This window comes from Podarcis vaucheri (assembly GCF_965113315.1).
Source record: "Podarcis vaucheri genome assembly, chromosome: 2".
NCBI lineage: Eukaryota > Metazoa > Chordata > Lepidosauria > Squamata > Lacertidae > Podarcis > Podarcis vaucheri.
The window spans coordinates 63,793,716-63,937,894 of NC_138760.1; the positions used below are offsets into that span (position 1 = coordinate 63,793,716).

The window sequence follows — 144,179 nt, forward strand, 5'->3', positions numbered from 1 at the left end:
GAGAGAGGGTGAATGAAAGAGAGGGGGGAAATAAGAATCCCTCACTGAAGCCTTTACTGGTTTATTTCCCCCTATGCTTTGGCTACGAAGATAAAGTAGAAAATTGCCTAATTGAAAAATATTGCACATGAAAATACAGAAGTCAGCAAACATTAGAGATTGTTTGTATTATAAAGATTTTAAGGGTGCTTTTTTAATGAGTCTCATGAAAATAAAAAGAATGTCAATATCTATCTTCATTCTCTTCGCGAGGAATGTGCTGTAGCTTGCAATGTGTGCCTCTTAAGTAAATGTTAGTCAAAAATATCTCTGAGATGATTAAGACCAGTGACGTTTGAAGTGGTTTATTTTGGAAAACCAAATGTTACACTGTTTGAAAACAGGTTGTTCCTATGTGACAGAAACGATAGGAAGACTTTGGTTTGTTAAAAATAAAAGAAAAAATAGATCCCCCCCAAATCCAACACAACAGGAGTTTCGCCCAGTTTTCGCCCTTTTATGAAACTGCCACTTAAAAATTAACAGGCTGAGGCACACTACATTTTCTGTCTACCACTTGCATATGTCCACCACCCATTGACTCCCTTAGGTCCTCCCCCATTGCTCTGACACAGACAAGCCCACCCTATGCACCCATTTGTAGGCTGCCCTTCGTACAGCTCCTTCGAGACATCAGTAGTGAGAATGGACTTAAGCTACAGCCCCAGCCCCCTCAGCAGCCCGATCTAAACCTTCTTTGAGTGCCTTACCCTGACTGGAATAAATTGGGAGAATGCCTCTTGTGTGGAGAGATGCATGTAGGTGAGTGTGTAGACCAGGCACCCCCAAACTCGGCCCTCCAGATGTTTTGGGACTACAACTCCCATCATCCCTAGCTAGCAGGACCAGCGGTCAGGGATGGTGGGAATTGTAGTCCCAAACATCTGGAGGGCTGGAGTTTGCCTATGCCTGGTGTAGACATATATGGTGGCTCCTTATGGCTGGAATGTAGCCTATTGTATAATAAGAGTCGCATCCCTTGCTCCATCCACAAGGTAGGTTAGCCATGAGCAAATGCAGCCCTTGAGCTGAAAAATATTCCACATATCTATATATCTATATCTATCTGTCTGTCTATCTATCTATCTATCTATCTATCATCTATCTATCTATCTATCTATCATCTATCTATCTATCTATCTATCTATCTATCTATCTATCTATCATCTACCATCTACCATCTACCATCTATCTATCTATCATCTATCTATCATCTATCTATCTATCTATCTATCTATCTATCTATCTATCATCTATCTATCATCTATCTATCTATCATCTATCATCTTCTGTATTTTTCCATGTATAAGACTAGGGTTTTTTTTACCAAAACATTAGGTTTAAAATTGGGGCTCGTCTTATATACGGGCAGTGCTGAGGAGTGTTTTATTAATTTGGAGTCCCCCAAAATAGGGGGTGTCTTATACATGGGGATGTCTTATACACGAAAAAATACGGTATATATCTCCTTAGCTAATGTATAAGGCATAAATTGAGCTTACGGAATAGAAATTAAAGCATCCAAGAAGCTTATGTCAGTGGACTTTAGTTGAGCATGATCACATTCAAGTGCTTGTCATATTGAAGCATACTTATTTTAAATTGCAGTTACCATAGTTACCTTTTAATTCTGGTCCATATGTTTCTTGAGGGGGGGACCCCCTTTTTCTTAATGGAAATTGACAGTCATGAATACAGATGCCATTTGTAAGTCTAAAAAAAGTAAATCCTCCTCTCTTCTATTCTTCTCTAAATGTCATCAGATGTGCAGTTAATTCCTTTGAAGTCTTATTTCCTGTAGTCCACTTGCCAAACAGAAGAAGTGAGCTACAAGAAAATAGTCTTCTCTCTCCCACTTTCTCTCTCTCTCTCTAAATATTTTTGAATTCAGTGTTTGGAAAAATGCCATTTTCTTTTACATCCTGTCGTCCTTCCTTGAATGCAACATACCTGTAGTGGACACCTGTGTAAATATTTATAAATATTTTTCCTTTTGGAGACTGCTTGCAAAGCTATGAAATCCGATAGCTGTGATTTCTATGGAAGCAAGTCCTGATACAGTTCTGCTGAGCAGCAAAGCACAATTGATTTTAAGAGGCCAGAGTTGGATTTTGTGGTTAGTACAATAGAGACAACTTTCAAATATATTGTTGGCATTATGGGAAGCTTCTTCTCCTTCCTCTTCTTCACTCTCCAGTAGATTAAGCAACTGCTGGGTTCTAAGTGAAACCTTGCCCTTAACCAACCAGAAAATAAAATCAGGTCTACCTTCCACCATAAGATAGTAGGACTGGTCATTCTGTTTTGCTAAAGGTGTCAAGTTAGGTTGAAGTGGGCTGCTATTTCTTAACTCTGGAGCCTTGTGATCTACTTTATGGTGGCCTTGTGGGTTTCCTGTCCCCATCAGATGACTCTCCTTCTGAGGAAGATTTGGCTGAAGATGAGCAAGCACCCCCAGAAACACAGGAGCAGTCCAGAACAACAGCTGAGGAGGACCTGGGACCTTCAGTGGAGACTGGCAGGGATCTCTCCCTGCAAAAGGGGGGCTTGACCTCTGAAGCAAGACAGAACAACCCCCAATCCCCTGTGAACCACAGTGCCCCAAGAGGCAGGTTGAGACCCTTACAGTCAGGAGGAGAATCCCAAGGGTCATCTAGTCCAATCCCCTGCAATGCAGGAATCTTGATTAGATTATACCCGACAGGTGGCTATCAAACCCCTGCTTAAAAACCTTCAAGAGAGGAGAGTCCATCACCTCTCGTCGGAGGAATTCCTCAGGGGTGAAGTGCTACTCAGTAGGACCTTTCTAGCTGCACTCTGCAGAAAACATTGATTTTAGCATATTTGTTAGCCCAGGTAAACAAGAAGAAGAAGAAGAAGAAGAAGAGTTTGGATTTGATATCCCGCCTTTCACTCCCCTTCAGGAGTCTCAAAGCGGCTAACATTCTCCTTTCCCTTCCTCCCCCACAACAAACACTCTGTGGGGTGAGTGGGGCTGAGAGACTTCAAAGAAGTGTGACTGGCCCAAGGTCACCCAGCAGCTGCATGTGGAGGAGCGGAGACGCGAACCCGGTTCCCCAGATTACGAGACTACCACTCTTAACCACTACACCACACTGAGGGATGAATGTTAATCTGATTTACTGATTTGTTGGTGTAATATTGCTGTAAGTAACGTCTTTTATTGATGATTTTATTATGATCACTTGGCTGTTGTTTTTTAATCCTTGGGGGTATAGAAATATTTGTAAATAAATAAATAAATATCACTCATCCAATCTTCGCTTATTTAACTTATATGCAGAATTCATCATGCGAAAGGCTGGGTTGAATGAATCCCAAGCCGGAATTAAGATTGCCGGAAGAAATATCAACAACCTCAGATATGCAGATGACACAACCTTGATGGCAGAAAGTGAGGAGGAATTATAGAACCTTTTAACGAGGGTGAAAGAGGAGAGCGCAAAATATGGTCTGAAGCTCAACATCAAAAAAACGAAGATCATGGCCACTGGGCCCATCACCTCCTGGCAAATAGAAGGAGAAGAAATGGAGGCAGTGAGAGATTTTACTTTCTTGGGCTCCATGATCACTGCAGATGGTGACAGCAGTCATGAAATTAAAAGACGCCTGCTCCTTGGGAGAAAGGCGATGGCAAACCTAGACAGCATCTTAAAAAGCAGAGACATCACCTTGCCAACAAAGCTCCATATACTTAAAGCCATGGTTTTCCCAGTAGTGATGTATGGAAGTGAGAGCTGGACCATAAAGAAGACTGATCCCCGAAGAATTGATGCTTTTGAATTATGGTGCTGGAGGAGACTCTTGAGAGTCCCATGGACTGCAAGAAGATCAAACACATCCATTCTTAAGGAAATTAGCCCTGAGTGCTCACTGGAAGGACAGATCGTGAAGCTGAGGCTCCAATACTTTGGCCACCTCATGAGAAGAGAAGACTCCCTGGAAAAGACCCTGATGTTGGGAAAGATGGAGGGCACAAGGAGAAGGGGATGACAGAGGACGAGATGGTTGGACAGTGTTCTCGAAGCTACAAACATGAGTCTGACCAAACTGTGGGAGACAGTGGAAGACAGAAGTGCCTGGCGTGCTCTGGTCAATGGGGTCACGAAGAATTGGACACGACTAAACGACTAAACAACAACAACAATCTACGCTGGTTGACATTTAATTTCTGGGCTCAATTTAAAGTGCTGGTGGTTACCTTTAGAGCTTTAATCAGTTTTGGGTCAAGTTATTTTGACAACTGCTTTCAGACAGGGCTGTTCTAGTGGCTACCCCATAGGCAGGGACATATAGCTCCCATTCAGTTGTTTTTTAAACATCCCTTGAAGGCTTTTCTGCTTGAAGTCACTTTTAACTAATATCCTAGTGTTCTGTATTCAAAGTGCTGCTATTTTAATCTCTCTTTTTTCCAACTGCTTAAATCTAATATATGTAATATTTTATACCATTTGTGTTCTTTTAAGTGCTGCTGGGGTAACATTTTTTGATGTTTTAGGACTGGATCCAACATTTCAGAAGCAGAAGTCTGCCTGGGCAGTGGGTCTTTCACTTTCTCCCAAGCCCTCCCAGCTTTGTCCCCATAAACCTTTCCATATTATCAATGGAACCTGCTAAACATTGTGGGTTGTGTCATCCAGAGCCACAGTGAAACTGACCACACCTGGGCAGAGATCTTGCATGATACTGAATTCAGCCCTTTCCATTTTACTCCAGGTAGTACTTCATAGGTTATGATTATGTTCATGACAAATTTTGTGATGTGAGCCACCTTGGGGTGGGGCTTGCTTTTGAAAAGTGGCATACAAACTCAGAAATAAATGAATGGATAAATTAAATAGAATTAAATAAATAAGAAATACATGCTGTATCTTTTCAGAGTTGTCTGAAGAATTGCAGTGCTCTCTACTTCTGGGAACATTTTCTTGTTTATAATTCAGCATAAGTTGTTGTTTTTTAATTCCATCTTTCAATTATATTCCCCAGGCAGTTTAAAGAAAGAATAACATTTCACAAGCATCAAGTTTCACACAATTTGAAAGTCTGTGAAATATTTACAACCAGACAAGAATAGGTGTTTTCCAAGCCTAAATCCTGCAAACAGTTTATAAATCTCTTTCAATTTTGCATGTCATTTTCAGAAGGTAATATGTTTTTACACAGTTACTTTTTTTTCTTTTTATCCCCTCTTCCCCTATCTCCAGCTATGTGAAGTCAGAAATATATACATGATAAGACTTGAGGATTGACACTCCTTGACAGCTCACATATTCCCCTCCTGTCATTGTGATTCTATTTTCTAAGACTGCTAAGCCTCCTGAAAATGATTACCTTCCACTAGATTTTCTTCCATTGGGTTTGATGCAACATGTAATTCTGTAACAGGTAGAAATAAAACAGGATCTCAAGGTTGGCAACACAAGAAGATATATGATGTGGAAGACACCCTGCTAGCATCTTCTTATCTGCCTCTCTTTCACTCCATCCTTCTGCCTCTAATTACAATGAAAGGAATACTGGCCATAGAAAGTTCAGACTCAATGGCTGGATATAATGATGAAATCAGGAGGCAAAAGTCTCATATACATTTTTAAGCTGAGAACTGCAGAGAAGTGTGAAATCTGATAGATAATTATGCTTCAACCCAAGTATTAATCTGGGAGATATGAATTGGATCAGTTCACTTTAAAACGTGAACCAAATAAAATTCTCTTTCATGCGTAAGTATTACCATTTTTAAAATGCCTCTCTTCTCAAAACCACAAATCAGTCAAATGAGCAAGTCAGCTACTCAAAGCTCTTGGCTTTGGCCTTGTTTATGTATTCAAGAGGTGAAATGAACATGTTATATTAAATCTGAAGGATATATCATATAAACGGCTTGTTGCAATGCCTTTTAAGTTAAATAAGAAAGCTGTGAGGTGCCGTTCAGTTTTACTCCCCAGTGACAGAAGTTCCTAGCCACTCTTGTAAAGCAAAGGGTCAAGTGATGGCGGCAGCCCTAGCATGACATCTCCTTAGCCTGGACTCAGAGTTGTTGTGGACATTACACAGAAGGCGGTGGTTCAATTCAATTAAATTCATATCTCGCTTCCCACTTCCAGAAGGAGTTCCAAAGTGGTACTAGATATAATATACCAGAAAAATATATTAAAATGACGTGAATACTGCCTGCAATGACCTCTCCTTTCCCATCCCCAGCTTTCCCTGGTGTGTTCCAATTCTGGCTACACCCCTCGTCGGGGTTCTCTCCCTGCTCCCTGCCACTTCATGACATCAGTTTAGTTTTAGTTTTTTGCATTTCTCCCCAGCACCACCAGCACCAAAAAGGGTGTGTGTGTGTGTGTGTGTGTGTGTGTGCGAGAGAGAGAGAGAGAGAGAGAGAGAGAGAGAGAGAGAGAGAGAAGGTTGGAGACTGTTGCAGCAAATCGCCACTCTTCAGCTTCTCCTGTTCTTCATTATGTTTTCCTTTTAAAATAAACCAAGCAGAACTCTGGGGGAAAGGATGGAAAATACAGACTTCAGGCTGATTATATTGGGGTTGTGCTGTCCTCTCTGCTTGGACTCCCAAGGGCACTCACTGATAAGGAGAAGGGCAGAAGTCATGGTGTCAGTACCTTGGAGAGCTCACTGTGACCATTGTTCAATAGGAGCCTCTCAGTGGGAGCTGTTGCCTCAACAGCATGCCAAACCTTCTGAAGGCTGGCTGGCCTGAACCTCCTATTAGCACCACTCCCTGCCACCACCTGCTTCCCAGTTCTCTCTCTCTAAAAAGTTCTGTAACCTCTGGCTTCTACACCATTGAGCTGATGAGGTATGAACTGGAGGGGTGTGTATGGTATAGTGTTTAAGAGCGGTAGATTCGTAATCTGGTGAATCATAGATTCACAGAATCGTAGAGTTGGAATAGACCACAAGGGCCATCGAGTCCAACCCCCTGCCAAGCAGGAAACACCCTCAGAGCACTCCTGACATATGGTTGTCAAGTCTCTGCTTAAAGACCTCCAAAGAAGGAGACTCCACCACACTCCTTGGCAGCAAATTCCACTGTCGAACAGCTCTTACTGTCAGGAAGTTCTTCCTAATGTTTAGGTGGAATCTTCTTTCTTGTAGTTTGGATCCATTGCTCCGTGTCCACTTCTCTGGAACAGCAGAAAACAACCTTTCTCCCTCCTCTATATGACATCCTTTTATATATTTGAACATGGCTATCATATCACCCCTTAACCTCCTCTTCTCCAGGCTAAACATGCCCAGCTCCCTTAGCCATTCCTCATAAGGCATCGTTTCCAGGCCTTTGACCATTTTGGTTGCCCTCCTCTGGACACGTTCCAGTTTGTCAGTGTCCTTCTTGAACTGTGGTGCCCAGAACTGGACACAGTACTCCAGGTGAGGTCTGACCAGAGCAGAATACAGTGGCACTATTACTTCTCTTGATCTAGATGCTATACTCCTATTGATGCAGCCCAGAATTGCATTGGCTTTTTTAGCTGCTGCGTCACACTGTTGACTCATGTCAAGTTTGTGGTCAACCAAGACTCCTAGATCCTTTTCACATGTACTGCTCTCAAGCCAGGTGTCCCCCATCTTGTATTTGTGCCTCTCATTTTTTTTGCCCAAGTGCAATACTTTACATTTCTCCCTGTTAAAGTTTATCTTGTTTGTTTTGGCCCAGTTCTCTAATCTGTCAAGGTCATTTTGAAGTGTGATCCTGTCCTCTGGGGTGTTAGCCACCCCTCCCAGTTTGGTGTCATCTGCAAATTTGATCAGGATGCCCTTGAGTCCATCATCCAAGTCGTTGATAAAGATGTTGAATAAGACCGGGCCCAAGACAGAACCCTGTGGCACCCCACTAGTCACTCTTCTCCAGGATGAAGAGGAACCATTGATGAGCACCCTTTGGGTTCGGTCAGTCAGCCAGTTACAAATCCACTGAGTGGTAACATAGTCAAGACTGCATTTTACCAGCTTCTTTACAAGAATATCATGGGGCACCTTGTCCAATGCCTTGCTGAAATCAAGGTAGGCTACATCCACTGTGTTCCCTTCATCTACCAGGCTTGTAATTCTGTCAAAAAACGAGATCAGGTTAGTCTGACATGACTTATTTTTCAGAAATCCATGCTGACTATTGGTGATCACAGCATTCCTTTCTAGGTGCTCACAGATTGTTTGCTTAATGATCTGCTCCAGAATCTTCCCTGGTATTGATGTCAGACTGACTGGGCGATAATTATTTGGGTCCTCTCTTTTCCCCTTTTTGAAAATAGGGACAGCATTTGCCCTCCTCCAGTCTGCCGGGACTTCGCCTGTTCTCCAGGAATTCTCAAAGATGACTGCCAGTGGTTCTGAGATCACATCTGCCAGTTCTTTTAATACTCTTGGATGCAGTTCATCTGGCCCTGGAGACTTGAATACATCTAAACTAGCCAAGTATTCTTGTACTATCTCCTTAGTTATTCTGGGCTGTGTTTCCTCTGCTGAATCATTTGCTCCAAATTCTTCAGGTCGGGCATTGTTTTCTTAATCAGAGAAGACTGAGGCAAAGAAAGCATTGAGGAGTTCAGCCCTTTCTGTGTCCCCTGTTTGCATTTCACCATCTTCTCCTCTGAGTGACCCCACTGTTTCTTTGTTCTTCCTTTTGCTACAGACATACCCATAAAAGCCTTTTTTTGTTGCTTTTAACCTCTCTAGCAAGCCTGAGTTCATTCTGTGCTTTAGCTTTTCTGACTTTGTGTCTACATGTGCTGGCCAGAGGGAGCGAAGAGAGCAAACAGAGACAGTGCTTTGCCTTGTTCTTGGAGCCCAATCTTCACCATTACATCTATTAGAACAGGAGTGGTAAACTAGTTTCAGCCAGCCACAGTCTGGATTGTTATATCCCCTAACCCATGCCAGCCAAGTGTGGCAGGGTGTGGGGTTGTCCCACCTGTCAATCATTTGATGTCATAGTGATGTCTTGCGAACCATATTCACCCCCACGTGGTTTGAAACCATGCACCCCAACATGGTACTTGCAAGGGCAAGTAGGTCTGTCTTGGCCAAAATGGCCTCACAGGTCAAATGGGGGAGACTGGGAGGCCATGGGCTGCTCTGGTTCCTCACCTCTGATTTAGAAGGGGAAATCAAGTGAAAGGATGTGGTGGCTTTTTCTTCCATGACCAACCTTTGGTGTTGCACTGAAAGCAAGCTACATTGACTTTCTCTCCTGCCTTTTCTTTATGCTCTTCTACCAGCTGGTGGAAGGGGATGCAGGTGGCGCTGTGGGTTAAACCACAGAGCCTAGGACTTGCCGATCAGAAGGTCGGCAGTTTGAATCCCGTTGCTCTGTCCCTGCTCCTGCCCACCTAGCAGTTCAAAAGCACATCAAAGTGCAAGTAGATAAATAGGTACTGCTCCGGCGGGAAGGTAAACGGTGTTTCCGTATGCTGCTCTGGTTTGTCTGAAGCGGCTTAGTCATGCTGGCCACATGCCCCAGAAGCTATACGCCGGCTCCCTCGGCCAATAAAGCGAGATGAGCGCTGCAGCCCCAGAGTCGGTCACGACTGGACCTAATGGTCAGGGGTCCCTTTACCTTTACCTTTACCAGTTGGTGGAAACCACAGAAGGAGAGAGTGCTCTTATGCTGGGGTTCTGCTTGAGGTTTTCCCACAGTGAGAACAGAATACTGGACTGGATGGGCCATTGGCCTGATCCAGCAGGCCTTTCTTATATTCTTAAGTTGTCTTGTTAGCATACCCTCACCCTCCCTCTTCTCCTTCTCCTCCTGGATGGGGTAGAACTGCAAGGCAGAGGTACTTCCGGGAGGTTCAGGAGACTTGCTAGATGGCAGGCAAGGGAAGAAAGGAGTGGCTGCTCTTAACTGGTTGTCTCTCCAAACCAGCAACACATGACAATCAGCTGATTCTCTTTTAAACTAAAGTGGCAGTGTTAAGCACACCATTTTAAAACACATGCTTCACGAAACATGCATTTTTGCCCTAAGCTGTTCCAATTAAAACTTAATGCAGTTCCATAGTTACTTCCAGATTTCTTGAAGTATGCTAAATGAATGCAAGACAGAATTGTGGCCAGTTTTTAAAATAACTTTGCAAACCCCATCATACAACAAAGACTCCCTCATTGCACTCACATGCTATACCTTCTTATTTCATATTAGGTTCTTCCGAGCATGTCACAGGCATTCAAACGCTAGAGGCTCATTTCAAATCTCTTTACTTTGTAGCCTGCTACTGAAGAGATTCATAACAACCAGGGTCACATTCCCAGAGTGCTTAGTAAAGTATTCACTGTTATGTTTTGCTTGTTTGGTTACATGTAGTGGAAGTTTTTTGAGAATGAATGCTCTGCTCTTAAAACAAATGTACTGGAATGTAGCAAATGTATGTTCAAAGAAACCACCACCACAACACAGTTAAAGGCATGTCTGTTTGACACATTATTATTTTGTGGCAACAACCTTGTGTGTCTTAGCTCTCATTATGGAAATTCCACACATATCCATAAAAACATGCTTGCAAGAAAAAAACTGAAATGGATGCAAACCACCCCAAAAGCCTATAATAGGTTTAGCATTCCATTCTTTGTCCTAATGCTGTTGTATTTAAATCAATATATCCATTGATAAAGACCAGACTCTAGTAGTGAAAACATTTCTGGAATTCACTGTAGCATGAAACACCACAGCAGCACTTGTAAGCAACTTTTCAAAAGAGAATCCATCTAATGTTTAGAACTTAGAAGATTAATGAAATGCTTATGATGACCAGTGTTAACTTTGCCATAACAATTCACACAAAGTTCAACTGTTGAATGATTTGTGTTTAAGCATGCCTGAAATATATAATAGTATCTATGACTATCTTGATTTATAGATTGAAGGAGGGGTTGTCCAAAACACACACATACACATCACTGTTAGACTTTGGAATTTGATTTACTGGGTCAGTCTGCAGTTCTCCATAAAAAGCCAGCTGGGTTGTCCAGAAGTCTTTGTCACTGGCTGGTGTCAGTAGGGTGGGGTTGTTTGCATGGTATTCTTGATTCTCAACATTGTGTACAAAGACCTATCACCATTCATCTTGTATAGTTCATTGAATGACTGATTACTTCTTGGATTAACTCACCCCTCCCAAGTAATAGTGAGAACCAGGTGTAAACTGAAGAAAGGTTTCTGCACTCTCTTGAAATATTTCAAGTAGTTAGTACTGTACCTTAAGTCCCTGTAACAAAAAATATACGCCTTGTACAAGACACCTGAATTGTAGCCTGTATGTGATGTTCCCACTTATATGAAAGAGTTGAAGTTCTAAAATCTAATTGCCTAATGATGAGCTGGGACTATATGGCTTTCATAACAGGGACACTGAAATTTTCTGTATATGCATAGGCTACTAGTAGCAGCATATACAGAATATATACAATACTGAGGCTTGCATGTCAAGTATACCTATTTTACTAGCATCACTTTGCATGAAAACCAGTGTGTGGATTGCACAGAGAACCTAGTTTCTTGAGCTTCTGTCAGTGTGTGTAAGATGTGATGGTGGCGAAACCATGATCTCAACACTGCTTTGATGTGCTAAAGGCGCCATCTTCATTACTTCCTGCCAGAAGTCATGAAATATTACTGGTGCTAATATTTTTTAATGGAAGCTCAGTGTTTCATTACTTAAATTCATTGCACTGTCTGCTTTTCATTTCTGCCAGGGGAGCTTTGAAAGATTCTAATGGTTTTGCATTGTCTTTCACCAATTCATTATAAATGTGTTTGCAAGGGAGAATGGAATCATTACTCATTAGAGAATTATTTAACAGTAGTGTTAAGACCAAAGAGTCTCTTATTGTCCCATAGGGCTCTTCCAGCATTCTTTTGGATGACCCATGCCTCACCTCTTTCCCACAAATACTCACCTGAAGGCTAATATATCTCTGCATCCTCTTTCTCAAGATTGATGCTTCCTGAAATCAGCAGGTCTTCACAAGTATCATCTGAACCCAATTAGCCCATCTGAACCCAATTAGCCAATGCAATAAATGGACATGCTGTAATTTCTATCGGTTGTGAATAAACTGGTCCAAGGCCATTTGATCCTCAAATGAAGTCTTTCACCCACTCTCCTAATATGCCAACCCAGGATCACCCAATAAAGCAGAATCGTGTGAGATTCAAGAGAGTCCAACAGGAAACATTTCTTCATCCAGAGCACTGTTCAGCTACAAAATCCACTACCATAATATGCAGTGATGGTCACCAATTTGGAAGGCTTTAAAAGAGGATTAGACAAATGCATGGAGTTTAAAGCTATCAATGGCTACTAGGCTATGGTGGCTATGTACTACTTCCAGTGTTGGAGTCAGTATTGCTCTGAATATTAGCTGCTGAGATTCACAATTTAGGACAGTGCTGCTACATTCAGGTCTGGCTTATTGCAGATATTAATATTGCACAGTTCAAAGTGACTGGGTGCATTAAAAACTGACTATGTTTGAAATGAAGCATTGTCTAGATCCATTAGATGGTTCAAAACTTTACTGGAAGAACTTTCTTCATAACATAGCAAAATGATACATCCAAACAGTTCCATGAGACATTTAAGAGTCCAAGGCATAGGCTCAGCACTTTACAAAAAATTAAATACTCCTAACATGCCTATAAGCAGAGGTCTTGCTCCCTTTGCAGCCTCCATTTACCCAGAGCTGTTTTCCTGGAGAGCTTCGTTTATAGCCTCACTCTCACAGAGTCTGAGAACAAAAAGACTCCAGCCCTTCCAAGATGGCAAATTTTGCAATTCAATACCTCTCATGTGATCTAAGGCTAAACCATCACATCTTAGCTAGCAGAAAACAACAATAGTTAATTATAATTATCAACCGAGTTAGAGTTCAGAGTCCTATTCTTGGCTTCAGTATAGCTCTGTAGAAAATCCCCATGTTAAATCTTTCATTGATACACATAGCCATTCCCATTTCAATGTGAATTAAACCAATTATACTTAACACGGCTTGCAGGCTTCCCTTGGGCATTTGGTTAGCCACTAGGAGAATAAGTTGCTGGATGAGATGGGCGTTTGACTCAACCTGAATGGGCTATTCTTGTGTTCTTAAATTTATGTATTTCTCATCTCTGTTCATTTAAATACACTCATTTAATATGATTGTGTTGGTTTTTCTGCAGATATTACAAACATATTAATTCTCTTACTATTTCTCACATTGTTTATGGTAAAACTATAACAGTCTTTCTGCTTCTTATTTGGTATTTTCCACTTTCCATTTCAACCTTATTACTCATCGGCTTTCCAGCGGTTTCTCTCTTTTCACTTTCACTTTAAACTACTTGCACTTACCGTACTTTAAAAGGTCACCATGATCTTGCTTCTCCAGATCTAACGAATATCATAATTTCTACCCATAGGGTAGAAGCGCAGGTGGGGAGCATTGTTGTGGATAACAAGCTGTGGCTTGTGTTAGTCCATCACTACTGATCTTGAAGTCCTTGAAGACTTGCATGAATTATTACACACAATGCTTGCGCTGTCTTGCTCCAGAAACATCCTGGATGTTGCTCTGCTTCTCTGGCATTAACCATAACAATTTGAATTTCAGTTGTTTCTAGTACCTATGCCATATTTTATTGTTTTGTTTTCTTTATTGCATTTATATCCCACTTCTTCTCAAAGGAGCTCAAGATGGTGTGCTCCACATTTAGTCCCCACAACATCTCTGTGAGGTAGGTTAGCCTGAGAAGCAGTGTTTGGTCCAAGGTCAGCTTCGTGGCTGACTGGGCATTTGAACTCTGGTCTCCCGGATTCTAGTCCAATACTCAACCACTACACCACACTGGCTTTCATATATAACATGCCTCAGCATTCACCTCTATCATGAAAACACACACTTAATGAATGGGGTTTGCGTGGACAGGCAGAGTCCCCAGATCCTATACGGTCCCCCCGTCATGTGGAATAACGACTCAAGACAACGTGCTATGGGATTAAATTGGCCACAACTTTATTAAATTTCAAATGTGGGTAGACCTTGGCTCAGGCACTGGGCGTTCTCCCTCCCCGGTCCCCAGCTGGGGACCTAGGGAGCATCAGGGTTATCCAGTGTGTGTGGGGGGGGATGGGCCGGCTCTGGAGAACATATGTTCAAGCAGAGATGGCCGCCCCCGTAACGCCACCACTGCAGGAGAGAGCAATGACGACCTTTCGGTGTATGGCCAAAGCCTCCCTTCAGAAAACCCCTTTAACGGGGAACCCTGGTATCGCCGCCGCAAAAGGGAGATGGACAAAAGGATTCCGACCAAGGCCTGATACTGCCAAAGTTGTGACGTTTTGCTACGGGAAAGGCGAAACCTGCCAATGCAGGGAAATTCCTTTCCGGCCCTTTAACAGCGACCTTAACGTAGCAGCGCCCGCATACCTGTGAAGAAAAGTTAACCTGCAAAACCTGTGAAGAAAAGTTAACCTGCAAAATAAGACATTAACTGAGGGTGGGTAGGGTGGGAGAAGCTCTGAAGCCAAGTGAGGATTCCTAGGTATGATCCTCCCTCTATTGTGTGGGCAGGTAATCCCTCCCCTACCTGGCCTGGTCTCCTTGGCAATGCTTCCCCCAGGTGGGATTGGACAACTGACTGAGGTAGGCGGAGACCTCCAGGTATCCCACCTGAGGGAAGGCAAAGCCAAGCCTATGCTGTTGGGGCCGCTCCAGATCCAGGGGCTGCACGCGTCCACGCAAAGGGCGCCCCCGTTTTAAGCGGGGAGCGGTCATTACTGATTCATAGAAACTGCGATGTAAATTGCCCCTTGTCCTACTGAAATTGATATGTGTGTGCAAATGTGTAGTAAAGGATAATATTAGTCATTTTATCTGGCCTGTTCCACACACACACAAAATGTTTCCATTACAGTGCCTATTTTAGGGGGGAACAAGTGTACCTTGCAGAAGACACAAGAACAAATACTTCCCTCATTTCTCTGTGTTGAGAGGAGCCTGACGTCTGGATTCCCTGTAGAAGAAAATTAATGATCTCCTTTCAAAGAAAGATTCGTACAAGAACCAATAAAATAAAACAGATGTTATGACTTGACCTGGGTTGTGTGTATCAGATACAAACCTACATCCATATTTTAAAATCAGATGATAATAATAGAAGCCTTTGTTTTAAAGAAGGGGTCTAAACCAGAGGCGCTGTCACAGCTGGTCAGTGGGAGAGATTACACCCATTATTCTGTCCTGAAAAAGAACAGAATTAATGGTAACCATGTTTTAAAGGGAACAAGAGGGCACTTGAAATATTTCAGTAGGTTCTCCGTTCTTCCATGACAGATTTTTTCCCTTCCTGCCAAGTATGCATTTTTATAAATAACTGATGATTTGCTTGTTTTAATTATAAAAGGATGAATGCCCCCCTCCATGCTTTTTATCAATTTGTAGTTTAAAGATCTAAATAAGGGATTGTGAATCTGTGTCCCTTCAGCTGTTGTTCAGATACAACTCCTGTCCTCCCTAACCATTGGTCATAATGGCTTGATTTCTAACAGAAACCAAGCAGTTGTTTCCTTGCGCAGAAATAATCTGTTTTCATCCAGGGTTTGATCTTCAGTAGTTTGTTCAGTACCTGGTAATTCTCTTTGAAGTTCCTCATATACTTTTTGTACATTTAAAGAGGGCTGTGTTGTTTTAGCCCAAACTAACACCCTGTTCTGTTCAAGAAGGAGTTGGAATTATTTAGCCAGCTGTGAACACAGATGGAATAGCTTGGAATGTATTTCCAAACAAAAATCTGGAAGTTATACTAAGAAAAATAACAAAAACCTAAGATTGTGTATTGACCAGGCAAATATTAAAGTATTAATGTGTTTTTGCAATGGACTGATGCACATGAAAACTTTTCCAAAAAAGGAAGTGAGCCTTCCAGTAACACATGGAACCTAAACATGTGAAGGGATCCACCATACGTTTCTTTTGTCTTGCCTACAAATGTTATGCAATGCCTCGCCCCATCTTACCCCAAAGCACCCGGTATGCTAAGTTCTGAGTAACCCACAATCTCAATGGATAAGGCCGCTTTTGGTGGACCAGTAAACTGAATGGACTGAACATAAAGAAGTAATAATAGTCAAGTGGTTGAAAATGTGCTTGTATTTATATTTACAGGTGCATGAAAGATCCCAGATCATCATCACAAGAACCTTGTAAGGTAGAAAAGGCAGGGAGATAAGTGACTTACTGAAGGCAATCTAAAAAGCTTCATATTTCACTAAAAATTGCACCCAGTCCATCTGAGTCCATCTTAATTATTTATATACTGGCAACACTAGGTAAACTTCTCCGCCGCACACCAAACAGGTCCCCAGTTCAGTTTCAATTTTTAAAAGGCTGGGACTTGTGTGCGATCCAGTAGGGGTAACTTGCTGCAATAGCCCAAATTGCTGAAGATGGATGTTTTCTCTGTCCAACCAATTCAGGCATAGTATGGCATAGATACTGAACCACTGCACTTGCACAATAAATGAGAGGTTGCGTATCGGTAGTTTAGCAAACACCCAGCATTATCGGTCTCACATCATGCCACTATATTGTATCTTTGTACCTTACTTATTTTGAAATATACACCAGAACAAGAGATTTCAAAGTACCAGTATAATAATGTTTCGTGAAGAAATACAACAAGGATAGGGTCCAAAAGAAGATGAACAATGTATATATCTAAATCTTAGCGGCACTTTTCCTATTATCAAGGAAAATGGCATGGTCAGACAAGATGTGAGGAAAGGAAAATGGGGAATCTTCTGATCTTCATCTCAATCTCCATGCAGCTGGTCTTGTTGGAAGCCTCTTGGAACCTTACTTATGACCTCACCAAAGGAGAGAACAAACTGCCGTCTTGATGTCATGACTGAATCCTTCTACTATTCATAGGTCTGTGGTTTGACAGAAGGTAAGCTATGAAAAGGGGAAAGCTGAATATATCTATGAGTCCCTTGAAAATCTCTCACACACTCCTCTTACGCCCACACCCACACTTCATTGGCATATGTTTGAGATACAAAATTAGGAATAGTCTAAAGAAAGAAAAAGGAAGCAATATAACCAGAATTTCCTGAGTTCAGAAAAAGTCTTTATCCTCTCCATCCTCCAATGATTTTGGCTTATTTTGAGATGTGTGGGCTTTTGCTCTGTGAAGTCTTTATGGGATGCCCTGGAAGTTGCCTTCAAAGAAACATTTCTTGGAGAACAGTCTTTGGCTTGAAAGAGAAGAACCCACTTGGGAGTTGGTGTGGATGAAAAATCTTCAAACACTAGTAGATCAAAGATAGACCTTACAAAAATGTGACTTTCTGTTCGAGCGTTGGTGTATTTCAGTTACTGTTACATCTGGAAAGGAATCGCATCCAGTGTAGCTGCTAGGAATTGTTAGAAAAGGAAGAGAAGACAATGGAGGTGCTTTTAACACTCTCATGCATAAATGCAAGCAGTGTGGTCTTTTGTTTGTATCCTTCAAGAACACATGCCAAAGGTCGCAGGTTCAATCCACAGCATCTCAAAGCAGAGCTGGGAAATAAACTTGCTGGAAACCCAGAGGAGAAGCTGCTAATCTAGGCATAGGCAAACTCCGACCCTCCAGATGTTTGGGACTACAATTCCCATCATCCCTGACCACTGGTCCTGTTAGCTAGGGATGATGGGAATTGTAGTTCCAAAACATCTGGAGGGCCGGAATATGCCTATGCCTGCGCTAATCAGTGCAGGTAATCCTGAGCTAGATCAATTATCTGACTTGGTATAAGGCAGCTTCCTATATTCCATATCATACAGCCTCACACAGACACAACCAAGAAACAATTCAAACAAAGCACATTTAAGCATCATTGACTTCAGTGAGACCATTGAGCACATGCTTAAATCTCTACCATTCAAATCAATGGGAGTGGGGGGGGGTTTGTAAAAAAAATTAATTGACTGTAACATACTCAGTAGTGAGCTGCAGGGGGTGGTGCTCTCCTGACCTCCTGTCGCCTGTGTTGCTACTGCTCACTGGGAGGGCAGGAGCAGGACAGTGTGGTGGAAATGTCTACCACTGCTGATCATACCTACACTGCCAGGGCCGGTTCACTCAAGAGGCAAGGTGAGGCAACTATCTCAGGTAGCAGGAGCCACAGGGGAGGCAGATGTAGATCTTTATTCTCCCCTTCTTCCTGATGTAGATATTCACCTATTCTTCCCCAGTAAGGAGGGAGGCATCTTCTGTGGTCTGCCTCAGGTGCCAAAATGTCTTGGGCTGGCCCTGCCTACTGCATACACATTTATGTGCTTCCTCTCGGCTTTAGGATATGTACACCCAGCAGTTCCAGAATATGGTAGTGTAACATATGAACCCTTCTGAATCAGACCCATGGCCCAGCATCTGGTTCTCACACTGGCCAACCAGATGTCTGCGAGAGGACCGCAACAAAGACACAGTTGCACTGTCCCCATGCAATGGGCTTTCAGAGGCATGCAGTCAGTGGTGGAGCTTCATGCTCTGACACCGGGAGGCGGAGAGCAGGTGGGGGCGGGACTGGCACGTGTCCTGGGGGTGTGGCAGGGGCGGGAGGGCAGCCGCGATGGCACCGCACCGGGAGCGTGCTGCCAGGAGCGGTGCGCTCCCCCCGCACTCCTCTTCCTCCGCCAGTGCATGCAGTGGAAGTAGAAGAGCCACTGATCTCTGCATCCTCCTGTTTGCTTAACTGAGCAGACATAGGAAAGGCTGTGAAGAGCTATGCATGGGCCTTCTATTCCCTATAATGACATAACGTGGCATCTATATTTATTCATTATATTTTTACCCCACTGAAGCACAGTAACACAAACATCCTGTCTCTTCCCACTCTGTGGGGTCAAAACACATACCATCATGTGACAGACAAAAATCCCATGACTGCAATCATGGGGCAGGAATTCTAACATCTTCCTCCCATAGGAACCCACCCAGAGTGGCATACACATAGAATCAGAATTGTAGAGTTGGAAGGGGCCCAAAGGACCACCTAGCCCAGCAATCCAGTTTAAACATTTGAAACAGCTGTACAAAAATACTATCAGGATAGCAGTATAAGTATACAGAACAGCAGGAGGGAAATAACAGTCCCAGTCCCCTTTCCCCAAAGGCCTGTATGCACAAACAAGTGCATTTTAAACTTGTTTGAGAGAATGATGCCAAATGGGACCATATTATGCAAAGAGTGGGTGGAAGACGGAATGTGTTACATCCTGTTGGGACGGAGCTGAGTCATGTGTGCATCTCCCAGAGTAAGAAAAGGGAAGAGCAGCAACAACAAAAATGGGAACGTGGAATGAATTCAATGTTTACAAAGGTTACCAAACCAAGGCTTCTGTTTTACACACTAACTTGGCTGAAGGGTGGTGGGTCTGATCAAGACAAATGAGAAAACAGTGTCAGCTCTGGGGAAATTAAAGGAGTGAAATGTTTTTATCTTTTTATACAGCATAAGAACGATGACAAATCAGCTAAACAGGCAGCTAGATTAATATAAATAGGAGAAACTTTTTTAAATATTGCAGAGAGCTTAGTTGTAAGTCTTTGTGAGAAGGTTCAGTGAAGCCCCATAATGTTATGGGGTTCAGAATACAGACATATCCATTATTTGCCATTAGATGGGTTGAAGGTACAAAACAAAAAGAGCTGCTTGAGTTGGTGAGCTCAGGGTTCCAGTTGAATAGGGATTTGGCCATGATTCTGACTGGTTGCATTTGGACCTATGACTCAGGGCACTTCCAGATGACCTTTTTATGGAGTTTTCGCCCTCTTATGCCTGCACAAAGTTTGCAGGAAGTTGTACAATGTTGACTGTTATTGATAATTTATTCTGATTTGTTTTCCAAGAGGTTACACAATGTTGTACCAAGTTATTGATATCCCACACTTTTGGAAAGTCGCTTTGAGCTGCCTATGGAAAGAAAAAGCAATGGATGCATTTAGTAAATAATCATAAAAATAGTCATCCCTGATTTTCTAGTTGTGCTGGTAAGGGCAGCATCACAAAATCCTCAGAAAAGCACCAGGGACTAAAACCCTTTTCTGCATTGCTTATGAGCAAAGGTGTATTGAAACCCTCCTGGAATCCCCTTAGGGCTGCAACACTGCTATTATTGCAAACCAGATGACCTAGAAGGTCCTTGTCATGCCAAACTGTCCTTCAGTCTTTCCTTTTGTGAGTCAAGGACCCGCCACCTGCTTACTGATAAATAGAACACAAGGATACAAGTATTTTGGGTTAATAGGCTAAAGAAGGCCACAGCTTTATTGGTTACAGCATTTGAGTGGTATTGGCTTAGGCATTGGATCAAACAATCTATACATGACTCTACCCCGCTCAGTGGGGAGTCATTTGAGGGTTAACAACCAGTGGGAGGAGCTTGTTGATGCAGCTACAACTGGAAGCTTCCCCTGATGTCACTGCGGGTCGTGCCATGGCCCTAGCCACCAGCAGAGCATTGGGCAGGATCCACGACTGCCAGATCCCTTTAATGGAATACCCAACGAGGGGAGGGGTAGGTGATGGCTACAACCTGCCTTCTGACATACCACACATATTCCAATGCCTAACCGCCAATACTTGAAAAGTTGTGACGATTTGCTATCAGGTAGGCAAAAACCAAGAGGCTGGTACCAATTTGCCAAATGGATAAAATCCCTACCAGGCCCCTTGGGCAACCAAGGCAACCAACCAAAGTCCATAGCAAGGTCAAAAGCATAGATGTGACCTAAAGGGAGGGAGGGCGGGTGATCCGTCAAATTCAGGAAGTGGAATGAAGGGCATGGCGCTGCCTCAGCCGCTTAAACACAGCTAAGCCCCGCCCCCAAGCCAGCCCTATTGGCTGGCTGAAGGACGCGGTGCGGCAGCCGGAATAACTGATGCAGGGGGGCCGAATATGCCCCCCTGCCAACGCTGGAACCGGCTCCTGCTCAAAACTCCTTCCCTCTGGTAGAAGAAGAGGCTTTGTCCTGCCAACCTCTTACCCATTGCATGGATATGCAGTTAGCTAGTTTCATAGTAAAAGTGTCTCAGTGGGGGTAGCCTGACTGTGATTTTATGGGTATTAGCACCTGGTTTTGGTGACTAAATTCATGGAGCACACACGTGATGACCTTTTTGTTTATTTCCACCTTAAAGCTACACACGATGAAGGAGGAGGACAGCTCAGAGGCTAAAGTAACCCAGGATGAAAGGAATTATAAGCCGAAAGCACGCTGCCGATTCATGAGGAAACAGAAAAATGGAATTTCACCCTGGAAGAACACTGGGAAGTTAAAGAAAAGGTTGCAGTCAAAGGAGGTATGGCCTCCTCTAACTCTGTGAAAGAAGTGCAAGCACCCTCCAGGACCTAGCCCTTCAATGTCAGGGAGCCGACAAGGAGAGCAGGTCATTCACAGATGAGAGAAAAAGAGTGAAATATTTGGCTATCTTACAATTAGTTTCTTTATGAAGGAAAGCAGAACAAAGAACACACAGAGACTTCTAAAGGTTGCTCCTGTCTTAGTGACACTGTTGTCCAGACTGGCTTGTGGCTCCCCCTTCACTTCCTAGGCCTCTATGTCAGGCCCCTCCCTCTGTCTCTACAGCAACCTCCAAGGGACCCTCTCTGTGCCTGCTCAGCAGCATGCAAAAGATGCCTCGCTGGGATTTTTAAGGCAGGTTTCTTGCCCAGCCCTACCTAGAGATGCCAGAAATTGAACCTGGGACCTTTAGCATGCAAAGGAGATGCTCTGCACTGAGTGATAGCCCTCTCCCTATCTCACAATGTTCAGAGATGTAATACTGGTTTCGCCACAGGGCGAACTGCAGCAGAGTGGAAACAGTGTTGCATGAGACGGTTACAGGGAGGAATGGAAAACAATGCATTCTTACATCTCTGCTTACAAGTGGTGTGTGTGCAGAATCAATCATTGTTATTAGATAATAGATCATCGATGTCTGAAATTATGATTGCGGACCTTTCAGTACATTAACCTTTGCCATTTTCTTTCTAGAAAAGCCAAGAAAGTTTGAAAGAAACAAAGGAAAAAGCACCAACTCTCTCCTGTCAAGAAACCTCCAAGTCAGCTGAGAATAGTGCGGAGGATTTCAATACCGAGTGGACCATTTTTAACGATTTGTTCTTCTCAAGTGATGTGGCGCCCAGTAATGAGTTCATACCTTATTACAGGACATACTCAAACCTTGTGGAAATCCCTCTGCAGGTAAATATAGAACTGAGCCATGAGAACGCAGAAGGAGAAGAAGTTCAAAGCGATGGCTGTGTCTTTAATCCTAAGTATGAAGATGAGCCTCTAAAGGACGTGAGTCTCACCACAGGATATTTTCCATATTATAGAACATATGAGGAATACTTTGGCAGCTCTGATCTTCCCGGTGAAATACACAGTAGAGCAGGGAGCGAAGGGAGTGTGGCAAACAATGCAGAGGAAATCAAGAGTGAAATTAGCTGTGAAACTGAGGAAGTATCTGAAGGTCCTGTAAGTACAAGAAAGGCCAAATCTTACGTTGAACCCAATATCATACAATAATTCCCTTTATATCTTACTTTTAAAAGACACCTGAAGGCAGCCCTGTTTAGGGAAGTTTTTAATGTTTAAGGCTGTACTGTGTTTTTCATATTCGATTGGGTGCCACCCAGAGTGGCTGGGGAAACCCAGCCAGATGGGCAGGGTATAAATGATAAATTATTATTATTATTATTATTATTATTATTATTATTATTATTATTAGGTGCTTTATGGATGACAGAACATCATTTCTGTCGCTGCTCTCCTATGAGATTTAGGGCCTAACTAAACGTTACATATAATTATGTGTATTAAAACACCTGTAGTCTTTTTTAAAAAGAGAAAAGCCAGTATGAAGGTTAGCAATTTAGAGGTGTGAGGTTGTCTAACCACTCCCTGGGAACGCTATACTCTTATCTGTTTATTATTTTGGAACAATTATTGCTTCTTTTGTCAAATTCGTTATTTGTTACAATATTTTCATGCCCATTAGGGATACATAAATAATAATGACAAAGAGGTTCCAACACTCACACTTCACAGATCTGAGGCCCATAGATTTCTGAAAGAGCATCCCAAAGTAGTCCACAGTTATTAGGGACTGGTCCTTAGTTCACATAATCCATGAATTTTGACCACCACCCCTTTATGTTTTCAGGATATTCAGGAAAACTGTGAAACATCAGAGGATACCAGCCAATGTTCTGAGAGTCTTCAGTTCACTGAAAACCAAGTATTAACTGACTCCATTGTTGAGTCCTGCGATTCTGACCTCTCTCTCTTCGATGAAATTTTAAACCTGAGGCAATCACCTTCTGACAGCGGTTACTTTCCATATTATAGAACGTATGGGAAATTGCTTCTCGGACCAGAAACCTCAAGTAATGTGCTCTGTAGCAGCAGAGATGCACTGGAAATGTTTGGTATGGAAAGTGAAGGAACTTTACCAGAAACTCGGGACAATGACAATGGCTGTTCAGTGTGCTGACTGAACTGGGATTGAAATCACAGGCATGGTTTTAAGGACTCTTACCATTGCACGGCCTAGTAATAATTTATATTGAAACATTTTAATAAGAAACTGTTATTCATATTAAGTTGAGCCATTGAAAAAATGGGAGAAATGTTCAACTAGCTTTTGCTTGAACTTGGAGAAATTGACCATCTCTGGCAGAAGATAAAGGAGATGAAAAAGTTATCATTTTTTTAAAAAAAAAACTGCCAACCCTATAGATGATCAATCAGACTCTCAAATTGTTGAAGAAAAGAAGAATTTTGTCATGATCAAGGTAAGTTCCCAAAATAAGCCCCCTCATACCACTGTTTAAAATAAGACGTTGATATGTGGTTTGAGATTTAGCTTCTCTCTCTACCACAAAAACTCATGCTGAGAAAATCTGAGAAGAGAAGTCTTTCTGCAACCAAATAGTTCAGCTGCAAAAAGTGTAGAATTTGCATATTGAGGCATGGAGGACAATATACTGCAGATGAAAAACTAGTGTACTTAATCTAATGAGCAATCATCTCTGGTTGCTGCCACTGACAATGCCCTCTACAAGCACTCCTGTTACAAAAGGAAGACAGGGACAACCTGATCAATTCTCCATCCTGGCCAACAGCATAACAAAGATTCAGTATGTAACAGAGGTGTTGTAATTGCCCACTAAACAGCAACTTTCAGTCTGTAGGAATGAAAGATGCATTATTCATTGCCATCTTTACCAGCTGATTCTTTGTCAGAGTTTAGAGAAATGCGGGAGAAGAAAGGAGAGGCATGGAGCCTTTGAAGAGGATGTAGAAGTCTTCAAATTACTAGTATGACTGCTGATAAGACATCTTCCAAGCAATACTATTTTTCTCCGTGATAAAAAACAACAAAAAATAGTTCCTGTATTTTGTTATGTTTGATATGAGCTATGGATAGGGAGGGACTATTTTGTATAAAAACTTAATAAATACAACTATTTATTAATGTGCCATGTTTTAAAATGTGTGTTCTTCGAGACTGTTCATGAGTAACTCAATATGTACGAGCAACCACATATAATTGGACAAATGTTTCCCCCAAGAAGCCCAGAGCAGCTTAAAAATGGCCTCGGACAGACTTCCACGCAAACACGGTACAGGATCAGACCTGTTTAAAACTGCATCATGTGCTATAAGCAATTCCTTAGGCATAAGCAATAAGCCCAACTGCTTTTAGGAATGCCAAAAAAATCCTGTGGTAACTAGAGCTGCAGACAAAATTGGGAAAGTATAATGGAATCTGTTTTGATTTTGCCACTCAGTCACTTTCAAATACCTTGCTCCAGTGCTTTTTCTTTGGGGGGGGGGACACAGAGGTATGCATACCCCTTTGTGAATCTAAGTTGTAAATCTAAGTTTGGCCTCGTTGAGGGACAATATTTCAATATGAGTAGGAAAATGAGAGTACCCCTAAATATATTTTTTTAGAAAAAAAGCACTGCCTTGCTCTAAGATTCTCAGTAGTCCCACTGTGGCCCTAATCTTGTCAACACTCTAGCTCCTAAATTTTCTGTTAGAGGGAGTGATGCTGAAGAGTTGTAAAAAAAAAAAACACCATAAAAGATTATCATGAAGCTTAATTTTTGCATTTCTAAACATTCAGAGGATCAAATAAAGCCCTCATTTCTAGCTACGGGATATATCTAAAATTAGCTCCTCTATACTGGCTTTTCTGTATGATTTATATGAACAATGAATCTAAGAAATCAAGGATTTTGGAGATAAGTGCATTATAGGCTTTCTGGATTATGAAAGTAAATCTGAAGCAAAATCATTAAGCACTTCACTTCACATTATCATATGGAAAGTTATTTTTTAAATATTTCCCCCATGGAACCATGCAATGGCAGAATAGAGATCATTAACAAGAAGGCTAACTGCAGTTTCCTTGCGTAAAGAACACTCACTAAACAAATTTTCATTTGTGTTGTTCTATGTAAGAGAGTTAACAGAGCACAGGATGAATTTCTCAAAACTTTCTCCATATGTCAGCATTGAATTAGAAAAGGGCACGATATAGCCTTCACCAAGGAAAACGCCTCATTTGGGAATGACAAATATGTCAGTAAAGTCTTGGCAGACTGGAGCTTGTTTACTTTTATCTTTCTACTTGAAAAATCCATAATTATTGCTCTGAGACCTCAATATTTCAATATTATTAGTGGTTCTTTCAAGTTTCCAAAACAATCCACAATTACTTAGAAACACACCATGTAGTTTCCATTGATCTCATATAATCCTTTAATCTCATGAATCCACAAAGTTAATTTTTAAAAACAAGCCTCAACAAAATGCTTTCTTTTAATAATGAAATGGGCTATATTGGTGGATCTTCAGGGACTTCTCACAAGAGACTGGATGGGCCTCCATTTTGAATCAAAATGAAAAAGTACCCATCATCATCACCACCACCTTTTGTTTCCCTGTTAGGAGTTTGACTTCCACCAAAAGTATTTAGCTAGAGGGGTTTTGTTTGCTTTGTTTTGTGGCCCAGTCACTATCTCTGACCTCAAAGAGTTTTCAGAGAATACCTTGAATCCCTTAGGCAAAGTGGGAGGGAAATCAAAATAAATAAACCATTCTTCCCTGTTTCTATATCTGAAAATAAATGCAGGGAATGTGGCTGAATCTAAATTGCCACTGCTACATACCCAGTGTTTATTTAAATGGTTTTGACATTGTCCAGGTATTATTACCCTCAAGACTCATCTCAAGCTCTCTGTTATAACATGATGGAGTGCTTCTAATCTCATACATGCCTTGTAGCCCACCAATAACCATATATTTGTCATGTATACTATCTGGGAGCAGCATCTCTGCAAGGTTTCAAGCAGGGGATTTGCCCTGTCCAGAGTTGCCAGGTAGAAATGGGCAGATCTGTCAGTTTTGGATTTGCTCAGTTGCTCATTTTCACAATAAGTTTCTACTTTTTTAAAAAAAAAAAAAGTCCTCGTGCAGATTCCTCAGCATTGGAGTGCTAATTTCTCCTGATATGCAGATATGTATGCAGTTTTGCCTAATAGGATTCATTTTTTGTACTTTATTTTCACAAATATATACACTTACCTGACTGGAATGTTACTTGACTGGAAAACTGTGTAGCAAAATTCAGAAAAGTATAAATTTCAAGGAATGGCTGGGTTTCAGTTCATATGTTTCAGAAAGTGTGGATTAGGTAGGTTCATTTTTAAAAGCAAACTGAATTGAATTTCTCACCTGTTCCTACAAGCCAAAGATTGGATACTGGACCTTTTGCTTATCTTGGTCCAGAATAGTCTTGGCTATCCCCTGTCATGCAAATCAGGTTCCATTGGAAACCTCATGTGCCCTCTGGGACTTGAAATCCCTCTCAGTGTATAGAGGTCTCTGTTGGACAATGGCCAGACTGCCCTGTTTTACTCTGCTTTAAACCCAACTTTAATCCTGCACTGGAGGAATATAATTTCTGTCCCTGTCTTCCAGGAGCAGCTGGTAGGAGCAGCTCCCCATGCCTCACTCCTTCCCTCTCTCTCAGTAAGTGCAACCAACCTTCTTTGTTGTTGTTGTTCTCTCTATCATCATTATCATCACCATTACAACAAAACCCAAATTTCCGCTCTTTCTGGAAGACGTGAGGTCAAATTACATCAGTTCTTATATTCGTTAGGTCATCACATTCCAGTTATGTGGCAGTTTCCATTACCACATGCAGTCATGGCAACGGAAATATTTTGTAACATGGAGGAGATCCCATGTGCTCCTCTTTTGCACTGTGCATAATATAAGTGTGTCAATGCACCCAAAATGTGTCTCTGTTTCGTTCCCTTTGATATTTTTAGTTTAGTAGTTAATTTTTACCTCAGCTGTAATCGCCAGGTCCTCCACATGTGCTGATGTGACTCCTACTCTGTGGAGAAGCTGGAAGATGAACTGAGCCCTACCCAGGTCACCTCACTGGCTGCCACTGATGTCTTCTTGGTTGCAAGCATAGTCAGCCACAATACAGAGGTGTCAGCTTAAAACTCAAGTGGCATGATGCATCACAACTTCCAACAGCTGCCCCAAAAGAATATTTTTCTTTCTCCTCTTATTTGGCCAATGTATTGCCACCAGGAAACAACAGAGCATGTCAACCGCAGTGGAATCGTGCTCCTCATGACTGATGAATAAAAAGTTAACGCAGGGTCAACCCACCCATGAGGCAAAGCGAGGCAGTCACCTCAAGTGGCTGAAGCCCAAAAAGTGGCGCCCCCGTGGAGAAACAGCAGTGGAACTGGTTTCTGAAGAGATCTCACCAAGATCTCATGAGATCTCACACAGCACATGAGATCTCACAATATTTCAGCAAGCTGGCACCACTGCTGGCACTTTGTGGCCGTCACTGGGGCAGCATCTTCCCATTTTGCCTCACACAGTGAAACAGGATGTGCCATCCCTGAGTTAATGGCAAGATTCTTGCTGATACAAGCAGTTTTTGAATCCATACTCCATAAGGGCATCTTTAATGAAATAACCAGTTGTGCTCTGGGAAGCGTTGGTGCCCGTGTCCACTGCCCCAGTGAGGTTTTCTCAAACCCCAGAGTTTTGAAAATGAAAGTGCAAAGCAAGCTGCAGAAAACTACATAAAGAGCTAACAGGGTCTGTTTTAAGGCTGTTTAACGGACTAAATGGTTACACTGAAACACAGCGCCTGTACATCTAAGCTCTTGCCTCTCCCCATGAATCTGACTTAATAACTTAGCTTTGAACTCTGGTTAGAAACTAAGCTTTGGAACGTCACACATATCACAGAGCTGCAGAACTTGGCATTCAACAAAAGAGGCTTATAGAGTTTCCCCCTTTCTGGTTCATATAAAAATGGAAAGGGTTTTTTTTTATTATGAAGCTGCCTTGCTTCCATTCAGAGATTCCCTTGTTATTCGGATGGTTTTAAGAGCAGCACCTTGACCTGGGATTGCTTTGTCCATTCAGCACTAAATGAGCTACATCCAATGCATTTCTGCACTATTTTCACTAACAGCATGTTGAAAGCTCCTTTGAATTTTGCACAGATCTGAATGCTCTGCAAAATGTCAATTTGGAACTAGGTTTGCATTTTAGATCCTGATTCACATGATTTGTTTGGTTCCTCCAAAGGGAACACTGTGACAGTTGTTGTGGTTCAATTTCAGGCATGCACTTTTTATGGTTGAACCATTCCACAAACACTTTTGTCTAGGAACTCTGGCTTGATTGCCAATAATTCCAAAAAATAGATAAAACAGTAATCTCTCACACACATCTCTCACACGTGTGTGTGTGTGTGTGTGTGTCAGAGAGAGAGATCTTTTAAGTTATTGGATAGAGTAATTCAAACTCTAGGAAGCCAGTATAATTTATGCCAGACTAAAGCAAACCAGCGAAATTTACCCCTATTCCAAACTCAGTTCAGCATCAGGCCAACCCAAACCTGGCAGAGGGAAAATAAGCCTTTAAAATCGGGGTATACTTGTACCACCCTTTTTGTCGGCATATCTTTTGCTGAGTTAGTCACATGACCAAGCTGAATGGAGTTTCAAATTGGGTACCGGTAAGTCTCCCCCTGGGATGCGGGTGGTGCTGTGGGTTAGACCACAGAGCCTAGGACTTGCTGATCAGAATGTCGGCGGTTCAAATCCCCACGATGGGGTGAGCTCCCGTTGCTCGGTCCCTGCTCCTGCCAACCTAGCAGTTCGAAAGCATGTCAAAGTGCAAGTAGATAAATAGGTACCGCTCCAGCGGGAAGGTAAACAGCGTTTCCGTGCGCTGCTCTGGTTCGCCAGAAGCGGCTTACTCATGCTGGCCACATGACCCGGAAGCTGTACGCCGGCTCCCTCGGCCAATAAAGCGATATGAGCACCACAACCCCAGAGTTGTTCACGACTGGTCCTAATGGTCAGGGGTCCCTTTACCTTTAAGTCTCCCCCTGTCCACTGCAATTAATGAATTTAAGTAAGTCATGCTCATTAATTTGAATGGGTCTACTCCAAGCCGTGCTAACCCTGGATACAACCCCATATGTGACAGGTATGCAGCAGGCCATTTGGACTGAATCAGCTTCTCCCACATCTCTCTCTGCTTTTATGACAAGTTTGGCAAGATACGAGATCTTCGCCCTTATTCTTTTTCACTTTTGCTCCGCTTACTGCTTCAAAGGGAAAGCAAGTGGCTTGCCGAAAGTCACCTAGTGACTTTATAATAAAAGAGAGGTTTGAACAAAGGACTTCCTAATTCACAGCTCACAGTGAGTCAGAGTTGAAAAACCAGGAGAATATAAAAATACAGGATGACTGGAATGAATCTCCCTCCATAAATATAGCAGTCTCTAAAGGCATTGCCGAGACCTCTGATTAACAGCTCCCGGAATTCCCTCACCACCTGGAATCCTTTGACTTGCACCAGATCTGCAGATGATGAAAATTGCAGTCAGAGTCAAAAGAGGGGTAGCTTCTGCATCATGTTCTCCTCTTGATCATATTGGTTCAAAATCCTTTTATATATTCTGCCTTTAAAGCTCAGTCCAAATAAAAGAGTTGCCCTAAATTTGGAGTTTTGTGCTTTTTAAAATACTTTTTAAAAAAGATAATTGTAAGTGGACACTTGCTGGGCAACTAGGAGTAGAAACATCTGGGAGACGTAGAGCTAATTCTTATCCTATGCAGTATTTATGGTGCCTGGTCATATAACATTATTATCTCAGGTTTAAAAGGAGAAGAATAGAAGCACACAAAATGAGTCAGCCCAGCCAGCTATGATCCTTATCCCTCCTGTACCATTCTGTACACAATAATATGATTCCCATAAGCTCTCTTTTCTCCACATCTATGGTGCCACATACAATACAAGCTGTTCCCAATGATGTGAAGATGTCCTGATAACTAGTGGGCCTCCTGCTTTCCAGGTTTGCAACACAAATAGTATTTATCCTCAAGCTTGTATGCCAGAGAGAGTGTGGGCTGCAGGATAACTGCACGTAATTGTGGGCAGGAAAAGGGCCTCACATTATCGGGAATTTTGGAAGATATTGTGTTGTGTCTGGCAGAGCAGCAGCATCCCCAGCTGAGGGGAGAAAAGTCCTCAGCAGAAGCTGACAGAGATCTTTCTCTCTCTCTCTCTCTCTCTCTCTCTCTCTCTCTCTCTCTCTCTCTCTCACACACACACACACACACACACACACACGGAAAGGAAAGCTAATGCTGAAGATTTTTGTGAAGAGGAGATGGCTTTAAAAACAAACACATGAGACCCTTTAGGCGGTATCTCATTTGCCTAATACCAACTTGGCCTAACTTATCACACGCATGATCATCCGTCTTCACCAAAGAAACACTTGTTTTAATGAGCGGTGCTGTCAATACTGCATTGCTGCGAAGGACCTTAGCTCTCACTGCAACTGAGAGAAATGTTCCCCTAGGTACGTACTGTGAGAGCAACTATAAACAGCCTTTTCTGTGTTTGATTAACCACAGTTAAACATTTTGTCCGAACCCTAAACTATGGTTAATTTGAACTATGGTTTCTTGAAACAAGCCAGCTTCATAAACTATGGTTTAAAGTTGGCTTCTTTCAAAGAAACCATAGTTAAGATTAGCCACAGTTCAGATGACACAACAAACTGTGGTTATTCAAAAACAGATGCAAACGATTTCAGATGCCTCCACATGGCACTGCCAGAGGAGGATGTGGGCAGGCAGTGTGGCCTGAGGCTCACCAAATCTCATTTCTATCATGTTAAATCATAGCTTATTGTGACATATGAATATAGCCTTAATTAATCATTTGTCTCTTCTTCAAATGGCTCTGAGTATTATTTGTTTTTAACAGTAATAAGCATGAGGTATAGTATCCAAGCTTTTATTATTATGTGTTAAGGGTTTACTTAATTGTGTATTACATAGATGCTTCCTTTTCATCCCAGAGCTCAGCTAACAAAGAAAAATAGGAATTTTTAAAGTGATTTACCTCCTGCTTATTTGAGGCAGATATTCAATAGCATTGGATGGGATTACACTGTAACTTAGTCCTTGGAGGACAATATTTTCTTACTCTTTTTTATTTTTAGACCAGTCCTAGTTCTGCTTCCCTGGGAGTAAGCCTCATTGAACTCAATGGACTTAGTTTGGAGTAGACATGTATAAGATGACACTGTTGGTTGTGGGGTTGTGTGACAGTGTCTGGTTCCAAATGAGCCTCGCTAGCATCTAATGGTTTATGATGAGAGATGATTAATGGTCCTTATTCTTTCTTCCCCGTTTTCCTTTCATAAATATTTATATCTGGCAGATGTATCCCCATCGGACTGCTTCAACTATTAGGTCTTAGTCATCAACGCACAGCTGAAATATTACGCAGCAACCTGGAGGATGCTTTTCAAAAGCACCACATGTTATGTGCAATTGAATCTTTACATCATTTTTATGACACTGTTAGACAAAAATGTTTCGTTCACATACAATGAACAATGAAATAAAAATATATAAAGAGTGAGAACTAAAAAATTGACATTAAATGCTTAAATAAGCTATTTAGAGCTGGTTACATCACCACACACAGTCAAAGCCACAGAATATAATTTAAAGAACCTTTAAAGATGACAGCTTTTCTACTTATGGAAATATCGCTCCAATTTGTTTGGGGGGGGGGGTGTGAGAAGCTTGCATTAAGAGAAGCTTAGCTGCTCTTTTGCATCATCTGCTTAAGATGTGGAGATCTCCTGTTAACTGAGTTAATGCCTGTTCATAGGTAATTTATATGACTGTCTCATAAATTAATCAGAAATTAATTTGAAAAAACATATGGTGCTTTGAAAAGCGTGATCCTCCAGACAATATGACAAATAGTTTCTGTCTTGTTTCTTATTGGCAGAATTTATTTCTACTCAAACCTCTGAGACCAAGTCATTTGATGATGGGAATAAATTTTCTATGCCATTGTGTCAAGATGTGTCAAGCCATGGAATGTGAAGGGTGAAAAACACCTCTCCCCCCTCCCCCGTAGTTGCAACATAATCCTATCCATGTTTACTAAGAAGTAAACCTCACTGAGTTTGTGGCCACTAATTTCCAGGGTAGTGGGATAGAACTGCAGTCCTGACTGGCATCCATCTATCTCAGGAAACAATGATGAAGTCAACCTGTTGGAGAGTTACAGCGCCTGCTGTGGTGTAGAGACTGATACAGGAGAGACATGTTTTGTTGCATCTGGTTGTGCTGCTGCATATGCACCATGGCGTTTCTACTCTCTGCACTCCTCCCATAGAGCACGTCCATAGAGCACGTCCTTGGGGATGCGACCATCTTTTATTCTGTGGACATGACCAAGCCAGTGTAGACGTCACCGAGACAATAGTGTGAACATTCTGGATATGTGGACTTAGGACAGCACATCTTTGTTTGAGACTCTGTCCTGCCATGTAATGCCCAAAATCTTCCTGACGCAGCACATGTGGAAGGCCTTGAGGCGTCGCTCCTGATGGTTGTAAATTGCCCATGATGCACTGCTATATAAAGTAGCATGCTCAGCACGCAAGGCTGGTATACCTTCATCTTGGTATTGGACATTAGCATCACATTCTCCCATACGTTTTTGGAGAGGTGAGCCATTGCCGTAGCTGTCTTGCCAACACATTTGTCCAGCTCAGCGGAGAGATTACTGGTTATGGTGAAACCCAGGTAGACAAAATTGTCTACCACCACAAGTATGTGGTCACCAATGCTGATGTGTGGAGTGCTGGCGATGCCCTGACTTAGGATGCTGGTCTTTGTCAGGCTGGTGATAAAGCCAAACCCCCTGCTGGCTTGGGCAAAATGGCCAATGAGTCTCTGCAGAGCTTCGTTGGAGTGTGTGGTCAAGGCTGTGTCATCTACAGACAATATGTCTCAGATAAGGACCTGCCACACATGTTTCTTTGCACTGAGACATGTCAGGTTGAACAGACTCCCATCACTCCTTGAATGGATGTACACACCGTCAAGCTGAAGGCATATGAGAACAACCTATTTCTTTGTTAAACAGGGTAAGAAAAGGGGCAGCCAGTTTACTTTGTTAGCTGGACTTGCTCAAAAGGAGGCTTTGCAGTCTAATTCCTATGCTTTCAGTTGGCTGTCAAGAAGGGGATTTTAAAACTCTGCTTAACTCATACATGTGGATGCCTGGAGGCATAAAAGGGAATTAAGATATCCTCCCCTACCCATTAAAACCCATCCTATACAGCTGACCTAAATCTTGCTCTTTAAATTTCCACCCACTGGAGTCTGGTGAAGCTCAGCTATTGATTCATGTGCCCCTTAAAATAAAGAAAGGAAAAAACAAACAAACAGTGTCTCCAAATTTACTGTAACTGGCTGTAGCAGAATTTGAGGGAAGCTAGGCAGTAGTATATAAGTAAGGAACACATGGGGAAGAGCCCGACTCCATGAGTGCAAGGCGAGCTCCAGTTGTCAAAGCTCTGTTATGGGAGCGTAGAAATGGAATGAATAGAAATGAATCAATCCACATGGTGGTGGTTGCATATTCACATGTAGGAGCTCACTCTCTATGTCACTACAAAATTGTGTTGTTGTTTTTTTGTCATGGGGGAAGAACAGTTTTATTCTATTTGTTGTAATCAGAACTTGAATAGCACAGAAGTCCTCTTGAATCAGTTTGCTCCTGTCTTTGCTTTTTGTTTGTTATAATCAGCTGAAGAAAGCAGGTGAACAGGTGCTGGGGCTTGTTTGTTTGTTTATTTATTTATTTTAAAAAACGATCAAATTATAAGCACACACTGCTGCCTAAAGGATATCTGAGGAATGACTCAAAGCAAGGCAGGGGGAAGTACTGGTGCTCTGAATATATTGTATGATATTTGCAAATATACATCACCAATCTAAGCAAATAGCCTTGAATTTTAAAAGGTCCACCGGTGTGTTCAACTTATGTTTCAGTTACAATTTTTTTTAAAAAAACAACACCCCGAAACCCATCAAAACTTCGAGAAACAATGATTTTAGGCAATGCTTTGTCAACAATGCTGTGAAATACAGAAAATTAATATTTCCAGCATGATTCCCTGTGAGCTTGATCTGTAGCCTTTATTCTCTCAAGCCAGTCCTCCTAGTAACATGCTTGGGATTGGGCAGAATCCCACCCTGTTCAGCGTCACTGCACCAAACATGGAGGGCTTCTTATGAAGGATCAGTAGAGTGCAATGTGTCTCCAAACCACCTCAGGAGATGCTGGGGCATTCTCAATGAATTTGTCTAATCCCCTTTTTAAACCCTCTAACTTTATAGCCCTCACTGTGTCTTAAACGGCATCGTTTTAACCATGTAAAGAGGTACTTCCTCTTGTCTGTTCTGACTCTCTTGCCATTAAGCTTAATTGGCTGACTCCAGGTTCTAGTATTAAGAGAGGAGGAAAGAATTCTCCCTGTAGGCAGCTGATTGGCCACTGCCAGAACAGGATGCTATAATAACAGCAGCAGCAGCAGCAGCAGCAGCACCACCACCACCACCACCACCACCACCACCAACAACAGTAGTACCCCACCCATCTGACTTTTCTGTGATCTTTCAGGGCTATTTTTATATTCCTGTCCACTGTATAAAACTTTTATAAACTAAAAACCAGGGAACCAGGCAGAGGGCCTTCTCAGTAGTGGCACCCACCCTGTGGAACACCCTACCATCAGATGTCAAGGAAATAAGCAACTATCTGACTTTTAGAAGACATCTGAAGGCAGCCTTGTTTAGGGAAGTTTTTTTTTTAATGTTTTATGTTTTACTGTGTTTTTAATATTCTGTTGGGAGCCACCCAGAGTGGCTGGGGAAACCCAGCCAGATGGGCGGGGTATAAATATTTATTTATTCAGTCAGTCAGTCAGTCAGTCAGTCAGTCATTAGGTTATAAAACATCATAACCTTTCCTCACAGGAGCTGTGCCCTGTTTTCTATAGTTGCCCCTTTCCTTACTCCAAATCTGCATCATATCCATGAATCTTCAGTTTCCTATAAAATACCTGACATGCACAGATGTGGAGAGAGAGAAAAATATATGGCCACATGGACACCCTCTATGGGCAAGTGCCACATTTTTAATGGCAAAGCATGTGCTCCTAATATTCTGGGATCTGTAAATAGCTATTTCTGCAGATTCATAATCAATTATTTGTTTCTGATCCTTTGTATGTGTGATATGATCCACTTTGGTCTGCATTTGGTTGGTGCAATGGAAGGCTTGGAGCATGTGTGGGGTGCCTTCCGACCTCCACATGATGTTGAACTACAGTTCCCACCATCCCATGTCATTTGCCATGCTTGCTATGGCTCAGGGGATTTGTAGTTTACCTACTTCTGGAGGTCTGAAGGTTCCCCATTCCTGGCTTAGAGGATGCACCAGTCAGGAAACCTGACAAGTACTTTATTGTCGCTCTCAGTCAAGAGCAGAGCAAAACCAGAAAACTTCTGACACTACTCAGATACAACCAAGTCCAGTGCTACCTAGTGGCTAAATTATATACTGGTAATAGCACCATCCCTACAGAATTCCTGATTTCCAGAGTAAAATGGACTATAGTTAAAGTACTACTGCACTTTTATATACAGCTGACTCCTATCCTTGCTTTTCACTTAATTTGCAGTACATGCTCTCCAAATGCTTTGTATTTCAGCCTGCAATAATCCTCTGTGCGCATGTTGTGCCTTTCTGTGGAAAATTATCTTTCGTTTTTGAAAGATAGACACAGCATTTGCCAGAAATATTCTCTGTTAGAATTAAACAACAAAAAGTTATTAATGGGATAGATAGACTCCTGCCTTTATACCACAGCAGGCAAAGGAAATGTACTCTGTGTTACGGTAATACATAACATCCAATAATAAAAAATAGCAGGTGTTTATAGTTTATAATCAATATTATTTATACCCCGCCCATCTGGCTAGGTTTCCCCAGCCGCTCTGGGTGGCTTACAGCATATCTAAAAACATAAAACATCAAGTGTTAAAAAAATAACATTGAGGTAACATTGTTACTGTGGCAACAGGGAAGGTGTGTGATTATTTGTGGTAACAATATGTTTCCGTGGGTTTAGGTGGCACACATTTTATGATTATACAACTGTGGCTAAAGGGAAATTTTGGGAACAGCAGCTGAAATGAGAGGAACATATGAATAGAAACAGATTTGTAGCGAGACACTGAATTCTTTGCAGAACTGAACTTTTGGACTGTTGTGGAGTTGGTCTTTTGCAAGAAGATCTTTCCATTTCTCTTCCAGCTTTTTGTTAAGGATAGGTTAATTTGTGGAAGTAATAATGAGCAAATATCAGAAACCTCGTTAAAAAGTTGGCTACTCCCTTTGCCCCACCTATTAAAAAATAAACACTCCAGTACATCAAATCTCAGGTCCTAACACCCTTGCTCTGAATTCCAAATTGCAGCAAGTGAAAAGATGCGTGCTTGAGTTGCAAGATAAGAGGAGACACCACAGGAGGGAAGGTTTGTGCTTAGTGACAGAGCACCTCCTTTGCATGCACATGGCCCCGGGTCCAATCCTAGGTAGGGGTGGGGGAGACCCCACTCTGAAACCCTGGAGAGCCTCTGCCAGTCTGTGTAAACCAGGGGCAGTTACACTCAGACCTGTGGGGACAAATGCAGACTTCAGAACTTTCTATCTTGACTCAGGACTCTCCTGGGCCATGTTCCTGTCAGTTTTCATTTCTTACTACAGAAAGTATTGATCTGATGTGTAGAGAGCTTTCCTATTCTGATTAGTTCAGGAAGATTCTAGAAGGTTTATTTCTATGTGAGAGAAATGGAAAGAAGGTTTCTGATGTTTTGGTTATTTCTCTGGGAAGCTGTGTAAGGTAAAGGTAAAGGGACCCCTGACCATTAGGTCCAGTCGTGACTGACTCTGGGGTTGCGGCGCTCATCTCGCTTTATTGGCTGAGGGAGCCAGCGTACAGCATCTGGGTCATGTGGCCAGCATGACTAAGCTGCTTCTGGTGAACCAGAGCAGCGCACAGAAACGCCATTTACCTTCCCGCCAGAGCGGTACCTATTTATCTACTTGCACTTTGACGTGCTTTCAAACTGCTAGGTTGGCAGGAGCTGGGACCGAGCAACGGGAGCTCACCCCGTCATGGGGATTCGACCCGCCGGCCTTCTGATCAGCAAGTCCTAGGCTCAGTGGTTTAACCCACAGCACCACCCACATCCCTTACAGGAAGCTGTGTACAGCTGGTTTAAACCAGTTCTGTTATGTTTCTGTCAAGGTCATACTATAATAGCCAGGCCAGGAGGAGCCTGGCTCTCTCTCTCTTTCTCTCTTTCTGTCTCTTTGTTCTGATGTTCTGTTCTGTATGTTTATTATTAAGGTTTAAGTCTCATTATAAGTTCTTTTAAATATAGGTTTTGTTTTAAGTGCTGCAATTGGATTTTTTTATGGACTGTGCCAATCCTGATATATTGGGTTTGTGACCATTTATGCTCATTTGCCTTCAGTAGAAAGTAAAGATCTGCTGGATAAAGTAAAGGTAAAGGGACCCCTGACCATTAGGTCCAGTCGTGACCGACTCTGGGGTTGCGGTGCTCATCTCAGTTTATTGGCCGAGGGAGCCGACATCCAGCTTCTGGGTCATGCAGCCAGCATGACTAAGCTGCTTCTGGCAAACCAGAGCAGCGCACGGAGACACCGTTTACCTTCCCGTCAGAGAAGGTTTATCTGTTTATCTACCTGTGGTCTATTTTATTTTTTTTTGAAACTCTGCTACATGTTTAAGCTTTTTCCTCCTCCGGCGCTGGTGCGGCAGTTCCCTCCCCAGTCAGCATGGCTTAACAGTCCTGCTCCACACACCCCACCTGCCTGGACTATTTCCTTGAATTGTGATAGTGCCTCTAGCTTGGATGGATGGATGGATGGATGGATGGATGGATGGATGGAAGTGTATATAAAAAGGGGGAGTATTTTTTTTAAAAAAGTACTGGCCTTTGCATAACTGAAATGCAGCCTACTTCGCAAAAGTAAGAGTTGCATCCATTGCGCTGCCCTTTTTAAATCTCAACTGCTATTCCTCACTAGCAAATGGCTGCTCTTGATCCTGTTAATTCCCTCCCTGAATCTGTACAAATGTTTCTCCATACAGATGTGAACCATTCTCATAATCCTACACACAGCAATGGCCATTTGCTTTGAGGCTACACTCCAAAGCACACTTAGCTAGGAGCAAGTCCAAATTAACTTATTTTGGAGCAGGCATGTTTAGGAATTGAAAGCAGACAGTTTAAACAGTTTTAAAGATAATTTTGCTTGCATTTATCTGCCTTGGGGATCTTGTAACCTTCCCTTCATTCCTCAAATAAAGAGCAACAATGGTGGTGGTGGGGGGGGAGAAATGTAACTCTGTAAGAAACCAGGGAATTTGTAGGGCTGAAATGGACATTGGATATAGGGACAGAGTCACGTCTGAGACTAAATAGAAATCAGAGAATGTGTGTTTTCTTCTAAACAGAAATGGCCATTTTCCGTCTATTCTGGTATTTCCTTTCTTCCATAAAAATTCTCAGTGCTATTCAGGGCTTTTCATAAGTCTCTAGGAACTCTCCTTTTAAAAAACCGCCTTGTGATTTCACTGTAGCACTGTATTTGCCCCCATTATTGTTTGCCAATACGTCTGTGGGTAAACAGAAACATTTGCCTTCAAGACAAGCCAGCTTCTCCTTCCTAAACGATGACCTCAGGCTGCCATTGAGCCCCATGTTGGCACCAACACAATCCCATCCATGGAAAGCAAACAACGGAGTGAGAAAGGGGGAAGAACGCTTGGAGAGGCAAACATGGATGGAGCTATATTTAGCTTCGACAAATTCCCACAAACTTATACTTTTCCTGTATTAAATATTTTAACAACTTAAAAATTGGATTTGCTTTGGCATTTGAAAGCCCTTCTCCCCAAAGCTGTGCATATCAAGCTACTTAGCTAGCAAGTAAATATGTTAGTGAAAGTAACATGCAAATAGGCATTATATTATTATTATTATTATTATTATTATTATTATTATTATTATTATTTCAATTTGTTAGCTGCTTTATCTTGACCAGGGCAAACCAAAGAAACTTATAGACAGACAGACAGACAGACAGACAGACAGACAGACAGACAATGAACACCTCATAGATACATTAAAACCAAGAGGAAAGAGAAATACCGTATTTTTCGCCCCATAGGACGCACCGGCCCATAGGACGCACCAAGTTTTTTTTGGGGGGGGAAATAAAGGGGAAAAAATTATTTTCCCCCCCCGGCGCTTGTGGGGCCGGCAGCAGGGAGAAGCACTCTTCTCCCCACTGCCCGCCTTCAGATCAGGTCCGGGGACAGCGGGAAGACGCGCTGTGCCTCCCCGCTGTCCCCAGAGCTTGCGGGGCAGGCAGCAGGGAGAAGCGCTCTTCTCCCCGCCGCCCGCCTTCAGATCAGGTACGGGGACAGTGGGAAGATGCGCTGCACCTCCCCACTGTCCCCGGAGGTTGCGGGGCTGGCGGCGGGGTCTCCCCACCGTCAGCCTCCAAACCACTTCGGGAGACAGCGGGATGGCGGCGTTTCGCCTCCCTCTGTCCCCCGACCTTGTGGGGCTGGCGCTGGGGCTCTCCTGAAGCCTGGAGAGCGAGAGCGGTCGGTGCGTACCGACCCCTCTCGCTCTCCAGGCTTCAGCAAAAGCCTGCATTCGCCCCATAGGACGCACACACATTTCCCCTTCATTTTTGGAGGGGAAAAAGTGCGTCCTATAGGGCGAAAAATACGGTACAATAAAAACATCCCACCCACTTGTAAAAAGCCAAAGATAGCTAAAGGCCAAAGGCCTGGTTATAGAGGAAAGTTTTTGCCGGGCACTAAAGATATGTAATGATGGTGCCAGGCAGGCCACCCAGGAGAGAGCAGTCTATAAATAGGGAGTCACTGCAGGAAAGGCCCATTCCTATGTTGCTGCCCTCTGGCCCTTTTGTGGAGTGGGCAGACATAGAAGGGCCTCAGCTGATGAGTGCATGGTCTGGGTTGGTTCATATGGGCAGAAGTGGTCCTTGCGGTATTGCAGTCCTGAGCCGTTTATTGGGTAAAGGGGCTTGCGAAACAAAATGTGCACATTAGTCAAAGCTACATACAGAAATGTGGTTATCAGGAGAAATTCACACATGAATTTTCATGCGGATTAAAAATAAATAAATTGGAAAATTCTGTGGAAATGTGGAGAACTGGATTTAATATTGGAAAAATAAGAAATTGACAGCTTTGACTGTCCCTAGGCATGAGCATTTCATATCAACATCTTTACTGTCACCATGAGCTCTATGTAGGGATTATTTGTGTGCAAACAAAGCTCTGTTTGTAACTGTCCTTAGTCCTGCCTCAACAGCAAATAAGTGGTATAATACTTCCAGTTAGGCAGGAAGTGATTGGGATCCTTCTGGTTTGCTCCCAACAACAAACACCAATCTCCCGCATGAAAACTACATGATGTCAAAGAACCAGGCCGGCAACAACCTGAGGTAAGAGACAACCTGAGGTAAGAGATACCTGAGAGCGGGCGTACAGTGAACTCATGCCTGCAGCCAAAAACTAGCTGTTTTATTTCTACCCCTCTCAAGTTATCCTTCATGATGGATCCCAGGCTTAGAGGCTTTGGCTCAAGAAAGCTTACTTTTAGACACATCTGCAGAAGGAATTGCAGCAGACACAGGAGACAGCTCCACTTTGTATGTGCAAATTATGTTAGACTTAAATCTCTTGATCATACTGTAGCTCTGTGAAGTCTGTGCACAATAAACAAAAGCCTGCTTGACAGCTACACTTTTTTATGGAAAGAATTTGGGATTCAGAACAAAACACAACATCTCTGGGCATAAAAGCACAGAATTTTGCACCAAGTTTGGAATGGAGAGCTTCCTGTTGCTCCACTTCTGGCTATATTACAGTACTGTGTGCTCCAGTTCATCTTCAAGACTCGGCGATGAGGATATACTAATCCCGTATCTCTTTGGTAATCTCCAGGCTTCTTATTAGAAAGAAAAGATGACTTTGAGTTCCACTTGGGACAAAGGAATATTTTCCCTCTGTGTATGAAGTCAATATAAACAGAGAAGGGAACTCTGCCCAGAGGCTGGAACATGAAAGAAATCCAGGACTTTAACTGATGAATGTTATGAATATGGGAGTAGAATGTGTTGCAGCAAAGCAGGTGCAGAGACATGAATTATAACTGTGGATAAAGGACCTAAAGGCCTTGATGGCATCCAGGTGGCTTTCATTCCCCACCCAGAGTGTTTCATATCCTCAGCAGCCAATTGGATTGAGAGTTTAAAACATCTCCATTAGCTCAAGTTGTTGGCAATGCAAGTGAAGGCAGGAGAAGAGTGGAACTGGACAACTGGGGAGAGAGCCTGTCTGCCAAAAGTCCAAATATCCTGCACTAGTTCAAGCTCTCACGCTAGTCCAAACTCCTATATTAAGGCAAGTTCTTCAAGAGTCCATACCCAGCATGTATTAAAGTACTGAAGGCAAAAAAGAGGAGGGGTTGCAAACGAAGTGTTGTTATATCTTTCCTTTGCTTCAAGACATTTGAGCAAGTCAGTACCAGAGTAATAGCTAGGCTCTGGCATTAACTGACACGTTGATGAAAATATCTTCTGCTGAATATTCTCATGCGTCTCATTTGTCTTTTTAAGAAAATTTAGCACTTCAGGGCTGAGACAGATATGACAACAGAAGGAGATCTCTGATCTGATCTCCCTTTTTTAACTTTACAGCAACACAGGGCCCTCTGGGTTTGGCTGCAAAAGCAGAGCTGGTAAAGATGCTTAATTCTTTTATCGACACCAGTTTCCTGATTAAATTGGCCTCCTAATTAAATTGTCCTTCCTCACCTGCTGTTATTTCCACAGCAGGGGTGAAAGATGAAGATACAGTATTCTACCTGTATTCTACCCCCTGTGGAATTGTGTAGTTTGGGGAAAGTGGGGAGTCCACCCCACACCTGTCTTGTTTTGTTTCTTTACATAATTTCAGAGTGCCAGTCGCATATTTAATTCCTCATCGTGTCTTATTTACCAGCCCTCAGTTGTATTGGACAGACTTGGTGTTCACTAAATGGGATAATAGAGGCCCGGGGAAAATAAGCTCTTGCTGACAGCAGATGGCAGTGTGCTAACAGTTTTCCTTTCTTTGTTTCTTTTTAATTTCACCTGCTGCTTGAGTCAGAAGCAGTTTGTGACTTGTCGCTGATGGCCCCAAAGCAAAAGGCAAACGAATTCCTCGCAAGCCATGACTTGGAGCCTAACTACAATGACACTAAATGCATCACCACCAATAGCAGGGCAGGGGAGGGGTTTTCATGGATATCACAGCGGGGATTTGGAGATGTGAAATCACCCTTGCATCATAGTCTTGATAAAAAGTGGGTGTTCACTATTAAATAAACAAAAGCCACTGATGTGGATGGGCAGTGACCCATTTAATATCACATGTAGTTAGAGCTTTAGGTTTGTGGGGTCATCAGAGCCAGGATTTCTCCTTTTTTAGGTGAACTTTGAGCTAAGTTTACAGGCACATACAAACAGTTGCACATGTACCCCTTTCCTGGGAAAAGCAGTATTTCGAGGTGGAATGTGTGTGTTGTGATTATCTTATTAAACGAAGTACAGCGAAAGTGAATTAGTTTTGGGGAAAGTTGCAAAAATATGGCACATAGGTGTTTTGAAAGTTTTATCTAGGCAGCTTAAGGAACCTTAAAGTAATTTAACACATATTTTTGAGCAATGATGCGCAGTGATTTTGGTTTTCCTCGGTTTCTCATTTGTCCAATCTTATGCTCCGTTCTTTACATTAGCACATCAGTTTGCGAATTTTTTAACTCCTCATGCAAAATCAAAAGTATTTCAGTGCAAATTTCTCCTAATATAGTATTTGTATGCAATTTTACCCACTAGGCTCATTTTTACAAAGCATTTTTTTTTTTACTTTTCACAGATATATGCTTTTATAATATACCTTTTCTCCTAGTGTGTGACTTTTTGCACACATTTCCTGGCTGGAGACCTGCATTGCAATGTTTGGAGAAGCCTGAATTTCACAGGATGGCTGTCTTTCAGTTTGCACAATGTCTCAAAAAATGTGAAATAGTTAGGTTTGCCTTTAAATGAGAACTGAATTGAATTTCTCTTGCCTGTCTGCTCAGAACTAAGAGATGACAGAATTCAACCAGTCTTACCTTCCGGTATTTGTGATTGGCAATATGTCTAAAGAGCTGGAAAGGCGAGCCTTATTAGACTTGCTATGTCAATCATTCTTGAGACGGCTGAGAAGATATTAGAGAAGCTGTTAATCTGCTGATGTAATAAAGTAAGCCCACTGCAGAGTATTATGCCTTGGCACTTTTTCTCTCACAGACATTTCTGACAGGTCATCTTTCCTCTGAGCTGCTGTTGGACAGCAAAAACCAAACCCCCTCATTTAATTTTAGACCTGTACTATATTTCCAGTTACTGTTTTCTTTCACTGTATGTAATTCAACTTCATGTTGCAGAAGAGCTAAGAATAGTCACCAAATTCATTCTGGCATGACTTGAAGAGTGGGCACAACAGGAGTTTGGATTGGGTAAGAACTCAGACTGTCACAGTGGAAGTCTCTCAAACAGAAATTCAGAAGATTGGTTAACCAAAGTATGGGGTATAGTGAATATGATAAAAGTGACCAATCTGATAGGGCAAGAGGGGGAAGGCAGTTTTAGAATGCTTTGTAGAAGAATGAAGTATGTTCATAATACATCGGATGACTAAGGCACAATCAAATGCAACTCACACATATGGTGGTACCTCGGTTTAAGAACAGCCCTGTTTACGAATGATTCGGTTTATGAACTCCGCAAAACTGGAAGTTGTGTCCCGGTTTGCATACTTTACCTTGGTCTAAGAACAGAATCCAAATAGTGGATGGGCACCAGCGGCAGGAGGCCTCATTAGGGAAAGCGCACCTCAGTTTAAGAATGGTTTCAGTTTAAGAACGGACTTCTGGAATGGATTAAGTTCGTAAACCGAGGTACCACTGTACTTTGTTAGGTGTGATCTATGATTATTATCAAATGCACACTTATTCTTAGTCTATATGGCCATGTATATGACAGTATTAATGGAAAAGGTCATCTTTTTTCTTCATTTTTTAATTATCTTTTCTTCATCTTTTTGCACATACATTATATAAATATATCTTCCTTCACTGGTACTGTACTTATATACAATCATGATCATGATAATGACATTCAGAAGATGTCACACACTGGTCTCTCACACATTTTCCATAGTTGACTTTGTTTTAGCAACTTGTTCATGTCCAAACTGTATTGTTTTAGAAAATCTCAGTAGATCATTTGCTTTCATGATTGACTGGCCTGCTTCTTTACACCTCTAGGGGTTATTTCTCTAAAAGCTTAACTTAAATATGAAGGCACTTAAATGATAAGCGGTTGTTTTCTTAACAATAGTCACAGACGTGAGGAAATAAGAGTTCATTCTGGGTCTGCACAATTCACAGTTGGAAATCTTTTACCTTTAGGGTAAAAAGTAAAGAACTGAGGTCATCACATTATGAAATTACTTGATCTTAGTTAATGTGCCACTGGTTTTATCTGGTAATGTATAACTGTAGGTCAAGAGTAAAAATCCTGAGAGTTTGGTTACTACTGTGCTAGTGAATCCCAACCCTCATTCAAAGTATTAGCACTGGGCTCTGTGGATTCTGAGTAGCAAAATGTCATTTCCATCATGGAAATTTTCTTAAATGCCCAAGCCAGGGTAGGGGAAGGAGTGCTGAGTTTGGGAGTGGGAGGCTCAGATTCAAATGTATGCATAGCCATTATTGAACTGGGTACATAGACATTTTCTTACAAAGAGGGGCAAAGACCCCCACCCCCCACCCTGATGAATGTGCAGAATACAATATCCAATTTCTTTGGATTTGCTTTTCGGGACAAAACACATACACAGTGTATACAGTGAAGGAACAGCACAGTACACATAACTCTGTGTGTATGCTGGCTTAGCTGTTTTGCAACCTCTGTGATACATTGTCCACTCTGGACAGTTACTTTGTATTTCATAATTCTGAGATTAGGAAACCCGTTTTTCTAGTTCTTAGTAACCTGGCAGCAGGTGATGTTGCTTCTAAAATATGCCTCAGTTTAGCAATCTGTTTCCAAAGAATTCAACCCATTAATTTGCTTGTTGCTGGTCCAGTCTCTTTCTTTGCATGACATTTGCACCACTGTCCCAATAATGTGAAAAGCAAGCCTGCAGATCTAAGCAGTATGTGCATATAGTGAAATGTACACAGGAACAAATTCAGCAGTAACAAAAGCCCTATATGGAATAAACATGTGAGGGTGGGAAAATTGCATTGCACCTGCTGGTCCAACCACTGGCTTTCATATGTTCACTTGAACCTAAGAAAGGAGTCTACATGTGATTCGGGGATCACTGATGCAAACAAGGGTTGCAGGACATGTGTACTGACCCAAAGCACATACAAGATGAATGGGTGCAAGATCTGTCCAGGCATGTGGGCGAACAAACAGAGGACACAGCAAGTATGACAAGTCCATATCCCAAAGGGATTGCTATCTAAAACAGACAATATTAAATAATAATAACAATATATAGGAAATAAGAATATTAAATAATTAGCTGAGCACTCCTTCTAGAAATACGTAGGTTGTTTTGTTGCAGCAGAAGGAGAAAAGAGACAACATAAAGGTGAATTGATTATGGCACAAACTTCCACAACCAAGTATCTATTGGAAATACCTTCCTGTCCATCGTTACATTTTGCTGGAAAAACAATTAAGAGCATAAGTAGATTTCTGACTATCAACAACAATCCTCCTAGTGTTGATGGCTGGGGATGGGTGGGTATTAACAGAGGAGCAAGTATTCCCCATCCTAGCCTACTTGCCTCTTCACCAGCCTCTGCCAGTAGAGAAGAGCACTGCTGCTGGGGAGTAGGGGGCTCACTAAGCAAGCTTCACCTGCCAAGTGGGAATGTACCACTAGCAGCAACCCAGGGTGTTTCACGGCACTGGCAGCTTTGCATCTGCTGGATCCAAATCCTTGTAATCCCTCCACAGCCCTGATCCTCAGACTCCTCAGCTGGGCCAGCCTAGAGCTAGTGCAGCAAAAAATGTGGGGTGGGTGGGAAGTGTCCCCCACTCGCACTTTCTGCCTTGGCCAGCAGGAGTTGGCAGAGCTGCAGCTGAAGTGGTGGGTGCCAGACCCTCCCCAGGTCCCCACCAGGATTGCTTTATAGCTCAAAATGAAGCAGTAGCAACTCATCTGTGTTAAAGCTAATGCTATTTAGCCTAAATTCTCTTTTGGCTAAATTTTCCTTCCTATTCATCCAGAGAATTCATGATGATCTTCTTGAGTTCTTCTGTTTCCAGGAGGATATTTAAGTCAAAGATTGTCAAGATCTTTTAGAAGCAGGTGTGCTCTCATGTTTCTGTAACTGCTTAGTAATGTTCACCCTATGGATGAGGAGGTGAGATGACTTTCATTTCATCCCCGCAAATATCGCCGGCCACTTTGGGTTTCTTATACTCTGTCAGGTTATGTAACTCCAGCTATATGCCCACCAGTGCCGGATTTACGTATAAACTAAACAAGCTATAGCTTAGGGCCCCACTCTCTTGGGGAGGGGGGTTTAAAAGGGGGGAAAACCTGGATGTACATTTCCAAAATATAAGATTAAAAACAAATAAAATAAAACCTACATACAGCAACAGTGTTTTGTGTTGTGTAGGCTCCTATGATGTAAGTAATGGGCCCCGCAATTGTTATTTGCACATTTGTTATGTGCAAATGGCTTTAGATAACAGTTAGGTCCATAAATTACCATATAGCATATATTCAACAGAAAAAACAGTGATAATTTTTGTTGTTGACAATGGACAGCTGGACATATAAAGGGCCCCATTACCTTCAGTAGCTTAGGGCCTCATCAAGCCTAAATCTGGCCCTGATATCCACCCATACAATTGTACTTTTGGGTTGCAAACCAACACACACACACACACACACACAGAGAGAGAGAGAGAGAGAGAGAGAGAGAGAGAGAGAGAACTTCCCTTTTTCAAAAGCAAAAAACATATATGTGAACAAAGCAACTTAGTTATTTGCATTTAATTGGTAACATATCCAGACTGTTTCTGTAGCCTTTGACTCTTGTGGCACTGTCCCTTTAAACTGGGTGAGTGTGATGTCACTGTGGGCTTTGCAGGCACTTTGGGAGAGACACAGTGTGAGAGGTTAGAATCAGAGTTGTTTCAGTTCTGTGGCTGCTGAAAGTTGTCAAAGAAACAAACTGCTGCAGTCACTCTGGGACACTGTGGGATGTGGAAAAAAACAGGCTGAAGGAGGCAGATTCAGATTCTCTTCTGTTGCTTGCTTGGTGCTGAAAGGAGCTGAATGTGAACTGCAAACTGCCCAAGAATAAAACTGAACAGGACTGCTTTTTAAAAAATAATAATAATAATATTATGGGCAGCCTTCAGTTGGATGATTTTGTAGCTGGATGGGTAGGAGGTAAGTGACCCTTGTGGGGTGCTGTGAAAAAGGATCAGCAGAGGGGCACATATTTCGCTGAATACTAGTTAACTCTGAGCTTGGCTGATGGTACACATGGCATTCTGTGTAAGTGTTCCATGTATGTTAATATGTCCAATTTTGGAAGAAAAGTTCTGAATTAAGCAGTATTCCTTGTGCCTCCCGAAGTTTTATCTACTTGTTATGGATATAAAGACCTGTGCGTGTGTTTTTGTGTTTGTGTGTGTCAAAGGAAGCATACTCACACCCACAGGTAATGTATGGTTCAGATTTTTTTAAAAAGTATACTTCTGAGTGAAATACCATTATTAGCATATCCTGAGTCAATTAGCTATGAAGACAGAGCCCAATGTTTGGACAGCTGCGACATTATGTTGGCCAGTCAAAATGCACCATTCATCCACTCCCTTGCCCTTCATGAACTCCAGTTCTTTCTAGAAATCCTGATAAGAAAATATGGATAATTGCCAGCATTTCCAGTCCACTTTGCTGCCTGTTTTCTGTGCGTGGACAAAAAGGCTGATTGCCTCCCCTCACTCTTCTTGTTCAGTTGGAACCAGAGGTACTGTAAGGCCCTACAAAAAAGAGATCATTTCCTCAGATTTCCTCTTCCCATGTAGCTCCCTATTCTCCATCAAAATTGGCCATGGAGATGTGGGGGAAACATAAATACCAATGGGCTGGATTCATAGATCCAGCGGATTTCTGCTCGTTGAATGTTTCAGTTGATAGAAAGAGGGAAGCGAATTTCCCAAATTTATCTGCCAGCAGCCTTCTCCACAAAAACTGCATCAGAGGCTCGGAAGACTCCCTTCCCCCAAGAACACCATGTGAGGTAATGCGGGTAATTCGAACCCCCGACCTTCTGATCGGCGAGCCCAAGAGGCTCAGTGGTTTAGACCACAGCGCCACCCGCATCCCTATGGCATGAATTGGGGAAACTAAGTGAAAATCACCTTCCCCTCCTCTAACTGAGAGCTTCTGCTGGACTGAAGGCAGATCTGCAAAGGGATTGAGCCCTTCCAGGATGGAAGAACCCCTTTTGCAAATGGATGGGCTCTGCTGGCTTCACGCCAGTTGTTTTTCCGGATTCCTATTGGGAATCGAACGGCAGTGCCTGCCACAATGGGCTACTAACAGTCCATGAGTAAATCCACACATACACAAAGCATTCAAAAGTGGATCTTGTGGTGACATGTGCTGCACTGTACATTGATGGGTAAAATCTCTCATCAGCTCCCTTTTTGCTCAGAATTTACTAGCTCTTTGAGCAAGCATTTGGGAAAACCTCATCTGTTTTCTAAAAACGTGGACTACAGGAGCCACATGCACCCCAGGAGATCACCTTGTGGTTTACGATGGTGACATTTGCCATACATCCACGGCTACTGAGAGCTCAGATAGACAATTTGCCAGATTTTTTTAATTTTATTTTTTTGTAAAACTGTCCAAAGGAAACATTCCGGACAGGAAAAAAATACTTTCTGTGCTTTTCTCAATGGAGGAATAGTCGTGCAAAAAGTTGCTTCAATTTAATGAGCTCTTAATGCATTGCAGCCCTTGAGATGAAGCTGAAGAAAGGAACAGTCATAGCTCAGTGCTAGCAGAGCATCTGTTTTGCATGCAGAAGCTTCTAGGTTCAATCCCTGCCATCTCCAGTTTGGGCTGGGAATGTCCCCTGCCTGAGACCCTAGGGAGCTGCTGCCAGTAGACAACACTGAGCTAGACAAACCAGCAGCTTATGTTCTTAAGAGGAATCGGAAATACTGGTGTGTGTGTTTTAGTAGAAAGGTCATATTGGGTAGGATGGGCTTTTGTCCCTCCAGTAATGGACAGTTGATTCAGTGAAGGCTTATGTAAGCAGAACGAAGGGAGTAAAGCAATTTTTGCATATTCCCTCTTCTCCCTGCATTATCTTCCACCCACCCCTCCAAATCCGCCTGGTGGATTGGGGGACTCTTTGAACCATGTGAGAGGTGGCATTGGGGTGAAGAGGGGAGGGCAAATTGGGATCAATATTCCCCTCCTTGTTCCATTGACAGGAGCCTCTGATGGATTAAAGAGCCTCCCCGTAGCAAGCAGCATAATGAGATACGACTAATGTATTCCCGAGAAAGGGACATGGGTGGTTCTGTGGGTTAAACCACAGAGCCTAGGAATTGCCAATCAGAAGGTTGGCAGTTCGGATCCCCGTGACGGGGTGAGTTCCTGTTGCTCGGTCCCTGCTCCTGCCAACCTAGCAGTTCGAAAGCACGTCAAAGTGCAAGTAGATAAATAGGTACCGCTTCAGTGGAAAGGTAAACGGCTTTTCCATGCGCTGCTCTGGTTCGCCAGAAGTGGCTTAGTCATGCTGGCCACATGACCTAGAAGCTGTACGCCAGCTCCCTCGGTCAGTAAAGCGAGATGAGCACCGCAACCCCAGAGTCGGTCACGACTGGACCTAATGGTCAGGGGTCCCTTTAATGTATTTCTGAACCTTTGTTCTTGTGTTTACTGTATTTTCTAAGTTTGACACAAAGTAAGACCCTCCTGGAATGTATCAGGGATTTGTGGCTTTCTCCAGAAAGGAAATATGAAATGTCTGTGATAGCTTTGCAAAGTTTCATTGAGCCTGATCCTCCTTTGAGCCAAAAAGGGGGTTGGTCTGTCTTATCCCATGATTCTTTGTACTGTCTGAGGCAGAATATGCGCATATTTCCCCCCTGTGCAATGTGAGAGCTTCCTCTCTTCATCAGGCCCTCATATGTTCATTCGGAAGATCATTGAATCTTAGAATTGTCGAGCTGGAAGGGAGCCCAAGGGTCATATTGGTGGTGGATGATGAAAGGCTTCTGCTTCGCATATTACAATGAAACAGAGAACAGGAAGTGCGAGTGGCTTGTGCTTCCTTTGGCGCTCTCCACCAAGTCATAAGATTCTAAGTCACTGAAGAGATGAGTTATAGAGAAGAACAGGAGTACTGTACAGTCTTCCTTGTTTTCTTCTTTTGAGGAATTTCCCTACTCATTAGATTGGGTTGCCACATTCAGTGTTTGGCCCTCCTTCTCGGGCCTTGGAGACGGCCTTAGATCTCAGGTCCAACAGCTTTTCAATGGGCTTCCCCGCTCTCTCATACCCAATTCCAGGGCTTGTTCCTCATAATGATGTTAATGCTTGTGCTCTCTTGATATTGCCTGTTCGTGCCTTCCTGCATTTTAAGAGGTGCAAAGATGTATAGTACCGAATTGTAATCCTACCCCTTTCAGGAGAACCTGAGGTGACAGCCTCTTACTGTTATTTCCAGAGTAAGAGTTCAGGCATGCAGGTGTCCCAGGAAAATGTATGAGATCTCCTGAAGAGGCTGCAACAATGTCCTTTAGTTTACCAGAAGTGAGCATAGAAGGAGGTTGGGGTGGAAGATGGACTGGGGGTGTTCCTGGTAACCCTGTTGAGTTTCTTAAGCAGGAGAATCATGTGCACCATCTTGAGCTCCTTGGGAGAAAATGTGGTATATATAAATCATAGAATCATAGAATTGGAGAGTTGGTCATCTAGTCCATCCCCCTGCAATGCAGGAATCTCAGCTAAAGCATGTAAATACATACATACATACATACATACATACAGAAGTGGCAAATAGAAAAGCCAGCTATCCCAGGTCTCTTGTTTTGCTAATTAACTCTTATAAGAGAGACTGTTAGTTACTTTGCAAAATCCTTGGAGTAAGAGAAATAAGGCTATTTTTCTCATTGCTTCTTACCCTAAGATGCATAGCTTTTGTAACAGGTGTAAAATTCTTATATTTCACTTGATGAAAGAGTTAAGGAAGGGGGAAGTCTTCAAATTATAGCCTAATAGTGTGTGTGTGTGTGTGTGTGTGTGTGTGTGTGTGTGTGTGTACACACACAGTGGTACCTTGGGATGCGAACGGGATCCTTTCCAGAGCCCTATTCGCATCCTGAACAGAACGTAAGACGTGTCTGCTTCCGCGCATGCGTGTGACGTCATTTTGACTGTCTGTGCATGCACAAACGGTGAAACTCCGTTACTTCCGGGTCACCGTGGAGCGCAACCCGAAAATACTTATCCTGAAGCATATTTATCTGAAGGTATGACTGTGTGTATGTGTGTGTGTATAGTGCCATGCTCATGCAACATCCTCTTCTGTTTTTCAATGGGCAAATGTTCATTTGGCAAATAGCACAGCCTGCTGTCTTGCTATTACCTCCCAAGGGAGCACATTTCATGGCCACCAGCCTTTCCAGCTGATTCTGTCTGGTGGCAGTCCCAGACACTGTAGTGGTTGTTTATACTGTGAAGCTGTAAAATGACAAGGTAATTAACGGTAAGGAAAATGTAAATGACCTGTCACCTTTACAGTAGACGCAGGATCAGTTCTAGTGAAGATTTACTAGCGGCAAATGTTGTTTACTCACATTACTAAAAATAAACTCCAGTTGCACTGTGTGTACACATGATAAAGAGGGATGGTCTGCCTTGCATGCTATCTTTCTAGTAAAGGCACAACATGTTTACCATGCTAAAAAGATAACGTATTAGGAAGCTCTTAGGACCACTGAGTTGATTTTTTATTTTTAAATGACAAATGGGTTGGATCATGAAATTCTGTGAATGGAGTTCCACTCTTGCAATGCTCCCTCTTATAGATACAGGGAGAGGCAATTTCCATTGAATGGCACTACAGTATATATATTTATATCTCCACTCATTAGTGCATATTCACTGGGTACTTTATAAACACTTTCAGTCCCTGAAAATCTACTCTGGATAATTGGGGGATCCTTCATGGAAGGTGGTATAGAAGCTTGAAGCAGAAAGGTGGGAAATTTGGCTAAAAATTAAAATAAATCACCTCGATCAGTGAGAGTCTGTGTTGGATCAAAGGCTCTCCAAGAATGGAAGATCAATTCTGGATCCAAAATTCTCTCTTCTATTCCACCTACAATTTTACATTAATTTTTAAAAAGAAAAAGGGTGGAAGAAGATTGTTACTTCATGTACAGAACTACTCATGTTCTCAGACTTTGCTTAAACAATATAACAAGGAACAGTAACTGTTCAAATTTGGGCGAATGATAAAAGTATAGTTTTATAAGCAGGCGAGACTGATGGTCCAATGGTCAATAAGGTGATTTCTGCAAGTGATGTAAAGGGAAATGAGGGGCAGATAGCCTGGCCTGATCAGATCTAGTGATCTTATAATAGAATTCCAATAACTGATCTTATTAACACCTTGTGATGCAACCCAAGATCTCAGTGGTAGAGCATCTGTCCTGGACGCAGGAAACACCAGGTCCAATCCCTGGTGTCTCTATGTAGGGATGGAAAAGGCTTGTGCCTGACACCTTGGAATGCCATTGCCAGTCAGAATAGACAGTCTTGAGCTAGATGGGCCATGGGTTAGATTCATTATAAGGCAACTTCCCTATGTTTCTAATAGATAAACAGAACACAATTCTTGCATAGAGAGAGCAACTATTGATTAAGTTTGGAACCTAAGGCTTGTATCCCATGTAGTGCTAGGTAGCTGCAGGGCCGTAGGAAAGGGGGGGGGCCATCATGAAGAGGGGTGACAAATTATCAAGGAACAATTACTGCCCTACTAGGGCGGTTCATAAAAAAAAACACTTTTCTTTTTAAAATGCCTGCTCCAAAGGTCTTATCTCACTACACTAGGGATTATATAGCTACATATGAAATTTCATGCATATCAGTTAATATCTTGACCCTCCTCCACGAAATAGCTGTAAACTCAGCCTTTTTCCTATGTCATGAAGGCTGAAATTTCAACAAAGCACGTGCCTTTGCTAGACTCTTTTCGGGGCACCTGCTAAAAGCATTCTTCTTTAGGCAAGCATACCTAGATGCTTAGGAAGTTGAAGTAATTTTAATCTTAATATTTCAGCTTTTGTGTGTTTTAAAGTAGGATTGTTCATTTTTCTTGATATTATTGCTGTGGTGTTTTTTTGTTTTTTGTTTTGGTAAACCACTTTGCAGGTTTTTTACAATAATTTTTATTAAATAAATAAACACTAAATATAAATACAATAACACAAGCCAAAACACAATCCATCCTGTAGCTTTAAGTATCTGTCCATAGTTGCGTACTTGTTATCAGAGGCTCAGAATCCACATTCCTTTGTAAGAAAATATGAATAACGTAAAACCATTTTTGCAGGCAAAAAAACCCCAATCAATGTGGGGGGCATGACAAAAAAAATTTCCCACCAGGTACCACCTGACCTTCCTACACCTCTGGGTAGCTGTCATAGAATCATAGAATTGTAGAGTTGGAGTCATCCAGTCCAGCCCTCTGCATTGTCCCATTGGTGCAAGGATTTTCCCCCCTCTCTCTTCCCACACCTCCTGTGTATGCCCTGTGCCCTCCCCCAAAAATCTGTTCTGGAGCATTGGGGGGAAATCCCAGAACAGATTTAGGGGGCATATAGGGGGAGGAAAAAAGGGAAAGCACCATTGCGCAAGTGGAAATCCTTGTGCTGACAGGATGGTTATGCAGCGCTATATTGGATACAGGCCTAACAGTTTCGAAACATTGGCAATATTTAGATCCTTGGTGGAAAGCAAGCCAAAATGCCAAGGTGCTAATTGCTTGTCTTTTCATCTAACAGCTAAGCTGTAGCTGCCAGATATCTCAGCTTGAGAATAACAACCGCAAATACTGATGGGTTCAAACTTGTCCTATAGATTGGTTGTCAGTACATCATCTGTGACTTACCTGGCTAATGACCAAAGACAAGAATGTTCATTTCCTCATCTGTATACTTAAATAAGTTTTGTCATAGCACTCGCTCAGAAAAGTTAACAGTATATTTGACTCCACCTTGGTATGTGCTAAAAGAAACACACCTTTGGTGCAGGAAAGTATAGGTAGCTTTCTCTGACTGAAAGTAACTAGAAGGGAATCCCTGAAAAGAAAGAGACAAAGGGTGGAACTAAATTTTACTCAGAATACTGAAATTAATGGGCTAAATCTGTGATGTTCATTCATTTCAGTGGGTTTACTCTGAGTAAAACTTAGTTGAATACCACCCTAAAACAGGAAACGGTTTCCAGATGGTTTCCAATAATAGTTGCCAATAAAGCTGATCAAACTAATTGGTTTCAAATTGGTAGGCAAATTCCTGCCCCGTTTATTTACATTGGTTTACCAATTACATTGGTTTCAATGTTAACCGAACCAAATAGCATGGTAACAATTGGGATCCTCGTCAATATTGTACTTAAAAGCCTCCCTAGGAGCAAAATCCTCTCCTGGCACCTTACTTCACAGATGACGATGATGATGCATTAGATATTTTCCTGCTGAATGAGAAACAGGTGGGTAAGAGTTGAGAGTGTTAGCTCAGATTTGGCAGCCTCCTCCTCTTGCACAACTACTGTCTTATTGAAAAACTCTCAGAAATGCTCCCAAGTAAGTAAAAAACAAAAACAAAAAATCTACACAAAACTGTCATTTATTTTCTCCATGAGAGAAATCTGAAAACTTAATTTCTGTATGCATGTTATGCACGTCTTATCCATAGTATGTTTAATTATTTGTCTGTATTCTAAATGTCTCCTGGCAATTTTGAGTCATCTTGATCTCAAATCGGGTGAACAATCAATTGGATGTAAAAATCAATGTTAAGGGTAAAGTTTTCAACACATCCTGACTTGTGAAAGAAAGCTTCAGAGAATCTTTCCAAATACATTCTGTAGATCACTTTTAGCACAAGTTGTGGAGGGTTATGGGCTACATAATTCCTCATAGGGAAAGTACCGTCTGGATAGGTGAACTGAAAATAGACAATATTTAACTTCAGCTGATGGTCTGTAGTTATTTCATTCATGTATTTTTCATGGCATCCAAACGATTGCGCTCAGGAATATTTTTCTAGAAAAAGAGGTGCCAGAACTCACCATGAACCCCTCCCTCATTCTTCTGAGAGGTGCCAGAACTGAGTTCCTGTGAGTTCTCCCTGGAAAAAGAAGCCCTTATTATGTTCTGACACACAGGTTGGAAATTGCCAGCTCAGGATGCAACTCTAATCCTGGCAAGGCTTAACAGAGTGGTGGGGCCATTGCTGCATCCACAGCCCCACTGAGCATGGTGTCAAGGGTGAAGGGAAGGCTGATTGCTGCACCAGTCTGGAGATGACACAGGGAATGGACCCAGACTGGACCCTATGCTATCATGTGGCAGCAGTGGGGCTGGCCTGAGATCTATTCCAGAGCTTTGTGTTGCCTTCTGCCAATGGGGAACCCACCAGCAGCACTTTCACCCACCTGTTTGGTGGGCAGAAGGGTGGCTCTGTGCTAGAGATGGGGCATCACTCTGCAGACAGATGGTGGCAGAACTGGGCAGAGGAACCCTTTTATCCAGTCCACTTACACCCCAGCCTCGTCCAGAGAAAGTACGGATTTATACTGACAAGCAATTCCTCCGGGGTGCTTATGCAGCGACCATCTATGGTTCACATTGTTTTCTCAGCTTGCATAATTATGCTGGTGGGAGCTGACTAGGAATTTACAAAACAGAGAGGTTTGTCGTTTGTTCAGATGGCAGCCCCCCCCCCCGGCCATGCTTTGAGGTAAACAACAAGATACGTGTTTTTTTTTAATGACTTGTTTTTTATTCAGTTGTTTTATTTTAATCTCCAGGAGCTGCTGCTGTAATTGTGGGACATCCTCTGGACACAGTAAAGGTAAATAGTGTTGTGGTTGTTCTGAAATCAGTTTAGTATTAAAGGGAAGTCTTCTTTCTGCACATAACTGTTGGTCTCTTTCTGCACAAACTGCTCCATTTTGGGGAAGCCTTGCTCCTCTTTTCTCATGCTTTCTGAGAAGTTTTGCTTGTAGGCTTTTCCCTGCTTTTGCACACACTGTACGAACCTGCTCTTCATGCCTAGCTGACCACAACTACAGAACCTGATTGTTACATTGTTACATGCTATGATCAATCATTAGTAACAGACATTTTTTCATTCCTACATAGTATATCTTGGGTTACAGACGCTTCAGGTTACAGACTCCACTAACCTCGGGTTAAGAACTTTGCTTCAGGATGAGAACAGAAATTGTGCTCTAGCAGTGCGGCGGCAGTGGGAGGCCCCATTAGCTAAAGTGGTACCTCAGGTTAAGAACAGTTTCAGGTTAAGAATGGACCTCCAGAACAAATTAAGTTCTTAACCCGAGGTACCACTGTATACAAAACAGAAAGAGATCATGTTACAGATAACATGGGTACTCTTTGTAGTGAGATACGTAGTAAGAATCTTGCACACCGTTCAGAGATTGAGGTACTGTGCAACAGTGTGTGTGTGTGTGTGTGTGTGTGTGTGTGTGTGTAAAAGGACCCCTGGACGGTTAATTCCAGTCAAAGGCGACTATGGGGTGTGGTGTTCATCTTGCTTCAGGCTGAGAGAGCTGGCATTTGTCCACAGATGGCTTTCTGGGTCATGTGGAAAGCCTGGGGCAGCATTTCACAAATGCATGAAACACCCCCATAGTTGTGTTTAGGGTTGCCACCTTTTCACTGACCCTGCTCTTATGTCTTAACTTCAGAGAAGTCACAGAAATATCAGTGAAGTTTTCTCCACATTTTACCTGCTTATTTTTTTTCCCCTGCTGTTAATTCACAGAAGCAGGACTAATTTAAAAATGGCAAATCCTAGCTATAATTGGCAGGAAGTTTAGTATCATACAGTAAAGAAGTAAGTTGCTGGTGTCTGTATGCTTTATGCCGGGGGGGGGGGAGCCCATATGCCTTTTTTGTCCTGTTTCTGCAATGTTCAGTTCGATTTATTGTGTTTAGCGAGCAGTCACTATACACATAAAATTAGTAACAACAAGAATACTACTACTAATAGTGGTTTACATTTCTACTACCCGACCTCTACAGGATCAATCATTTCCCATTCCCCCTTTAAGTTTTGTTACACAAATCTGTAAAGTTCTAAAGGATAAATATATGTACCTCTCTACATCAGACAAAAAAAAAACAGATCTTTGCAAGAGATATCCTTCCCTTCTGCGATCTTAACAATGGGTGGATGCAATTATTTCTAAGGGCATAATAAAAAGGGCAAAAAGGGTTTCTGTAATGTGAGTCAGAGATGAAGGTCCATGTTATAGGAAACTGGTAGCTGCTCCATTTGGGAGATTCTTCTAGAGATGGCCTACATTTGTGTGTTTGTTTCCGTGGCTTGAAGATATCCAGTGCTTTTTTTTTCTTAAAAAATGTTTAGGGGTACTCTCATTTTGACTCAAGAAAATCACCATTTCATAGTTCAAATTGGGAAAAATAAATACAGTAAATGGACAAAAGTACAAAGATTCACAAAATGTTTAGGGGCATGTGTACTCCTGCGTCCCCCCCAGAAAAAAGCACTGAAGATATCTAAAGAGAAGCCACTGTGAGTGCAGAAACCACCACCAGAGTTCAGCTCCTGATTCAGCATGCCACTGTGAACATTCTACCATGGATTTGCCATGCTGCAACCCACGGAGCCCTTGAATGCACACGAATGGCGCTGTAGGTTGCAAAGAAGCCCTGATTGTCCATGTGAGACTCGGCCCTGAGACTGGGAGTCTGCTCCAACCTTGGTTTACAGCCTTGTCCATTTTACGATGCAGAAGATGCTGCCTGTTGTCAGGGCCAGGATATTGCAGGAGACTGTTCCAGCATGTAGCAAGTGCTGTCTTCCCATCAACAGGGTTGTGGCTGTGCATGCTTGGAGGGCTTGAAAGCGAGAGGCGTCAAAGTACAGTGCTTGGCTGAATGCTCTCCCCCCCTCCTTCCTGTTGTTGCTGTGCCAGAGCACTAATCACATTTGTGTGTTTACAATTTGTTGTGCCGTCCATGAAGCAAGCGTCGAAGGAATATGTGCCTTCCAGTTCTGGCAAATGGATTGTTTCATACTGTCGCTGCTGGTAGTGCGTGCCGCGAGCCGACAATAGGTCTTGTGGGAACATTTTTGCTACGTTTCCTACATTTGCTTCAGCACAGCCAAGAAACAAGCAACGCATCTTTCAAGGCTTAAAAGACAACTGTCAAGCTGGCACCTTCTTTGCCCTTGGATCTGGATGCAGCAGGGGAATAGCAACGAGGCAGCTTTGTTGCATTTCCAAATCAGTGGGGGGAAGGGAAAGGTCTTAAATGGTGAATGGAGAAGTGGAGTCATAGAGTAATTCAGTATTTACTGATGAGCATAGCAAAGGCGCATCCTGAAGAATAGGGGGGTGAGAATGGGGAGCCGTGAGGAATAGCTTGGTGCATTGAATGTGGATTATGTTCCAGTACATCAGGTCTCTTCAAATTAACAAGTAAGCCATGTAGGCCGTGCTCAGAGGGAGTACTTTGACAAAACTTTAAACCCCATGAGAGATCTGCCAGCCAGAGGGCTGATTTCAGTGAACAAGAAATTGATGTGATGGTCAGTGAATAAAAGGAATTTGGAAGGTAGCTTAAGGAAGCATGACCTGGATTTTAATGTAGCTAAACCAGATTGCTGTTATGGTTTGGGTCTGTGTATGGGTAAGTATGGGATTCAGCTTTCGCTTAAAGCCAGACAGAGACACTTAAGTGCAGTCCAGCACACTAGTTTTTGATGAGTCCTTGAGTAACAAATCTGTTAAATGATATAGTATAATTAACCAAGCAAATAATAAAATAAAGAAGTGAAAAAGTAAAAGATTGTGCTAAGTCCCACATGTGCTGTCTCCCTCCCTCCCTCTCTTTTACTTTCTGGTAAGGCAGTAGTTAGCCTGGTATTCTATAAAGAATTTAAATGCTATTTCCCATACTGATGAATCTGTATAAGGATCCTCCCAAATTTTTGTACTCTCTTTTGCCAAAAATAAATAGTTTTATCCTACAATGTAGCAGTATATAAATCTTTTATATTGTAAACTGTCCTGTGTTCCTCAGATGAAGGGCTCTATAGAAATAGTGGTGGTAGTAAATACGGTAATTCCTACATTCAAAATATGTTGACAATAGGGGCTTTAGATATCACATTGTGGTTAGAACTGCTTCTGGTAATGCATAGACGGGACAGAGAGCATGATTTGTTGCCCTGATTTTTCTTTGGAACAAAGCAAGAATTATAGTCAAATAAAAGTGGACATTGTTTGTAAAGCATGTGCTCTCGATTAATTGGAAACACATTTCTTTCTGTTTAATTTCATAATTGTGTTCTTCTGCAGACTCGCTTACAAGCTGGACAAGGCTATGGAAACACATTTAAATGTGTTCTCACTGTCTACAGGAATGAAGCTGTAAGTATATATTTTTTGTCAGAATACACCATGACAACTCTAGATTTGAAGAGGCCCTCAGCATAGCAGCCTCTGATCCTATCCTGCTAGTGTCTCCCCTACCCACCTGCTCACCGTGGCAGCCATAGCTGCTGGTGGGTGTTAGTGGCAAGCAGCAGTGTTGGTGATCAGAGTGCCAAAAAAGGGTGCCGAGCAGCGTTTGACCCAAGCAGGACATACCAGGTGCTGAAACTGTCCTTGGAATATACAACACTAAATGGATCAATGGTTTAATTTCATGTAAGGCAACTGGCTCATGATTCTGCTAACCAACATGGCCCATTCTGTGGTGACTTGAGACAGGGCCTTCTTGGTGGCAGCACCCAGATTGGACAGTTCCTTCCCTAAGAAAGTGTGATTGTCCCACACACTGTCAAGTTTGCAATATCAGGTAAAAAGATTTTTTGTTGGAGATATGCTTTTCATCCTGGGTCTTAACAGTGTTATAGCTCCACTGCTGCATACCCTCCAACATTTCTCCAATGAAAAGAGGGACGTCCCATTCCATAATGATAATTTTACTATTTATACCCCACACATCTTACTGGGTTGCCCCAGCCACTCTGAGCAGCTTCCAACATATACAAAAATGCAATAAAACATTAAACATTTTAAAAAGCTTCCCTGTACAGGATTGCCTTCCAACGGCTCAGGGGTCGGAGAACTCCAAACCCTCCAACATTTCTCCAACAAAAATAGAGATATCCTAACATACCCTCCAACACTTCTCCAATGAAAATAGGGACATCCTAAGGAAAAGTGGGACATTCCGGGATCAAATCAGAAACCAGGACAGCCTCTGTATATCAGGGATGTCCCTGGAAAATATGGACACTTGGAGGGTCTGCTGCTGTTTGATGTCATTATTTTAGTTGTGCTGTTCTTAAATGTATTAAGTTACCGTGTACAATTGCTGCACTTGTTCTTGTATTGCTCAGTATCAAGAGGAAGGAAGGTTGTTGTGGCTTTTTAAAAGTCCTCATTCTTGTCTTATCTGGGTAAAACGGTGATTTTAAAGCTTTCTGGAAGGGAACAATCATACACATTCTTATTCGCATCCAACTTTCTTTCATCTGCAGGTGGCTGGGTTCTTCAAGGGAATGTCTTTCCCACTAGTTAGCATTGCTATCTACAACTCAGTGGTATTCGGTGTATTTAGCAATACCCAAAGGCTCATTAGCCAACAGCGCTATGGGAATTCTCACCATCCTCCATCACTTGCGGACTTGGCTTTAGCAAGCATGGCAGCAGGGGCTGTTTCAGTTGGAATTGGTGGTCCAGTTGATCTGGTAAAGATAAGGCTGCAGATGCAGACACAAATATTTATTGCAGGTAAAAGAAAATCATTTTTTTATTTCTTTTTAATCTTCTGTGTTTGTTTCTAGTTTATGCTTTATCCCAACTTATAATGATATGTCAGTGGTGTTATAACTAGATATGACCAACATATATGGCTCAATCTTATATATAATATTTTTTTACTTTACCATGTGTTCTCTCATGTGTAGAATGAAGTATACCTAATACAACTCTTATTTATGGACCAAAAAAGTTTAAAATGCTTCTAATTGCAGATGGATAAATAGTTCGCCGCATGAAGGTGCAAAGATTCTTCAGAGTCCTGACCTCAAATTATGTGATGGAAATCATACAGTGGATAGAAGCGATATTGTGAGGCTCTGATATGAGTGGAGAATTTCTCTTGCTCTTTAATTTCCAAGCTTTGAGCTACAGAGAACTACACAAGCAAAAAACAGTATCTGCCACAGTATTGTTTTATTTATTAAAGCAGAAAACAAATAGAAAACAACAGGTTTTTTATAAGCTGTTAAGGCCAGAACATGAGTATGATAAAGAAAATCTGAATGTATTGTACAGCTCATTTTGAAAAGTGAGCTGTTGTTGAAATGAAAAGATTACCATCAAAGCTGCAGGCAATTTTCCTTCCTCCTTTTTTTGCCATTGCTGTCAGTTTTCTCCCAGTGTAATATTACAGAGGGATGTTCCCAAAACTACAGGCAAACCGCATCGCGTTAGTCACATGTTTAAATTAGTGTGATTAGCACTTAATCTGACCAGTTGTATTTTAGAGAGCAGTTTCAGGGGCAAAAGGCAGACCAGGAAAGGATAATTGGCAGCAAAAGTTGGAATAGAACCAGAATGGGAGCAGGTTCCAGATTAAGGTTCTGCAGTGCAGATACTTTTTATTCAAAACAAGAGCAGCTGGATCAAACACTTTTAAATATGAAAGTTGTTTGGACCTTAAATTGCAATCCCAAGCACCAGAGCCAGCACTGGGTTTGTAGGTAAGGTGCCCCCCACCTTCCCAGAACCACCTGGGAAGAATCATAGAGTTGGAAGTGACCCTGAGGATAATCTAGTCCAACCCCCAGCAATGTAGGAATGGCAGCTAAATAATCCATGACTTGTGGCCAGCCAACCTCTGCTTTAAAACTTCCATAGCAGCTTTTAGTCAGACAGAGATTGTCAAAACAAAAGAAGGAACATAAAGGAAACAGACATGGAAAGCGATGTTCTGAAGAATACTAGGTAACTTGATACTAAGCATGTTTTTCCTTGCTCCAGCAGCCAACCTAAACCTGAAGCACAGAGCGGCTGGCTTTTCAGTAGAGACTGCTTACAGAGGTCCAGTTCACTGTGTTGGCATGATCCTTCGGCAGGAGGGTTTAGGGGGATTGTACCGCGGTTCTTCTGCCATGATTCTGAGGGATATTCCAGGATATTGCTTATACTTCATCCCTTACACGTTACTTTGCGGATGGATCACTCCAGATGGATGCCTTTCTCCGAGTCCCTTTTCTGTGTGGATGGCCGGTGGCATTGCAGGTATGTCCATCTCTGTTCTCCTTCACCAGAAATGATGGTGTCTAGAGGCTTGATTAAATTTGAGCTCATTTATTCATTCCTAACATGCTTTTTTCTGTAGTGGTGGCAGTGTTAGCGGTAGCCCTAGAAGTGTTTTAAATTGAAGACATATTTCATTTATTTTTCACATAAGTTGCTCCTAGGATTGCCATCAGTATTTTGAAAAGCTTTAATGTGCTTATCTATTATACAAACATGCATACTGTGCAGGGAGAGGCCCAGAAAAATCTGTTATTACTGTACAATGCACTGGCCAGTTGCATAATTTAGCAGCTGTGTGCTGTGGCTGATGTTGCACAAGGCAATGAGGTGCCTGGCTGGCTGCCTCCTTCCACTTGGTGGCACATGCCTTTTGAGCAGTAGAGTCACAGTGGAACGGAAGAGAAAAGGTGACGAAAACAGGGCACACAGTCAGAAGAAGCTGACATCTGACTGACACCTTGAGTCCACCAGCCAAGCCAAGCTCATCTCCCCTTAAGAATGAGCTAGCTCAGTCTCACTCATCTGCTTGGTGCCTGCCTAAGTCCAATAATTTAGTTGGATTTCTATACTGCTTAATCAGCCACAGCTCAAAGTGGTTTACATGGTTACTTCGAAAACCTCCTTCTAACAACAAAGGGACACGGCAAAGGAATGGTCTCCACAATATACAAACTACTGCTCCAAAACCCCACAGACCCCCTTGATGTAATTAAAAAACAATGGGAGGACAACATAGACTATGAGATTAACCCCACCCAATGGACTAGAATGTGGTCTAAACCTCCCTTTAAATCCGTATCAGCGATAAGGAAAGGACTCACCCTGAAACTCACTTACAGATGGTACCTAACACCATGGAAACTGATGCTAATACGCCCAGGAACCTCACCAAAATGCTGGAGAGTGTGCACCTCCACAGGAACATACCGCCATATGTGGTGGAAATGTCCCAAAATCTGGACATCAATCATACAAGAAATATGTGAAATAACTAAGCAAGTATTAGAAGTCACCCCAGAACTGGCCCTACTAAACATCTTCCAAGATAATAATGCCCACTCACATCATAAAGAGCTCATAACCCACCTACTCTCAGCAGCCAGAAACATCATGGCCAGACACTGGAGAGACCTGTCAGGAGTAAACATGGACCATTGGTATCAAATAGTATGGGAAACAGCCTTATTAGAAAAGCTAACCAATACCCCGAAACTGACATGGGGACAAATAGAAGAAGACGCCTTCACCCCGGTTTGGTTCCCCTTTATCACATACACAGCCCAACAAGACAACAAGAAGAATCCCCTGACAGCATACAAATCAATCTGGCTAACCTGATTAAAAAATACATACTCACACCCCACTCACACACAAAAACAATTCTCACTACAGCCAACCAAAGACAACTACCCAAACCCTTAGCCACACCCAACCTCTCTCACCACCAAGGAAATACAACAAGTGGACAATAATAGAACCCATACAAGTAACGCTGACACAACCCCTCACACACGCTAAGTAGAATAATAGAAGCATAACCACTCACCACTCCCACTCCCCCACTTCCCCCTTAATTTTTTTCTTCTTTTTCTAATTGTTTAAACCAATTCATAAACCAAGAATTTATACATTGATCACCAATAATGAAACATATGTTTTAGATATTTTCCCACATTTATTGTGCTGTTTTTGTGATATACAAATGACATGAGGAAACTTGGTATGCTTATTTGTATATTATTATTCTTGTTTATAAAACCCAATAAAAAAAGTGGTTTACATGGAATACAGTGGTAGGAATTCAACATTTCGCTCTTCTCAACATTCTGCCAGTGCAAGCATTTCCGCTTGCCAGAAGGAACAATCCTTCTCTCCTCTCCACCATGAGAGATGGGGGGGGGGGTCTTCTGATCAGCCAGAGTGGTTTTGGGGGGAAGCTTGAGCTTTGAGGGAAAATCCCAGAACAGCAGAGAGCAAGGATTGTTCCATCTGGCAAGCTGGCATTGAATTCCTTCCTATGCATTTTTATGAGCATGGATCTTTCATTGTAAACCACCCTGGTAATTTCTGTAGAAGGATGGAGCATCATTTTACTTAGAAAATATAGTTTACTCCGCTGTTGGCTCTCTGTTACTGAAGAACAGAAGCCCAGCTGAAGTAAGAAAGCTAAGTGACAATTCCAGCACATTAGCACCATCTCACTTGAAGACAAAGTAGTTGCCAGTTAACAAGAAGAGGACCTCTAGAACAGGCATAGGCAAACTCCGGCCCTCCAGATGTATGAGACTACAATTCCCACCATCCCTGACCACTGGTCCTGTTAGCTAGGGATGATGGGAATTTTAGTCTCAAACATCTGGAGTTTTCCTATGTCTGCTCTAGTATTTCACAACACTGACACCATCTCAAGTCACTGTCCTGTAAAAACACATTTAGCCCAATGTGAAAAGCCCCAGATTTAACTACAGCAAGCAATCCATATTTATGAAACTGTAGTGCATTAACATTTCACAACAAATACTACATTCAAAACTCTGCAGTTCTTAAATGTCACCTCTTTTTAGTACTGAACAGAGAAACACTTAGGAGAACGGGGGCAGAATAAGTCATTGAATAAAATAGGTCAAAATCTACTTCCTGAAGTGTCTTACTTCCCTGCTGTAGCAAGAAACGTTGACAAGCTTGTCTGAAGCAGAAGAGGTAATTTTAAATGGCAAGCTAGGGCCACTTCAGAAGTGGATATATTTGTTATTAAGTAAAAGTACACCCATCTGCCATTCAACAAACAATGAGCATGTTGTATTTAGACAAGCAAGCCAAGTACCATTAGCTACCAATCTTAAGTTACATTTCATATTCTAGCATATTTTTTATAGCTTGACTCCTAAAGACAACTACCATTCTCTTCGCTGAAGGTGCTCAGAAGACCTTTTGTATTCATATATAATACTTTCCCCTTTTCTCATAGGAGCAATATCTTGGGGAACAGCCACTCCTATGGATGTTGTCAAGAGTCGCCTTCAAGCTGACGGGGTTTATTTGAACAAATACAGAGGAGTCATTGACTGTATCTCCCAAAGTTACCACAGTGAAGGTCTAAAAGTAAGCACTATCAAAATACTAAATATCAGGAAATAGGTTTTGGTAACAAGTTGCATGTGGGTCTATTGTCCCCATAGCAGCCCTTATTTACAACTTAACTAGTACAGTTATGCATAATGAAGAAATGGAATTCAAGTCCAAATGGCCTTGAATATCCATGATAACCATCTTCTGCCTCCAGTAAATGGGGCCTACCCATTTTTTTTATTTTCAGGGCCCACCTTATTTCTATGATTGTAAGCTGTTTTTAACATGGTGTTTTATTTGCTGTAACTCACTATAGGACCTTTGGGTGGGGGTCGGGGGGTAGGTAATTAATAATATTACTGGCCAAGCTGTGGTGGCAGACTGCACATTGCCCATTCCCATGGACCATAATTTTTACAGACATTATTTTGCCAAGTGAAAAATGTTGCCTCATGCCACTTGAAAATCATGCAAACTAAAGAATTACGGCTTGAATTTTTGCTCATTAACCATTGTTGATCATGGAGCTGTTTATAACTGATAAGAAACCACTAAACAAGGCTAGCTAGTTGTTCTGGTCAATATGAAAAAATTCCTTCCTGTAGCACCTTAAAGACCAACTAAGTTAGTTCTTGGTATAAGCTTTCGTGTGCATGCACACTTCTTCAGATACACTGCATGCACACGAAAGCTTATACCAAGAACTAACTTAGTTGGTCTTTAAGGTGCTACAGGAAGGAATTTTTTTATTTTGACTATGGCAGACCAACACGGCTACCCATCTGTAACTGGTCAATATGAATTATCCTCATTTTGTGATGAGGGAAGCAGGCACGTGGAATGTCAGTACCAATAAATCAGCACTTGCTTATAGATGATTAAATCCTGCTATCTCAGCACTTACCTCAATCATCATCATCCTGTTTATCTCAGCTTATCAGCCTTAGGATGCTGCCATGAATATTCCCACTGCCAATTTATATTGCCTGCAGCCACCCACAGCTGTATAAACAGATATCATCAGTGGGAAAAATATCACCCCAGACAACTCCTTGTTGTCTATATGGCATCCCAATTGTGGAAACTTCTCCTTCTGAAGTTTGCTAGTGCCTAATTTATTTATTTTCCAGTGCCAGGTGAAGACAGTTCCCTTTCCCCAGTCTTTCGGATAGGCCTTCTGAATATCTGAGATCCATATGACGGATGGGGGTGCTGATATGTTTTTAAATGTAATTTTCATATTGCGTTTTATACTGTTGTGACTTTCCCTGTGATCACTTATGATGAGGGGTGGAATATTGATTTGTTTAATTTATTAAATAATAATTTATTATTTATACCCCACCCATCCCCAGCCACCCTGGGCAGCTTCCAGCAAAATATTAAAATACAATAATTCATCAAATATTAAAAGCTTCCCTAAAGTAACCTGGACACAACACTGCTCACTGACCAGTCCTTGTATCCATTTCAAATATATATATATTTAAAAATCATCTTTTAAAAAATAAATCACTTGGGGGGGGGGGACAACCTTGTTCAAATTCCTTTTGGCTCTATGCCTAGAAACATAAAAGCACAAAAGAGAAAACCATCAGCGAGAAGGACAGACATGCGAGGAAATAGTCTCCTGAAATCCATTGTCATGGACTGGCTGGATGCAGAAGATTTGTGGAAGGCACCAGCCAGGAAACCCCCAACAGAACCACATGGGGAGGAAGGCTCAGAGACAGGGGATTGGTGGTGGAACAGCAATGAGTGGTCAGAGGAAGAAGGAGTAGTCTGGGGGGAGGAGGAGGTGTCAGCAACAGGAGAAGTGACAGGGTTTAGTGAGTAGGAAGAGTCTGAGATGGATTGCTGTTCAGACTCGGAGGCTGCAGAGGAGGGGGGGTCATTTACAGTGCTGGATTTACGTATAAGCTAAACAAGCTATAACTTAAAGCCCCACTCTTTTGGGGGCCCCAAAATTTCTTAAAGAAAAAGAAAACTGGATAAAAAACAAATAAAATAAAACCTACATACAGAAACAGTGTTTTCTGTTGTGTATATTAGGTCCATAAATTACCATATAGCATATATTCAACACAAAAAACAGTGACAATTTGTTGTTGACAAAGGACAGCTAGACATATAAAGGGCCCCATTACCTTCAGGAGCTTAGGGCCTCATCAAACCTAAATCCGGCCCTGGTCATTTATCAGTTATCACAATCCTTTTAGAACATGGAGAACATGGAGACTCTGGAGAAAACCAGAGTCTCCTGATGTCTAATTCCCATTTGTTAGGTCCTATCCCAATTCTGTTATGTCCAAAATACAAATTGATAAGCTCTTTTGATGTAAACTTTCCTTCTTTGTTCTGAACAGGTCTTTTTCAGGGGCCTTACAGTGAATGCTGTGCGAGGATTCCCAATGAGTGCTGCCATGTTTCTTGGATATGAACTTTCACTCAAAGCTCTAAGAGAACAAGCAGAAGCAAATCCTTGAATTCCAGGTCAGCTGCATGGCAGTGTTTCGAGATTTCATGCCTTTTCTGTCTATACAGCTAGGGAATTATTGCAACACCAAGGTAGACAGTGATGCTGCATATATTTATTTGAAGGCAATTTCCACTTAAACCAGTTAAAAATACCTTCACATAATTGTTAAAATCCATCACAGACTTGAATGCTCTCCAGCACATTAAAATCAATGTAAAACCAATTAAAGTTGTATTCCTGCATGGTCTGCCTTGAGAATGAGTCTCATTCAACTCATTGAAGTTTACTTCTAGGCATGTGTGCATAAGATTAGACTTTAAATGAACCAGATCGGCTAGGAATGGAGGAGAAATTCAGTTTAGCACTTATGTAAAGTCAAATCTACCAAATATGCACTTTTTGAAGCAATATATGAACCAAGACACACATTTGCAGTACTCTGAAATTTGTGATGCAGTTCTTCACCCAAACAATATTTACAGCAATACATATATTAGGGGAAAGTATGCATAACATGAAAATATTAGTGAAAATTACATCAAAAATGCATTACAGTAGGGGAAATTGCTTACAAAAAATGGTACATTGGTCAGAACTACATATAAAAATATTTTAATTCGGAGAAATTTGCATGAAAATTGACTTTTTGTGAGGATTTCTTTTTTTAAAATCTCAAATTGCTGGAAAATGTGGAGAATGTAATTTAAGATTTGAAAATGAGATATGGAGAGAACTAAAATTGACAGATCCTTCGACCCCTTAACCTTTGTGTCGGATTTTTGCCACTAAGTCCACCATTCCCTCATTTTCAGACAGAAGCACCATTCTTTATATAGCTAAAACTGCACTGTGCACACACAAGAGGGCAGTATCGGCTGGCATGAGAGAATCCCAATCTTTGCAGAAGTAAAAATAAATAAAAAATACTGTAGTGGAGGAAGCAAAACCCAAATAGCCATAGTGTCAGAACAGTGGTCTTACCTACCTATTGTCTACACTGACTGGTAGCACCTGTCCAGAGTTCCAGATGGGTCTCACCCAGCCTGACACAGCATAGTTCTGGTCATGGGAGTAGCTTACTCAGAACGGGCCCATCCAGTAGATCTGTTGCAAGAATATTGGCCATGTTTCTGGAAGTTGGTTTTGGCTGTTCCAAGAAACTAGTTTAAGCTTTATAAGCTCTTAAACATTCACAACCAGTTCAACCAGAGATGATGCAGGAATTCCAAAAATTGGTACAATGCCAATGTCCTCAAAATGTTGCTGTATGTAGGCAGCTTGTGGGATTGCTTTTCTGATGACTGTTTCTTTTGATCCTAAGGGAACTTCTGTACTTGACCATTGCTTTCACTTCCTGAACCAAATCAACTGCACGGCCTTGATCAGAAACTTGATTTTACCAACATGGAATATGAAGTGAAGAAATTTCATCCGAGAATGTTCTGTTCACGATGAGTGGTTTTTGATATGGTACATGGACTGAAGAGTTTCGAGGATGGATCAGCTGAATTCTCATTCAAATCCTCTCTCTTCTAAATGTTTTGTTCTAAAGACAAAAGCAATTTTAACATGCACATGGTTGTCTGGCAATGATAAAAAACATTTATTGGTGAAGTAAGAGTGCAACTTGTTCTGCTGGGAAACGACCACAGATGTCACTTTCTAGCACCATCAGTAAGTAGTTAATTGTGGTCCTTGAAGAATCAAAGAAAATATATTCCCGTGTACTCAAACTGTCTTCCTGTTTGTTGCCATGTGACTAGATACTTTATCCATTGTAAGACAAGAAAGAATGTAATAACCTCATGAAGAGTTTAAGCATTTATGTAGCAAATTTACACTTGTGATTCTTTTCCCCCATCCCAAATGTGATAAATGTGATAAAATTATTTGTACTGTCCCATGATGTTGCGCTCTCTGACATTTTATCTTATGGAGCATGGTTCATTGCACCAAATGAGAATCCAAATGTAAGATCAAGTAAATCAGGTGGAATCACTGTATATCTGCCATCCATTCGGCATTGCTGTAGGTATCTGAGTCCTAGTTGGCTCCTTTAGTAAATGGGTGGCAGAGGAGTAGTGCATGCAGAATAAGGCTAGGCTGCTGTTTTCAGAATTTCCCCTAGTTAGCCCTTCTTAGCCAAGTAAAAACCAGTTTCTCGATTAGCAGACCTCAGTCTCAGACATTATTTCTCAATTCAGGATATAAGAAATAAATGAATGCATCAGTTTAGTTGTGACAGGTATCTGATGAGAAAATATAGGAGAGGATAAAGGTTATGGGTGCATCTCAGAGACTAGAGAATTTGAACAAACAGGAAGGGATGGTAAAGGCACAGACGAAATAAAACTTGCATGATCCCTTTGCTTTACCAAAATAGCTAAGGAACACTGTAGACAAATCAGGCAACGTAGTGCTTTTCTTTAACAATTGGAATGTTATCTGCTGCTGCAACTAGACGACCAGGGAAAATACTTTGGATAAAATATCACTCTGAAATAAAAATTGCTTTACTATTAGCACTGCAACAACTCCACTGAACCCCAAATATACTGTAAATTGTGATCTTTGTTTACATAAGGGGAGTAACTCCCTGTTTATGTAGTTGGAAGCTTCAGCAGCCTTTGTTATGGTGGAACACACTATTCTCTTGGACCATTTATGTGTCAAGAATGGCAGTACAGTATCTCTGTTCTTTTTGCCCAGTAGGACCCAGAGGATGCTTATTGTGGATTATTAACACTGTCACCATGTAACTTAGTATGAACATACTGGTTAAGAACATCTAATCTGGGACTCGCATAACCTGATGGATCCTGTCTTCCTACATCATCCCATGCTACACTTGTGGTTGGGAAATCTAGCATGGATCTTTATGCTATCAGTGCACCAGATTAGGACAGTGATACCTATGAATAGGGCACCTACCACTGTTCCCCCTAGCCTATCCCATTGATCCACTTTCCTACTGAGGTGAGGAAAACTTTGCTTGACTGGTTTTGCCAAAGGAATAGTTTCTTTCTAATTTCAGTGAGCTCTTAAATTATATTTTAACAGACCTGGGGTGGTTAATTTTAGTGGGACACATTTCGTGTTTTATGTGAACTGCTTTGTACATTTAGGAACCAGACTTTAAAGTGTTTTAATTAAAAAGGAGTTGTATCCAATGTGAATGATACTAAGACTAGACCCTCTGAAATTAATGGGCAAGATAAACTTAGGTTCATTCATTTCAATGACTCAAGAGTATAATTTAGCTTGATACAACTCAAGGAATGAAGCCAAATGTTGGAAGGCTCAGGACATACAAAATTAACTACGCATTGTGTGAAGAAGTAGTTTAACTTATGGTATTTTTAATTTAAATTGAGATTAGACAAATTCATAATATCAATTGTTACTCAACATAATGGCTATTTTGAGTATAATATCAGAAGCAGCAATTCCCTGAATGCCAGATGCTGGGAAGCACACAACACATCATGCCCGTGGGCTTCCCATAAGCATCTGGTTGGACACTGTGAGAACAGGAAGCTGGATCAGTTGTGCCTTTGAGCTTATCCAGCTGGACTCTTCTTATATTCCTCTTCTGAATTTCTAGATGGCAAGTACTTAGAGTCAGTAGGGACAGGTCCATATCTCAGGAACCCAGGAAACTGCCTTACAGCGGCTCAGACCCATTCATCCACCTAGCTCAGTATTGTCTATGCTTGTTGGCAGCAGTTCTCAAGGGTTTCAGTTTTTCCTAGCCCTACCTGGTGATGCCAGATATTGAACATGGGACCATCTGCATGGGTTCCACCAATAAGCTGCAGCCCTCCCCTCTTCCATTTCATTTCCCCCTAAGCCCACTTTTAAACCACTCATCAGCATGTTAGATAAGATAAACAACCCTTGTGCATAGATGGCAAATAGGTTTCTGTAAATGTCTTTCTCCCACCCTGTCATGAGATTCCAGGTGAGCTGGGACCCTGCACATACAAGCATTGCAAGCCAGATTTCTTTTTATTGACTTCAAAATTATCCTAAAGTCTGATGTTCTCCAAGATGGGCCTGTCAATTTTTCAAAGAAAAAAGTGTAAACATTAATCCAAAACTGGAAGCAGTGTTGGTTCACTGAAGATGCAATCGTTAACTGTTCTTCTATAAGCTTACATATCAACTGATGGTCAGTGACAGTGTAAACTGAGTTTCAGAATACAACACTTCCAAAAGGGAAATCTTTAACTCTTCGTATGTTTATTTTTATCTGTCATTTGGAGAAGGAAGAAAATAGGAGAACAAATGACATTTGCAAGGAGTTACTGACCTTTCAATTTCTCCTGTAGCTTGTATATATGCACAGAAAGAATTCTTATTGCCTGGAACATGAAACATGGTATATCCTCAAGTTGTCCATTACAAATCAAGGATATCATGGCTGTTTTAGGAATGATGCATGATGGGAAGAGGGAGGTCATTTTCGTGATCAGTGGAAGTCAAATATCTGTCAGGTGCATTTATGCATACTTATGTGCCTGGGATATATCCCAAAATATGCCAGGGAACTAAAAGGTAAAGGTAAAGGGTCCCCTGACCATTAGGTCCAGTCGTGGCCGACTCTGGGGTTGTGTGCTCATCTTGCTTTATTGGCCGAGGGAGCCGGCGTACAGCTTCCGGGTCATGTGGCCAGCATGGCTAAGCCGCTTCTGGAGAACCAGAGCAGCGCACGGAAACGCTGTTTACCTTCCCACCAGAGCAGTACCTATTTATCTACTTGCACTTTGACGTGTTTTCAAACTGCTAGGTTGGCAGGAGCAGGGACTGAGCAACGGGAGCTCACCCTGTCGTGGGGATTTGAACCGCCAGCCTTCTGATCGGCAAGTCCTAGGCTCTGTGGTTTAACCCACAGCGCCACCCGCGTCCCATGCCAGGGAACTACTTTTTGTAATAACAAAAATGTAAAAAACAAGCAAAAAACCAGTACTATTGTGTTGCAACATTACAGGTTTTTACCATTTTGGAAATTAGCTTTTTCCCTTTGTGAATTCTTTTGCCTCTAGCTTAGCAGTTGGATTTTTGCTCCAACTTAAGCCATGCTGGACTTCCACGCATGGCATTCAAGCAAGGGCTGGATATTACTAATTTCCTTTAAGAAATCACTTGCAAAATTTGCAGAATTATGTTCTAGAGAACTTGGTTCAGATGGGTAGGTTTGTATCTAAGTTGTTGGAGCACAATTGGGTTGTCAGCTTTCCTTTGCTTAGGCCACAATGCAGACCTCCCGCCACTGCTGCATCTCCTGTGCTGTTGCACATGGCCAGGGCAGAAGGTGAGCATTAGTAAGATCGCTGAAGCAGCCTGAAGTTGATGCAGTGGCCAGGCCACCATGCAGCTACAATGTGACCACCTTGGGATCTAATGAGCTTGGCTGGCTCAACCTTTTCCCCTCCCTTCCTCATGAATGCCCCACTTCAGAGCCTTCCAAGGGCAGGCTGCAAACCAATAACACTCTCACCCCACCACACATTTAGTGATGCCCTCACTGATGGTGTGATGCTTGCAGCACTCTGTGAGTGGTGGGAGGCCAATATAGCTAGGAGAGCTGGCCAGAGGGACACCTCCGTCCAAACCCACACCCACCAAGTGCAAGGTGGGGGTTAGATTGCTCTGTTACTCAGAGTACTGTAGGCATTCGTGAAGATAGACCTACCCTATTTTTAAATTATTTCAAGTTGATTTTTACTGTGTTGAGTTCCTGAAGATAAGAATATAAGATATAGCCTCCTTATCCTCATGCATTTTGTGCTAGTCCTACTCAGAGTAGATCCATTGAAGTTGATAGATAAATTAACTTCTGTGTATTAATTTCAGTGGGTTTATTCTGAGTAGAATCTTGGAGCACAAGGCTTGCTGTCAGGAGAATTTCAGTACTTATATCAATATGTTGTTTTACAATTCTTACAGACAATTGCTAGTCACATCTACTAAGCCGAATTTGCTATTCATTTTTGTTTCAAATTGAGATTTCTACCACACCCTGCAAGAAAATTATCAGGGTTTGGTATGTATTGATCATTGTTATTGTCCTACAAATAAAGAAGTATGTTTTTGTTTTTACTGCTCCTGTGTTTCTCATGAATAAGGGTAATCCAGAATTGATTAATGGATGGCCTTCCATTTGGATTTATTCATAAAATAAAGAATGGTCTTATCTGCAGTGAGGTACCTTTAAACTTCTGTACACTAAACTGTAGACTTTGTTAGTTATATGCTGCCTGTTTTCAGTGTTTTGTTCTTTGAACTTCTAATATAGTTTCTTTAATTTGCTTTTTTATAATCAAATTGTGGCAACATTGTTTTTGCTCTTGCTGTTATTTGATCACAATCACATCTTTTGGGATAGATTTTTTTCTGCCTCTGGTTTTCTACCTGCTCCTTCATTTCCCTCCTCATTCTTCGGTAACTGTTCTTGGATAGATTCCGGTTTGAATTATAAAAAGAAAAAGTATTGGATCTAACAAACATTTCTTGCGACTATGTACTTACATTTCAGAGTAAAAGATAGATAGGTGCTTCCAAGGAGTAATGGCGGGGTGACAATCCTCCCCCTCCTAAAAACCTACAAAAAAATAGAAAGGAACTCATACCAACACCACCCATGGCCCATTTCACTTATTACATTTTCCCAATCTTTATTCACAGAGCTTGCAAGCGTGGCATGTACAAGTACAGTGAAAGGCATAATTCAAAGTGTTGCTTTAAAGCTTGGGAGTGCTGAAAATGCACCTTCTTATACACCAGGCATCCACAAACTCGGCCCTCCAGCTGTTTTGGGACTACAATTCCCATCATCCCTGACCACTGGTCCTGTTAGCTAGGGATGATGGGAGTTGTAGTCCCAAAACAGCTGGAGGGACGAGTTTGGGGGTGCCTGTTCTACACAAACCTACCCAGTTTTTAAGAGCTTCAGAAGCCGCCATGCTCAATCCCCTCTTCATGTGTTACATGCAGAAAGAGGAAAAGTGGCACGCAGTGATCCCCAAGGCCTGCCTTTGCTTTAGTTTGGCCATCTGAGTTGGGGAAGCTTAGGTGCTTTACCTTCTTCACATGGAGATTTTGACAGATTCTGGAGCCCTGGGAAATCAAGGCACTGGGATCCTGAGAAGCCTCTTGATCAACACAAAAAGGCATGTTTCATGGGGACAGGGCCAAAAGCTTGGCCATACAGCCTCTCCCTGCTCACTTTCTCTCTTTGTGAGTAAAACATGGAAAGGGTCTCTGAGGTGCATTTGAATGGGCACTCAAGATAATAAAATAAACAAGGAAAGGAAAGTAGAAGAGCAGCATTAACATTCACCATAAAATATAGCACAGGATATAAAAGTCATCCAATAAAACAATTCACCTTGCGTGATAGATTTAAGAATAGCAGTATGTCTATATCACGCCATCTTGGTAAGGGAAAATTTAAATCAAAATATATTTGGGAAGGAAAGACAACCTAGACTAACTTATTGGGAATATGTGGTTAATTTTATGAATCTTTTCTAATTCTCCCCTTAAAAGGATTTCTCAGAATCCATTCTTTATTTTTCCTTGTGTTAACTAAATATTTGTAGAGCACTTGTGAGTTTCATTTCTTTTATCTGGGCTTGATCCAGACATATCTTTCTGCAAAACGAAGCACTCCTTAAATTTGAAGAAGAGAGTCAGAGCATCATTATGACATCATATATTTATTAAAAAAAATAGTGAGAAAATCAAGGAAGGATTATTTATTTTTGATTGACTTCAAAGATGCATCTGATAATATGAAAACAAAAATAGCTAAAATCACCCTGCCTTCAAATTATTCAACAGAGACAGTTAAAATCAGTGGGTAAATTCTTGGAAGTTTAAATCACAAGGATTAACAAGTCAGAGGTTTCTTCTCTTCCCCTTAATCATTTAACGCACAATAGAAGCACTGACACAACAAATATCAGATAAGTTCACCATTTAAGGTATTCCAGTTAAGGGATGTAACTTTAAAATTAATAATAATAATAATAATAATAATAATAATAATAATAATAATAATAATTTATTATTTATACCCCACCCATCTGGCTGGGCTTCCCCAGCCACTCTCGGCAGCTTTCAACAAAATGTTAATATACAGTAATACATCAAACATTAAAAGCTTCCCTAAACAGGGAATTCAGATAATATTATACCAGTTTGAGTGACCCAACTACATTATTGGCTACTCCTGTTAAGATTATACTAGGCCCTGCTTGCGGATTTATGCATTTAAAAGGTACAAACAACACACTCACATCAACAGGAACTTCTTCAGGGATAAAGGCGGGTTCGTTGCTCCACCCCAGGAAATCTGCTCAGTCTTGTAGGCAAGAAGCAAGCATAGAAACAGGGAGACATGGACAGAAAGAGGGAGGTATTCTCCTTGCGACAACTCTATGGGTGTCAGACAGAGCTTTAAACAAGATAAATGCTATAAAGAGATAAAGTGAAGAAGGCAAAAGGAGCAGAGGGTGATGAATTTTGTCTTCAAGTTATTTTTCATTTGGCATGTGTCACAAGCCTAGCAACTTGACGGATTACGGATTTTCAAAATTTATAAAAATGCGACATGCGTAGAATGCCTTATCCATAGGCGAGAGAAGACAGGTTCTGCAACTTGCACAGCCCAGCAAATTCAGCCCAGCAAATTCAGGGTGGAAAGGTAAGTATCTTAGAAGCAAGACGAACCAATTGTTCTGCAATTAGATAGGCTCATTTTGAGCAACCTACTTCGTCACTTACTCAGGTACTGTGTATAGTGAGCACCTTGACAACTTATCATAGTGGTATATATCAAGTTTTGGGACCTAATATGTAATCCAAGTTCTTCAAGACAGCACTTGCAAGCTTCTGTGATATTAATTCAAGGTGCAGTTTTGCCAAGCAGAGTAAGAGAACAAGAGTTCTTCAGTTGTGATCATAAGAAAACTCCATGATGTTGTAGGACACAGTTTGGAATCAAGTGAAATGCTGTATCTTCAGAATGAGGCTGTATACATGCAACAGTTTTTCAATATTGGGTGGAAGTTTCAACTGGAAGAATCTACTAAGTATGGAAAATGCACCTACTTTCATCAAGATTATACACTGATGGCTTCCTATGGTGACATTATTCAATCATAATCAATTTTATCACCGTGTTAAAAGTTAAATAAAATTTTCCCTGTCTGAAGGAAAACCACAAACACAGATGACTCATTTCCAAATTTACTAGAACTAAAATGTACCGTTACCTTAGAAGAAGCTGAAATGGCTACTGAGTTTCGGTTCTGAGACGAGTCTTTCCCCCACTTCTTGTGAAAAACGGAATTTTGAAAAAATCTCAATTTAAAGGAGTCTGTCTAGCAACTTTGCTGGCATCAAACAGAATGAACTCCACAATGCTGTCTTATGTGGCTTTTTGTTGTTTGAACATAGTGAACCAGTGCAATGTCAATGAGTTCAGAAATAAAATAATTAGCCTTGTAAGTTTATACAGCTTAATATTATTTTTAGATTGCCATTATTTTCTATTTACAAAATGATCATAGTTATAATAAAATTGTTATAATATTGCCATTTCAGAATAACAGTAAAACCTGCCTGAACAGAGAATTTGTAAGTGTACAAGTCTTTTTTGCAAATATTATTTTTACAAATATTTGATCCATGCTGATCTTTAATGCTCATTTTTCTCCACCTTTTCAGGTAAACTTAAGTCTTCCTACTAAGTGGGTAAGAAAACAATTCAAACACTTAAATTACAAAAGCCTTGAAAGACTGAAGCCCTTGACTTATATGCATTGTTGTTCTTAACAATTTATTATCACCTGTTTAAAATTCTTGCAAGAATGAACAAGTTAATACCAATACTGTTATTAACATGTCTATTCGGAATTGTTATTAATTACTGTATTTTTTGCACCCTAACACTCACTTTTTTCCTCCTGAAAAGTAAGGGGAAATGTCTGTGCGTGTTATGGAGGGAATGCCTACAGGTGGCATGCCTATGGATTTTCCTCCTCTAAAAACTACATGCGTGTTATGGTCGGGTGCGTGTTATAGAGCGAAAAATACGGTAGCAGAAGATGAGAATGTTGTTCCCAGATTAGTTTAAAAGGTGTAAGAGCATTTTTAAAAATTATAATATGTGTAAGAGTGTCGTCGTCATCATCATCATCTTGAATAAACATAAAACTTAACTGGTTAGACCTGGATTTCATCTTCCACAAACAGAAATGCTTCTTCTGTTTCACACAATGCTTTTGATCTAGCAGAAGAATGCTGCTGATGGAGAGGGGTAGATGATAGCTGTCAATTTCCCCATTTCCCTTGCAGCCTCCAACAACACCTCCCACACTGCTCCAGAGATCCCACACTGCCGCTCTGAGGTTGTTTCCACTGGCGGAAGTGAACTCTAGATCCAATTTAATAAGACAGACTGCCCCCCAACAAATTATTTTATTTATTTATTTTTTAAATTTCTATACCGTCCTATACCTGGGCAGTTCACATAAATTTATTGATATACCACTATTCATTGAAAAAAATGAGAGTGGTTTACAACATAAAACCATACAATCAAAACCAGTAAACACCAATGAAAATTATCGGCAACTTAGATATGTCATACAGACTGCATGCACTTACTCTGCTTTCAACATATACTGTACATCTACAGTATATATTCGTGTTGATTTTTTTAATATATGAAAGTGGAAGCAGTGGATTCATTAGATTTCTTTTCCAGACAGCTGTTGCAAAAAAACAAACAAAAAAACCCATTATCTGGATCTGCTAACCAACTATATCAAAATCAACACCTTTCTTGAAATTGCAAGGATGAAATTTGCAAATGAAATTTGAACATGTTATAAATTTTGGGTTATGAAAAGATTAAGACAAAGGGGTCTTAAGAAGTGAAATGTGGCCCAATGGCTTTTGTTCATCGTTCCAGCATGAAAAGTGCATGGTTCTGAAATGTGAAATATGCATCAAAGTGAATAAACTAGAAACTGTGGCAGTTTTTAAGTTTCACAGAAATCAACAGTGCTGAATTCCTCTTATGAATAGTACTTAACAGTGCTTAATCTGGATGGATCATACTGTATCATTTTTGTAATATATATATATGTTTAAATATATCTAAAAAACTACAGGCAAAAATGCATAAAACATGAAACACAATTCCCTCTTGCTCCCTACAAATGAAGAAAAAAAATCTAATATTTACAAGAAAACTGTTGGATTTTGTCAACCTGTCATACATTTTAAAAAAATAATCTCTGAGTGACAAAGGACTAGACCATGTTTTTCAAATGGATTCTCAAAAATATATGTTATTTCTAAATTATTATTTTTTGGTTTGGCTAATTCAGATTCAAAATTATACAACTGTTTTTGGTTTTGGTAAAGAAGCTTTAAATGCTCTCTTGAAATCATTTTAAATACTGCATTAAACTGAAGACTTGTAGGTAAAATGACATAACTTAATTTCAAAATATTCACCAGAGCTAAGTTTTTTTAAAAATCAAACATACTAGGTTTGGATGTGAACCATTCCCCCTGCTATGCCTTGAGAACTGCATTCAACAGATGCACAATCTCATCCTATGCCAGTATTTAATTGGAAATAAGATCCATTGGGTTCAATGGGGTTTACTGCTAAGTAATTAGGCAGATGGTTTCAACCCTAGAGGCTAGGCTTTTAAAAACATGTTTATGGCAAGCAGATGGTCCACTCTGTTCTAAGACCATTTTCTCATGAAGGAACCATAGAGAGCTGTTTATTGGGCTGGAAATGTTATATGGGATAAGTGCATGAACGATCCAGTGTCTGCTGATCACCTACCTCCTTCTTGGAAACAGAAAGTGCTTCTCCGATGTTTATAAGACTGGCATAGCATAGCTTATTTTGGGAGTTTGTTGTCTGACTGAACAAATACATGGGAGCCCAATTTAAAGACATATAAGTTGGCATGAATAAAACTTGGCATTTCAGAATAAAACTTAGGTGGCCCCTAGGTGACCTATGCACTTTTACATTAAGTATATTGGACATCATATATATATATATATATATATATGCAGGTTTTGGTGTCTTCGGGTGTATTCCCGTGTAAGAGTTGGGGTGTCTGGGCGACGTTTCGACGAGGTCTCACTCGTCATCTTCAGGCTGGTGCTTTCGGCTTCTTGTTACTGGAACAGAGCAGGATCTTAGTGTTTGAGTTCCTATAAATACTGTTGAGGGGGTGTGGTGTATAGCCTCCAACGTTCTGGGCAGAGAGGAAGTTCCTAGATTAGTGTGCCTTTTCTTCTTTTGTTCCTTAATTACTTGAGGGATATCTTGAGTGATTTCATGAGTGATATTCTGAATACCACTTAGGTGGGTCATTAAGTGTGGATTAGTTGCTAAAGCTTTCGTGTCTTGACCTCTTGAGCTTGTGAAGAGTTTTTCGAAGATGGCTGTGCTGCATTTAGTTGTGCTCTGGCTTGGCTTCGTGTATAGGGGCGAGCTGTGGTTTTGTGCCCTGTGCCAGCCAGATCTGTGTAGGGATTGCAGGGGGGTGCAGCATCCGGAGGTGCCACTATAGTTTGGCTACTGGATGGAGTTTGTAATTTATCTGTGGAGAGGGTCTGGGTTTGGGTCTGGTGTGGTTGATTGGTGACGGCGTTCTGTGTGCCTCTGGTTCTGGTGTCGGTTTTTGTGGGGAGGGCTAATTTCCAGATGTCTGGCAGGCGGGACGTGTCGTCACGCTTGTTCATGTTGTGAGGGTGTTTCTCTATCTCGATGGCTTCCATGATTATTCTCTTGTGGTGATGTTCCATGTTAAAGAGCAATTTGGAATCTGCAAAATTAATTTCGTGTCCTGTTTCTTTCATGTGTTGGAAAAGAGAGGAAGTTTTTTCTTCTTTTTTGACGGCATTCTTGTGTTCTGCGATACGTGCATTTATTCGTCTGTTTGTTTGTCCAATGTACGTGGCTGGGCAGACTTTGCAGGGTATTTCATAGACCCCTTGGTTTTCCAACTGGATTTTGTCTTTGGGGTTTCTGAGGATATTGGCTATTTTTTGGTTGGTGCAGAAGGCTGTTTTGATATTGTGTTTATGGAGGATTTTGCTAATTTTATCTGTAGTGCCCTTGATATAAGGAAGGAGGGCCATGCCATTGTTTTCTTCTGTGTCTTGGTTTTTGGGGGGTGTTTCTTTTTGGATTAGCTTGGTAACCCTGTTTTGCTGGTATCCATTGGCGATTAACACATTAGAGAGATTCTGTAACTCAGTTGTCAAGTGGTCTTTGTCAGCCAGGCGTTTGGTTCTGGAGATGAGAGTCTTGGCTACGGAGTTTATTTGTGCAGGGTGGTGGTGTGATTGTGCATGTAAGTAGCGGTTGGTGTGTGTTTTTTTCCGGTAGATAGTGTGTCCTAGGGAGCCATCAGGTTTTTTGTAGATTAGGACGTCAAGGAAGGGGAGTTGGTTGTTGTCTTCTATTTCCATAGTGAATTGTATTTTGGGGTGTAGGCTGTTGAGATGTGTGAGGAAGCTATCTAGTTTTTCTTTCCCGTGTGGCCAAATTACAAAGGTGTCGTCAACATATCTGAGCCAAAGTTTGGGTTTGTGTTCTGACTTATCTAAAGCATTGGTTTCAAAGTGTTCCATGTACAAATTTGCGATGACAGGTGAGAGGGGTGATCCCATAGGTGCTCCTTCTATCTGTTTGTATCTTTGTCCATTGTGGATGAAGTACGTGTTGGTTAGGCAGTGGTTGGTCAGGTCCAGGATGTATTCGGGGGGGTTGTATTTGTTTTGAATGGCTGTCAAGGCTTCATTAATGGGCACTTGAGTGAAGAGAGATACAACATCGAAGCTCACAAGTAGGTCATCGGGATGTAGGTTTTGCTTCTTTATTGTTTCTATGAACTGGAAGGAGTTAGTAACGTGTGAAGCGATGGATTCTGCATAGGGCTGAAGTTGCTTAGCGAGAAATTTAGCGAGATTTTGTAGAGGTGAGCCTATGGAGCTGACTATTGGTCTGAGTGGTGTTCCTTCTTTGTGTATCTTGGGGAGACCGTAGAGTTTGGGGCATCTGGATGATTTTTCTCTGGGGATGATTCTTAGCTGGATTTCTTCACTGATAGGAGAGGCTTTTATTTTGGATTTGGTGGTTTTTTCCAGATAGGTGGTGGGATCTGTTTTTATAGGTTGGTAGGTAGGGTCTTGGAGTAGATTTGATAGTTTTGCTTGGTAGTCCGATGTGTTCATCACAACAGTGGCATTGCCTTTGTCTGCTGGGAGAATGATTATGTTGTTGTCTTTCCTCAGGTTGGTGAGTGCTTTCTGTTCTTCTTTGTGTAAATTGCTTCTGGGTGGTTTGCTGGAGCAGAGGATGTTGGTGACTTCAAGTCTGATTTTATTGGCTTCATCTGGGTCGATTTTGGTTAGGCTAGCTTCGACTCCGCATATGATGTTTTCCGTGGGGATGCGTCTCGGGGCGACTGCAAAGTTGAAACCTTTGGAGAGTACTTTGGTTTCAGTTTGGGTGAGGATCCTGTCTGATATGTTATGTACTGTTTGTTTCATGGGTTGTTGTGGAGGGTGGCTGGGCTTCTGGCGTTTCTCTAGTTTGTAGAGTTTGTTGGTGTGTCTGTCTGTCTTATGTGAGGTCTCAGTTTCAGCTCTCCAGACGGCTAGTTGTTTGCATTTGTCCCAGAGTGCAGGGTGGATTTTGTTACAGAGTTTGAGGTGAAGAGTGAGCAGATCTTTGTTGGTTTGGTTTAGTAGGTATCTTTTCTTATGTATTTCGTTTCTGATTAGGGATAGTTCAGTTCGTTTCAGGATCCTTTCGGTAGCTGGGGTTTTAGAGTGGAATTTAAGTTGGAAGCATGTGGGAGTTAAGTTGTTGTCTCGGCAGTTGCGTAGGAACAGGAGATCACATAAGATGGTGGCTCTTCGGATTTCTAGTTTCTCGTAGGTTCTTGTCAGCTGGAAGGTTTCCTCCCCGTAGAGGTGAGATATTTGCTTTCGTAGATTTTCACGGGTACAGGAATGCAGGTTTTGGTGTCTTCGGGTGTATTCCCGTGTAAGAGTTGGGGTGTCTGGGCGACGTTTCGACGAGGTCCAAAAAATAGCCAATATCCTCAGAAACCCCAAAGACAAAATCCAGTTGGAAAACCAAGGGGTCTATGAAATACCCTGCAAAGTCTGCCCAGCCACGTACATTGGACAAACAAACAGACGAATAAATGCACGTATCGCAGAACACAAGAATGCCGTCAAAAAAGAAGAAAAAACTTCCTCTCTTTTCCAACACATGAAAGAAACAGGACACGAAATTAATTTTGCAGATTCCAAATTGCTCTTTAACATGGAACATCACCACAAGAGAATAATCATGGAAGCCATCGAGATAGAGAAACACCCTCACAACATGAACAAGCGTGACGACACGTCCCGCCTGCCAGACATCTGGAAATTAGCCCTCCCCACAAAAACCGACACCAGAACCAGAGGCACACAGAACGCCGTCACCAATCAACCACACCAGACCCAAACCCAGACCCTCTCCACAGATAAATTACAAACTCCATCCAGTAGCCAAACTATAGTGGCACCTCCGGATGCTGCACCCCCCTGCAATCCCTACACAGATCTGGCTGGCACAGGGCACAAAACCACAGCTCGCCCCTATACACGAAGCCAAGCCAGAGCACAACTAAATGCAGCACAGCCATCTTCGAAAAACTCTTCACAAGCTCAAGAGGTCAAGACACGAAAGCTTTAGCAACTAATCCACACTTAATGACCCACCTAAGTGGTATTCAGAATATCACTCATGAAATCACTCAAGATATCCCTCAAGTAATTAAGGAACAAAAGAAGAAAAGGCACACTAATCTAGGAACTTCCTCTCTGCCCAGAACGTTGGAGGCTATACACCACACCCCCTCAACAGTATTTATAGGAACTCAAACACTAAGATCCTGCTCTGTTCCAGTAACAAGAAGCCGAAAGCACCAGCCTGAAGATGACGAGTGAGACCTCGTCGAAACGTCGCCCAGACACCCCAACTCTTACACGGGAATACACCCGAAGACACCAAAACCTGCATTCCTGTACCCGTGAAAATCTACGAAAGCATATATATATATATATATATATATATATATATATGCAATAGCATTTAACAATCTGTCTCCATTACACTTGAGACCAGATAATTTTATGTTCTTACATATCTGGTTTCCCTTTGCCCTTTAAAATTTATAGAAATAAAGATCAGGCCAGGCAGGGTGAAGGCTATAATTAGTTATGACATCAAAACCCATAACTGGTCAGTTCAGAAGTCAAATCTGAACGGTTGAAAAAACTATTGAGTGGCTGACTTGGTTGCAACAGCAACGTCCCATGTGCATTCCAAGGTTGGGCACAGCACGCTTCTGTTGTGGGGTTTTTTTAAGGTAACCAGTCTAAAAGTAGCTACCACAGGGAAGCACAGGGTCTACGGAGGAACTGAACACAGATTATATAACGTGGACATAAATCACATTAAAAATGTGAAGAATCCTCTCAGAGGGCAATAGCACATCATCAAGAAAACCTGTTGTTCTGTGGGGCTTTCTCTACCTTGATTTTTAGCCGTGCCACCACTCTATCAATCTTGATTCGTAGTACTGGCACTGAGTACTGCCTAGAGAGTGACAGGTTATCATAAAGCAGGAGCCACAGCAGTAATTCAGGTCCATGGACTGGACCCCAGCGGTGGCCACAAGCAGGAGCCAAAAGTCAATTTTTTAAAAACAGGAAGATAAAAATAAAAAAAGTTACAGCAGGCATCCCCAAACTCTGCCCTCCAGATGTTTTGGGACTACAGCTCCCATCATCCCTGGCCACTGGTCCTGTAAGCTAGGGATGATGGGAGCTGTAGTCCCAAAACATCTGGAGGGCAGAGTTTGGGGATGCCTGAGTTACAGGATTTGTTAAAAGTTCAACCAAGATGATGCTGGAAGAAATAAATGGGGAGACAGTTATGAGTTCCAACAGAGCAAGTCTGGCCATCCCCAATTGTCACACAGTGAGTTAGGCCTCTGCTCACTTAACCATTAAGGATGGCTGAAATATAAGCGCACACTAATAATACATTTGACCATGAATGACAATGTTAGCGATAAAATGGTAGTTTTATATTATGAGAAGTATGCCACAATTTCTGATCGAATATATGCATATTTCAAGTCCTAATCACAGTTTTATGCAGTGCTTTTTTCTGGGGGTGTGGGAACCAGAAGGACACATACTCCTAAACATTTTGTGAATCTTTGTACTTTTGTCCATTCACTGTGTTTATTTTTCCCAATTTGAACTGTAAAATGGCGAAAGTACCCCTATTTTTTATATATATTTTTTAGAAAAAAGCACTGGTTTTGTGCCATTTTCTAATATAAAGAATGGGGTTATTACTCTAGTTTATATTCTGTTAGCAGAACAGTATGTTTTGCACAGTTGTCATTGTTATAAGTGCATTTGGTTTTGATGTTAAAATAGTACTTATGTTTCTCAGACTGGTTGTAAATGGTCATGTCTTGATAAAGGATTTGAAGCTATTCAGAATCTGAAGCCAAATTCCAGGTGTGCTGAGAAGATTAAGAACCTTAATAAACGCTATACACAAATCAAGCGGAAGCAGGCATGCAAGGTAGGTGGTGTATTCCTATAAATATAAAATACATACAAGAGTTTATATATTTATAATGCTTAACAAACACAGCTACATTATTATTCACCATTTGTATTTCTAAGTCTTGCCCTTATATCTTTCTAATTTCTATTTGGTTCTACACTTATTAGCAGTTCATACAATTCTGCGACAGTTTTCGTATGAAATCTGGATCTCTGTATTAATTTCTCAAATGGGGTTAATTTTCTAGTTATTTTTTCTTTTAATAGCTTTTTTTTTTTACTGAAGAAGTAACATTTAAGAGTTTTTGTCACAGTAGTAAACTGAAGACAGTAAACGGTACAAAAATAAAAGCCACCCAGGAAATGGCCTCTTCAGAAGTTGCTCCCCCACTTAGCCTTCTCAGACGGGCTCAGCTAGTGTCATATTTGTGGTATTTTCCGCATGAGGTAAAGACTTTTCTGTTCACCCAAACCTTTTACATATTTAAGGAATTTGGGTGTCTGTTTTTTTAAAATCTATTTTTAATTTTAAAACTGCTAAAAGTGTAAAAGAATTCTATTATCTTAATAACTAGCATCCTAAGGCCCACATGAATTCCAGAACAGTGAGATAGTCACTAATAACGCCTGTTCATATGGTTTTGAAGGACAAAGATGGTGTTCTCTCTTTTAAAAAAAATGATTTTTCAGGTTTATACCTTTCAAAAAATTTACAGTCATTTTAACATTTCAAAACTTGACTTCCTTCCCCCTCTTTCTGAGGTTCCTTAAATTTATTTTTAATATTTTCTGCATCTCCAAATTAACTTAATTTGTTAAGTTGAGAAAGATGGTGTTCTCAATAGGTTTGAGACACTGTAGTGGGGGGAAAGGAGCGTGATGGTCTGTCATATTGAGTGTGTGAAGTCCTGGCTTCACCATCAAACCACTGGTTCCAATAAGATGCTAAACACAGTATATGGGATTTATGTAAACTGAAAGTGGTAAAATCACCATGGTGGGCAAAGGGAAGGCCACTCTGATAAAACTACCCTTCCACACTTTCCATAAATGCAGCAGCTTGGTCCTATTATTATTCACTCAGAAGTAAGCACCAAGAAGTTCAATGGAACTTATTCTCAGGTAAATGTGCAAAAAAGAACAACAACCTGTTGTTTTACCTACCTATCATAAATCCCATGGACCATTTGATTCCCTGCCTTCAGAGAAAGAATGTCCCTGCATAGTGAAGTTTTATTGTGTTTTTCATATTTTGCTGGTGGCTGCCCAGAGTGGCTGGGGCAACCCAGTCAGATGGGAGACATGCCATATTTTTCCGTCTATAAGACGCCACCATGTATAAGACGCCCCCAGTTTAGGGGCAACAACCAATCGCCAGTTCACCAGTGGCACTATCCATGTATAAGCCCCCCCTTCCCAAATTTTTGACATTATTTCTTTTTGGGAAAAACCTAGTCTTCTACACAGAAAAATATGGTAATTAATGAATTAATTAGTTGTTGTTGTTTTCCACCAAAACTGTGTATGCCTAGTGATTATGCAGTTTTCTAAATACCAAAATCACGCACAGACTGAGCAATTGTATATTCCCTTTTCCAAAATACTTCAGAATGCTTCACATCCTTTCAACACCTCTGCAAAGCTGTCTCATGTTACCATCAGCATAGTGCAGATGGGGACTATGACTGAAAAAAGGTGACCTAAATCCACTTGATGCCTTTTTTCTCTACATCCAGAGCTGGAAAGCAGGGCACACACAATGTTAGCCACAATCTATATTGATCCTGTCATTTCTTATGAAATGCTGCATTTTGATGCATCTTTCCCCCAACTTGTTTCGATCAGAATTGAGAAAAAATGCTCTAGGTATGTTTTAAGCTGTACCCAGTTTTGGAAAGATTGTGGGCGGGCCGAGAGAAGAACCTGGGAACTTCCTGACTGATAATCAAAGGTATTCATCACTACATCACACTATTTCTGTTCTCTTTCGCTAAGCCAGGAAGGGAAAATAAAAAGCACTTGAATTTCCGTGTGCAATAAATCTGTCCTTTAAACTTGCTTGATAAAATGTATTAGACCATTCATCATGTTTTTTCCCCGCCTTCCACAGCCTGTAATCTGCAACGCAATGTGTGACAACTCCACTAGCGGAGATACGGGAAAATTTTTCAGCGAGGCTATAGAACATCTTCAAGCAGTAACACAGGAGAACATGAGGTGGATCTCAAATTAGTATTTACTGTATTTGACACATAAGGCCATACCTTTCAGTAACTTTCTGTAAAACCACAGAACTGCCATATACGTGTGCAGAGAATAAAGATTTTCATATGTTATCTTTTTACTCCTTTTTTATTTTCCAAATTATTGTGCCAAGAGCTTTCTCAGTAAACAGGCCTAGGATACGCCAGGTAACTCCCTGTGGACGCCCTCCCACCAAATGTCAAAGAGAACAACAACTGCCAGACTTTTAGAAGACATCTAAAGGCAGCCCTGTTTAGGGAAGCTTTTAATGTTTGATGTAGTACAGTATTTTAATATTTTTTGTTGGAAGCCACCCAGAGTGGCTGGGGAAACCCAGCCAGATGGGCGGGGTATAAATAATAAATTGTTGTTGTTGTTGTTGTTGTTGTTGTTGTTGTTGTTGTTGTTGTTATAACTTGCATATTGAGCTTCCATCATGATCTCTTTGAAAAAGTTTGAGGACCTCTTGAAAATAATCAATTTGCACAATGATACTCTTTTCTAATGAGAAACCCTATTTTAAAGGGCATTTCTTGATCATAACTGTCAACCTTCCCTTTTCTTTGGTGGGAAATTCCCTTATTCCAGTGCTGTTTCCCACTGCTTCCCACTGCTATCCCGGATTGTTAGATATGCTGTAGACTGTCCCAGGGACAGGTGAGGCTGCTGATCCCTTATTTTCAAATCTGAAAGTTGACAGCTATGTTCTTGACTAAGAGTTTCACAACCTGATTCTTCCAGACAATGCCTGGAGCAGGGGTCTCCAAGCTTTCCTTGCCTCAGGCCGGGGATCTCCAGGGATGATTGCGCGGTGGGCCAGAGGGCAGGGGAGCGCATGCCAGTACATGCCCACACATGCTATTTCCGGCACACTTCCAGGTCAGAGGAGGCCTGTGCGCATGCACGCCAAGCTATTTCCAGTGCTCCTCCGCCCTGGAAGTGGATCCCCGCGCTGCACCGTGCCGGTAAGAGCGGGTGGCAGTGGGCAGCAGTGGGGGTCACCGCAGGCTGGATAAACAAGTCCCTTGGGCCTTATTCGGCCCCTGGGCCATAGGTTGGTGACCCCTGGCCTGGAGTTTACCTGGATTACAAATACACCAGAAGCCAAACTCCACACGGGGCAGAATTCAACTTAGTGCTAAGAATATACTGTCAACACAAGCATTTTTTATTGCCCAACAGAATGATCTTCCTCTTCTTCCCAGTGCACTGATCTGGGGATTCTCCAAACTCTCCAGAGCAGATTTGGGGGAGAAACGGAGGATGAAGTGAGGGGGGGAGCCCTGTGGCACTAGCACCTTGAACTGCCTTCTACTAGTGGAATGGGTACTTGGATCGGGACCCAAGCATTTTATTCATAATGTTTCATATCCTCCAACATTCCTCAGATGAAAATAGGGACATTTCTCACACACACCAATTCCCGCCCCACCCCGCGTCTACAGAGCATTTCCTATCAGAAGTGCTACCATCACTACACCACTGGGACACAGCACAAACACCCTCCACCATCCTGAGAAAACTCCTTAATCCCGATTTAATTTTTATTATTTATTTTTATTTTTATTATTTATTATTTTATTCTGTGGCATCTGTCCCAAATCAAAACTCTGATAACCCAATGCTTGTGAATCGCCCAGATAATACTGCTCATAAAGTTCAGCATAACACATTCTAAGAAACCTTTGCAGGATGGGTACCAAGGGCATGAACAGGGTCCTGCCTGGTGCCGAAATCAGGCTTGAAAAAAGCCTTGTAACTGTTGCCAATAGGTGGTTTTTTCCAGTCCTAATTGTGACACAAGGAGGCAACATGGGTGGGTTAAAACTGGGGAAAGTTAATTCCCCTCCACCAAAAATTCACCTCTGCCACCATTAGGCTTGAACGAAGCATTCTATTGCAGCCAATGGAAGACTTTGTTCAACCCTCACTGCAATCAAGGTGTTTTAGTGTGTGCAATTTAGGAGGTTCTTACTAGGAAAGCAATAACTAACTCTTCCTTCCCCCGCTGCCACCGACACCAAAACTGCCCTTCTCTCATTGCAATTAGGCTCAAAGAAGTCCTCATATCACCTACAACAGAACACTTTTTTCAAGCCAAATTGCTGCCAGAGATGTGTGTGCACATGTGACTGTGGTGCACATGTGCACAGTTGCATGTGTTTGGTTGTGCACATACATGGTGTCTATGGAATGTTCTGTTTTTGTTTGTCGGCTATCCAGGGTCAAATTTCTCTTTGGACTCTCCACTAGGTTCACAGGCATACATAACTTGGATACACTTTGCTATCTACTGTTGATCAAAGCAAAGTTGCAATTCAAGGCAGACTAGACTATTTGCAGCAGTAAAACCTATCGTCATGCAGTCAGCTGCTGCTTACTATTGTGGAGTTTTCTTTAGGGTACAAAATTGCTAAGATTCTACAAGGCAAACTGAGTTTTGTAAGATCTGCTAGATAGATTAAGTGAACAGGAACAATGGTGCTAAAACATATTTTCAACGAAAACAAACCATCTGTTATCCTGAGGTCACAAACCTTTATGGATTATTCAGTATTTGCCATGCTACTGATTCTGACATTTCCCAAGATAAGATTAATCTCTCCTTTTTTTAAACCAAGTATAAACAAAGGTTGGCTTGACTTGTATCACTTAATCCCCCGGAACTCTTTTCTTTTTCTTCGTTCCGATTGTACATCCTCTTTCACAAAATATGTGTAACTCGGCAATTTTCTGCAGGATCATTTTGAAATAGATCTGTGGGTGTGGGTCTCTTTTCACAGTGGCAGTGCCCGCTGAAAGTTCAGGGCTGACAGAAGCAAGGATAAATCATTCAGCTGGAAGTGTAACCTAAAGGCAAAGTTGGTATAAAGAATGAAACATCAGAGCATCAGCTACCTTTGTGTTCATTTTAATACATTAAGAGTTATTAAACTCTTCATATTATGTTTGAACCAAGCAGTGCAAATGTGAATTCTGACACATATTGGGAATTACCCAAAACTGAAGAATCACTGAGACAACAGACTTCCAGGCATGCAATGGAGATTCTTTTTCAGTCCTCTGCAGCTCCCCATGCCCCTTCAAAATCAGTTCTGGAGGGGTGGACCACCCCTTGGGGGGCACGCAGGGAAGGAGAGGAAATGCAAATGCTCTTGTGCTAGCAGAATCCTGGATACAACTCGTTATTTCTTGACACCAGCACCACCAGCAAAACTAGCTGTCCATAAATTACCAGTTTCCTTCAAATGTTTTATGTTCTGTTGACCTATAGTTAAGCTGCCCTGCTCTTGGGCTTTTAAGCTTCACTGATTCCAATTTACCAAACTTTCCTGATAATTTTCTCGTGAACATCCAATAGGACCAGCAGTTCCTATAGTAGGCTGGGAGTGGATGTCTGGAATACCTAAACAAGCATCAGTCCATGCCAACAGAAATATAACATCCAAGAGCACCAAAAGGGCATTTGGTAAGAATCTGAGCGGCTTGCCCAAAGGAGACATGCTTCAGGGTTATTTTGGAAACTATAAACAAGAGATGAATGAAACAGGAACATCCTTAAGGCAATTGACATTGGATAATGAGAATCAATCTACTAACTTGTTAGTACCTGCTGTTTTGACACTGTTCTTTCCCTAAATGCCCTCTGGTCTCTTCCCAGAGAAGACTTTTAATCACTTGAGACTCTTACAGCATCCCATCTAGCATGAGCCAGAAAAAAAGGAATCGAGAGGAGGTCTTGACACACAGGGCTTGGTTCTTCATAGCTAAAAGAGCAAAGTAACCATAAAAGTTTGCAAAAGCCCCTGCGTCTTGAAGTAGAGAACCCCTCCCTACGAAGACACAAAGCTCATTTTTTTTAGTAGTCTACTAACAGGCAAAACGCTGAAGGATGGGACTGTTGCTAGCATTTTAAACAGTTATATGGTTCTTTCTGCACACTTGGGTGTAACGAAGTATCTGAATCCCCTCCCACTGCCTCCTTGATCATGGGATGGTAAGGATAGTCATCTTCCCTTCCCTTTAAAAACACATAGAGCTGAAGAAGGAAGTTGGAAGCGTGACACTCCTTCCCACTTCCTACTTCAGCTCTATGCACTTTTCGAGGCTCAGATTCATTTTACTGAAGTGTCCAGAGAGAGTGGCACCCATGGGAACGAGCAGTATAAACTTCATATTTTGTACAGTGAGACTTCAACTTTCTCTCTCCCACCCTGCAGCCCTCCACACATCCTCAAAATCTGCTCTGGGTGGATGGGGGACTCTTTGGAGCAGATGTTGGGAGTGTGGGGAAGAGTGGAAGGCAAAGCCCATTTCAGAAACGGAAGTCCTATTTGCAAATGGTCTGCTTTGTGAATGGTAAACTGTATGAGTGGGCAAATATTGGAAGTTTGCTTTGAACCGAGGCCTGAGAGTTGCAACGTATGGCTGGTCTTCAGCCGGCAATCTGCCAAGTAGCAGACTGAGACCGTTACAAAAGAGGTGACTGTGTCCCGTAGGTCTTCCATTATTTTAGTTGGTCTTAGAAACAGATCATTAATTTGCATGGGTCAGATACATTACCATCATTGAAAGAGAGTTGTTTACAACCTAGTAGTGTTCCCATCTCAGTGACCAGTCCCAGTCTGCAGCCTGATCCCTGACATTCCTCAAGGGAAGGATCAACTCTGGGTTTCAAATGCTTTGGCGAGATATGTGCTTTACGTGCAAAGAGATGGGAGTCCCCTCATCAGGTCCCAGTGTTATGTTCCAACAGCTTGCGTACCATACACATGCAACATTGACATCTGCTGGATAATGCCAGTCACAGCATCCTTTCCTTAGCCAAGGTAATTATAATAGCATAACTTTTTTCTGTACAGTGATACCTCGGGTCACATATGCTTCAGGTTACATATGCTTCAGGATGAGAACAGAAATCGTGCTCCAGCGGCACGGCAGCAGCAGGAGGCCCCATTAGCTAAAGTGGTGCTTCAGGTTAAGAACAGTTTCAGGTTAAGAACAGACCTCTGGAACAAATTAAGTACTTAACCTGAGGTACCACTGTACAGCACTAGCAATCTTAATGTGCTAAAAAAAGGAGTGGAAGGTGTCTGTGATAACTGAGAATTCAGCTCAACATTACAGGTGAAATAATATGACATCCAGACAAGTTCTTCTGGCTCTAGTACAAAACATTAATAATAATAATAATAATAATAATAATAATAATAATAATAACAACAACAATATAATAATAATAATTTATACTGTGCCCATCTAGCTAGGTTTCCCCAGCCACTCTGGGCAGCTCCCAACAGAATGATCATAATAATTTAAAAAATGATAAAACATCAGACATTAAAAACTTCCCCAAACAGGGCTGCCTTCAGATGTCTTCTAAAAGTCAGATAGTTGTTTATTTCCTTGACATCTGATAGGAGGGCATTCCACAGGGTGGGTGCCACTACCGAGAAGGCCCTCTACCTTAGAAGGATATGGCAGTCTAACTGCAAACACCATTTATAAGGATATTGGCATGTCTTGCTACAGTGCACAGTCTCCTGCCAGCACTGGAAGGTTGCACATTTGCAACCATAATGTGGTAGTACCCTCTTGTGGCCTGCCACAGCACTGCTGCTTCTTAAACATGAATTGTTTCCAGTCGCAATCAGGGTGTATGGGAATGAGAGTTTGAAAGTAACCTTTTCATCATTACGTATTTGGTCCTCCAAAAGTCATAGGACCACCTTCTATCGTATATACTAAATAGCAAATTCATTCCAAGCTCCAATCATCATGCAGCCAGTGGTACCAACCACTAACCACACACAAGAGGCAAGTATCAGAAGATTTAAGGGAACATCAAGGTTTGCAAAAGTACCAGGTCACATGTCGACTGAGCTTGCTTGCTCAGATGCAAGGGAACGTTGAGTGTCCGTTGAGGGCAAAAATCTGGAGGAAACCTGAGGGAAGTGGGAATGCAATGGTGTATCCTAGAAGCAATATAATATGTTTTGTGAGAGGAAGGGGAAACTCTATAACGTGGCTCTGTCCAGCATTTCATTCAACTTTGTCTGGGTTCTGACTGATCGATTTATGAGTAATCCAGAGGCAATAAAATTGCAATTAAGTCTGCTTCCCACCTCTCCTACTAAGGTGGCCTGATAGTTATTGGAAGAGAAAGGATTCAGATTATGTGACTTGTATGTAAAAGGTAATCCAATTACATTACAGAAATCTAGGGACACAGACTCTTAGCTGGCTGAGGATTTATCAATTCCAGCACGTATTGGCTAGTCAAAGCCACTTGTACGATTTGAAAGGATGCTTATTAGTCCAGAGTAATAAGAATAGAAGGATGGGATCTGCTCTCTGTACAGACTGGAAGTGCCCAGTAGACTTTTACTGGGATTGAAATGAGAGAAAAGCAGCTTTTACTGAAAATTAGTAGGACAATTTATGACTATCTAAACCAGGGGTCTGCAACCTTTAAGACAAAAAGAGCCACTTGGACCCGTTTCCGAAGAAAAAAAAACTGGGAGCCGCAAAACCATTGTGACATTTAAAACAAATATATCTCCGGAGCCGCGATCTGACAGCGGGCGGGAAGGTGACGTCGGGACGGTGCATGACTAACGCACGCACTGCCCCCATGCGATGTCACAGCCAGTACAGCGCCCGCCACAGTGGGGAGTGTCGGGGCGCACAATGCGCCTCCTCCCCTCGCTAGTATCCACCCCGGAGCCGCGGCAAAGGTGTAAAAGAGCCACATGCGGCTCCGGAGCCGCGGGTTGCAGACCCCTGATCTAAACCATTTAAATTAGTATCTACTAATATAAAGGAATGCTCATTAAAAATTAAACATGGAGGGCACTATACACTGGCACAGATTTATAGAAAAATGTCTGGACACCCCTCGTGGGGTCAATTTCAGCAGAATACTGGCACAGGGGCCCAGTCCAGGTCTGGAACATCTTTCTTCAAAATAAAAGCAGTCAGACTGAGCACACTTACCTAAAGACATGAATGAGGTAACAGTGTAGTTTGGCACTTATCATAAGACTTTTAGCGATAGCCTGGGTAAGTGGTTTGTTTTTTAAATCTCTATCTTGCCATGTGGCAATAAAAATACTCAGGGTTGTTAACAAAACAAAAAACCAGTAACAGCAAATCTGTAAAAATTCAATATATTAAAACAATTCAACATAATGAAATGGGCAGAAAGACTATGTGTTGAATTATCAACAATCTAAAATCTTCAAAAACTCCCAGTAACATTTCTTTAAAAACAGTTTCGGAATACAATTAATTTTCATTTAGTTTTGGGAGTGAGATGGTCTTCACACATTTTCTACAAGAAGGCCTGATGAATGTCTCTAGGTTGGAGTTCCACAATATGGATGACAATATCAAAAAAGCCCTGGCCCTCAGGCCTAAGGTCAGGGGGGGGAATGTGACTAGAAATTAACCAGAACCCAGTGAAGTTCTTTCATGATGATGGTTCCTGTGCCTTATACCACAAAACAAAATACCAACAGATTTTTTAAAAATTATTATTTATGTATTTGTTAAATTTGAATACTACCTTTTATCCACAAATCTGTAATTATTTTATTTTGCTGTTCATTATTTTGGAGAAGGAAAACAATTGCTATTACAGCTACTATGTATACAATGATAAAGGGGGTTAGAAAATATGGGAAAAATGAGTGTTTACCTTTTTCGTAACACAGTTTCTATTCATTTTCTTCTTTAAAATGTTTAACATGGTTGCACTGAATTGCAACAATTACATAAAAATAAAAATAAAACAAGAAACACTCAAACGTTTCTGAATATATCAGCCAAGTTGTAGCAAAATGTAAATACCAAAATTATTACAAATATGAAACAATGTATAGTAATGTGTATTGCTTAGATTGGTGGCCATAAATAAAAGGCATTTTGTATCCATTAGAATTTATAGGAAGAGGAGGGAGAGGGGAAAGGGGAAATAAAATGAAAGATGTCCTTCATGCATGCCAGACTGTGCTGTAAACTATGGGTACTGTTCTACCATATGCAGGACTATTTCTGTAATCAATAAATACATATCACTGCATAAAATTTGTGTTTCTTTTGGCCTCTTGCTACTTTTAAATTATTGTGTCAGTTTTTTCCAATAATGCTGTTTGCCAAATTACATTATGCCATCGGTCCATAGTTAACAATTGTAATGATTTCCATGTCCTGGCAATAGTTGTTCCTGCAAGGGTTAATAGATGTGTTGTGAGTTCTGTTTCCAGCACTGTATGTCCATATTTGTTGTTTCTCATCCATTGATAAAATTTGTCTGATATAATTTGTTTAATTTATAAGTAACAAAAATGTATCCCTATCGTGTTTTATGACTTCCCTGACACTGTATGTGAGCTGGAACTGGTTGTGACTGAAATAATAAATTCATTCAATGATAAGTAACTTGAATGCCTAAGTATCTGAAGCTTTTTCTCACTATTGGGATTTGTAATATTTTGGAAGCTTCCTGAAGTTGTGGGGGAACATGAAATAATATTATTTCCAATTCTTGAAAATTTGGAGACATTAAGTCCAGAGACATTAAAAAAGGTCTCCAATTCTATACTCAATAACCTTCCAGTGTTAAGCGAGTCTGATGCAGATAAAACAAGACCATTGGCATAAAGCCCCATAATGCATTCAGTTCCATTGATAGTTACACCATATCCTGCCAGAATTTGGCATAATCTCATTGCCAGTGGTTCTATAATTACAGCATTGCTGGTTTTTGAATGTCTTATGTAGATTTTTCAATTTCATTGTTCTGTCTGGGACAATGACAATAAAGATTATTGTATTGTATCGTATCGTAAATAATGGGCAAACTTGTTTTGTCTCACGGCTAAGATGACATGAATATTTATTTTGTAATGAAACTAGGTATACCATTGAGTAGGGTTGTGCTAAATAATGGGGATGTGTCTTTAATAATTTCAGGAAAATATTTGGCAAGCCTAGTTTCTGTCACTGTTGAAATTACGTGACAATAGATTTCTATACCAATTTAAGTTCAAAAAGCTTATTTCATGCACTACAATACATGCTGTTTGTCTTATCAGTCTTACCTATTTTTAAACAGGTGAAAGAACCCATGGCATGGATGAACTAGCATTTTATTTATAGAACTGATGTTACAGCATGCTGACACATCATGCTGACCCTTTTCTTTAAAACTGCCTATATTTTTTTTAAGCAACACAAAATTTCATTGAAGGCTGGAAAGTACAGACAAACTGCATGTCTTGACTCTCTTTATGATGCAGTTGTTTATATAAAAAACCCCAGACATATAATTCCTCTTTTCAAAAAATAAAGAACTAAATAAATTGCCAAGACCCACTAAAGAACATTGCATGGCACACGGCCCTGAACACTGCTGGTGACTAACAGAACTACTAGCCAGCCTTCATGAATGTTGACATACTAACCTACTTTGAAGGTATTAATGCTGCTACCACTTCTGTCTCCTTGGCAATTTCAGCTCATTAGAACTGCACTAATTATGATAAGACCATTATTTCAATTTTAAAGAATGAGAATGGTGTTCTGAAATTTATTCCTGTTAACTAGTTCATCTGAATTTATGTGATAACTATCCTGTGCAGCTTTTATCGCCTTTCTAACCCCGAACTATTTATATTTGCACCAGACAAGTCTGTGCATGACACTGCAAAATAAACTGCAGTGCAAATTTTCATCCTTTGACTGTTGTGCATGTGGAGGTCTTCTTCTCTGTACACATACTTAGTTCAATTGGGGTAAAAGTAAGCAATTAAAGAGGCAATTTCAAGTCTATACGCAAATGACTAAAGGAATTCATGGATTGCATCTCCTTGATAAATAATTTATCAAGGATGAATCATTGCTTGTTTTGGTACATAGAATAATAGGAGAAATGCTACTAGAAGCCACCCACCCCATTCCAATAGCTTGGTGATGAGTATATTGGGACGTGATGAAAGGTCAAAATTTAAATATGCTATACCTCCAAATTACTCCCAAAATGCTTTGTGCTACATTCTGTCTATTCACCTTGGTGTAAAACCATGCAAATGCATTGGTCTTTAGGAAAATTATACAATTTTACAATTACTAAATGCACCAGGGTAGGTTGTTGATTATTTTTCCTCTGATGATGTGTGGTAGGCTCCTGATACACTTTCTAAAGGCAACAGTGCAGGATTTCAACACATTTCCAGACTCATTTAAAAAGGCATCGGGTGAAGAACTAGATTCAGCCAGCAGGCCCAATCCTGAACTCCCCCACCCTTTCCTTGTGGGCCTTGATAAATGAGTGGAGCTCCTCTCCACAATGGCAGGACTCAAAATAATATTAATAATTTGTGGGCACTGTTCAAGTTATACATGTGTAGGACCATCCCTTGCATCGCTTTGTTAGTTTTGGTTATGTCTTTTGTGTTTTCATTTTGTATTTTTATGTTGTGAATTGCCCTGTGGACAAAGAGTGGTATACAAATTAATTAATTAAATAAATGCTTGTGCTTACAGCAACTTGTGGTTTGCTGTAAGCACCAATGAGCTAATCAGTTTTGACAACAAGTTCACTTTGCTCAGGGTTTCACTGCATTATAGGGCTCCTGCTCATTTATTTGCAGCGGCATATGATGCCACATGTCAGCGAAGGAGGTGGTAGGTATGGTTTGGGGGGAAATGGGCTCACAGGTCAAAATGGGGGACTGTGCTGAGCCTAATTTAGCCAAAGGAGCAGAAGTTCTCTACCCTCTAGAAAAGACAACGTATATCTCAGGAAATGAGTCAGGGGAAAGGGAGGGGGTTGTTAAGGCAAGCCTGATGTTTTGGGTGGAATTCCAGAGTTCCTACAGACTATTAGGGGTTCATGATATTCCAGAATTATGAATTATGACTCTCTGCATTCAAATCAACCTATTCCTTACAGCTGCACTCAACCAACTACATTTGCTTCACCATGCAGCCTTCTGATGGATCATTAGGCGCGAGTGATCATGCTCTTCTGAAGTTTACTATACAGCGGAAAGGAGCAGCCAAGCATACTAGGACTCAATTTCTTGACTTTAAGAAAGCCGACTTCATAAAACTTAGGGAAGTGCTGGGTGAGATCCCATGGACAACAATACTAAAAGGAAAGGGAGTTCATGATGGCTGGGAGTTTGTTAAGAGGGAGATACTAAAAGCACAACGTCAGGCAATACCAATGAGACGGAAACATGGAAGGTGCCTAAAGAAGCCAGGGTGGCTATCTAAAGAACTTTTAACTGAATTAAGATTAAAAAAGGATGTGTACAAAAAATGGAAAAGGGGGGAAACCACCAAAGAGGAATTCAAACAAATAGCCAGCACGTGTAGACACAAAGTCAGAAAAGCTAAAGCACAGAATGAACTCAGGCTTGCTAGAGAGGTTAAAAGCAACAAAAAAGGCTTTTATGGGTATGTTCGTAGCAAAAGGAAGAACAAAGAAACAATGTGGTCACTCAGAGGAGAAGATGGTGAAATGCAAACAGGGGACACAGAAAGGGCTGAACTACTCAATGCCTTCTTTGCCTCAGTCTTCTCCGATAAAGAAAACAATGCCCGACCTGAAGAATTTGGAGCAAATGATTCAGCAAAGGAAACACAGCCCAGAATAACTAAGGAGATAGTACAAGAATATTTGGCTAGTTTAGATGTATTCAAGTCTCCAGGGCCAGATGTACTGCATCCAAGAGTATTAAAAGAACTGGCAGATGTGATCTCAGAACCACTGGCAGTCATCTTTGAGAATTCCTGGAGAACAGGCGAAGTCCCGGCAGACTGGAGGAGGGCAAATGTTGTCCCTATTTTCAAAAAGGGGAAAAGAGAGGACCCAAATAATTACCGCCCAGTCAGTCTGACATCAATAGCAGGGAAGATTCTGGAGCAGATCATTAAGCAAACAGTCTGTGAGCACCTAGAAAGGAATGCTGTGATCACCAATAGTCAGCATGGATTTCTGAAAAATAAGTCATGTCAGACTAACCTGATCTCGTTTTTTGACAGAATTACAAGCCTGGTAGATGAAGGGAACGCAGTGGATGTAGCCTACCTTGATTTCAGCAAGGCATTTGACAAGGTGCCCCATGATATTCTTGTAAAGAAGCTGGTAAAATGCGGTCTTGACTATGCTACCACTCAGTGGATTTGTAACTGGCTGACTGACCGAACCCAAAGGGTGCTCATCAATGGGTCCTCTTCATCCTGGAGAAGAGTGACTAGTGGGGTGCCACAGGGTTCTGTCTTGGGCCCGGTCTTATTCAACATCTTTATCAACGACTTGGATGATGGACTCAAGGGCATCCTGATCAAATTTGCAGATGACACCAAACTGGGAGGGGTGGCTAACACCCCAGAGGACAGGATCACACTTCAAAACGACCTTGACAGATTAGAGAACTGGGCAAAAATAAACAAGATGAATTTTAACAGGGAGAAATGTAAAGTATTGCACTTGGGCAAAAAAAATGAGAGGCACAAATACAAGATGGGTGACACCTGGCTTGAGAGCAGTACATGTGAAAAGGATCTAGGAGTCTTGGTTGACCACAAACTTGACATGAGCCAACAGTGTGACGCGGCAGCTAAAAAAGCCAATGCAATTCTGGCCTGCATCAATAGGAGTATAGCATCTAGATCAAGGGAAGTAATAGTGCCACTGTATTCTGCTCTGGTCAGACCACACCTGGAGTACTGTGTCCAGTTCTGGGCACCACAATTCAAGAAGGACACTGACAAACTGGAACGTGTCCAGAGGAGGGCAACCAAAATGGTCAAAGGCCTGGAAACAATGCCTTATGAGGAACGGCTAAGGGAGCTGGGCATGTTTAGCCTGGAGAAGAGGAGGTTAAGGGGTGATATGATAGCCATGTTCAAATATATAAAAGCCTGTCACATGGAGGAGGGAGAAAGGTTGTTTTCTGCTGCTCCGGAGAAGCGGACACGGAGCAATGGATCCAAACTACAAGAAAGAAGATTCCACCTAAACATTAGGAAGAACTTCCTGACAGTGAGAGCTGTTCGACAGTGGAATTTGCTGCCAAGGAGTGTGGTGGAGTCTCCTACTTTGGAGGTCTTTAAGCAGAGGCTTGACAACCATATGTCAGGAGTGCTCTGATGGTGTTTCCTGCTTGGCAGGGGGTTGGACTCGATGGCCCTTGTGGTCTCTTCCAACTCTATGATTCTATGATTCTATGATGTTCACACTTCCAACAGCCTCCTTTAGCCAGTCAGCTAAACTGGGGAATGCTCCCCATTTTAATATCCTTCCAGCACATGAAGTGACCACTTAATTCAACTGATTTCATTCCCTAGGCAGGGATGTGGTCCAGATGTTGCTGGACCACACACTGTCCCCACCCAACTCCCGTCTACTCTGTATTGAAACTGTGTTCTGATGCTCCATCACTTGTGCGTTTGCCACCCTGGCCATAAATTTAACATATACACAATAAACGCCCCTGCCATTGGATATGCTATCTGAGACTGGTGGGAGTCAGGCGTCCACAGCATTTATCCAAGTAAAAGTGCTTTGGCTCCAGCCCTATGAAGTGTTAAAACACATGCACTCAGTCTACAAATTACAGATAGGTAGCCGTGTTGGTCTGCCATAGTCAAAATAAAAAAATTCCTTCCAGTAGCAACTTAAAGACCAACTAAGTTAGTTCTTGGTATGAGCTTTCATGTGCATCTGTGTATCTGAAGAAGTGTGCATGCACACGAAAGCTCATACCAAGAACTAACTTAGTTGGTCTTTAAGTTGCTACTGGAAGGAATTTTTTTATTCAGTCTACAAAAGAATTCTCTTACAGTGAAAGCAGCAGATCCCCTACTGGAATTTTTGTCACTCAGCTTCTTTTTCCTCCTGTTTTTAGCCTCCCATCAGCATGACCAAAAGGCATCTTCGTCACAGCTGCTCCTATTGAGAGGCAATAATTCTCTAACCCTATTAATAACTGCGCCTGCTACCCTACCTCTGCTTCAGAGTATCAGACGAAGTGTGTATTACACACGAAAGCTCATACCTTAAAAGCTTATATTTAGTTGATATTTAAGGTGCCACTAGAATTATTTAAGAAGATTTTTTTTCCCCATCTTGTTATTTATTATGCTACCCTAATGTAAGTAAGCTACTGCACAGGCCTTTTCTACCATTTTAAGCGTCGCCATGGCAACCCCTGACAAGCACAAAATGGTGGCGGGAGGCACGCAGCCCCGCCCGGGACCCCCCGTATGCGCGCGCTACTACTAACCCGCACCTAATCCTACCCTACCGAACCCGACCCGCTTTCCGGCTCCAAGGGAGGAAAAGGCTCGCCTGTCGTAAAAAGAACGCGGCGAAGCGGCAGAGTGCGGAAGTGAGCGACGAGGAGATCGAGATGCGCACGCGCCGGAATCTAGGTCAACGGAGCTGGGCACGCTCGCGCATGCGCCAGAGGGGAAGGAAAAGAAGGCGAGGGTGAGTGTGGGTCAGGCGTTGAGGCAGCTCCTCCTCCAGTCCGCCGCCGCGGAAGTGACTGGGCTTGTTGTGGGGTCGAGGTGGCGCCGCCGACTTGTTTTTCCTTGCCTCCCTCCTCCTCCGCCTGCCCGCCCGCCCGCCACTCGCGTCCTGGCACGAGCCTTCGGGATCCTGAGGTGAGGAGAGAGCGGGGCGACCGACTTGGGGGGGGGGCGGGCGGCATTCGCTCCTGCGCCACAGACGCAACAACAAGGCCCGTTTCGGGGGAGGGCGGGGGGGTCGCGGCGGAGAAACGGCCGCGCACACTTTCAGGGCCTGGAAGGCGTCGGGGCTGCTGCGAGGGGAGTGTTGGAGGCGCGGCTGAGCCAGGATGCGGGAGAGGAGCAGCAGCAGCCGCCGCTAGTCCGCGTTGGCGGCAGTGGGGCGTCCGTTGGGCTCCCTGGCGCCTTCCTTCCCCTGGCAGACCTCACGATGCCTGTGGGGAAGCCGGTGGCAACACTCGAGGGAGGGAGAAAGAAGCGCCTTTTGGTGGTGCTTGGGGGGGGGGGCGAGGAAGAAGCAAAGCCGTAGCCTTCCTAAATCATAAAGCGATGCCAGTAATTAGCCCTTAGCCCCCTAATGCACCCTGAGCTGAAAATCTGCTTCTGACGTAAAAGAGTGCGCGTCCGTGTACGCCTTGAGGACTGTTTATAAACAGCCCTGCAGCTGCTGACAGGTAAATAGACTTATCTGCCTTTCGTTCGCCAGTCAGTGTGCTCGCAGCCAATGGGACAAAACGGTGCAGTTGATGCGCTTTCGCTGCTGGAAGCAGTTACAGATAGGTAGCCGTGTTGGTCTGCCATAGTCAAAATAAAAAAATTCCTTCCAGTAGCACCTTAAAGACCAACTAAGTTAGTTCTTGGTATGAGCTTTCGTGTGCATGCACACTTCTTCAGATACCATACCAAGAACTAACTTAGTTGGTCTTTAAGGTGCTACTGGAAGCAATTTTTATATGCTGCTGGAAGCTTTTCTCTTTTTTTGCCAGGAAGATTTTTTTAAAGGGAGAAAAGAAAAACCATTAACCCACACAGCTAGTATTATACACCTAATGAGTTGTTACTTGATACTTAACATTGTGCTCTTGTGGCTTAGTACACGGACACTTTTCTTCGCAGGGGAAGGGGAAGTGTTAACTTGACTCAATTCTGATTTTTGCCCAGCAGGTTTTGAAAAACAACGGTGTTTAATGAAAAATCTAGAGACCTTCATTGCAAGTTGGAGTGCTGAACACTAGACTGAACAAACGACAGTAGGTATCTTTTTATTTCACAAATAATTGCAGGAGCTCAAATATCATGAGATTTGTTTGCTAAAAATGCATTTTCTGGTATGTATCCAGTGAGCTTGTCATTGAAAGACAGCTTAAGAGTGGTGATGTTAAACCCAATGTCAATTTTCTTTCAGATGGTAGAGATTTTAAATATCCTATTTGATTCTTTGCTTAGTTCTTGAAGATGGTCAGTTTTTCTACACCAATTTTCTATGCAGCAGATAAGGATAGTAGAACTGTTTACATCTTCACATTGATTTTACTGCAGAACTATGAGTTTCAGTTATTAACATATATCTGAATCTGATGCAAAAGGTACATAGTTGCATGGTAAACAACTCTGTGGAAATGTGCCAACTATTTTTTTATTTTCGTTGCTACCATCTGAAGATCACAGGGCAATATACAACTAAAAATGGCAGCTGTTTTTAAATGAGTTATAAAGCAATATAATATGATTATGTTTGCACATCATTCTTAACAGCCATTACATGTTGTTTCCTGTTACTTCAGTCCAGAATACATTATATTTCTATTTCCAAAACAACCCTCAGTTTACATTTGAGACATTAAAACCTGTAACTTGGTTCTCAGTGTCTAAGTTAATACAACTGGGTCACAGCAAGTATGCTGTCTTCATGTTAAATAGTTGTCGGAATACAAGATGACTTTAAACCTGTATAATGGAAAACTAAAGTATTGACAATACATAATATATATGGTAATGTGAGTTATTATGGGACAACTTCTTTCACCTGAGCCTATACTCAATTATTTCAACTGTGTTTTGGATTGGACATTTTATCTTGTCCTTTTTCAAAACTGTACTGTGTCATGACAGAATTGAAAGTTAGTGAAACAAGCAACCTTTTCTATGGTGTCAGTTTCCAGCATATCGGTTTGACTTACAAATGGCAAAGTTTGTGTTCATGAATTCTCGGAAAATACCATGAATTGAGTCAAGTCGTCCACTGTGTTTGCACATGCCACACTATACTTACCAATTTCTATTCCAGCATTTGTACTTTAGCCAGTTTGAGATCATTGGCTGAACCTCTAAGAAGAGGCATATTCTCTTAATTTCTAAATTGTACTTAAAACCCCCTCATCAAAAAAAGAGGTGTACTACTGTCAGATTCTTGGGTTTTTGTTAGATATGGCACTGTTGGGATTTTGTTCTGATCTGGTGTATGGCTTTGTGCATGATCATCTGAAGGCACCCTTGATTTTTATGAAATTATGCTTTATAAAGAAGCATATGAAGTGTGCGTGTCCTCTTTAAAATACCATTTTTAAAAAAGATGCTCTGCAGAGTCACCCAAACTGCTCTATAAATGCTCAATATTCATTCATCGGTTTGGGGATCTTTGCATGATAAATATTTTGTTTAAAATTCTGTGTGTCTATTTTTTATATAAAAAGAAAACTAAATAATCAGAGTAGTATATAAAACAGAATAACCCGTTACATAAAACCATGTCACAATTAAAGCAGAACTAAAAACGCAATTAGGGAGCATATGGTGAAAAGTGTGTTTTAATACAAAAGAATTTAAAAAGCAGTTGAGTCTGCTCTTGAGGGTTTTCTTTTTAATAGGAAATTTTGGGGGAAGGGGAAAGATTGTGGCTTGGATTTTATGTACTGATGGAAAGAGGTGTGCAATGGGTGACTTTCCTCCTTCTGAAAAGCCTCGCCACAAGGCTCAGGGGACTGAGATTTCTGAGGGAAGTCACCAAAGGCACATTCAGAGAGAATGTTGTCTACTCTTGGAAGGTGCCTCCATCTTCTTGTAGTTACCTTCAGTCTCCTGTGCCATAGCTCACCCTATTCTACTGAATAGGCATTTCAGGGGACTGCTAGGGAAAGGAGATGGAAAAGCCATCTTCCGCTCTCCCCCTGCCATCAGGAGTTGGATTCAAACTGTTGTGTATGCAACAGCAGCATCAGTCCTTGGGGAAGGAGGTGGGGCAGAATTGGTGACAAAACTCCAGATTGCTTTTGTACTTGGGAAGTATTTGTAGTTTAAAGGGATCAGTTTGGGGAATCTATAATGGCACCTTATGAGAATGAATGTTCATAATTTAAAAAATAAAAAGGTATGCACATTCCATGATCTTATCCATAATTTATCAGGTGCAGTGATGAAGTTATAAGGTGTTTGTTGGATTGAGGATTGCAGATTGAATGTTAAACATTTTCCACTCCTAAAACTGGAACTTGGTTTCCAAGGAAGAAGAAAATTGATTTGTTTGGTACAGTGGTACCTCTAGTTACGAACCTAATTCGTTCTGGAGGTCTGTTCTTAAGCTGAAACCATTCTTAACATGAGGCGCACTTTTGCTAATGGGGTCTTCTGCTGCTGCCACGCTGGCGGCATGCAACTTCCACTTGCATCCGCTTCGCAACTAGGGGCATCTACTTTTGGGTTAGCAGAGCTCGTTACCCGAAGCATTCGTAAGGAGGACAGTACGTAACCCGAGGTTCCACTGTATCTTCCTCTCTGTGTCAGAATAGGTGAAAATCTGAACTCGGTGCAGTTGTAGTTCTTAAATTCCCACATATTATAGGAAGATTACAAACTCACTCTGAAATTCTGTTTTAGCAAACTAAATTAAAATTTCTTTGATATTTTACCTAGCCTAGAAGTGCAAGCAGACAGATGTGGGTGATTGACTCATGGACGCAGATAACCCAGTTCATTCATCCAGCGTTAACTATAATTTGGACACATTCTTTAGGTAAGAGAATGTTGGTACAAAAATGTATTGTATAGTTTGCTTTGGGTTTAACATTGCCATATTAGTAATAGCTGAATGTTATCCATAAATATTTGTTCATTGATGTGCTTTCTATGCTTTGTGCAGCAATAAACAGGCTATCTATGCTATGATACCCATCGTGTTCTGTTGCTAAATAAACCAGAAATATGTCTTCTGTATGTTTTTCAAATACAATGCAAAAGAAATATCAAGACAACCACTTCATTTCAAAAAATTAATAGTGAAGAGTATTTTAATTTCTGCAATGAGATATTAATTAACTTTTTGTCCAACTGTTACTAACTTTTAAAATCCAGTTCCAGATGTCTGCATCTAATAATGTATCTACAACCAAAATACCGCCTTAATAGTTAAAATACAGTGATACCTCTAGTTACGAACTTAATTTGTTCCAGAGGTCTGTTCTTAACCTGAAACTCTTCTTAACTAGAGGCGTTCTTTCGCTAATGGGGCCTCTTGCTGGCACACAATTTCTGTTCTCATCCTGGGGCAAAGTTCTCAACTCGAGGTAACTCTTCCAGGTTAGCGGAGTTTGTAACCTGAAGCATTTGGAACCTGAGGCATTTGTAACTCGAGGTACCACTGTATATTCATTCGAAGAGTGCCTAACCAGAATACCTAACCTGAATGGGAGTTTTAGAACTTTTGAGAAAAGATTTGCACTTAGCAGTCTGTCAGTGAGAGACAGTTACGATCTCTGCCTTACATCTTCCACTCCTTGTACTTTAGTTATCTTCTGGGCAGCTTTTCTGTGAGCCAAGCTGAAAGAATCTGGCCCATCCTTTATTGGTCAGAGCTGAGTTCCTGACATCCTCTTCTCTCTTGCAGGGAGGAGTCTTAGGTCTTAGAGCAGATTCCCATCCATGTTACTCCGAAGCAAAACCCACTGTATTCATGGGAGTTTATGTTCCAGTGATAACATAAGGAGAGAGCTGCTGGATGATACCAAAGCTCAGCATACTGTTTTCCAGTGTGACCAGCTAGAAAGTCCACAAGCAGGGCATATAGAAATAGCCCTCTCTTGTATTTGCTCCTGAACAACTAGTGTTTTGTGGTAGGGATAATATAATCATCATAACAAGTAGCCATTGACACATGAGTCACCGTAAAGCTAATCGCTTTTAAAGCCCACTAAAGTAGTGACCATCATCATAGCTCGTGGCATCCATTTCCTTTAATTATGCTTTATGTGAAGTATTTTATTTTTTCAGTCCTAAATCTAAACAGCTTCCTTGGAAACAGATTGTTCTGAGAGAGGGGGGAAAGAACCCTTTCTCTGTGCCCTTCTTCCACAACATACTTAATTTTTAAATTTGTCATAACCCCTTTCCTGGTCACCTATTTTCTGAAGACCCCAAATGTTGTTGCATTTCTCTTTAGAGAAGATGCTCCTTATCAGCCTTATTCTTGAGTTTTCGCATTCCTGAATAATTTGATCTCATGCACTTTGATGATCACCCTTAACTCTTAAGTTATATACAGGTATGAAAGAATTAGAAAGTATTGGCCCAATACTAATTCTTAGGAGATTGTACATTTTATTTCCTTCCCTTGTGAGAACTGCTTTCTTCCCATATGTATAAGTGTCCATAGGATTGCAGCTTTAGTTCCCTGTTTTGCACAATACTTTTTGGAGTATCTTTCCCTTTTCTGAACTTTGCCTAACTGCACAGAGATTCATTAGAATCTATTAGAGCCATAGCAGCTTTCCTACAAATATGGACAAATTTAAGAAGCAATCATGGGAAGAAGTCAGCACTACTGAATCCCAGCTTCAAAACTATTTTATGATTTGTTGCTGGGCTGGCATTCCATTCCATTAGTCCAAAGCTCTTTCAGGGCTTTGAATTTTCCTGCTTGTCGCAAGCATGTTAATACAAATTGTGCTTAGCTTACAGAATGGAAATTGCCTGGTCGGCTTGCTAGGCAGGCTCGCCTTCTAATAAGTATTGAGGGGACATCCCTGACCTGCTGCCATTTGCTGGCCTGTCCTCTGTATCTGGTTTCATTCTGATACACTGGACACACCATAACTGAGCCTGGGTGAACCTTGAATTGTTTATCATATTTTTAGTACTTAAACAGTTTTCTTAGTTGAAGTATAAAGGCATATGTTTGGATATAGTCAGGTTTGCCAAGCTTTCATAAACTGCATGGTACATTCTTCTGTGTTAGAAGTCTTGCTCCATTGGCGTTTTTCTTTCATGAAATTAATCAGTTCCAGATATTTTGAATTTCAAACCACTAGTAGGAAGTGATTTACTTGCACAAGTCATAGTTCCAAAACTTAACTGAGTCCCTCATATGGGTTTCCTAGACTTGGCAAGTTGTTTTTTCTTTGGTGGGATGACTTCATAGGTCAGCCATTTTTCTAGGACCCCACCCTGCTCTCGAGTTAAGGAATCTTTTCACACAGACAGGATGACTCATCAATGGGATGGCTGTTCTGACACCATAAAGGTACTTGTGCTAGACAGGAATTTCCACATTCTCTAGAGGTATGTGTGCAAGTGCACCTCTAATTCAAAGCTAGGTGACTTGTACAACGAGCCATTAAGCTGTAGTTGACTTAACATGGGGGGGCAAGCTTGAATCTATTCGGAAACACTTTGGTTCACATGCAATGTTTTTGTCTTAACTATTAATTTGTTCAGAGAAAAGTACCAACTACAGCTTTATAATTTATAGATGTGCAGAATTAGTCGTTCCTACAGTATTGCTCTGCATTCTGGTCAAACTGGCTGCATGTATGTAACCTGAAGCATATGTTAACCCGAGGTACCACTGTAAACCCTTAGCTATGATTTAGCATGGTATGCTAACACTACCATTGTCACATGCTCTTATTTGTTTGTGAGGTAGATTATAAAATGAATACAGTGATACCTTGAGTTACATACGCTTCAGGTTACATATGCTTCAGGTTACAGACTCCGCTAACCCAGAAATAGTGTTGTTGTTTAGTCGTGTCCGACTCTTCCCATGGACCAGAGCATGCCAGGCACTCCTGTCTTCCCAGAAATAGTACCTCAGGTTAAGAACTTTGCTTCAGGATGAGAACAGAAATCGTGCAGCGGCGCGGGGGCAGCAGGAGGCCCCATTAGTTAAAGTGGTGCTTCAGGTTAAGAACAGTTTCAGGTTAAGAACAGACCTCCAGAACGAATTAAGTACTTAACCCGAGGTACCGCTGTACAGCAGTTGCTGCTTTACAGTTTGTGTCATTTTATAGCTATATATTTTGCTTGCTTTGTCAACTAATTATCAGAAAACTATACTATGATTTTCACAGCTGATGTTTTAGAGATGATACTGTAATAGTATCTGAATATTATTACTAAGACTGTAGTCCTAACTTTGCTTACCTGTGAGTAAGGCCTGTTCAGTCAGACTTACCTCAGAGTGGACTTGTGTGCTGTAAATTGTCCTTGTTTGCTAGTAATGTTTTGGTGATTGGAGGGCACATTTAATTATCCCAATAAATGACTGATGCTAGCAGCAACATTCTTTGGGAAACCCCCACCACCACCACCGCTTGCCTGCTATTCATCTTCTCTGAATATAAGTGTTTTTTAGAGCAATGTGAACCTTTAGCTTCAATATGCTATTTATCTTTCCTCTGGAAAAACACCTGTCTGCTCTTTATTTTTTTAAAAATGGATTACTTAAGTGGTCCAGGCCTTCGCCAGGATTAGAGAACCACTTGTTCTAGAGCAGAAAGGTTGATGAACTCCATCTTGGCTCATACTTAAGACCTCTTAGCTTAATTCCCCCCCCCCCCAAAAAAAAAAAAACCCCAGCAACATTGGGTTACATAGTGAGTGCTCATGGTACTCGGAGTAGACTCATTTAAGTTACTAGGTATCACTAAGAAAGAATCATTAATTTTAGTGGGTCTACTCTGCGCAGAACTAGCATTAGATACAACCCATTGTTCCTATGTTATATGTCTGTCTTGGCTGCAAATGTCTGTAACCTATACGGTACAAGATTATCTTTCTTCTCCTCATCTTACATTGCTAAAATATTTTGGGTTGTATCCAATGGTGTCACGCAGCAAGGTGAAGGGGGGAAACCATTTCTAGCAATTCCCCATTTCCCCAAGTCCTAAATACAGTATTGAATTGTAAGATTCTCCAAAACAGATGGGTGCAGGGAGGAAGAAGGGAGAATTTACCAAAATTGTTTCACTCTGCTGGTGAAACGCTCTGCTGGTAAGTGACGCAGTTGGACACACCCCTCTTTGTGTAAGATTAAACCTCTTAATATTTTTATCATTAAGGAAAGGATTTGAACTTCTACCAAAAAAGTTATAATTCACAAAATTAAAAACACCTTTTTAATTGATTTAAAACTTTCATTTGGTTAATCTTAAACAGTGGGCTGGGACCTACTGATGGGCCCTGGGCCACTTTTAGGGAGGCCACAGCATGCCCAGTACTTGAACTACTCTCTTGGCATACCATAAGCTTTTGGTTGAATTATTGTCAGCACTGCCACCATTTTTGCATGCTGAGTAAAAGTTGCCAGGGATGCAAGTTAATAAATATAATAGTAATAATAAACTAGGAATAGAAAGGAAGGGAATTAGGTAGAAGTGAATGTAGAAACAACGGAATGGAGGAATGGCTATTGGAGATAAGATATGAGCTGAGTGCGAAAGGAGAATGGGAGAAGAAATTACAGGAGATGAATAAAAATACCTTTAAAAGGCACGTATAAGGGGGGGATATACTAAAGAAAACTTATTTCCTGTTTCCACTTAAAATTTGGAAGTGGGTGTGATAATCTAGAGCAAATGTTTTAGGAGAGCTGAGCTATGGAACTCCTTACCACAAGAAAAATACTGTAGCCATATGTTTCATATATCACTTAGCATTAGAACATGATGATTCCCAACTAATTATGTCAAACTGTGCTTATACCTGCCACTATTTTTTGACTAGCTTTGCAGCTGAACATGCTTGCAAACCTCCCTGTGATTGGGAACACTACCTTATCACTGTTTCTGATATAGAGACTAGTAAGTGCCTTCATTCCAACTTTGGTAAATAAGAGGAGTGAAGCATGCATGTGCCTCACCCCCCCTTTAAGTTTAAGTCCTTATGCATTGTTTTGAAAAATGGGACAAAGGATCAAACAATATTATAGCTTACAAAAGCAAAGTTGCAAGATATACTTTGGAATTCTAATTATTTTGTTTGTTACGGCCCTATGTACTTTTATAGAGATCTACAGTACTTGAAAACTTACAGAAAGCTTTGCAGCTTCTATACATCTCAACAGTATTGTACCTGAAATCATTTTGCTCTCGGAATGAAGAGGATCAGGCAGACAGCTAAAGCTGAAAATCCAGTTCTTCAAACACTGCAGAGGACAAAAAAGCAGAAAACTGGTTTTTACGACACTCTCTTTGACACATCTCATCCTTTTACCTTGATGGACTGGGGAAGTCTGCCACACCACGTAGTTTTGCATATCTTCCAATGCCTGCCTCTTGTTGATCGTGCCCGTGCATCTTCAGTTTGCCGGAGATGGAATGAAGTGTTTCATATTCCCGATCTCTGGAGAAAGTTTGAATTTGAGCTTAATCAGCCTGCTACTTCATACTTGAAGTCTACTCACCCAGATCTCATTCAACAGATTATTAAACGACATGCTGATCATTTGCAGTATGTCAGCTTCAAGGTAAAGAAGCCTCTTTTGTGTTCTAGTAATAATTAAGAATATTGTATGTACATTGAATTTTAGAATATGTATCTGTCAATTTTAAAGAAACTTATTTGTTTATGCTAGTGTTTGCTTTTTTTTAAGTGTAGAAATATGAAATAGAAATGTGCTGGCAACTGCAAGTTTTCTATGTCTCCAATTCCTATCTTCCCAGGGAAACCAGCGTTAAGAGATAATTTGGGCATCTCCTGGATTCAGGATACTTTTTGTTGTTGTTAATTAGGTAGGGTTTGCTTTTCAAATGCACCTTCAGCATTATTTCTTTACCAATTTCAGTAAGTGAAGCATAGTGTATTTACCACCTACTTGGAGCATTTCAGGTAGAAATGAAAAGTAGAGAGCCTGAAACCAAGGAGATTCAAATTCAGATTTTGGACCAATCACAATTTCTTGGCTTAACCTATTTCACGGTGTTCTTGTGAAGATAAAGTAATAGATTTTCTACATCACCTTGAACCAATTTGGAGAAAGGGTAATAATGTAATAGTTTCAGGTTATTATTCTTATTCTTATTTAGTCACTTGTTAAGTGACTTGCATTAAATAAAAATATATGCACATACATAATGCTGTTGGAAAAAGGGAGAGATTATATAATAGATTAACATTTCATATTATATACAAGAACACACATAAACGGTAACAAAAACATTGGCAGTACTCAAGCAATAAGCAAAGCAATACTTGCACTCACTAATTAGCAGATAAACAAATCTCAAGCCCCTCACTGGTCCAAAAACCATTCACTTCAACTGAACAATACCCCCTCCCACCTCCCCACCAAGACGTCTGGCATCAGGTGGTCACTGTCAACCTTCCTTTGGATTAAACTGAATCACTCCAGACAGCCTAGAAGGTACACTTCCTTCCAGCAGGTTTGGAGTGACATAGACTGCTTGCATTCCTTTTTCAAACACAGGGATGCTGTGTTTTATGAAATCTGCACTAAACTCTGTGTCATGCATGCATTACATAGTTGCTGCTCAAGAATCTCTGGGAAGCATTAATGAAGTTGCAGTACAGAATTTTGGACAGGTGTGCTCACTAAGAATCAAAAGTGCTTTGCAATAACTTCAATGCATGAGTACAAAGCAGCACATGGTCTAGTACTCATTGGCTCTCTACATTGCATAATGAATATAATTTAATGTAATGTTGATTTTCACTAAAGTATTGCATGTTGCCTTTCAGGTTGATAGTAGTACAGAGTCTGCAGAAGCAGCTTGTGACATCCTATCTCAGCTGGTGAATTGTTCTATCAAGACACTTGGCTTGATTTCAACGGCAAAACCAAGTTTCATGAATGTTTCCAAGGTGATATTCCATAGAGTTCTGAACTTGAAATTATGTATGTAAATAAAATGAGGTGGGATCTGTTCTTAAAGTTAGGTTTACTCTGCGTGTAATGAATTTCTAGGGTAATTTGGGGTGAGGTTGGGCAAAGTTTCTAATTGCAGTGGCACGGCAAAGTTTATTGGGACTTCAGTACCAGATTTTTATGCAGGATGTAAAATGAGCATGAGCTTCACGTTTCTTTTAAAATAACATTTGATTGCTCAATGTCAAATTTTTGACTTTCATTAATATATTTATTGTAATTTCCAGTACTCAGCCAGTCAGCAAATGGAGTTAGGAGCTTCCACTCCATAGTGGCCTGGCTGTCAGTTATTTTTTATTTTGTTTGTTGTTTCCATACATTTTTCCTTTGGAAAAAACAAGATTTTGGGATAAAATTTTAAAAGTCATTTTTTTTTTTACATCTGCAGTTGATGGTAATAGATCATTACTTTTTTAGCCTCTCTCTGAGAGCTGTTTCCTAGTTCTGCTGGATCTCTCAGCGGCGTTCGATACCATCGACCATAGCATCCTTCTGGACCGTCTTGAGGGGCTGGGAGCTGGGGGCACTGTTATACAGTGGTTCCGCTCCTTCCTCCTGGGCCGTGTTCAGAAAGTGGTGGTGGGGGATGAGTGTTCAGACCCCTGGGCTCTCACATGTGGGGTGCCTCAGGGTTCTGTCCTCTCCCCCATGCTTTTCAACATCTACATGCGGCCGCTGGGAGAGATCATCAGGAGGTTTGGGCTGGGTGTTCATCAGTATGCGGATGATACCCAGCTCTACCTCTCTTTTAAATCAGAACCAGTGAAGGCGGTGAAGGTCCTGTGTGAGTGTCTGGAGGCGGTTGGAGGATGGATGGCGGCTAACAGACTGAGGTTGAATCCTGACAAGACAGAAGTACTGTTTTTGGGGGACAGGAGGCGGGCAGGTGTGGAGGATTCCCTGGTCCTGAATGGGGTAACTGTGCCCCTGAAGGACCAGGTGCGCAGCCTGGGAGTCATTTTGGACTCACAGCTGTCCATGGAGGCACAGGTCAAATCTGTGTCCAGGGCAGCTGTTTACCAGCTCCATCTGGTACGTAGGCTGAGACCCTATCTGCCTGCGGACTGTCTCGCCAGAGTGGTGCATGCTCTGGTTATCTCCCGCTTGGACTACTGCAATGCGCTCTACGTGGGGCTACCTTTGAAGGTGACTCGGAAACTACAACTAATCCAGAATGCGGCAGCTAGACTGGTGACTGGGAGGGGCCGCCGAGACCATATAACACCGGTCTTGAAAGACCTGCATTGGCTCCCAGTACGTTTCCGAGCACAATTCAAAGTGTTGGTGCTGACCTTTAAAGCCCTAAACGGCCTCGGTCCAGTATACCTGAAGGAGCATCTCCACCCCCATCATTCTGCCCGGACGCTGAGGTCCAGCGCCGAGGGCCTTCTGGCGGTTCCCTCACTGCGAGAAGCAAAGCTACAGGGAACCAGGCAGAGGGCCTTCTCGGTAGTGGCACCCGCCCTGTGGAACACCCTTCCAGCAGATGTCAAAGCGATAAACAACTACCTGACATTCAGGAGACATCTTAAGGCAGCCCTGTTCAGGGAAGTTTTTAACGTGTGATATTTTATTGTATTTTTGTTTTTTATGGAAGCCGCCCAGAGTGGCTGGGGAGGCCCAGCCAGATGGGCGGGGTATAAATAATAAATTATTATTATTATTATTATTATTATTATTATTATTATTATTATTATTGTTGTCTAGATACGCCTTGTTAAAATCAAGGAACTCTTAAATACCTTTTACTAGCCAAATGTAAATGGTATTGCATAGAACCTAAAGGTTTTTTTGTCTCAAGACAAACTTTTTGTTCGTCATGCAGTGAATGTATAACTGCATGCCAATGTTTTCCTTCTCTTTTTTTGTCTGAATAGGCTCACTTCGTATCAGCGCTTACAGTAGTATTTGTCAATTCCAAGTCATTATCTTCCATCAAGATTGAAGACACACCAGTAGATGATCCATCCTTGAAGGTCCTTGTTGCGAACAATAGCGACACTTTAAAATTGCTCAAAATGAGCAGTTGCCCTCATGTTTCACCAGCTGGTAAGTAATCTGAGAAAACAAAAAGTAATATAAAAGTCGCAGTTCATGATTAATTACTTTAATTAACATTTTTATTTAAAAATCACGTTCATAATTATCAAGGCTGCCTCTTACTTTACCAAGTTTATGAAATTCTTTCATCAACTTTTGTCTTTATTACAGAAGAAATAAACTGTAGATATCATTATTAGCATTACATCTGAAAGAGGATCATGACTTGTTTCACTCCAGAGATGATTTAGCCTTATGATTGGGTTGCAGCAAAACAAAACCACCCCCAAAGCAAGAGCCATCTGTGTTGACAATGAACTATTAACTTTGCTTTATTGAGCTGTGTGGATGCTGCCATAGTCTCTGCTACTCAGATGAAATACCTTTGTAGGCCCAGCATAGCGTCTGGAAACTGAAAAAAAAATTAAGAAAATCACAGCTTTATTCTCCATAGACTTCAAATTTTGGTGAATGAATTTCACTAATTGACTATGTCAAGATTTGAGTCCTTTATGCTTGAGTTGCTTGCTTTGTTGATATACTGACAAGTACTGCCTTTCATAGGTGTCAAATCCTTTCGGGTAAATAAAATTGTTGTGAAGGTTTTTGTTCTTGAAACATACTGAGAGAAAATATGCATACAGACAGCAGACTGTACAAAAAAGTTCCATTTTGAAATGCAATTATTTTTCTCAGTGAGCATTCACATTGCTTTCCATAGTGGTTGGAACTTCCAAAAACAGTTCTTTACAAGCATTATTTCGTATCCTAGACCTCAATCTAGAATGATTGCTAAAATATCTGCTGAACAATATGCAGACCTTCTTACCAATAATCCTCATTTAAAACATACATTAATGTTTATATAAATAAGTGATGCATTCAAAAAGATATACATGGCAGGCAAAATCCTAGCCCTTATTATAGGCTACGTACATAATGGCACAATCTTATGAAGCTTCACATAAAAGTTGTTAGATAACAGATTAGGTTAAGAACTTGATGCTGGTTTCTGATAATTGTGATGTCCTGGAATTGGGAATGTTTTTCAGCGTGGTAGAGGTAAACTAAGTTAGAGTCTTTCCTTGTACTCAACTTTTCTTTCCTTTTTGTCATTCCTAGGAATTCTTTGTGTTGCTGACCAGTGTCATGGCCTTAGGGAGCTTGCTCTTAATTACTATCTACTAAGTGATGAATTGTTACTGGCTCTTTCAAGTGAGAAGCATGTTAATCTTGAACATCTCCGTATAGATGTTGTGAGTGAGAATCCTGGACAGATTGAATTTCACGCTATCAAAAAACAAAGCTGGGATGCTCTCATTAAACACTCCCCTAAAGTCAACATTGTGATGTACTTCTTCCTATACGAGGAGGAATTTGATGCATTCTTCAGGGAGGAAACACCTGTAACTCATCTTTATTTTGGCCGTGCAGTAAGCAAATCAATGCTCGGACGTATTGGACTGAACTGCCCAAGGTTGATTGAATTAGTTGTCTGCGCTAATGGCCTGCAGCCCTTGGATGATGAACTCATTCGCATTGCTGAACGCTGTAAGAATCTAACTGCCATGGGGCTTGGTGAATGTGAAGTTACATGTCGAGGCTTCATTGAGTTTGTAAAGATGTGCGGAGGCAGGCTTACCCAGCTGTCCATTATGGAGGAAGTGCTTATTCCAGACAATGACTACAATCTGGATCAAATTCATTCTGAAGTTTCCAAACACCTTGGAAGAATGTGGTTTCCTGATATGATGCCAACATGGTAGAAAAAAAAAAAAAAGGCAAAAGGCCGAATTGGTCAGAACTGGCTGTAGAGGGTGTTGCTTTCTATGCAAATATTTAAATATACTGAATTATTTTCCTCAGTTAATTGCATACCGGCAGTACTATGCCAATCACAAAATGGAATAGAGTATACTGAATAGTGTATACATTGAAAGTATATCCATTAAGTGCTTAGTTTATCCTCCAGTTAATTGGAGTATTTTTAACAGATTTGTATTTAATTGTTAAGCACTTGGTTTAGTACAAGTTACTTTTGTACTAGTATTTCTGGTGTGGCTAAACACTTTGGCCTTCTTGGTAAACTTCTGCCTAATGGGTGTCTGGATTTTGAGTTAAAGTGCTGTTTCTCCTGTTACTGTTCCTTTAATTAAAACCAGTGGTTATATACAACTTGTAAACAACAACAGCTTATAGTATGATGCCTGAGGCCTATATATGTATTAGTATTGTGACAATGCTCAAGCTACAACAGGACAACTGTGTAAATGCACTATTTCACTGTTTTTCCCACCCCCACCCCCCTAACCATCTGAATGCAGCCCTGTTTAGGGAAGCATTTAATGTTTAACAGACTATTGTATTTTAATATTCTGTTGGAAGCCTCCCAGAGTGGCTGGGGAAACCCAGCCAGATGGGCAGGGTATAAATAATAAATTATTATTATAATTATTATAACCAGTTTATAACCAGTTGAAAAATTGCTTATGGACTTAAGTAACTGTATAGGTGGCACTGCAGATGGCAGCCATAGTGATCACAGCAAAGTCAGTTCGGAAACATCTCAGCCTTCCGCCACTTGTAAATTAAGTTATCCTCTTCAGCAATCACTGCCCGTACATGTGCTGTAAGCACAGCTTGAAGCGTGGTAGAATTGCAAGTTCACTTTTCTCCAGGAGCTTTTCTCATCATGCCAGCCTGATACAAGCAATCATTTGATTTTTCTTCTCTGCCGAACAACCCACAAAGAGAACTCTTACTACTTCCTGTACAGGATTCCATTATGTAAATAAAACAGATACCAGCATTGAGAAAGGATAGATAATGTATGTCTGTATAGTGTTGATGCTACTTATAAGTGATGCCTCTCCAAGAAAATAACTTGTGTTTCTGAATGTTCTGATATTAAAGATACTGGTTACCCAAACCCATAAGTTTATAGAGATATTTCCCCTGGTTGCGTTGTGTGCATGTGTGTGAGAGAGAAATTTCCATCTTTTCTGGTTGGAGGCTCCCAGGTTGTGCTCCCCTTACAGAGAAAAAAACAGTTCTATCTAACCTCCCACTCCGCTACTGAAGCTCAGGGTTCTTGCATCTTAACAGTTGCCTTGGTACTTCTGCAGGATCTGAACTTATGCAAAGTGTAAGCAACTCATTGCTAAACAAACGAACACCTTTTGTACAGAGTGGAAAGGAAGAGCCATTTGAAAAACCCTATTGGAAAAAGTTTGGCCAGTCTGCCCACTTGTGCTATATTTTGGTATTTCTGTTTGCTCCTGCCATGAAAAGTACTTCATGTTGAAAACAAGCATGTCTAGGAGAAAGGTTTGATCTACTTTCCCAGCTGCACCATTTTTCTATTGGTTTTCATGGGAGAGTGCAAAAACTTTCTCCTGTAGTTTGAAGTTGTACAGATGATGAAATTTTTTATCCTGAATGAAATACAGAGATTGCTAGCCCAGAGATGTAAGCAGGACTGCTGTGTATTGCACATACCATTGTAAGCAACATATCTCAGAAATAAGCAGAAATGGACATATTTAAGGGATGCCTGATTAGAGGTACAATGAGAAGCTCTGCTCTCTTCATTCAATATTTGATAGTACACACCTTTTCTACTAGGGAAGCAGGTGTTTAACTTTAGCTCAGTTCATGCTCTATTTATTTGGTGCAATACTTTATTTGGCAGGCACATTTTATCAGTTGGAGCAGGAATTGGATTATATACACTTAGTTTAAAGTCCCATTAAATTTAGCGAGATTTACGAAGTAAACATACATGATTCTGCCTAGATTGACAGCTGGGATTTTAGTAGAGTGGCATAGAAATTACCTAAGCCTCCCACATAAGATCACTTCTGAGTGTTTCATTTTCACATAACATTTCCAGCTCTGAGCCTTGGGTAACTGTAGGAACCAGGCTTTGCTGATGTCAAGTAGAATGTTATTACCTTAACAAAATTGTTAAACTGTAACCATGCAAAACTCAACGGCTGAAATGGATGTTCAATGCATGTAAGCACTGTTACGCATAAATGGTAGAATTTTAGTACAGATTTTGTTTGTAACCATTTATGCACAATTTCAGTGTAATCCTATGGATGTTTACCCAGAAGTCTGTGTGTTTGGTATTGTAGCCTTAAGTTATGTGTTGTTCACATAAACTAGAGAAAGCAAAATTGTAAGATGAGTGAACCAGTTTCCTTCAGTTCATATGAATTGCTCCAGTTAAAGTACTAATCCACTTTATCACTACAAATGGGAAAGACATTTTTAAAACTTTAAAACTAGGGTGTAGTTGGTGAGGTGTGGTTGGAAGAGCAGCAGAGGCCCGGGACTTTGAGGTAAAGTGGAAGACAGCTTGTCTCCTGATGAGCTTCTTGAATCTCATAACCATATCTCACTACCTTTATTGCGCAAAGCTTCTTAAAAGCAAAGCCGACAGTCGTATTGTACAGTTCTCCAAACTTCTAACCAAAGCCATCTGTTGTACATTATGGAAAGCTATAGAAGTTTAATCCTTGGTATGTAAAACAAAACCAAGTAGAGCCATTTCTACAAATAATTTTACACTGCTTACTGCTATTGAGCAATGATATCAACTAATGTATAATGTGGTAAATAAAACTTTCAAAACTACGTACATGTAAAGAAAATAAAATGGAATGGAGCTTATTCATTTCAGTTAAGCAAGGCTAGCATACTGAAAGATCTGCTTCCTATGCATGTTGACTATATATAGTGTGTGGGGAAATGTACATTATGAAATTTGATTTTTGACACTTGGAGAAGAGATGGAGTGTTTAACTTTGCTTTTTACTAAAAAATACTTATCCCTGTTGCTGCCATGTAGGAATCTGCTTTTGAAACCCAGGGCAGCTTCATATTGCAGGTTCATTAAAAAGTAAAAATTGTGCTGGGGAAAGGTAAAGAGACCCCTGACAGTTAAGTCCAGTCACAAACGACTCTGGGGTTGCGGCACTCATCTCACTTTACTGGTTGAGGGAGCCGACGTTTGTCCGCAGACAGTTTTTCCGGGTCATGTGGCCAGTATGACTAAGCTGCTTCTGGTGCAACGGAACACCGAACCCAGAGCAGCGCATGGAAGTGCCATTTACCTTCCCACCAGAGTGGTACCTATTTATCTACTTGCACTTTGATGTGCTTTCGAACTGCCAGGTTGGGGTAGAAAAGTCTTTTAATGTAGCACTAATGTTGTTTTCATTCTGTTCCCAGAAAGAAACAACTTGCACATTTTAAGTAGAGGAAAGTGATTACAACCTTTTTATTGCTGCAAAGCTCCATAATGGACTATTTAGGGATAACTTGTAAGGAACAACTTCTACATAGTTATTTATGGGTCGTAGCATTTTGCATCTGTATTAAGGTTGTAGATGCAGCTCTCAGTTTTTGCTTTTGCAGATACATTTTGGCAACAACAAGGGTTGGGGAGCTGTTCACTTCTCCAACTTTTCTGTATGAAGAGTGTTGTAGTTTTAAGTGGACCATACTGAAATGAACATCTGGGTAGAACTGATTCCCCAGGGCTGGAAAACACTATTTCAGCAGCAGCTAGAGCTCACTGCCATCATTCTGCCTGCCGAATTTCAAGCACAAACTTGCTAGTTCAAGCACAAATGTCAGAACATTGCAGTAGGATTTTGAGTTTGAGGAAAGAAAACTACAAAAGTATATAAGCTTAAGACAAGACTGAAATGTTTAGAAGCAGATGGAACATATAATAATGAAGGTATTAATGCACTGAAACCATCCAAGTTGTGTTGTAGTTCCATATGGCTTCCTAATACTAGAATATGAAACCCAAATTTGGATGAGCCTTAATTTGGATCCAAAACCACATCTGAATGCAGAGGTTTGGAATCTGCAACCCTATAGATATTACTGGACTACAATTCCCATCACCCTTGACCATTGGCTAGTTGCTTGGGGCTTATGGGAGTCTAACAACATCTAGAGAGCCACAAGTGCCCCACTTTTTAAGGCACCTATCCACATCATCTACCTTCTGACACTACTAATCAGATATAACTTGATCACAGATGTGGCTCCAGTGGTTTGTCATCAATTTAAATGAATAGCTTATGTGCTCTGGCTTCTCTAAAGAGTAATATGCTTGGGTGAACCGCCCTGAGACCTCTGGCTATAGGGTGGTATATAAATTCAATAAATAATACACACTTTATTATTAACAGTTCGTTGCATCCTTCAGTATGTAAACTGTAAGCCTTCAGAATATAGTTGTAATTGAAAATAAAAATCTACAAGCAGGATGCATATGTTGTTGAGGTAAATTGCTAATATACTCACATCAGTCACTAATACCTTTTGTGTTAGACCAAACAACTGGTATGTTCCAGCTGCCACCACCAGATGTCGTTTGGGGGCCTACCATCAAAGCCATCTGACAGCTCATCCTCACTTTCATTATAATTACTCAGCTGAAGATTGCAGGCTGATTCACAACAGCAAAATTACAATATGAGAACACAAGATACATAATAAAACAAAAATGAACCAATAAACATTCCCCAGACAACACACAAATCCATTTCCAGTTTTAAAAGTTCCAAGTGTGTAAGGTCTGTGTTTTATGTGTTCCAGTTCACCAGTGTCTGGAGCAGTTCCAGCCTAGGTTTTCCATTTCTCGTGGACCTTTCTCATGCCCAAGGTGCATTAGAGCTTATTCCTAATAAGGGACATCTTTGAGATGCCCTCTGACATTTGTTCCCAATTCATCCTGGGCTTCACTGTTAGCAATAGTAAACCCTGGTGTGTAGGCAGGTGGATGGGGGAGATCAAGGTTGCAACAATACCTTAAAAGCATTCACCAAGAAGTAGGTTCTGTCTGAACCCTTAAAGTAGTAACCTTTGGACTTAACAGGAATCACGTATTACATCAATAGGCATGGAAAACCATTAAGGCTGCAGTCCTACAGATAGTTGAGATGTCTGAAGTAAGTGGGATGCACTTCGGAGTAAGTCTGCATTGCACTGCATTGTAAATTAGCCAAAATAGGACTGCGCAATCTAGCTCAGCTAAAAACACATCCTTCATATTCCTCTCCAAACATTCCATAATCCCTATGCTGCGTTGTAAATAGATGTCTCCCTAGTGATGAACATTTGGATGTGCATGCTCACTTTGATCCACATATGGGCAGTGGGATTGTGCAGAATAACCTCCTGCAGTCTTCCAATGCATGAGAAAGTTAAGCATTGGGGCGGGGTATAAACAAACCACAAGAGTAAGCTGTTACAGGTGGTGTTTGGGAACAAATACTCATAAACCGTATGCTCTGGAACAGAATGGTCTCAGAGGGAGCCATAGGCCCAAGTGCCAAGCTTTCCACCCATTAGCAGTCCTGGATGAACACACACTTTTGCTTTCCCTTTTAAAAGCATCCCCAGATAACAAGCCGGAGGTGATAGTTTCCAAGGCAACTGGTACCCGTGGGAAAACAAACAGAGGTTTTCTGCTTCACACCCGTACATCAGCAGCCTACCCACCAATGCACAACCTTATATTGTGGGCAGTCAGGGAGTAGGCCGTGTGAATGCACACATGTGCAGTGTGTGTGTGGGGGGGGGGTCATAATTGGAAAGGGGCTGTAGGACAGTGGCTGGCTCCTGCTACAAACATTTGAGCTCCCAGGCCCAATTTACATTATTTCCAGTTAAAGTTTCCATGTAGGAGGGCTAAGAACAGCCGCTAAGAGCTTAAAGAGCCAAAGTAGACAAGACCATGCTTGATGGATTCAATGCTTCGATTCAGACATGATGCTAAGCACAGTCTGTCACTACCTGAGGAAACCCTGGGCTTACATGCTCCCATCACATGCCCTGATTTCCTCTCATCCATTTGAATCAAGAGGCAAACCGTGATCTGCTATTGCGTCTGAAGTGGGGGGAACTGATGCAGAAAGTTATTTAAAAGCAGTTGACTCTCAAAAGTAAGACTTCTTCCAGTATGTTACGGTTTGCCAAACAAATTACCCAAACACATACAGCTGCTAAAGGAAAAAGGACACTATATATTTATGTATAATCTGGCCCTCATTACTGAACATTTCATTTGGCATTTCAGAGGAAATGTTGGATGTAACTTCTTCCTCTGCTCCACAGAGTCATCCCATTTCAACCATGCATGCATCCTTCCTTTTTAGCAATTGAAAACCAAACCTTTCATCTCTATCCCTGTTTTACATCTTTGCGGGCCTCCACTTTATGCTATCAATTACTTCAGCATGTTCCCCTTTGGCCTTTTGACAGAGCTGGCCTAACCGTACAGCCATAAGAGTCCCACATAAGTGGGTGCTTGCTGGACTAGAGCCAGTGCATGACTAGAGTAAAGCAGAGGTGAATTTTTGTGGCTAAAGGTAAATACTATTTATGTAGAAGAATTAGTCTATCGTGCACCATTTTACTTCTATTCGAGACTCTCAGCAGTGGCTACATGTGTTTTAAGATTCTTCATCATCTGGCAGCTACATGATCTAGCCAATCTGGAATCATATTAATTCACACTGATGTCATGTACCATGTGGTCGTGTCATATGATGGCACCAGAAAGATGGCAGTCTTCCTGTCGTGACTTTAATTGTGAGAACATTCTCACCCTGCTACAAAGTAGGCTTAATTATCATCAGTGCATTTCACAGAGGTGGAGATTTCCCCCCCCCCCGCCCCCCGAAGCCACACAGATTGCCCATTTCAGAATCTAGTTTTTTGTGCAACATTGTTGGGTTAATTCTGCACAAAATTTCCAGGGACCCCACAGCCTAGGCATAAAGGCAGGCAGCTGCAGGTGAATGTATGAGGATGCAGGAGCAGGAGGCAAGGGTGATCAATGAACAGAATCTGAGCCTCTTTGAGGAGCTGGGCAAAGTCACTGGCAAAAGCTTGACAATGATGTATTTCAACTCAGCAGGATTTCTTAGGCTCCTCTGCTGTTATAAAAATGCAAGGTGCTGTGGCTGAGAACAAAGTCATCAGGCAGTCCCTGCCATCTCCCTTGTTTTCTGCAGACATAACTGATGCCTGGAAAGGAAGGCGATGAGTAGCTCTCGTCTCCTTGCTTCACTTTTCCTGTGTTGCTCTTGCCATCTGCCTATGAGCATTTCAGTGGATGCCTTGGTACAAAGCTTTCTATTTCAGATACAAGCCAGGCAATCCTGGCGCTGGGATTCTTTGAAGCAAAAATGTTTTGAAAATAAGGGACACCCAGGATTTTTACTGCTGCAGGCATGGTCCTGACTTTGCAGTCCGAGAAACACTCTGGCTATATTCAATAATCGTCAGCAGGGGGAGCAACATATCTCCGTTTGTACTTCATTCTACATTTCCCACTTTCTTTTCCTGTTTGGATTTAAAATGATTGTTTTGATATTCTCTGCATGATACGTCTCCTTTCCTGTTTCATTTCAGGGATAGTGACACAACACCAGAGTACTTAAAATTAACTGCCATGCGTTTTTTGCTTCACAGAGGCACAACATCAAGTCCATTAGCATGCTGCCAAATACCTTCCAGTATTGATAATTTAAAACATACCTTTGCAGGCCAGTTTTTTTATTAGCCTTTTTGGCCATAACTGAACTGTGATAAAAGCACATGAGAAGTTTTAATTTAAAAAATGCTGTCGTAGATGTTGACCAAATATATTATTATTATTATTTTTTGATTTTTGAATCATTTCTCGGGGGCACTCAAAGCAATTTGCACCATGAGCCATTTACAGTGTATTGCTATATACAGCACAGATCAACAAAAGCACTTTGCAATAAATTGCTAGATATAAAACACAGGTCTGCACAGCTGTAAAGGTGTACTTCTCTGCCCACTCCGATAAAGAAAAAGAAAAAATGGGTGACGTGGCCCTACTCTACCCTCCTGGAGGAAGAGAAGTGCCTCTCTAGAGGTCAGATATTGGGGGTGGCAGAACAGAGTATGTCTCCCGGCTCTTTTCCCTAATGGCTGCTAGAAAAAGCACCTGCCTTCCAGCCCTGGGGTGTCCTCTCACCCTGGACCACTGGGAAGCTGCTTCACCAGGTGGTGATCATCCCCATAGCTGTCAACCTTCCCTTTTTTTTGCGGGAAATTCCCTTATTCCAGCGCCGTTTCCCGCTGCTTCCCGCTGCTATCCCAGATTGTTAGATATCCCGTAGACTGTCCCTGGGACAGGTGAGGCTGCTGATCCCTTATTTTCAAATCTAAAAGTTGACAGCTTGATCATCCCTCATGTGGGAGGATGAGGAAGGAAAAGGGGATTAGGGAAGTTCGTCTTGGACCCAGTGGTGGACCTACATTTTGGGGGGGCCTGAAGCCTGAACTCTCATGACAGGCCCCTTCACTCTTAGCAATGAGATATGGGTAATACTGTTATCTTCTTCAATGGGGTTGTTCCACAACAGACAGCCACACCTTTACAACATATGTGCTACTGACTGTCAGACTTTGGAATTGTTAAAATATATACCAAATTACACACACACACACACACACACACACACACACACACACCCCAATATATCAGTTTGAGTCATGTGACTCATACTGGCTCTACTAGACCCCAAATTTTAAAGCAAGGTGGACTAAAGTCACTTCCTGGATTCCTCCAGGATTAGGGGCCCTGAATCATTAGTTTCATAGTAGATCCACCCCTGTCTGGACCCCCATCACCACAATGGGCAGCAAAAGGAAAGTGCCACCACTGGAAGAGAGGAACCTTGTAGGTGGAGTTCTGAGTTGTCCCATGTTGTGCTGCAGTGGCGTAGCGTGGGTTTTCAGCACCCAGGGCAAGGCAAGTAATTTGCGCCCCCTAGAGTGAGTGAGTCAGGTAGGGGCAGAGAGCTGTGAGTGCGAGCGCGCCCCCCCAGATGTTGCGCCCGGTGCGGTGGGCCCCCCCTGCACCCCCCACGCTACGCCACTGTTGTGCTGCACTGCGTTGAGCTCAGGGCCGGATTTGGGTTTGATGAGGCCCTAAGCTACTGAAGGCAATGGGGCCCTTTATATGTCCAGCTGTCCTTTGTCAACGACAAATGGCCGCTTTTTTGTGTTGAATATATGCTATATGGCAATTTATGGACCTAATAGGTATCTAAAGCCATTTGCACATAACAAAATATGTATTTTATGAAAGTAATTGTTGAACTGAAATACAATTAAGAAGTATATTAACAGTGAAATACATCATAGGAGCCTACACAACACAAAACACTGTTGCTGTATGTAGGTTTTATTTTATTTTTCATCTTATATTTTGGAAATGTACATCCAGTTTTTTTCTCCTTTAAATTTGTTTGGGGCCCCCAAGAGAGTGGGGCTCTAAGCTATACTTTTGCTTATACGTAAATCTGGCACTGGTTGAGCTGCTTCAGCCAAGGGAGGCCCCTACCCACCCTGCCAGTGCCAGTTGCATTTAAAGCCACTGCACCAGGGAAGGCCCTGTGGGTGGTGGCCAGGGCAGGATGCTATTTTGCCCCACCCAGCCTTCTGCCTGAGGCACATGCCCCCTCTCTCCCCGCTTGATCCTGGCCTAAGTGTACCTGTGGGAGCCCACATCAAACATTGCATTCACCACGTGCATGCTTCCGAAGCAGCCTTCACTAAGGAGGGTAATGATGCACTTTAGTCAGAGGCAGTCAGGTAAACCTTTACCTGTGCATTTCTACATAGCTATGGTTTTCGACATGCCTAAACCTTATATTCCTCCGCACGCACACCAATGAGCCAGTGTGGTGGAATGGCAGAAGGTCAGGCTAGGGCTTAGGGGGAACCTGTTTTCAAATTGCCCATCAGTTTCAAAATTCACTGGGGATCCTTGGACCAGCCTCTATCTCTCAACTCAGCCTACTTCACAGGCTGGTTGTCATGGTAAAAACGAAGGGGACCACGTATGCTGCCTTGAGCTCCTTGGAAGGAAGATGGAATATAAATACAATGAATGAAAAAGTGCCCTGTGACACACTGATTCAGCAGCGTGAGCCATTGTTCAAATCTTAGTATCTTGCAGATCTCCCCCAGTTTTAACACCCTGCCCCCACCGCTGTTTGTACAGCTGCTAGATGCTTTGCTGCCAGATGTTCTTTCCTTTCGGTTCAAAAGGTGGCCTCGTCTCGTGCAGATCACTTCAGCAGTGCAAAATAATAAAGGGTCCCCTTGTTACCGAAGGCTGAAGTTGCAGAGAATACAGCTTGTTCCAGTTCCATCGCTGGTGCCTCTTGTTTTGATCTTCTGCCTGACAGACCTAACGGACCCTGGCATGCATTGTTGGCCCAGAGGCAGTGAAAACTGAATGAAGTCAGCGAGAAAGTTATTTGAATATCTTTGCTTTGTTTTAGATGTACTTGCACTGCGCTCCACTTCTGATGAATAGTCACACTACACTGAATTAGCTTAGTGAAGCAAGTGTCACTGGTCACTGGTCATGAATAGGACCACTTCTCCATAGCATGAATGAGGTGACTAGTCGCTTTAAGGAGGTTTATCAAGTGGCAATCATGGCAGTTTATGCATTTTCCAGCATTGCAACTATGCCTGGCAGCTTCCAGTGGCTGTAGCAGGCATTGCATGGGACTCAACATACAAGCCACTATTTTGTGGCTTGTGGATGTGTCTACCAACTTCTTTTGAAACTCTCCCATGGGCTATGGGTTCTGTAACCTGGTATATGCAAAGGGGAAAATGTGCTAAGAGGAAGGCATGTTTGACAAACCCTCACCGTGATCAACTCCTCCCTGGAAACTGATGTCCCCACTGTGGAAGTATGTGTGGATCCAGAATTGGCCTCCACAGTCACTTAAGGACTCACTGTTAAGACTGTGTTCATGGAAGACAATGATCACCAAAGATATGCAAGATTGGTTGGCATCCAACTATATTGGAATACAATGGAGGTGTGCAACTTTTGGGGTGAAGTCAAACTGTTGGAAGATTACAGTGTCTGCTGTGGCTGTAGAGACTGATACGGGAGAGATATGTGCAACTGGACGACCCTTCCCCTCTGCAGGGAGGTGGGACCGATTCGGATGGTCCGCCCCCGCCACTTAATGGATCCAAATGGTTTCCAGAGAGTGGTAGGTGATGCTTTATCCCATGTTGATGGCCTTTCATCTGATTCCCTGGTGGCCCGCTGGAATGTGGAGTTAACCAGGGCTATTGACTGTTTGGCTCCGAAGCACCCTCTCTGATGCTCTCCGAAGCGCTCCAACTGGTGACTGGGAGTGGCCGCCGAGACCATATAACACTGGTCTTGAAAGACCTACACTGGCTCCCAGTATGTTTCCGAGCACAGTTCAAAGTGTTGGTGCTGACCTTTAAAGCCCTAAACGGCCTCAGCCCAGTATACCTGAAGGAGCGTCTCCACCTCCATCGTTCTGCCTGGACACTGAGGTCCAGCGCCAAGGGCCTTCTGGCGGTTCCCTTGCTGCGAGAAGCCAAGTTACAGGGAACCAGGCAGAGGGCCTTCTCGGTAGTGGCACCCGCCCTGTGGAACACCCTCCCACCATATGTCAAAGAGAAAAATAACTTCCAGACTTTTGTAAAGGTAAAGGTAAAGGTACCCCTGCCCGAACGGGCCAGTCTTGACAGACTCTGGGGTTTGTGCGCCCATCTCACTCAAGAGGCCAGGGGCCAGCGCTGTCCGGAGACACTTCCGGGTCACGTGGCCAGCGTGACAAAGCTGCATCTGGCGAGCCAGCGCAGCACACGGAACGCCGTTTACCTTCCCGCTGGTAAGCGGTACCTATTTATCTACTTGCACCCCGGGGGTGCTTTCGAACTGCTAGGTTGGCAGGCGCTGGGACCGAGCAGCGGGAGCGCACCCCGCCGCGGGGATTCGAACCGCCGACCTTTCGATCGGCAAGCCCTAGGCGCTGAGGCTTTTACCCACAGCGCCACCCGCGTCCCATCTTCCAGACTTTTAGAAGACATCTAAAGGCAGCCCTGTTTGGGGAAGTTTTTAATGTTTAATAGGTTATTGTATTTTAGTGTTTTGTTGGAAGCCACCCAGAGTGGCTGGGGAAACCCAGCCAGATGGGCGGAGTATAAATAATAAATTGTTGTTGTTGTCGTTGTCGTTGTTGTTGTTGTTATTGCAGCAGGGGCAGATGAAGGCATCTGGTTGTGTTGCTGATGATGTACTGTGGTTATTCTTCTCTTTGCGCTCCTCCCAGCAGCCATTCCTCCTCTGGTTGCTGCTATGGATGCATGACCTGCCAGTCTGTGAAATTTGTGGGAAAGTTAAGTGTGCCTAAATTCTAGGAACAAAGGGTTGTCAGAAGCTGCATTTTACTGAATCGGGTATTTGGTCTAACTCAATATTATCTATGCTACAGACAGAGGTGTCTCCAGACCTATCTGGAGATGCCAGGAATTGAACTTAGAACCTTCTGCATACAAAACAGATACTGTATGGTTCAGCTATGGCCCTTCTGTAGAATTCAATAGGACATTAACTGTGTGTTAAAGGCTATTTGATGGCCATGGGACTGCATCTTCAGTCAGACTGTTTGCTCATCTAGCCCGGCCATGATCTTTCACATTATCTTCTACCTGTTCCTTCTAAACTAGAGTGACCAGGAAAAGAACCCTGGAGCATGCATGTGTCCCACATGGTCTCAGCCACTGAAATAAGGTTCATGGCTCCATAACAGCCAATAATTCTGTGGCTGCGATCCCTCCCACACTTATGGGGGATTACATCCTATGGAGCTCAGTGAGTCTTGCTTCCAAGGAAACACACACCAGCTTGGGCTGCATTTCTCCTTTCCTTTTGTTGTCCTCTGACTCATATTTTTCCCCCCAGCCTGCAAGAGATTGATTGCAGCTTTAATGAAGGGCCTGCTCTGGAGGAGGACAGTGGCACTGTTGATTTGCTAGATTAGCCAAACTCAATTTATTTCCCAGGAAAAAAGTATTGGTATTTCCTTTATACATGGGTTTAATTTCCTCACTTTCAACGTGGATTAAGATTCAGCTCTGTCACGTCCAGGTTGCTCTGCCTCGTCTCCCTGTGAGTGGCTAAATGCACATTTTTATCCATTTTAAACAACACTATGATCCACCAGTATCTTAAAGCTAAATCATGATATGAATAACATGCGGAGCCAGTCACCAACATTAACCATGTATGATGAGATCACTTCCAGTAAACACTTGAAATATAGTAATGTGAGAAACATCTGGATGATGTGCACTTGCACTGCGCTGCACTTGATTTAAACTTGGAAGCCTTGGACCAAGGGGGATGATGTATTTATTCATAACTTATGCTCTTTTCTGGAGGTTTCCATGCAATCGACTCATTAGACATCAAAAGCTGGGAACGTCTTGGACTTCTTGGTTCGCGTTATTTTACAATTCCCATTCTGCTTTAATATATTTTCTAAGTGGGCCTATTACATATCCCACTGCTTGTACTGCAAGGAGTCCAAATAACTGACTTCCAAAAGATGAAGCATTGCAAAAAACATGCAAGTAGCAGGCATTTGCCGACTGTGTTCATATGAGGGTAAGGTAAAGGAAGAGTTTATTGTCATAACCCCTTGAGTCTTTAACAGTTGTGGCTTATCTTCAAGACCCCATGCTGACCTCCCACAGGTTGAACAGACCATGCCACTGCTGCCTATCACACGCTCAGCTGTGTGCTTTGGATCAGGAAGTCACAGACACAGATTTTTGAGCCATCATTGAGATAAAGTGGGAAAAGATGAACTGGACTTAGCTTTTGGTTGACCACAAAATATGGTTCAGGAATGTTCATAACTTGCAATTCCCATGGGAGAATGATCTCTGAATTCCCACGTTTCATGTGGAACAGAGCTGAAGGGCTGCACGATATCTATCAGGAGCAGGGCCTTTTCATTTTGGACACCAACCTAGGCTGCTAGTCTCAGAAACCGGGCTGAATCTTACTGGGTTGAATCTTACTGGAGGTATAAGGGATGTTAAGGAAGCAGCAGTACTTCTGTACATCATGCTCATTCTAGAGTAGTTTGTCCACTTTTGGTCTCCACCCTGCACTCAGCTCACACCTTTGTCTCCTAGAAGCCAACAGCATGTGACAGTGGCCACAACCTTGGAAACAGCTTCAACTGGCTGGCTAAATCAGGTTAAGGTAGCTGATGGGTCTCAAATTCTTCCCCTGCGTGTGAAGACAGGCTCTGGCGGATGGAGTGGACAAGACCGATCCTGGGTCCAATGGTCAAGGAGGTGGTTTCAGCAGAGGGAAATGAGGGGACGATGGGGCTTGTCAATCTAGGAAGGTAGCCTGTCTAGGAGAAGGAAAAGTTTGATACTAAACCTCCATTGCCTTGTGGGTATACTAATTCATGAGAAAAATCTTGCGGGACATCTTCAGGAGAAGCTAAGGCTAAGGAGTAAACTCTACACAAAGCTGGAACGGAGATCCAAAGATGGTTGGATGGTGTTTTGTATGCCTCCTTCAGCAGTTTAACTGCACCCCAGAGGTGCACTCCATTGTCTCTCAAGACAGATGGATGCCAACATCTCTTTAGGGGCATTTGATCAACATTACTTATTTTAATGATAGGTTTTAATTGCCATTTTCATAATAGCTTGGGTTGTTGAGGTATCATTTTTTCACGGCCAGTATTCTTTCAAACACCCAAACATTTCATGTCGTCTATGTGTGCAGATGGGATGATGAGCTCAAGACATTGCAAGGTTCTTTCATGTTGTGCTTTAACTTTCTTTATGTACCCATGATTTATCTTTCTAGTGAAAAGTATATACTTCTGACTTATGCTGTTCCTTCTGTGTTCTGCATGGGCCATGCAAGACTAAGTTTGGCCTCCATATTCTAGAAGGAATTGCTCCAAAGGGCAGCGAGGTCAGTGTTGTATCTGTGTAATTGTTGCTTCCAAACAAAAAATGTACACAATATATTAGAGGAATGGCAATGCAATGCATTGGTTACCATGGGAATTATGATGTTTAGCAAACTGTACTATGGAAAGTTCTTACTCAACAGCCAAAGGCCATGAGGCTTATTTAGTACAGATCCTGGCACTTCCTTAACAAACCTGACTTCTGATTTTTCTTTTCTTAAATGTGGAAAATACTGAAAGCTTTTCTTTTCTGTTCTTTTCTTTTCAAGTACCATACTTAACAGAGGGGGAACTTGCTGAAAAGACAAAAGGTATATTTTTATTTGTACCTTTATACAAATGGGACAAATCAGATGTTCATGGGAGTGATTCTTGACATTTAAGCCAATGAGGTTTGTGCAAGGTTTAATGCAATGGATAGTGTTATTTTAATGCATGGAGTTTAAGCTCTGTGTGTGAAACTGGTGCAGATGAATCACATCAAGCCAGCTTTCTTCCTCCTCACCCTTCCACCTGCACTTTGAGAAGTGGCCTGTGATGGCATTGGCTGTTGGATCAGGAAAGGTGAATCTGTCAGTTTGGGTTTGTCTCAGTTCCTTAGTTCTGCACATTTCTACATAAATTTGAGAATTTTTATTTATAAGGTACTTATGAAAATTCACCAGCAGTTTAGTTCAATTTTCTCCCAGTATACACATAGTAAAGCATATTTTCCCTAATATTTATATTTCACCTATTATAATATGATTTTTATGTTATCTTTGCTAATACAGTGGTACCTTTGGTTATGAACTTAATTCATTCCAGAGGTCCATTCTTAACCTGAAACCATTCTTAACCTGAGGTGCCACTTTAGCTAATGGGGCCTCCCACTGCTGCCATGCCACTGCCGCACAATTTCTGTTTTCATCCTGAGGTAAAGTTCTTAACCTGAGGTACTACTTCCAGGTTAGTGGAGTCTGTAACCCAAAGTGTTTGTAACCCGAGGTGTTTGTAACCTGAGGTACCACTGTATGTGTATTTTTATGCAAACTTCCCCTTTGTATGTGAATTTTTGTACACATGACTTGGCTGAAAGAATGTACTGCAAAATTCAGAGAAATCTGAATTTCAGAAGATGGCTGTGTTTTGGTTTGCAGAGAGTTTTGAACACATCAAATTCAATAGGTTTGCAAAGCAAATGGAATTTCTCCCCCACGCCTACGCTCTGATCCATGTAGTAGGAACACAACCAATACCCTATAAAGATTACTCCTTTGTATTTATATTCTGTGTACTCCAGAAGACTCTGTGAAGCTTCTATCCATAAAAATATATCATACAAAACAAAACACAGAAGCTACTAACTACATTATCTTGTAGGAGGTGGAGGCAGTGGAGGAAAATGAGATAAAATGTATAAAATAAAATTTTAAAAATCTCACAAGAGTTTTACAATAAATGCAAATGATGTATCAGGAGTTATTTTTGCCGCTTCATTGAGTTTTACTGTTTACTATATTGGCTGTTTGCAGAACCCTGCTATAATCTAGTAACAGTTGGAGGTATAAATATTTTAACCAGGAAATGGGCAGAGCAGTCCTAACAATGATCAGAGAGGAGGAGCTACAGTGGTGCCTCGCAAGACGAAATTAATTCATTCCACGAGTTTTTTCGTCTAGCGAATTTTTCGTCTTGCGAAGCACGGTGTCGGAAAAGTTTTGGAAAAGCTTCAAAAATCGCCAAAAACCTCAAAAAAGGCTACCGCACCGCGTTCTATGAGTTGCTCCTCGAAGTCAAGTCGCAACTGTATTAACAGTGTTAAGAAAAAGGAAACAAACTTGCAAAAAATGCAAGACGTTTTCTTTTCTTTTTTTAAATAATCTTTTATTAAGTTTTATCAATAGAAAAGTTCAGAAAAATGCAAAACCAAAAAAATACAAAATTACAAAATGCAAAGATACAAACATTAAACACAAAAAGAAAAAGAAAAAACACATATAAAAGAAAAGAAAACTCCCTCTTTTTTTTTATTTCTCATCTTTAGTTAACTTATTTTCCTGACTTCCTCACGCCTCCCTTTTTTGTATCCCTTTTAAAAATTGGTTCAGCAAATTCATATCCAATTTAACTTATCTATTATCAATCCCATCTTACATTTTACCTTGTTGCTAGAACCCCTTCAGTTCATTTCAACGTCATCAGCATTTAGAAATTTTACAATGTTTCTGTAAATAAATTTTAAATTTCCCCCAATCTTCTTCCACAAGCTGTTCTCCCTGGTCTCGGATTCTGCCAGTCATTTCCGCCATCTCCATATAGTCTATTAGTTGCATTTGCCATTCTTCCACAGTGGGTAACTCTTGTGTCTTGCGAAGCAAGCCCATAGGGAAATTCGTCTTGTGAAGCAGCTAAAAAACCACAAAACCCTTTCTTCTAGCGAGTTTTTCGTCTTGCGAGGCATTCGTCTTGCGGGGCACCACTGTACTGCCGCATTGGAGGGGGAGGGTGCCTTTTTTGCTGCACTAGTTTCAGGCTAGCATGACTGAAGGTGCTGAATTGGGTCCCCTCCAGGAGTTAGACAGGCATATGATCCAATGGATCAATGACCAGGCCAGTCCTGCTCTGGCCCCACCAATGGATATTACCCATTTCAGGATCTTACCCTGGTGGTATCCTCTCACTCATTTGGGCAGAGTCAGGCCTCTGCTTCACAGGGAAGGGGAAGGAAGCCTAAGCAAACATTCTGTGATTAAACTTCCTGGCATGCATCAAATGTGTTCCCAGCCATGTGTACCAGCCCATGCACACACTCTGATATTTAAGTGTTCTAGCTTAAAAATAGCATGCTAATCCTCCCTGTTATTACCTTAGAATTTTTTGAAAAGTCAGCAAACTTTGGGTCCCTTGGGTAAAGAGTTCCAAATACCCTGAGTCGCCACTGCAAAGGCCCTGCTCCACAGAGACACATATACCCCAGTTCTAAACTGAATATGTTCTTATGCTTGGAGAGGTGTATGAGAGATCCAGGCTTAAAGGTGAGCATCAGCACCTTGAGATGCTTCCAGAACTTTATGATAGGCCAATGCAGTTGCAAGGGACTGGCTAAATATGCTAACTTCAGCAAATGGTAAAAAACAAACCAAGGGACCACCGCATTCTCCACCAGCTGCAGCTCCACACCATGAAAAGTCAGTATGGAGGAGCAGGAAAATAATTAGATATGAAGCAGCCCCAAGGAATAGAGTCTGCATGAACAGGCAAGGTTGAAGAAAGACAGATCTCTAGCAGAAAGCTGGCACAGCAAAGGTATAATTACAAAGCTATGAACAAAGTAATCCCAGATTAATCATTCTATTTAATCATGACCCATCCTTAAAAAAATAGTAGTAGTAGGATCTGGAACATGTAATTCCACATATGTGGTGATTTTCAAAAGCTTCATAAAATTTAGGGCTGCGCACACAACTGTGGGGCCGTTGGCCAAGGTTGGGACAATTTGATTAGTCAAATGAGGTTCGGTTAGGCAAACTGAAAAAGGCAATACTTTTAAATAAATCATGGGTGGGGAAAGACAGGGCACTGAATTGTCAAGGGGAAAGGATGTGGGTAGCAAAGGCATGTCTGGGACCGCTTGATGAGCCTTCACAATATAAGGATTGAAATGCTCTGTGCTTTTTTGCTGTTGAATTGTTTATATGCAACACAACAAATCAGAGGCGCTTCCTACATTTGATGGGCCAACCGCATAACCTCCGAAAGGAGAATAACATGAATAAATATATGGTCTCCTTGGTGCCCATACACATTGCTAGTCAAGGTATTAGACTAATAAGGATTTGTATTATATTATGGAGCTGCTGGCAATCCCTAGCACTGACCATTAATTACAATTGATGTACCCAGGACCATTTTTGACTGGAGGGTTTGCAGTGGGTGAGCCTCTGTCATTGGAGATTACTTTTCTCTCTGTGTTGCAACATATTCCCTTTGCACGCTCACTTAGAAGTAGGTCCCATTGTGTCCAGTGGAGCTTATTCCAGAGAAACAAGGCAAGTAGGAAGTAAGCCCCATGGAGTTCTGTGGGAGTTCTTCCCAGGCCACATGAGCTGTGCAGGTGGGGGGCTGTGTTGTGGTCCTTGCTTCCCAATGCTGCACACTGCTGCTGGTTACTAAGAGGAGAGGGGAGTGGATAGCAGGGCACAGGTGCAGTGATGGAGAAAACCCAACGCCCCCCACCTCTGAGCCTATCCCAAGCTCATCACTGCCTTGCCACCCCCCCCCCCCACATCTTGGTAATGGCATTGGGAAGCTAGAACAAGCTAGGGAAGCCCAACAACACAGCTGTACCAGACCCTATTGCTCCCAGGTAAGGATGGGCAAGCAGAGCCATTTCTGTTTCTCTTGCTTTCTCGTTTTTCCTATCTTCAGATCAGTTCTCTACATCATTTTGTGACTTTTTAAAGTCCCCATAAAATTTAGTGCAAATTTCTCCTAATGTACACATTTATGCAAAGCAATTTCCTCCGACGTAATGTGTTTCTCTGTGTTATTTTCACGAGTATATATGCTTTTATATAGACACTTTATATTAGTATATGCAGTTTTGCAGGCATTACCTGAGTGGGGAAATGCACCGCAAAATTCGGAGAAGTGCTCATTTGGAAAAAATGGCTGTGTTTCCATTCACATCTTGTTTTGTGATGTGTGAATTACAGTGGTACCTCGGGTTAAGTACTTAATTCGTTCCAGAGGTCCGTACTTAACCTGAAACTGTTCTTAACCTGAAGCACCACTTTAGCTAATGGGGCCTCCTGCTGCCGCACCGCCGCCGGAGCACGATTTCTGTTCTCCTCCTGAAGCAAAGTTCTTAACCTCAAGCACTATTTCTGGGTTAGCGGAGTCTGTAACCTGAAGCGTATGTAACCCGAGGTACCACTGTAGGTACGTTCACTTTCAAATGCAAATGGAATAGAATTTCTCCCTGCTCTTTAGGCCCAGCTGAGTGTGTGCAGATATACTCCCTAAGTCTTACAGTAATTTCATTTGGAGTACTCTCTCTCTCCAATAAGAACATGACAATTAAAATATACAGTGGTACCTCGGGTTACATATGCTTCAGGTTACATACGCTTCAGGTTACAGACTCCACTAACCCAGAAATAGTACCTTGGGTTAAGAACTTTGCTTCAGGATGAGAACAGAAATCGGGCTCTGGCGGCGCAGCGGCAGCAGGAGGCCCCATTTGCTAAAGTGGTGCTTCAGGTTAAGAACAGTTTCAGGTTAAGAACGGACCTCCGGAACGAATTAAGTACTTAACCCAAGGTACCACTGTATCTCTCATTCGCTTTATCTCTCATAGCCAGTGTCTCCTTTGTCACACGCTTTTATCAAACGTGTTCCTATAGCCAGCTCTGCAGCCCCTCCAAGTTGTGTAGGGTACACCATTATCAAAACCTTAAACTTGGCCCGGTAATATATTGGCCCTTTCATACCATTTGATCCGTTCCTACAATCTTGACCTGTGGTTGAGTCTAAAGCAGAGCAAAGACCTGCCATTTCCCAGTGAAAGGGAAGCTTCAGCCCATTTCATATGGAAAAAAGTAAAATCATCTAAATAAATTGGATGGGAGTGGCTTCTGTGGACTGTAAAAACAAAAAAACCAAAAGAGGTGGGAGAAGAAGCTGTGAAAAGGTTCTATACCCAAGGGATATAGACAATTACAAATGACAACGTACTGGAAAGTATTTCTCCAGCCAAACAATCTGTAAATTTAGTCTGACTCATCTGAAACCAGACTAACAAGATGAGTTACCTCTTGTAATAAAAGTCCAACACATAAATATTCTTTTCAAGTAGCCACATTACTCTATGCGTAAAACATGTTTCAAAGCCTGCTGTGGGTATTTTCCATGAAAGTACAACCTAAGCGCAATAATCCCAAGCTACTTTTGCTATGTAACATCTGCTCTCAATTTTCATGTGATTTATGTTACCATATTGAAAATAATATATAGGCTGAAAACCTAGCCTGGTGTTAAATAAAACCAAAAATTAACAAAATCCTTCATATTACTTATTATGCACCAAATGTGTGTGTTTTGCACATTTACAGTCTGTGTGTTGAGGGGTGTGTGTGTGTTTTGCTTTGCGACTTGTGTTCAATTAACTTGTGTTAATTGAAATTGTTAGATAATTTTATGACAAGCCTTTGCATATAAAAACATTAAGGGGGCATATTTTGACATCATGCTCCAGCGCTACTACTGCTGAGGGTCCTGTTTATTTAGTGCAGCGGTGTGTGTTAAGAAGACTGATGCAGAGTGTTTCTGCAACAGCCTATAATCACTCTAAAGTCAACTTTACCATACATAGTTTATAATGATTTAATGCCAGCTTACATGCCAGAACTGTACTGTAGTTTGTTAGGGGTACTGAGAATTATTTGCAGGAGATCCTAGCACAAGGAAGATGAGTTCCTTGGGGAGAGAGGAGAAATGATGATTAAACTAGTAGTGTAGCTATGCCCTGGAAAGGACATAGAAAGAGAATCTGTTTGTTATGTCTGCTCCCTTGCTGTCATGATTTCTTCATCCTCTTTCTTTTGTCATAGTCTCATATTGTTTATATTCAGCAGCCTTTACTGCTGCCACATCACGTTCTAATATTATACAAAGAAATTGCTTACATCACTTCCTAAAATGGACACATGCGTTACCGTCTCACATTTACCCTTAATGGGTTCAGTTGGGGATGTAAATTAAAAGCAGTCCTTTAGATGCAGACTTCAATAGCACCAAGTCTTCTACTCTGGGAATGCAAATGGGTTGAGATTATAGATTGTATAATAACACGATCTGAATGTTCGTCTTGGTTTTTTTCCCTTTTCTAACAGAAGACATTTATTAGACAGCGCTATGGCATGTGCTTATGCTGAAAATAAGATGAAGGCATTCATGTGGTCCCGTGGCATTTTCCCAAAAAGTTGGGATTTAATGTTCTGTGTCCACAAATGAAATGAATGGAGCACATTTAATGGGAAATGGATGAGTTTCTCCCAATTGCTGTGTTACCAAAAGCTTCTGTACTGTGTTAGCAGTGATGTACTGAAATCCAAAGGACAATGGCTTCAAACATTTAAAGCTCGTTTCCGACTTCCATCCAAGAATTCTGCGAACTGTAGTTTGTTAAGGGTGCTGGGAATTTTAGAATAAGCTAGTTTTCATGATTCTTGGATGTGCACGCTCTTTACGTGTGCTTTAAATGTACACCACCAGCATCATTTGTGAATGCACTCCTGGCATGTGTGTCGTTTATTAGCCTTTTGGGCTTGCTACATCAAGAACTACCTGAGCCAGTTCTCAGGCACCGTGCTTTAAGCTTCAGTTTTGCACTGCAAGCAGCAGACTGATACATGGCAGCTGGCCCAGCTGCAGCAAGTCTCCCAGAAGCAGCATCACTGCCACTTAGCGGAAGCAGGAGAAGCAAGGTAGGGTTGGGGCCATGTGGAAGCACTGATGGGAGCACCAGTTTGGCCAATGCACCTGTGAAGCCCTAGTCTCACCACCCACTCATCCCCTCTCCCATTAAGCAAAAATGATGCTGTTTCTGGGACATGATGGCTGCATCCTGTGTGTGGCTTCCTTTTCATGATACTTCCCCCCAAACAGTGTAAGCTTCACTCAGGTCTTTGATGGCATATTTTATGGTATCGGGTTCATAATTCAATGGAAGGAAGTTGTATCACTCTCCATTTTTATTCAGAGGCTATAAACCTCAAACGATTATTACGCAAACGCACCAGCTTCTGGAAATATGTTCGCTCATTCCATTCCTCACAGTTTTGTTTTGAGCCAGCATGTCCCTTAGGTCACCTTTGGGAATTAAATCAAGACAGGATGGGTTCCAGTTGCGGGGGGGGGGGGCAGAATAAGAGCTTTCTAAACCTCCCATCCCCATAATTCAGCAGAGGTTTGTACCGATGATTTATATTAACGGTAATGGAAATTATGCATGTAGAAGCCACAGGACTAAGTCAAGGAACTTGTGTCAAAAAGTCCAGACAGTAAATTTATAGTAGAATGTGAAGAATTCCATCAGAACACACTTCAAGAACCCAATTGTCTTTTGTAAAAACTGACATAGTGCTTTAAGTGCCCAAGGACACAAAGCCTGAAGTAGTTTCTATCATCAAAAAGGAGAGACTTTATGAAGTGGAACATCAGCTACATCTTATTAGGCATGAGAAAGTCTAATAATATTTTTCAAATTACATAGAAGGAAAAAGCTTTGGCATTTCAAGTGAATATTATTGCCAATAGAATATGAGTTATTGTATTGGATAATATTTGCTCATATAAAATATAGGTGGTGGTTAGCAGAGGGAACTGGATTGATTTTTCTTTTGTCCCTTCACAAATCTCAACAGAAATATTGAGGGGAGGGGTTGCCAGGATCTGGGGCTGATCAGTGATTAAAGGATTGCTCCAGGACTAAAACTCAGAATCAAAATCCAGAACCAAAGTGGGCCAGGCCATTTTTCTTTTGGACTTGATCAGAACTTTGCTTTTCCATGTAGGGTGGCACTTTCATAGAAGGGAATCTACCACCAAGAACACTCTGCTCTCTAGGCCTGGTTAACATAAAATGCCAAACCATGGTTTTCTAAACATACCATAAGTAAACCACAGTTATCTCCCAGATAGCAAGGAAATATTGGCTTGTTCCTCCGAAATTTTCATGCTCTTTTCTTGTAGTTTTGTAGCTTAGGGGGTGGCTGGGGTGAAGTAGTCAAAAACAAAACAAAACACAATGATTAAGGAGAGGTGGTGGGTTCACAGGTAACACCAAGCCATAGTTAAACCAAGGTCCATGAGCTGATAACAAACCATGGCTCCATATCATGGTTTGTTGGTAGTGAACAAAGTATAGTTAAGCCAATGGGCAGGGTTCAGCCCAAATGCTAAGCCAAGCATAGGCAAACTCTGGCCTGCCAGATGTTTGGGACTACAGTTTCCACCATCCCTGACCACTGGTCCTGTTAGCTAGGGATGCTGGGAATTGTAGTCCCAAACATCTGGAGGACCGGTGTTTGCCTATGCCTGTGCTAAGCCATGGTTTAATAAACCGCAGTTCAATAAACCAAAGCTTAGCATTATATGCAGAAAATGTCTGCACAGATGTTACCATTCAGGTAGACTGAGACCAGGCATGCCTTTGGCCCTGTTGAGGAGACTAGAGGTGCTCCTTAAACATTGTGACATGCATGTGGGAATAAGCACATTAAGTAGAACAAAAGTGCCAAGATGGTGTTCTAAGATGGGGCCTCTCTTTTCTTCCAGGTTTGAGGGGGCCTGGGCAAAGTGTTTTCTAGAGGATCCCCTCCTCTGTCAATAGGCCCGAGTGGTGGCAGTGCTCCAAGTCCTACAACTCCCCAGAATGATGCTAGGTGAGGGGCAATGTGGGAAACCAAAAGGGTGGCTAGAGCCAGCCTCCTGGCGGTACTCAGGGCACCAGGTCACACAGACAATAAATGAGGGTCTCTAGTGAAAGTATTGGCAGTGGACCCTGCCACTATGCTGCGGCCCCAACAGCCTCCCCAGGGTGCTAGGTGCTGACACCAGCTTTCTTTCTTTTTCTTTTTCTTCTGAAGCCAAATTTATCTGAAGCAACTTCACTTTCAAGATATGATGAGCACTGCAGGATAACTTTAGTAAAGTATTCATGCAGGAGCCATTTCGCTAAGAGTTTGATTGATTTGCTTGCAACAGGAAAAAGAAACACTCCTGCAAAATCGTTTTGGCGTTTTTAGTGAAAACGTAGAAGGAAATCATACGCTGCCCTCCCGGGGAACGGTAGCTGTCATTACCAAAAAGGGAGCCACTTGTCATGAGCTCATGTCAGTGTGTGGCAACCTCCTTGCACTTAACATCTGGAAATGATTTATGAGAAAAATCTCATTAAGTCCTAGGCCACCGTGGCAATGCTAATTTAATTCATTTTTACCCCTTTTGAATTCACCAGCTAACATTCGGGAAACAGAATTCAAATGCAAGGAAGAGAGGCCAACAATACGGATGTTAGGAAATAAATGTTATTTGAACCCTCAACGTATAGAAGTACTAAAAGAATACAGTGTAATGGTTAATCAAGAAACCATATGAAAAGGAAACAGATTACGGAACTGGAATAGGTGGGGAAATGTCTCTCAAATGACTTGTCCCAGGGAATGGAATGTGAAGAGCTCATAAAAAGAGGAACTGGCCTAGCTTTTGCTACATTTGGAAAAACGAGGAAAACTTGGAAGGCAAAAACATAATGAAAAAAAACAAAATCCCGTATAGATGAGCTATTTGCTATGCTGATATTGGCGTGAGGGCCAGCTTCCTAATGCCTGAAAGAAATGAAAAATAAAAGTTAGGGTTGCTTAAATCCTCAAGAAAACCAATGGGATTTAAATCTGCACATAAGCAGTGCCAGGGCCATTCGTTTTGGTGGTGTCCTACTTACTAGGAACGCTGTCCAGAGGTTGCAGCAAGTTATGCATGCTTAAGACTCATGACATTATAGGATATGCACCTGGAGGTTGCAACCACTGATTTACATTGAGGAAAAGGAAAAGAAAGGTGGTGATGGCAAAGCAACTGTGATT

At 41.7% G+C, this 144,179-nt stretch overlaps 4 protein-coding genes across 13 annotated transcripts; all 4 read left to right on the forward strand.

Annotated features, from left to right (window-relative positions):
- The first annotated feature begins 16,921 nt into the window (after nt 1–16,921).
- LOC309525905 (uncharacterized protein) lies at nt 16,922–24,590 on the forward strand. Of its 2 annotated transcripts, none has more exons than XM_082211685.1 (4): nt 16,922–17,005; nt 21,243–21,404; nt 22,100–22,585; nt 23,274–24,590. In XM_082211685.1, exons 2-4 carry the CDS (start codon nt 21,252–21,254, stop codon nt 23,601–23,603), a joined length of 969 nt encoding a protein of 322 aa, XP_082067811.1. In that variant the 5' UTR covers nt 16,922–17,005; nt 21,243–21,251; the 3' UTR covers nt 23,604–24,590. The 2 variants fall into 2 exon arrangements, with proteins under 2 accessions (XP_082067811.1, XP_082067810.1); XM_082211684.1 differs by lacking the exon at nt 16,922–17,005 and adding an exon at nt 17,150–17,508.
- A 23,359-nt stretch (nt 24,591–47,949) lies between these two features.
- On the forward strand, nt 47,950–70,811 carry SLC25A48 (solute carrier family 25 member 48). Of its 6 annotated transcripts, XM_082211697.1 has the most exons (9): nt 48,199–48,233; nt 51,538–51,623; nt 56,916–56,959; nt 60,462–60,533; nt 61,652–61,904; nt 63,159–63,419; nt 66,409–66,542; nt 68,876–69,002; nt 70,310–70,811. In XM_082211697.1, exons 5-8 carry the CDS (start codon nt 61,673–61,675, stop codon nt 68,993–68,995), a joined length of 747 nt encoding a protein of 248 aa, XP_082067823.1. In that variant the 5' UTR covers nt 48,199–48,233; nt 51,538–51,623; nt 56,916–56,959; nt 60,462–60,533; nt 61,652–61,672; the 3' UTR covers nt 68,996–69,002; nt 70,310–70,811. The 6 variants fall into 6 exon arrangements, with proteins under 6 accessions (XP_082067820.1, XP_082067819.1, XP_082067821.1 ...); XM_082211694.1 differs by lacking the exon at nt 51,538–51,623 and having other exon boundaries at nt 47,950–48,233; nt 68,876–69,014; XM_082211693.1 differs by lacking the exon at nt 51,538–51,623 and having other exon boundaries at nt 47,950–48,233.
- A 6,504-nt stretch (nt 70,812–77,315) lies between these two features.
- On the forward strand, nt 77,316–89,027 carry LOC309526825 (uncharacterized protein). Of its 2 annotated transcripts, none has more exons than XR_014216962.1 (5): nt 77,316–78,500; nt 78,601–78,633; nt 78,724–78,750; nt 86,604–86,707; nt 88,802–89,027. XR_014216962.1 is itself a non-coding variant. In XM_082213108.1 (5 exons), exons 1-5 carry the CDS (start codon nt 78,405–78,407, stop codon nt 88,922–88,924), a joined length of 414 nt encoding a protein of 137 aa, XP_082069234.1. In that variant the 5' UTR covers nt 77,316–78,404; the 3' UTR covers nt 88,925–89,027. The 2 variants fall into 2 exon arrangements, 1 of the variants encoding a protein (XP_082069234.1); XM_082213108.1 differs by having other exon boundaries at nt 86,573–86,707.
- Nucleotides 89,028–103,408: 14,381 nt separating this feature from the next.
- LOC309525898 (F-box/LRR-repeat protein 21-like) lies at nt 103,409–119,137 on the forward strand. Of its 3 annotated transcripts, none has more exons than XM_082211648.1 (7): nt 103,409–103,617; nt 104,647–104,732; nt 107,392–107,491; nt 112,759–113,218; nt 114,451–114,573; nt 116,515–116,686; nt 117,800–119,137. In XM_082211648.1, the coding sequence occupies exons 4-7, from the start codon at nt 112,847–112,849 to the stop codon at nt 118,441–118,443; spliced, it is 1,311 nt and encodes a 436-aa protein (XP_082067774.1). In that variant the 5' UTR covers nt 103,409–103,617; nt 104,647–104,732; nt 107,392–107,491; nt 112,759–112,846; the 3' UTR covers nt 118,444–119,137. The 3 variants fall into 3 exon arrangements, with proteins under 3 accessions (XP_082067774.1, XP_082067775.1, XP_082067776.1); XM_082211649.1 differs by having other exon boundaries at nt 107,397–107,491; XM_082211650.1 differs by lacking the exon at nt 107,392–107,491.
- The last annotated feature ends 25,042 nt before the right edge of the window (nt 119,138–144,179 follow it).

Bases quoted from the DNA above. Each gene is read 5' to 3' on its own strand.
- LOC309525898 (XM_082211648.1), top strand. From the start codon at position 112,847: ATGAAGAGGATCAGGCAGACAGCTAAAGCTGAAAATCCAGTTCTTCAA. The intron at 113,219-114,450 runs GTAAAGAAGCCT...GTTGCCTTTCAG, and splicing joins TGCAGTATGTCAGCTTCAAG to GTTGATAGTAGTACAGAGTC. The intron at 114,574-116,514 runs GTGATATTCCAT...TTGTCTGAATAG, and splicing joins GTTTCATGAATGTTTCCAAG to GCTCACTTCGTATCAGCGCT.
- LOC309525905 (XM_082211684.1), top strand. The intron at 21,405-22,099 runs GTATGGCCTCCT...TTTTCTTTCTAG, and splicing joins AAAGGTTGCAGTCAAAGGAG to AAAAGCCAAGAAAGTTTGAA. The intron at 22,586-23,273 runs GTAAGTACAAGA...TTATGTTTTCAG, and splicing joins AGGAAGTATCTGAAGGTCCT to GATATTCAGGAAAACTGTGA.
- LOC309526825 (XM_082213108.1), top strand. From the start codon at position 78,405: ATGAACTCCACAATGCTGTCTTATGTGGCTTTTTGTTGTTTGAACATA. The intron at 78,634-78,723 runs GTAAGTGTACAA...CCACCTTTTCAG, and splicing joins CCTGCCTGAACAGAGAATTT to GTAAACTTAAGTCTTCCTAC. The intron at 78,751-86,572 runs GTAAGAAAACAA...TATGTTTCTCAG, and splicing joins TAAGTCTTCCTACTAAGTGG to ACTGGTTGTAAATGGTCATG.
- SLC25A48 (XM_082211694.1), top strand. From the start codon at position 48,188: ATGGGCAGCCTTCAGTTGGATGATTTTGTAGCTGGATGGGTAGGAG. The intron at 63,420-66,408 runs GTATGTCCATCT...CTTTTCTCATAG, and splicing joins GATGGCCGGTGGCATTGCAG to GAGCAATATCTTGGGGAACA. The intron at 66,543-68,875 runs GTAAGCACTATC...TGTTCTGAACAG, and splicing joins ACCACAGTGAAGGTCTAAAA to GTCTTTTTCAGGGGCCTTAC.